This window comes from Pristis pectinata, chromosome 1 (genome assembly GCF_009764475.1).
Source record: "Pristis pectinata isolate sPriPec2 chromosome 1, sPriPec2.1.pri, whole genome shotgun sequence".
In the NCBI taxonomy this organism is placed as follows: domain Eukaryota; kingdom Metazoa; phylum Chordata; class Chondrichthyes; order Rhinopristiformes; family Pristidae; genus Pristis; species Pristis pectinata.
Window position 1 is genome coordinate 142,480,471 of NC_067405.1, and position 144,179 is coordinate 142,624,649.

Genomic DNA, 144,179 nt, shown 5'->3' on the forward strand with positions numbered 1-144,179 from the left:
AAAGTGCCTCCTAATCTGCCTTATCAAAATCTCTCTGAATTTTGTGCCCTTCCATTAAATTAAATTCCCTTTAATTCTTCCCCTAGTACGATAAAATAGACCCTTGACCTCACAATCTGCCTCGTTATGACCTTGCACCTTATTGTCTGCCTGCACTGCACTTTCTCTGGAACTATAACACTTTATTCTGCATTCTGTTATTGTTTTCCCTTGTACTACCTCAATGCACTGTTGTAATGAATTGATCTGTATGGATGGCATGCAAAACAAAGTTTTTCACTGTACCTCTGTACATGTGGCAATAATAAACCAATTTCCCAATTTACTCTAATGGCCCCAGCTTCTCCAGTCTGCCCATCACTGGGGTTCATCATCTATCCTAGTATATCTGGGGGTGGAGGATAACTTTCAAAAGGACCTTTTGTAAGACAGGACTTTCAGCATTGCTACATGACTGATGAGATTGCTTCAAAACCAATCTAAACTGTCAAATTATTTTAATTTCCCAGCTCTTATAAATGGAACTAGGAATAAGCCACATGATTCCTAGCACCACCTTCACCACTGTAAACTCAAATCCAATCTTCTATATCATCTATAGCTTCCATTCTAACCCCACATCTCTTAGTATCTAAATCTCTATTGATATCAACACAATCAGTGATCGAACATCCATACCCACGGGTTTGAGAGTTCCAAAGTGAAGAAATTGCTCCTGATCTCAGTCCCATATCCTCAGACTGTGACCCTAGTTCTAGCATGCCCTGTCAGAGGCAGCAGTCCCTTAGCCTCCACCCAGTCCTTCTTGTGAAGTCCGCTCTGTTTTACTGAGATCGCCTGCAACACCTCTATTTTCTCTCTGATGTGTTAGCCAAGAGCATTCAACAGAACCCAGTACATGACTGAGAAAATAAAAGGAAGAGGTCATCGCAAAACGTGATCCACTTGCCTATTCTCAAGGGAATCCAAGCCCAAATACTTCAGCGTCACTATCTCCTGGTTCCAGTACCTAATGTAAGAAGCATTTATACATAATTAATCACAGCTGAAGCTTTTGAGCAGGTTAAGTGTAGGCTCTGGGGATGTAACAATATTTAGGCTCCTATGTGTGACTTCAGCTCTTGGGCTTTCTAAAGCAATCCAAAATTAGAACCTACTCATGTCCGATGGTCACAACAAAGGGGTTCAGGGCAAAGTCACTTCCCCAACAAGCATTAGAACATGGAAATTCTTACCACAGTATGAAAAGTTGAGGGAAAGATGTGTAGACTGGGAAGAATGGAAGGGGAAATGTCTGCAGGCCCCTGGCGGACGTTTAATGTCGGAGGGTGGTATTGGTACAGGGGATTTGTCTTGCGGATGGTGAGTGCAATTCTTTTGCTCCTGTGCTTTGGCGGGTGAGTTGCCAATGGCTCGGAGCTCAGCCACAGAATGCAGGCAAACACAAGTGTCCTCTGCGTCCTGCAGCTCAGCAGTGCTGTCGGTTTACCACCTTAGTCAAGCTCATTGAAAACAGGCCATTCATGGGAAACAGGCCATTTGGCCCATCACGTCCACACTGACCAGTGGGGCGGTTAGCGTAACGCTTTACAGCGCCAGCGACCCGGGTTCAATTCTGGCCACTGTCTGTAAGGAGTTTGTACGTTCTCCTCGTGTCTATGTGGGTTTCCTCCGGGTGCTCCGGTTTCCTCCCACATTTCAAAGACATACGGGTTAGGAAGTCGTGGACATGCTATATTGGTGCCGGAAGCGTGGCGACACTTGCGGGCTGCCCCCAGAACACTCGACGCAGAAGATGCATTTCACTGTGTGTTTCGATGTACATGTGACTAATAAAGAAATCTCATCTCATCTTATCTCTTCCAACACTTGGCTGGTAGTCTTCTATGCTTAAGCAGTTCCTGTGTATTTAAGGCAGAGAGGTTGATAGGTTCTTGATTGGTGAGGGGGGGGGGTTAAAGGGTTACGGGGAGAAGGAGGGAGAATGGGTTTGAGAGAAAGAACAATCAGCCATGATTGACTGGCAGATCAAACTTGATGGGCCGAATGGTCTAATTCTGCTCCTATACCTTATAGTCTTATGATCGTCTAGACATTTCTTAAATAATGCCAGCAAACCTGCTCCCACCTCTCTGTCCGCGGTGTATCCCTGGTACTCACCACTCTCTGGATGAAGGTGGTCTCACTCAGATCCCCTCTAAATCTTTCACCCCTCTACCCCATATCTATGTCCTCTAGTTTCTATGTTCTTCAGTTGCAGGTCTGGAGGTAAAACTTTTTTTTACATTTATTGGTGAAATTCATTTTCAGAGTTTGCTCCTGAAAGCTTTGAAGAGTCAGGGGTGATGCTAAACACCATCCTGCAGTTGGCACAGGTACTGGAGAAACAAAGGACTGCAGATGCTGGAATCTAGATGAAAAAAAACAACAAGATGCTGGAGGAACTCAGCAGGCCAGGCAGCATCCGTGGAGTAAAACAGACAGTCAATATTTCAGGTCAGGACCCTTCTTCAGGACTCAGGTTGGCACAGATCTCCTGATGTGGAGTACAGGCATCTGGCTACAACACATTGGTCCAATGACATGTCTCTGACCGATTGGATCCAAAAGTGTCCCATCAGTGTCTGGTAGCACAGGGGTAAAGTACTGGACTAGCAGCTGGGTGTGGACCAATGGTTTAGAGACATGAGTTCGAATCCCACCAAGGTAGCTGGGGATTAATTGCAAGTAATTAAATAAACATGGAATTAAAAATAAACTAGTCTCAATAACCATGTAAAAAATATCCAGTCCATTGATGTCCTGAAGGGGAGGAAACTCTGTCTGCCCTAAATGGGACACCAGGGCCCACCAATGTCATTGACTGTTAACTGCCTCCTTGGCTCAGGGGCAAATAGGGATGGACAGTAAATGCTGGTATAACATTCCGTGAATAAATTTTAAAAAATACAATAATTACATTGCATTAGGAAAGAAAACACATTTTTCACAATCCTGAAATATTACAGCCAAGGGAGTGTGTTTGATTTGTTGAGATGTAGGAAGCGTTGCAGTAAAACTGTCCTCAGTGAGGTCGCTGTATTTGTGTTGTTATTTTAGAGATGACTTATTCTATAAATAAGTCATGTGGTCATAGGATACAATGACATCATCCTGTGTGTTATGATGTAGGCAGAACATTATAGGAAGGATGTGGAAGCTTTAGAGAGGGTGCAGAGGAGATTTACCAGGATGCTGCCTGGATTGGAGAGCATGTCTTATGAGGATAGGTTGAGCGAGCTAAGGCTTTTCTCTTTGGAGAGGAGGAGGATGAGAGGTGAATTGATAGAGGTGTACAAGATGATAAGAGGCATAGATCGAGTGGCCAGTCAGAGACTTTTTCCCAGGGCAACAATGGCTAACACGAGGGGACATAATTTTAAGGTGATTGGAGGAAGGTATAAGGGGGATGTCAGGGGTAAGTTTTTTACACAGAGAGTGGTGGGTGCGTGGAACGCACTGCCGGCAGAGGTTGTGGGGGCAGATACATTAGGGACATTTAAGAGACTCTTAGATAGACACATGAATGATGGAGAAATGGGGGGCTATGTGGGAGGGAAGGGTTAGATAGATCTTAGAGCAGGATAAAATGTCGGCACAACATTGTGGGCTGAAGGGCCTGTACTGTGCTGTAGTGTTCCATGTCATGAGTTAGAATAAACATCCTTGTTCAAGTGTCTTGTAAGTCCTAGAGAGAAAGTGAGAGATGCAGCAGGGAAACGGGCCCTTTGGCCCACTGAGTTCATGCTGAACATCACCACCTATATTTACACCACTCTTACCATAATCCCATTTTTTATTCTCCCCACACTCCCATCTACTCCCCCCAGATTCCACCACTCACCTACACACTGGGGGCAATTCACAATGGCCAATTAACCCACCCACCCGCGTGCCATTGGATTGTGGGAGGAAACCGGAGAACCTGGAGGAATCCCATGTAGTCACAGGGAGAACGTGCAAACTCCACACAGACAGCACCCAAGGGTGGGATTGAACCTAGGTCTCTGGCACTGAGAAGCAGTGGCTCTGCCACCTCTGTGCTGCCCTTAATGTAACTTAAACAGAACTTACCAGAATTCCAGTGGTATCCAAGGTCCATCTGAGGACACTGTACAGTAAGCTGCCACAAACAACAAGGTCAGGATACTGGAGAGAACTTCTTTATCCTTCTTCAAAGTAAGGTCACAGGAAATTTCACTGTCACCTGAGTGAACAGGCACAGCTTCGGTCAAACTCAGTGTTCTTGAGAGGGCACCGCTGACACAGTAGCACTCCTCAGGTCGGCAAGGTGACCTCAGCCTGGATTGGTGCGTTCAAGTCTCAGGAGTGGGATTTGAATTCACGACCTTCCTCACTCGGAGTTGGGGGAGTGGAAGGTTGGGGAGAGAGATGTGCTACTTGCTGAGCCACAGACAGTTCCCAATCTACACTCGGTCTCGTTCCAGTCCCCCTCCAGTTCCCCTATTTTTATCCCCTTTCACACCTACACCCGTCCAGCCCATCATCACCCATTCTCGCCCCCCCCACCCATTTCCATCCACCCTCATTTCACCTACCAGCTCCCCCCACCCTTCCCCTCCCCTCCCCTCCCCTCCCCTCCCCACCCCTTCCCTCCCCTCCCCTCCCCACCCCTTCCCTACTCCTCCCCTCCCGCCTCCCCACCCAACCCTCCCCCCCCTCCCCTCCCCACCCCTCACTCCCCACCCCCCTCCCCTATCTGGTTGTGGTTCCATCTGCCACACGATGAAAAACACGATGATGCTGGAGGAGCTCAGCAGGCCAGGCAGCACCCGTGGAGAAAAGCAGGCAGTCAACGTTTCGGGTCAGGACCCTTCTTCAGGACTGAAGATAGGAAAAGGGGAAGCCCAATATATAGGAGGGAAAAGCAGAGCAGTGATAGGTGGACAAAAGAGGGGAGGCGGGGTGGGCACAGGGTAGATGCAGGCAAGAGATATTGATGGGCAGGTGCGGGGGAGGAGGGGAGAGCAGATCCACCAGGGGATGGTCAAAGGTAAAGAGGGAAAAAGGGTAGAAAAAGAGAGAGGCTGGGAAAGGGAAGAGGGATGGTTGGGGGCGTGTTGGGGGGGGTGGTTGAGGGGAATTACTTGCCATACACCTCTCCCCTAATGGTTCCCATTCCCACTTCCTTTACTTATCAGAGTCCAGCTCTGGGAGCCCTTTGTGTTCCTGCTTATCTCCCTCCAGCAGCTCCCCCCACCTTGCTCCATCTGCTTGCCTCCACCTATCATCCACCTGCCTTTTCCTATCTTCAGTCACCCAACTCCACCCTCCCCCTTCCCTACCTGGCTCCATCCGCCCATCACCCTTTACCGCTCCTTGGTCCACCTATCTTATCGCCTCTGGCCTCACTCCCCCTCTCCTCTTTATACCGGCTCTCTCCCTCTCTACCCTCAGTCCTGACGCATGGTCTCAATCCAAACAGTCTGCAGTTCCTTTCCTCCCACAGATGCTGCTCGGCCCGCTGAGTTCACAGTTTATTGCAATCAAATACAGTTTTAGTCAGAAAAGAACTTGCTTCAAGATTTTGTTCTGACGTCTCCTGGCGCAAAGTAAAGATCAAGTGATAGCAGAGATGAAAGCACCCAGAAGATGTTCTGGGACTGGGTCACACAGCTCTCTCAAACCCTGGCATAACACCACACACAGCTGTCATTTTCTGTCAATGCCTGTTATGAGTCATTTATCCACAGTCAACAAGCAGATGGCAATTAGTGTCTGTGGGAGAGTGTGTTGGTAAACTACCACAGTGCTGTAACTGGGAGCTGATAAATAGGTGCAGCTCCCAAAATGACACACAGCATTGGCAAGAACATATGTAAGTCCCTGTAAAGCTGTACCATCAGAGGCACGGTCTTTCACATGAGTATCAACTCATGTTGATACAACGGTTGTTAAGAAGGCATATGGAGTGTTGGCCTTCATTAGTTGGGGTATTGAGTTCAAGAGCCGCGAGGTGATGTTACAGCTCTATAGAACTCTGGTTGGACCACACTTGGAGTATTGTGTTCAGTTCTGGTTGCCTCATTATAGGAAGGATGTGGAAGCATTGGAAAGGGTGCAGAGGAGATTTACCAGGATGTTGCCTGGATCGGAGAGCATGTCTTATGAGGATAGGTTGAGCGAGCTAGGGCTTTTCTCTTTGGGGAGGAGGAGGATGAGAGGTGACTTGATAGAGGTGTACAAGATGATAAGAGGCGTAGATCGAGTGGACAGTCAGAGACTTTTTCCCAGGGCGACAATGGCTAACACGAGGGGACATAATTTTAAGGTGATTGGAGGAAGGTATAAGGGGGATGTCAGGGGTAAGTTTTTTACACAGAGGGTGGTGGGTGCGTGGAACGCACTGCCGGCAGAGGTTGTGGGGGCAGATACATTAGGGACATATAAGAGACTCTTAGATAGACACATGAATGATAGTAAAATAGGGGGCTATGTGGGAGGGAAGGGTTAGATAGATCTTAGAGCAGGATAAAATGTCGGCAAAACAGTGTGGGCCGAAGGGCCTGTACTGTGCTGTAGTGTTCTATGTTCTATGTTCAAAGTTCTGACTGATTTTCAGGCTTGGTTAAAGCTTCCACGAGGTGTTGAAAGGTGAAGAGCAGGGAACAAGCCCTGGTTTGATGGCCAAAACTCCTTCCTCCCCATCTCCACACAAAGCAGATGAATCAGTATCCACCTCATTACTGTTTGTGAACATGATGGATGGGGAGAGGTTGTTTCCTCTTGATGGAGAGTCTAGAACTAAGGATCGCTCATCCATCAGAATTTTTTCTTTCAGAGGCTCATAGTCTTTGGAACTCTCTTCCTCAAATGGCTGCCAAAGCAAAGTCTTTGAATATTTTTAAGGCATAGGTAGGCAGGTTCTTGACGAACAAGAGGATGAAAGGTTATCGTGGGGAGAAAGGGAATCCAGAACTGAAGTTACAACCAGATCAGCATGAACTTTTTAAACTGCAGGACAGGTTCAAGGAGCTAAACTCAGGACCAACATGATTGGATGACAAGCTTCGAGAACCTTGGATGATGAGAGATGTTGTGATTTAGTAAAAAGAAAAAAGAAGTGCATGTGAGGTTTAGGAAGCTGAAATCGGACAAGGCCCTTGAGGAAGATAAAGGAAGCAGGAAAGAACTTAAACAGTGAATCCGGAGGGCTAACAGGGAAATGTCCTTGGTGAGTAGGATTAAGGAAAATCGAAAGGCATTTTATACATACGTTAAAAACAAGAGGGTAGGTAGGGAAAGGGTAGGAGCACTCAAGGACAAAGGAGGTAATTTTTGCCTGGGCGAGGTACTAAATGCTGTACAGCGCCAGCGACCCGGGTTCAATTCCCGCCGCTGTCTGTAAGGAGTTTGTACGTTCTCCCTGTGTCTGCGTGGGTTTCCTCCAGATGTTCCGGTTTCCTCCCACATTCCAAAGACGTACGGGTTAGGAAGTTGTGGGAGCGCTCTTTTGGCGCCGGAAGCATGGCGACACTTGCGGGCTGCCCCCAGAACACTCTATGCAAAAAATGCATTTCACTGTGTGTTTCGATGTACATGTGACTAATGAAGATCTTATCTTATCTTTATCTTATAAATGAGGACTGCATCGGTATTCACCAATAAGGACAAGGTGCATAGCAAGATCAAGGAGGATTACACTGATATTCCAGGGCATGTTGATGTCAAGAAGCGGTGGGACTCTTGACGAACATTAAGTGGCTAAGTCCCTGGGGGGCCTGATGGGGTCTATCCCAGGTTATTGAGAGAGGCAAAAGAGGAAATTGCTGTAGCCTTGACCAAGACCTTTGTATGCTTTGTGTCTTCAGGCTCAGATGAGGTCCCAGAGTACGGAAGAATAGCCATGTTACATCGATCCAGAAGATTAAAGCACATGGGACCCATGATGACTTGGTGGATTGGATTCAAAGTTGGCTTGGCCAGAGAAGACAGAGGGTAGTGGTGGAGGGGTGTTGTTCTGACTGGAGGTCCATGATCAGAGTTGATCCACAGGGATCAGTGCTGGGAACTCTGTTATTTGTGATATATGTAAATGTTTTGGATGAAAATCTGGATGAGCTGATTAGTAAGTTTGCAGGTCATGCAAAAATTGCCAGAGCTGTGAATAGTCAGAGGATACAGCAGGATACAGACCAATTGGGGAGATGGGTGATGAAATGGCAGATGGAATTTAATCCCGTTAAGTGCGAGGTGGTGCACTTTGGGAGTCAAATGTAAGAGGAAAGTATAAATGGCAGGACCCTTGGGGCATTGACAGACAGGGGGATCTTGGGGTGCAAGTCATAGGTCTCCGAAGGTGGCAACACAAGTGGATGGGGTGGTATAGAAGGCGTGCAGTATGCTTGCCTTCATCAGTCGGGGCAAAGTTGGCAAGTCATGTTGCAGCTGTATAAAACTTTGGTTGGATAAGATAAGACAAGGTATCTTTATTAGTCACATGTACATCGAAACACACAGTGAAATACATCTTTGCGTAGAGTGTTCTGGGGGCAGCCCGCAAGTGTCGCCACACTTCCGGTGCCAGCATAGCATGCCCACAACTTCCTAACCCGTACGTCTTTGGAACGTGGGAAGGAACTGGAGCACCCGGAGGAAACCCACGCAGACACAGGGAGAACATACAAACTCCTTACAGACAGGAATTGAACCTGGGTCACTGGCGCAGTAATAGTGTTACGGTAACCGCTACACTACCATGCCAACGGTCAGAGGCTACATTTGGAGTTTTGCGTGCAGTTCTGGTTGCCACATTACAGGAAGGATGTGGGGGCTGGAGAGAGGGTGCAGAAGAGGTTCACCAGGATGTCATTTGGATTGGAGAGTATTAGCTATAAGGAGAAGTTGGACAAACTTGTTTTCTCTACAGCATCGGAGGCTGACGGGAGACCTGACAGAAATACGTAAAATTATAAGAGGCATAGATAGGGTAGATAGAGTGCTTTTCCCAGGGTGGAAATGTCAAATACTAGAGAGCATAGCATTAAGGTTAAAGGGGGAAAGTTTGAAGAAGATTTACAAGGTAAGTTTTTTTACACAGAGAGTGGTGGGTGCCTGGAACAGGCTGCCAGGGGGAGATGCAATAGCAATGTTTAAGGGACATTTAGACAGACACATGAACAGGCAGAGAATGGAGGGATATGAACCATGTGCTGTAAGATGGGATGTTTAGACTGGCATCATGGTAGGCCGAAAGGTTTGTTCCGGTGCTGTTCCCTGTCCATGCCGACCATTGTTGAGAAAGATTTGCCTTAACATTAGAGCCAGGTTGTCAAGGAGGAATCTCTTCACACCGGGGGCTGTGGAACCCCACCAACCCCCTCCCATACAAAAAGACACTGGGTCTGGGAGGGTCAGTTAAAAGCTCTGGATTCTTGCTTGGCAGATATACTAAGAGAAATGGAACAAAAGTGGATAGATGGTTTAAGATACCCTTCACTTGGGAGCTGAATAACCTTTTATAGATCCCATCTAATTCCCTGTGTAGGAGAAAGCTGAGGTACAGTGATGATCCATTTATTCTGCAGTACCATTGTTGAGAGCTGCCTGCTCCTCGCTGGCCCAATCAAGGCCATAGCTCCACAGAGTGCTAAATGAGCTGCAGTGCCCAGCAATCTTGGATAATGCCCCAAGCAACTCAGGGAGAGAAACCGTTGGGACATTAAAGCACAACAATGGGATTGTTTCATTTTTCTTGAATAGCACTCATTAATAGTTATCAAAAAGTTATGAGGGAAAAGGATTGAGCATCCAGTGGCATAGCTGGTAGAGCCACTGCCTCACAGCTCCAATGACCCAGCGTTGATCCTGACCTCCAGTGCTGTCAAGGTCAAGTTTATTGCCACATGCACAAGTCCATGTGTGCACAGGTGCAATGAAAAACTTACTTGCAGCAGCATCACAGGCACAGAGCATCAGGTAAGCAGCATTCACAAGAAAAACATACATTAAACATAAATTATACACAATTCTTACAAGAAAGAACACAACTAGAACAAAAAAAAGTCCGTTTTAGTGCAAAGTGATCAAAGTGGTCACAAGTGTTGCTAAATTGCAGTGATTAGGGTTTTGCCAGTTGGTTCAAGAACCGAATGGTTGAAGGGAAGTAGCTGTTATGGAAGCTGGTGGTGCAGGACTTCAAGCTTCTGGATCAATGGTGCTGAGGTCGAGAGGGTTGAGAGCTTCAAGTTCCTGGGAGTGAACATCACCAACAGCCTGTCCTGGTCAAATCACGTAGATGCCACGGCCAAGAAAGCTCACCAGCGCCTCTACTTCCTCAGGAGGCTAAAGAAATTTGGTTTGTCCCCTTTGACTCTCACCAACTTTTACCGATACACCATAGAAAGCATCCTATCTGGATGTATCACAGCTTGGTACGGCAACTGCTCTGCTCAGGACTGCAAGAAGCTGCAGAGAGTTGTGGACACAGCCCAGCACATCACAGACACCAGCCTCCCCTCCTTGGACTCTGTCTTTACCTCTTGTTGTCTTGGTGTAGCAGCCAGCATAATCAAAGACCCCACCCACCCGGGACATTCTCTCTTCTCTCCCCTTCCATCAGGTAGAAGATACAGGAGCCTGAGGGCACATACCACCAGACTTAAGGACAGCTTCTACCCCACTGTGATAAGACTATTGAACGGTTCCCTTATACAATGAGGTGGACTATGACCTCACGTCACTTGTTGTAACCTTGCACCTTATTGCACTGCACTTTCTCTGTAGCTGTGACACTTTACTCTGTACTGTTATTGTTTTTACCTGTACTACATCAATGCACTCTGTACTAACTCAATGTAACTGCACTGTGTAATGAATTGACCTGTACGATCGGTTTGTAAGACAAGCTTTTCACTGTACCTCGGTACAAGTGACAATAATAAACCAATACTAATACCAATACAAATTCTGTACCTCCTGTCCGATGGTAGCTGCGAGAAGATGGCATGGCCCGGATGGTGGGGATCTTTGATGCTGGATGTTGCCTTCTTAAGGCAGCACCTCCTGTAGACACTTCCGATGGTGGGGAGGGATGTGCCCGTGATGTATTGGGCTGAGTCCACTGCTGTCTGCAGCTTTTTACGTTCCTGCATATTCAAATTGCCGTACCAGGCCATGATGCAACCAGTCAGGATCCTTTCAACAGTACATGTGTAGAAGTTTGTTAGAGTGTTCAGTGACAAGTCAAACCCCATTAACCCCCAAAGAAAGTAAAAATGCTGGCACATTTTCCTTCTGGTGCATCTATGTGCTTGGTCCAGGACTGGTCATCCGATATGTTAACGCCCAGGAACAAAGCTGCTGACTTTCTCCACCGCCGCTACACCAATGTTGACTGGCGCATGTTCACCCTCCTTCCCCTTCCTGAAGTCAACAATCAGCTCTTTAGTTTTGCTGACATTGAGCGAGAGGTTATTGCGGTCTGTGTGGAGTTTGCACATTCTCCCTGTGGCTGCGTGGTTTTCCTCCAGGTTCTCCAGTTTCAACCTACGTCCCAAAGACGTGCAAGTTGGGGGGGTTAATTGGTCGCTGTAAACTGTCCCTGTTGTGTCGGTAAGTGGTAGATTTGAGGGGAGTATGGGGAGAATAAAATAGGACGAGTGAAAACGGGTGCTTGATGATCAGTGTGGACTTGATGAGCCGAAGGGCCTACTTCAGTGCTGTATGACTCAGGAAATTGTTAAGAATGATCAATGTTTAAGCCTTGACCCTCTTACAAATGGGGGCAGCCAAGGGCAATGGGGGAGGCATTTGGCATGATAACTTACCCTGGCGAGACACTCTCACCAGGCTCTTTGATGTGAGGTGGGGAAGCATCCAAGATTAACCCCCTATAGATAAATCTCAGCAAGGACAGAGCCGGTGAACGGATCGTCACACAAGCTTCACTTCCGGGAATAAAATGCTCGGCAGTTTATCCAGAGACCTGCAATAGCACTTCTTTCAGTAGGGGGCAGAGGAGGCATCTGCTTAAAGGTTGTCATTTAGCTCTCACTCAATATCCCACAGGGTGTACAGCACAGGACAGGCCATTCGGCCCCTCATTGGTGTTTACGCTCCATCTGAACTCCATCAGCATTCATTCTTTTCTTGCCTCCTCTTCAATGTTTCTGGGCCATTAAAAGGTAAGGTAAGATATCTTTATTAGTCGCTTGTACATCGAAACACACAGTGAAATGCATCTTTTGCATAAAGTGTTCTGGGGGCAGCCCGCAAGTGTCACCACGCTTCCGGCGCCAACGTAGCATGCCCACATGCCCCTGACTTCCCTCCTGCATTTGTTCACGATCACCTGAATAGTTGTGCTCTCTCTCCCACTTGTGGGCAACACTTCATGTTTTTATGTCCTGGGACTTTGTTAGTCTAAGACCTCTGTCGGTGTTGACTTTCTGGATGGTAAAGTCCCAGCCTACCGTGCTTTTAATGAGGTGATGGTTTGAAGCAGTGTGAAAGACCAAGTAAAGCTGGTAACTTATTAAAATAGCACAACACCAAAGCACTACGTTTCACTTGTTCCCTGACATCTGGTAACTACGGTGTGAGGAATGGAACAACATCCTCACTTGGAACCTCTGACCTTTGCCAGGTTGTTTGATCACAATTTACAAGGATTGCCAAGACTTGAGGGACTGAGTTATAGGGAGAGGTTGAACAGGCTGGGACTTGAAACGTAGGAGGCTAAAGGGTGATCTTATAGAGGTGTATAAAATCATGAGGGGTATAGATAGAGAGAAAGTAAGTGCACAGTACTGTAGCAGTTAGCGTAATGCTTTACAGCGCCAGTGACCCGGGTTCAATTCCGGCCACTGTCTGTGAGGAGTTTGTACATTCTCCCCGTGTTTGCGCGGGTTTCCTCCGGGTGTTCCGGTTTTCCTCCCACATTCGAAAAGACGTACGGGTTAGGAAGTTGTGGGCATGTTACGTTGGCGCTGGAAGCGTGGCGACACTTGCGGGCTGCCCCCATAACACTCTACGCAAAAGATGCATTTCACTGTGTTTTGATGTACATGTGACTGATAAATAAATCTTACCTTTTTCCCAGAGTTGGGGAATCAAGAACTAGAGGGCATGTTTAAGTGAGGGGGGAATCAGAATCAGGTTTATTATCACTGACATATGACGTGAAATTTGTTGTTTGGGCAGCAGTACAGTGCAAAGACATAAAATTACTATAAGTTACAAAAATAAATAAGTAGTGCAAAAGAGGAATAACGAGGTAGTGTTCATGGGCTCATGGACCGTTCAGAAATCTGATGGTGGAGGGGAAGAAGCTGCTCCTAAAACATCGAGTGTGGGTCTTCAGGCTCCTGTACCTCCTGCCTGATGGGGAAATATTTAATAGGAACTTGAGGGGCAACTATTTTTTACACAAAGGGCAGTGTGTATGTGGAATGAGCTGCCAGAGGAAGTGGTTGAGGCAGGTACAGTAACAACTTTTAAAAGACATTTGGACAGGTACATGGATTAGAAAGGTTTAGAAGGTTATGGGCCAAATGCTGTCAAATGGGACCAGCTTGGATGGGGCAACTTGGACCAGTTGGGCTGAAGGGCCTGTTTCCATGCTGTATGACTCTATGACTCAAACTAGCAGCTGTAATTGGCCTCCATCGACTCCGTCTACACTTCGCTCTGCCTTGGGAGGGCAGCCAGCATAATCAAGGACCCCTCCCGCACATTCTCTCTTCTACCCCCTCACATCAGGCAGAAGATACAAAAGGATGAGAAAACAAACCACCAGGATCAAGGACAGCTATCCCGCTGACTCTTGGACAGACCTTTGTAACACTAAAGATGACTCCTTGATCTCCCAATCTATCTCATCATGGCCCTTGCACTTTATTTGTCTACCTGCACTGCACTCTCCCTGTAAATGCAACACTGTATTCTGCATTCTGTTTTCTTTTTACTACCTCGATGTAATTATGTATGGCATGATCTGTCTGGATGGCAGGCAAAACAGAAGTTTTTCACTGTATCTCAGTACATGTGACAATAATAAACCAATTCCCAAGTCCCATGAAGATCATGTACATCCTGAGCACTCCAGATATGCAAAGAAAGGTTTACATTTTAAGAGCCTTTTAATGACCACAGCACATTCTAATGCAACTTAGTCTTTTGAAGTGTTGCAATGAAGTGAGTAATGTGTGCACAGCAAGATCCAACAAACAGCAGTAAGGTAATAGAACATAGAACATTGAACATTACAGCACAGTACAGGCCCCTCGGCTCACAATGTTGTGCCGACATTTTATCCTGCTCTAAGATCTATCTAACCCTTCCCTCCCACATAGCCCTCCATTTCTCTATCATTCATGTGTCTATCTAAGAGTCTCTTAAATGTCCCTAATGTATCTGTCCCCACAACCTCTGACGGCAGTGCGTTCCACGCACCCACCACTCTCTGTGTAAAAAACTTACCCCTGACATCCCCCTTATACCTTCCTCCAATCACCTTAAAATTATGTCCCCTCGTGTTAGCCATTGTCGCCCTGGGAAAAAGTCTCTGACTGTCAACTCGATCTACGCCTCTTATCATCTTGTACACCTCTATCAAATCACCTCTCATCCTCCTTCTCTCCAAAGAGAAAAGCTCTGGCTCACTCAACCTGTACTCATAAGACATGCTCTCCAATCCATGCAGCATCCTGGTAAATCTCCTCTGCACCCTCTCTAAAGCTTCCACATCCTTTCTATAATGAGACAACCAGAACTGAACACAATACTCCAAGTGTGATCTTAGAGCTGCAACATCACCTCGCGGCTCTTGAACTCAAAACCCCAACTAATGAAGGCCAACACTCCATACGCCTTCTTAACAACTCTATTGACCTGCGTGGCAACCTTGAGGGATCAATGGACGTGGACCCCAAGATCCCTCTGTTCGTCTACACTGCTAAGAGTCCTGCCAGTAACCTTGTATTCTGCTTTCAAATTCAATCTCCCGAAGTGTATCACTTCACACTTTTCCGGGTTGAACTCCATCTGCCACTTCTCAGCTCAGCTCTGCATTCTATCAATATCCTGTTGTAATCTACAGCAACCTTCTACACTATCCACAACACCACCAACCTTTGTATCATCAGCAAACTTACTAACCCACCCTTCCAGATCCTCATCCAAGTCAGTTATAAAATGATTGGTAATGATTGGTAACCTATTTTTGTTTTGAACTGGCCAAGTCACCTGCTGCTCTTTGAGATATTTCAGAAGTAGCACAGGTCCTCGATTTCAGATCTCCTCTGAGAACCGGCACTTCTGATGCTGCAGCACTCCTGGTCTGGCACTGAAGCATCAGCACCATTGCTGTGTTCTAGTCTTGTGTACACACAGCTGTAATCTGGCACATCAAAGCATTACATAGAAAACATAGAAACATACAAAACCTACAGCACAATTCAGGCCCTTCGGCCCACAAAGCTGTGCCGAACATGCCCCTACCCTAGAAATTACTAGGCTTACCCATAGCCCTCTATTTTTCTCAGCTCCATGTACCTATCCAATAGTCTCTTAAAAGACCCTATCGTATCCGCCTCAACCACCGTTGCCGGCAGCCCATTCCACGCACTCACCACTCTCTGAGTAAAAAACTTACCCCTAACATCTCCTCTATATCTACTCCCCAGCACCTTAAACGTATGTCCTCTTGTGGCCACCAATTCAGCTCTGGGGAAAAGCCTCTGACTATCCACCCGATCGATACCTCTCATCATCTTAGACACCTCTATCAGGTCCCCCCTCATCCTCCGTCGCTCCGAGAAAAGGCCGAGTTCCTTCAGCCTGCTTTCATAAGGCATGCGCCGCATCCCAGGCAGCATCCTTGTAAATCTCCTCTGCACCCTCTCTATGGCTTCCACATCTTTCCTGTGACTAACCTCACTGAGCCATCCCAAGGTCGAAGCTCCAATCAGAAGTCACCAGAGCTCAAATAATTTCTTTATGCCTGTTGAAATTAATCTTCCATTTATCCCACAGATAAGGTAGATGGTCACGGTCTTTTCCCCAGGGTTGGGGAGTCCAAAACTAGGGGCATAGGTTTAGGGTGAGAGGGGAAAGATTTAAAGGGGACCTGAGGGGCAACTTTTCCACACAGAGGGTGGTGAGTATATGGAAAGAGCTGCCAGAGGAAGTGGGTGAGGCAGGTACAATGGCATCATTTAAGAAGCAGTTGGATAGGTACATGGAGGGAGGGACTTGGAGGGATATGGGCCGAGCGCAGGAAATTGGGACTAGATGGGTGGGCACTGTGTTTGGCATGGACTGTTTGGGCTGAAGGGCCTGTATCTGCGCTGTATTGCTCTGTGACTCTATGACACAGGATGAACCAGCTACAAGATGTACTTTTCCACAAATATTCCCCGGAAAAGGTCTCCTCCTGCTCCATTCCCTCCCATGCAAATCAATGTCCCTCATTCCAGTAGCAGGGTACAAAAAATTGAGTACGGTTACACTTTAAGCAACAAGAGGCAACTGTGAGAGTGGCGCCAGCTTATGTTTTTGATCCTTCCATTTTGTGCCAGAAGGAGATTCGATCTGAAACTGCAAGCAACCACCTATAATGCAACGGGGAGAAACCTTTCCTGAGTTGCATTTGCTAAATGCATACCGCTGTAGCATAAGCCCTTGTGTTTCACTTCCAACATTGACATCACTGAAAGATTTTGATCAAATTGTGAAGGATGTACTTGTTAAATTTTATAGACAATAGAAACTTCAGTTACTGAAAAAAATAGAGGCAAAAGATTTATGTTTAAGAACAAGTTGGCTGCTTAGTTACAGGGAAAGTGAGAGTTTTCTTCACTCATTACTGAAAGGTCAGCATTTATTGCCCATTAAATGTTATAGAATTATTCACATTTCATTCAAGTAAGGTTCTAAAGCATGAAACGTGCCTTCACACAGAATAGTTCACGTACTCAATTAATTCACCAACATTATTCGATATTTTTGAAAAGGTTGAAAATAAATTGAAACACATGTCCGAGGTTTAAAGGTCAGCACAACATTGTGGGCCGAAGGGCCTGTGTCGTGCTGTACAGTTCTACGATTAATCTCATGTAATAAAATATTTCTAAATAAAGAACACATACTAATTATTGAGGTTGGAAAAGAAGATGCACCTTTAAGTTGAGACTAGTTAGCGAGATTTTAAAATAACAGCCTACAGAGACAACATTACTGGCTTAAGTTTCATGAAATACAACTTATGTCAATTAATGTTAACAGAAAAGAGTTGGACAGATCTGCTTACTTCTGTTTAATTCGAAATTGTACTGGATTCTGATCTCTTACAGTCTGTGGTTCTGGATTTAGTAACAAAAGCTCAGAACCAGAAAGGTACATAGGTGAAATTAAATCAACGGTTTTATATTGTTGAGATCTTCACCTTGAACTTTAAAAATGGAAACATACATAGATAAGAATCAGCTAAGGCTTTTATTTGGGAAATTATGCACTGATACTTAACAAAAAATACATCCTTGATATGGCTGGTTGAAACAATAACTTGTGCAGAGTAACAGAGACTGGGGTGCCCATAAGCATCCAGAGAATTTAAATTCAACTCCTTCCAGTTCCAGGTTCCCTGAAAGTGGAGTCACAGGTAGACAGGGTGGTGAAGAAGGTTTTGGCACGCTGGCCTTCATCAGTCAGGATATTGAGTATAAAAGTTGGGAGGTCATGGTGCGGTTGTACAGGATGCTGGTGAGGTTGTGCCTGGAGCATTGTGTTCTGTTTTGGTTGCCCTGCTATAGGAAAGATGATATGGTGTAGAAAAGATTTACAAAGATGCTGCCAGGATTTGAGGGACTGAGTTATAGGGAGAGGTTGGACAGGCCAGGACTTTATTCCTTAGAGTGTAGGGGACTGAGAGATGATCTTACAAAGGTCTATAAAATCATTAGGGGCATAGACAGGGTGAATGCACTCAGTCTTTTTCCCAGAGTTGGGGTATCAAGAACTAGAGGGCATAGGCTTAAGGTGAGAGTTGAAGGATTTAAGAGGAGCTTGAGGGGCAACTTTGTTTTTACACAAATTGTGGTATGCATGTGGAATCAGGCGGGTACAATAACAACTTTTAAAAGACAGTTGGACAGGTACATGGATAGGAAAGGTTTCGAAGGTTATGGGCCAAAAGCTGGCAAGTGGGACTAGCTTGGATGGGGCATTTTGGTCAGCATGGACCAGTTGGGCCGAAGGGCCTGTTTCCCTGCTGTATCACTCTATGACTCCTACAAGTAATCAAGAGCAAAAAACCCATGCTGGAAATATGAAATAAAGACAGAGAAATGCTGAAGATACTCAACGGGTCAGGCAGCATCTATGGAGAGAGAAAAAGAGTTGAAGTTTCAGGCTGATGACATTTACACACAATTTTACAATTGATTTTACAATTCCAAACCATAATCATAAAGTGATTTTGTGGATAAGTACTGCTGATATTAGCTGAACCTGTTAGCTTATGGGAGCTGACTGGAAGAGGGGAAGAAACCACTAAAAGTGACACTACTTCTGTACGGATATTGCGACATGACAAATCCATGTGGGACTGGTGTGCCTCCTTGAACAAAAGGCTTCCATCTGTACCCCATGCACTTTCAGCAGTGTTAGACTCTGGGCAGTGATACATGCCTTATATTATGCAAAAGCTCAAACACAAATGGTTCTGTTAATTAGAAAAATGATAATTGGCCACAGAAATTATAAACAGAGATAAATCCTTTTCTGATTAACCTTTAGGGCAAATTTTAGTGTTGCAGATGCAGAAGAAATCAAGACATTCAGAGTCAGAATCAGAATCAGGGTTATTATCACTGACATATGATGTGAAATTTGTTGTTTTGCAGCAGCAGTACAGAGCAAGACATAAAATCTATAAATTACAAAAATAAATAGTACAAAAAAAAGGAATAATGAGGTAGTGTTCATGGGTTCATGGACCATTCAGAAATCTGATGGCGGAGGGGAAGAAACTGTTCCCGAACCACTGAGTTTGGGTCTTCAGGCTCCTGTAGTTCCTCCCTGATGTTATTAACTGTGTACCTGAACCCATTGTTCATGTGTAAATGTACAATTCTATCAAGGTCATTGGCCTAGAACTTTAACTCTTTTTCATTTTCCACAGATAATGCCTAACCTGCTTAGTATCTCCAGTATTCTCTGTATTTAATAAAAAGTTGGGTAGAAAGATTGACTCATTTATCATGCTGCAGATTCTCACACTTGTCATAAACTTTGGTCAAATCATAACTGTTGTCAACATTGAAGGCTTGTTGTCAACATAATAGATGGAGAGGCAATAAGCTGAGTCAGTCAGACAATGATGTTTGGCAGTGGTGTGGGAGGAGAGGCCAATGCTAAAGTGGCAAACTATCCCACAGTGGTCCACAGGGCTGGTGCAGGAAGGAGTGTTCTCTGCGCCCTGGCTCTCTGGTGTCTCCTTGCCAGCACTAAGCGGATCTCCCCAGATAGAGCAGTGATGGGCATGGCTCACCCGGAGCTTCCAGCAGAGAGCGTAGGTGGTTCTCTTGAGGACTGCAATAGTGATCCATTGGTAATGAGCACCTCTGAGGATTTTTCTGAGACAAAAGTGGAAGCCGTTCAAACTCTGTGTCTGTTTTCAGCATGTGAGCCAGCGTTCACAGCTGTACAGAGGGCACAAATGTTGATGGACAGACACCTCTGTGTTCAGGATTAGCAGCTTCTTGTTCCAGCCACATGAAGCAATAAGCCATGCAGCACATAAACAGGCTCTTCATCCCGTCTCTCCCCTGTCAGGGAATCCTGGACAAGGGTAGGACACATAACCATGAATGGTAATGGAATATTGAGGAACAGGGGGACCTTGGGGTATAAGTCCAAAGATCTTTGAAGGCAGCTGAACAGGTAGTTAAGGTGGTGAAGGCGGTGAATGAGATACATATCTTCATTAGACAGGGTGCAGAATATAAGAACAGGGAGGTTAGGGTACAACTTTATAAAACATTGGTCAGGCCACAGCTGGAGTACTGTGTACAGTTCTGGTCACCACACTATAGGAAGGACAGGACTGTGCAGAGGAGCTTCGCCAGGATGTTGCCTGGGACGAAGTGTCTCAAAATACTTTGTCAGAAAAAAACTTGTGTCCCAGGTTTTTGACTCCTCTGCTAAGGAAAAAGGTTATTCCTATTTACTAGGCACTTCCCTCATGAAATTATGTACATCTTGCAAGTCTCCTCTGTCGCAAAGAAAACACTCTCAGCCTCTCCAGACTTCCTTGATGGCCATAATTTTCCAGTCCTGTTTAACACCAGTTGTGAAAATTTCCTCAGCATCTTCAAGGCTCACAGATGTAGTGGGTCTTGCACAAAGCAAGTCTTGACTGGAGAATTGGGAACCCGCTGTGGCATTTATCAAAGGGAATACAACCTTACCTGGTTCATTCCTAGCAATCCAAGGTGTGGTTACTGCCAGGTAGGTTTTCCTTCAGGTGCAGTTCTCAGTGAATGCTCTCATTACCCCTGCATCTTGGCTTCTTTTTTCAGGGTCCTCATTGCCAGTTTACTCAACCCAATTTCCTGCCAGCCTGATCACACCCCTTTTACCCACTGCTTCCACCCCACCATGATCCAGTCCAACCAACTTTGTACACACAAAGCATCCAAGGCCTGTTTTATCACGAATGATGCCTTGGGCCTTGCATTGTATAAAATGTTGTTATCAAAGGACCTTGCACAAAACATGGCATGAAGTGCCCTAATCAATTGATACACCATTATTACATGTATTTTAATCCTTACCAAATTAATTCATTTTAATTCCCCAATTTCCTTGGTGGTATTTGACCTTACCTGCATCCGTCCTGGTCTTTGGATTGCTAGTCTATTAACATAGTCACTGTGCCACTGTTTTCTACCAGAACACAGAGAACTCAGTTTATGGAACATAGAACAGTAGATCACAGTACGGGCCCTTCAGCCCACAATGTTGTGCCAACCCACATAAACCTACTCTATGATCAATCTAACCCTTCTCTCCTGCACAGCCCATAACCCTCCATTTTTCTTACTTCCATGTGCCTATCTAAGAGCCTTTTAAATGTCCCTATTGTATCAGCCCCTACCACCACCCCCGGCAGTGCATTCCAGGCACCCACCACTCTCTGTGTAAAAAACCTACCTCTGACATCTCCCCTGAACTTTCCTCCACTGACCTTAAACTGATGTCCTCTGGTATTGGCCATTGCTGCCCAGGGGAAAAGGTGCTGACTGTCCACTCTATCTAAGCCCCTCATAATCTTACACACCTTATATATACATCTTTATACCTACAAATGATGGACTGGTTTCGGTTAGGTAAATTTATACACCAACTTCAGTCAGAAATATTTCTAGAAACATCAGGAAATTATGTTGAGAAGCTACATTCCAAAAAATATAGCTGATCTTTGTTCTTTAATGAGTCTGTCCTAATAGTTTAATTACAAAAGTATGCTTTTAATCACTCTAAATACAGCACGAATCAAAGTTGAAGGATGTTTTGTCTTTGGATTACAACAGAATCTTCAATCTGCTCATGTCCTTTTAACAAACATGGTGTAATTAAAACAACCCACTAAAAAAAACTTAATCTCAAGTGAAGAATGCACCCTGGAGTCAAAAAATGCTAGACACCCCAAACATTTATTTAAAAATACAAACAAGTGCCAGTTATATATGGAAGTTTCATTACGATACAACTAAAGCAGACACAAGTGTAAAGAGTATTGATGGGTATATTTTGTTGGTAGCCTAGCTTTGATTTTTTTTTCTTCTTTATAAAGTTAAGGGTAATCAAACTAATTCATTATCATGGTTCTAAAATAAAAATTATATGGCACTTTAAAGCAGTCAAACATCTCAAGGTGCTTCACGGGTGCCTTAACAGAATAAAAAAAATGACAGCAAATCACATTAAGAAATGTTAAGATGGGTGACAATCTAGGCTTCATGGGGTGACAAAGAGGGACTGGGGGTGGAGTTGCAGAGGTTGGATGGTTGAATGGGCAGCCACCAATGGTAGAATGTTAGAATATCAGGGTTACAGAGGAGGACAGCATTGGAGGAATCCAAACATCTCAGAGGGTGTAGGGCTACAGTAAAAAGACATTTTAAATTTACCTTAAAAAATGTAAGACATCTTCACCATGGGAGTAAATTTATCTTTACACCTTCAGAGGAAGTTTTCCTGTGTCCACGCATTACAACTGGGCCGTTACCAGAGATACCTTCCTTTAACCAAATGCAATCAGCTCCTTTAACTGCTGAACCTTCTATAAAAGAATATGTTCTTTTCACAGTGATACACAGCCATGGATTTCTCCTATATAGAGCAAATGAGGACAAAAGCTTCAACAGGAAATTTCTTTGAACAGAATGGATGTTACCGCAGGTGAGGTTGGGTACTTCACTGTGGTACTAAAGCCTTAAAGGACTGCCTATTCACAGTCTCCAAATGTATTATCCTTGCAGCTTATCTTGGTGCGGCAGTGAGCAAGACAGGATATTTACCTTATGATTGGATTAATCAAAAATCTAACATTGGGGTTTGAGAGATATTTAATATAAAGACCAATAAGAGATAGTGAAGGTTCAGAACAAATAATTTAAAAGGGAGTTCTTGTATTGTACGTGGATGCTACGGAACATACACAGCAGGATAGAACAAAAAAAAACAAATGGGAAGCTTGTGACAGTCATTAAGGTAAAGTGACTTTTTAAGTCACTGTAACTCCTTGGTTCCAACAGCCTTTATAGCCTGTAGAACAGTCAAATCATCATAAAAAGGCAAGAACAATTTTTAATAAATCTTTTCACATTAAGTTTCACACACATCTTGTTGATAATACTGATGTTGTGATGCCACCTTAAGATTATGCACCACAAGAGGTGGTATTTGCCCACAGTGCCCATGCCAGCTCTTTGGTGGGACACCCATTCAATTAATCCCACTCTCCCTCCCTGCTCCCAGCCTGTGGACCTACAGATTTCCTCTTTAAGAGCAGCACAGTGAGGGAGCAGTTAGTGACTTGGGTTAGATTCTGACCTTGGTGCTGTTTGTGTGAAGTTTGTACATTCTCCCTGTGATTGCATAGGTTCCCCTCAGATGCTCCAGTTTCCTCCCACATCCCAAAGACATGTTGCAGGTTAGTCAGGTACAGTAAAACTACCGGAGTGTAGATGCGTGACAGGAAAATCAGGGGGAGTTGATGGACATGAAAGGGGGAAATGGGGTTATAGGGAAGTAAGTGGCACATGGGGATTGATGGGAATGCTTTGAGTCTTGATGGGACAAATGGTCTTTTACACCATAAAGGAATATGAGAAGTACATATAATTTACTGTTGAAAGTTATTGGATCAGCTTTCACCATTCTTACCAGATCATAACTCACTATAAAAGTCTACCTCCTCCAATTCTCTTGTCTAAATCTATTTCCTCTGGAAACTGTCCTTCCTGCCTCTCACTATATACTCAATTAAAGTCCTATGATATTTAAACAACAAGTCCCTTTTAATTTTTTTGGACAAAGGAAATGACTTCACCTTTTCCAGTCTCCATATGTAGTTAAAATTCCTCATCCCTCATTCTGTAAATAGCCTTTACACTCTCTGAAAAGCCATGGAATCCTTCCTCCAATTCAGTGAACAGTGCTACAAGAGATTTTGCCGGCATTCACCAAACTTGAGTTGTGGAATATTAAAAATTAGAACCGTATTCTGAATATTACAAATACTTTTACAACAACATTGTTTGTGTCATGTGATTTGCTGGCATACAATTGTCATGGCAATCAACACTCAATATGAAGCTTTGGAAAATTGACCAAATATAAAATTGTGCCTGCAAAATACTATTACAATTTCCTGCCCCTCCAATGAAACTTTTCCTCAGATTCTTAATTCTTTTTCCCTTTTTTTTTCTTTCCACACAAATCCAGGATACTTGGAATACTGACATTTTGCCTCTTTATTCATTTCATTAGTTCACCATTCATTAAATGTTCATCTCAAAATGCCGGGCTACTATAATTTTCTGCTTAGAATAAAATGAAAAAAAAAATTACTTAGACCTTAAAGCAATGTGGTAGTAGCTGCAGCATATTATAGAGATTTTAAAAAACTTTGCCATTCTGCAAATTCTTCTCCTCGTTGTTCCTGGCATTGTTGATTGTGGCCAAAGGTACCATGGTCTAAAGTAGGTGGCAGTCTTCTGGATCCAATATCGAATGTTTCACATACTTCACTCCAATAGGGCAACACACTGGTGCAGCTAGCAGAGCTGCTGCCTCACAGCTCACACAACCTGGGTTCCATCCTAACCTCTGTCTGTGTGGAGGTTGCACATTCTGCCTATGTCTGCATGGGTTTTCTCAGGATGCTCTGGTTTCCTCCACATCCCAAATATCATGCGCATCAGCGGGTTAATTGCCCACGCAAAATTGCCCCTAGTATAAGTGGTAGAATCTGAGGGGGACAAAAGAGACTGCAGATGCTGGAATCTGAAGTAAAAAAACCAACTGCTGGACGAACTCAGCAGGTCGAGCAGCATCTGTGGGAGGGAAGGAATCACTGACTTTTCAGGTCAAGACCCTGTATCAGGATTCATGCAGGGTTCTGACCCGAAGCGTCGACAATTTCTTTCTCTCCATGCATGCTGCTTGACCCGCTGAGTTCCTCCAGAATCTGAGGGGGTGTTGATGGGAATGTGGGGAGAATACAATGGGTCAAGGTAGGATTAGTGTTAAAATGGGTACTTGACAGGCCAGACTCAGTGGGCCAAAGGCCCCATTTCTTTGCTGTATCTCTCTATGACTCTTTCATTTTTGCTAACCCAAAGGCACTAAGACCAGTAATACCAAAGACACTGAGGTGATTACACTGGCCCCATTAATACCTTGGGTAAGATCAGCAAACTCAGCACTGACTGGGGCTTGAAATTTGGATCTCCTGACTTCCATTCTTGGCATCACTGGCCATCCCACCTGCAAGGCTCAGAACTCCAGGTAGTGTATTTACCCACTAATTAGTCAGGGAGCTAAGCAGTCCAAGGAGTATGGGAGCAATAAGAAAAGGCAACATTCTATTAATTTTGCCTGTTGCTACAGAAAGAATTTCTTTTCCAAAGTACAGGGTGCATTTCATTCATCCAAAAAATATTGTCTTTGGATGAATGAAATGTACTGAATTGAAATATTAAAATTTCAAAAAAATATTTCTATGATCTGAAAGCTCCAAACCACAATCTCAGCAGAGTTAAAAAAGGAAACAATGTATCTTTAAATCTGAAGTTTCTCATTCCAGAACCACCCAGAAAAAGACCAGTATCAGAAAACCTCAAACTCAGATGCACAAGTGGCGAACAGGACAAGGAGAACTGCTTCATGCAGACATGTGATGATTCCCTTCTGTGTTTTCAGAAGGGGAAAAGAAGTAGAGAAGGAACAACAAGCCAAAGAGTTGCTCAACTGTGAGAGCTGATATTCCCATGTTCACTCTTGCTCAGGTTCTCAGTACATTCAAGAGAGAAACTGAGATTGATTATGTGGTATTTGATGAGAAAATGCAGTACTCTACATATAATCTATACAGAGGATTGAATCCACCTTTCAATCAGTACTGTTTGTCCCTACACTTTTAGTCATTTAAATTCAGGAAATACATCAATTAAAATTTCTTCTCTTTTGGTCTCTTCAGGAATTGAAATTTGCGCACAGACAGCAATGTGCCACACAGGCGTGCTGAAATGACATTGTAATAGCACAGTCCATTATTTTGTCTCTGCACTGGGATTGCTTCACTGCTGAGCACATTCGTTTGGACGGTCAGCTTCCACACCATCTCCACTTGCAGCCCAAACCCGTTTCTGTTCCATTTCCACCTGCGCAAAATTCAAAGAAGCATCACTGCACACAAGATGGAAGCCTTACTTTTCAAGTTACTTCAGAATAAAATCATGTTACACAACTAATGCCAACACAAATGTTAATATTTTGGTGTTAATATTTGTCATGCCAAGATACATAAAATATATTCTGAAAAAGACGGTGTATTTGTGAATCAATAAATTGTTCCATTATTTTGTCACTGCTCTCAAAAGATGCAAAATTAGAGTTAAAATGTGCAAGGCAGCAATTAGACATTTGCTAAAATGGGTGCCTCTTAAAGTGTCCTCAGAAGAAGCCAATGAGACATTCAGTTGTATTAAACAAGACAACACAGATTGGGCAATAAATATCCACATTCTGAGATGAAATAAAAAGCTGTGTTTTGTTTATAGGGATGAGTTAAGCTCATTCCTTTGTATTTTCCAAGTAGTTGGATTTGATGGGTGGAATGGTGCTAGAATTTTATGGACAAAACACAGAAACAGAATTGAATGTGCAAGGGAGAAAGTTTGAACATTTGAAACATATCAGTGCTTCTGTACAAAGTACACACTGTTCAAGGAAAATGAGATAGTAATGTGCCATAAGATGATGATAACTTTGAGTTTACCTGATAATTGTAGTGTGCTTTGTAAACAACCCACTTTCTCACATCTGTCTTGTCGGCCACTGTGATCGACCTAACTGCTGTTTTCGATGCTGAAGTACAGGGCATGTCGAATTCCACATCCACATAGTGGACAAAGCTAGCAGGCACTTCCCGATCAGAACCCAGCTCAAGGCGGCAGTAAAAAGAATGTGGATGTCCTGAAGCTGGAAAAACAACATTTTATATTTTATAAGCATAGTGAGCATGACAAAGTTGAAAGCATTTATTTAGAACATGCATTATTGGTCTTTATTGAATGATATTTCAAGAAATAAATACAAAATAACCAGAAAAACTAGTTTGTCTATTGCATGGAAGATTCACACAATAAAAATAGGTTACCTGCTGCAGAACTTGGTCAACTGCAAAAGTTATCACGGATACACAAAAGACTGCAGATGCTGGAATCTGGGGCGAAAAGAACCAGGAGGGGAGGGGTACAGAAATGGGTGATAGAAGACCAGAGATGGATTGGAAGGAAAGTGAGACGGGAACACAGGAGGTAAGGGATACCCGAAATTGGACAATTCACTGTTCACGTTGAGTTGTAGACTACGCAGGCTGAGTACGTGGTGTAGTTCTTTGAGATGGCATTGCTATTTTTTGTTCCCTTTCCCATACCCCACCCCCATCACCCATTTTCACCCCCCTCTCCTTCTGGTTCCATCCACCTACATTTCACCCACTGGATCCCCTCCTCCATATGGTTCCATCTGCCCCTCATCTCTCCCCTATTGGTTCCTATTATCACCTTCCTTATTTATGATATTGCAGCACTACAGTAATAGCCTTTGTGCTCCAGCCTCTGTCTCCGCCTTCATCCTCCCCTTCCCCCATATGGCTCCATCTGTTCCTTTCTTTCCATGTCTACTTCCATGTATCATCCAGCTGTCTGTCTCCCAACTCCACCCCTCTCTGTCCTGGCTCCATCTGTCTGTTATCCTTCACCCCTCCTCAGTCCACCAATCTCCTACTGGCTCCCCTCTCACCCCTCTTTACATTGGCTATCTTCCCTCTCCACTCTCAGTCCTGATGCAGAGTCTTGACAAGAAATGTCGGCAATTGCTTACCCCCCCCCCCCCACCACCCCAAAGATGTTGCTTCACTGATGAGTTTCTCCAGCAGATTGTTTTTTGCTGCAAAAGTTATCAGATTGTTGAAAAAATTCTAGATTTTATCTCAAGGAGGTAAGGAATATAATAGTGAAGAAGCTTTGTTTAACGTGGCAAGTGGAACGTTGGGATTCAACTATAAGAAAGAAGTTGAGCATTTAGAGAGCACACCCTAGGAAACTACTTGGTATGAGGAAAATCAAATCCGATGACGTGAAAAACTAGACCTCCTGGCATTAGATCACAATGGATTATGAAGGATTACAATGCAAATATTTCAAGAAACTGCTGTATACACAGCAGCGAGACTGAACTTCACTTCCAGGATTAGTGATTCAGACAAAGGATGTCAGCAAGAGAGAAAAGATAGATGAAGGACAGGAGGCTGAAGGCACAGGAGACTGGAATCTAGAGCAAAAAAAACCTCAGTGGAGCTAAAGGAACTCAGTGGGTCAGGTAGCAGCTGGAAGGGAATGGAATTGCTGACATTTCGGGTCGAGACATCAGGAAGGAAAGGCTGAAGGTCTATAGTAATAGTGTGGGTATTTGTGAGCAAATAAAAAAAACATGTTGAATAAATATTAGTGATTGGATGCTTTGTGTATTTCTATGTAGTACATACAATGCTTACTGTAAAATTATTTCAAAGACAACTAAATTAAGCTTCAATGGTAGTTGATGGACATAGGTAGATCTCTCACAACAATCATTGCTCCATTATAACCTCGCATTTATCAGAAATTGCTGATATTATGTCAGATTATATCACTTTATCTTACAACATAAGAAAATAAGTTTCTTACTACTTCTTCTCCGCTTGGCCCACAATCCTAACTCACCATTCAATATGATCATGGTTGATCTGCCCCAGGCTTCATCTCCTCATTCTTGCCAATTCCCCATCGCCCTCAATTTCCCGCTCTTTCAAAATTTATCTACTTCCTCTTTAAGTACCCTTTATGATCTAGGTTCCACAACCCTGTGGGGTAGAGGATTCTAAAGGTCCACCATCCCAAGAGAAATTGTTCCTATATGCCTCAGTTTTAAATTTCTGTCCCCAAATCTTGTAACCACCTCCCCATGCAGAGATTCTCCCACTAGTGGAATCATCTCAGTGCCTACTGTGTCAAAGTCAAAGTCAAGTTTATTGTCATATGCACAAGTACATGTGTGCACAGGACAGCAGCATCACAGGTACATAGCATCATATAAGCAGCATTCACAAGAAAAACATAAATTAAACATAAACACTTTTTACAAGAAAGAACACAATTAGAACAAAAAATAACAAAGTCTATTTTAGTGCAAAGTGATCAAAGTGTTGCTAAACTCTAGTGATTAGGGTTGTGCTGGTTGGTTCAAGAACTGAATGGGTGTTGAAGAGTTGAAGCCCCCCCCAAGGATCTTATAAGATCACCCCCCATTCTTCTAAACTTCAAATAATATAGATCTAGATCTTTGGACCTTAGAAAAGTAAACCAATCCACACTGATTGGAAGAAATATACAGTTCCACAGGGAAATGTGGCACTTCTAGTTCTTTTCTCGTAAATTCAAGAGTATGTCACATGATTAGGATCAAGGAAGAAGTTCACCATTTAAAATGTAATACATTCCCTTAGTGCAATAAACATCAGTAAGAGTATGGAAAGGTAGAAACTTACAGCAGTGCAACTCTATTGCAACTTTTTGGTAGAGCAATCAAAAGCAAATTTCAATTTCCTGCTTCACCTCACTCCATTAATCCCACATCCTCCTCAGCATCTTCACAAGATGTATATGTCTCAATTTTTCCTCTTTGGCTGATCCCTAATTAGAGAAAATAATCTATTCCTATTAAGACCTAGTAAGGAACCATTCCTATTGATACAATACAACAAGCACAAATAAAGAGCCGCATTATCAGGTCTCCCAGCCAACAAAATTTTCGCAAATGGCATGAGTGTGCTTAGACACATGCCCCTGATATACAGATTGGTTAGTTTAGGTCCTAACTCTGGGTGCAACTAAAAGCTCACTGATTGATTGGGATCCCAGCAGGAGTATGTTAAACAGAGGCAGTGATGGCATCCAGCAGATGTGATGAAAAACTGGAGAGACGGTGCCTCATTATATCTGGCACTTTCAAAACACCATCAGAAATCTGCAGCAGGCTTAATGTTCACAGTCTTACAAGAAGTGACACTGGGCAGGTGAATCAAAGGAGAAAGTATACAAAGAAAATTTGGCCAGAAAATACCCTACTGCAAAATAATGTTTTAAAAACTGCAATACAAAGGGTCATAGTACCAACAATCCAGGAGGACATGTAGCTTATTTAAATTTCCAAAACATACAAGTGGAATGAAATGGAGTTGTACCTCTTTTATTGTAATAAAAGCCATGTTAAATTAACAAATGGAACTTTGCACTGACTATGAATCCTTATTCATGCACCACAAAAATGCAAGAACAGCATGATTAACAAAAATACGCATGATTGAAACTGGACACGATGGTCCAGAAGTTTAATGGTGTAGCTTTATGGCTTTTTATGCACTAAACAATTGGATTGAAATATAAAATGAAGCACAAAATGTCAGATTTATGCTTTGTCTTTAGGATTTTGAGAAACGAATCATGCAACTGAATTGGGCCCTTCTGTGCACTATATGGACTCTCGACCTCACAATCTACCTCATTATGACCTTGTACCATATGTCTACCTAAACTGTACTTTCTCTGTAAATGTAACATTTTATTCTGCATTCTGTTATTGTTTTACCTTGTACTACTTCAATGCACTGTTGTAATGAATTGTTCTGTATGAACGGTATGCAAGACAAGTTTTTCACTGTAGCTCGGTACAAATTTACCAATTTACTTCAATCAACATGTAACACAAATATTGATGCCACTGCTGCAACAATGGAATGTGAATAAGTGACTACAAAATATAGGTGTTGACAGCAAGTGAGGCCCATGGAAACAGGTCTACACCTTAAAGGGGCTGAGCTTACCTTCAGCATCATTGAGGGTGAAGTGAATAGATACAACTCTGCACTTGGTATTTTGCAGATAAGGTCGTCTACTTTTTTGCGAGGGAGAGTGGAGCCCAATCTCTCTGATCTCCCCCATTATGTCGACTTGAGAACTAGGGAAATGAGGGCTCGCACCCCTTTATGCACCCCAGTACTGTTCACCTCAAGTAACCCCAAGCCATCCTGCTCTTTCCAGCAATGGTTCCATTGGAGAACAATCACTTTGAGAACTCCAGCCATGGTGGGACACTGTGCAATTAGGTTTGGGCTTCATGAGCATCTCCCAAAATTACACACAGTTAACATGTATAACTTTGCTAAAAGGACCAGAAATTTTGCTCTATAACTCATTGCACTATCCCACTGCTCCTGCTGAAGGTGGCACAGCTGTTCTGTGTAGCTTCATTTCAATGTAAAGTTCCACCTGCAGAACAACCTTTAGGCCAACTAAGAACACCAGATATCAAAAAAATGGAAGCAAAATACTCCAGGTGCTACATACAAAGCACTGGAGGAACTCAGTGGGTCAGGCAGCATCTATGGAGAGAAATGGACAGTTGACATTTCAGGTTGAGATCCTTTATCTGGACCGAAAGAGGGGAGATAACTAGTATGAAAAGGAGGAGGAAAGGGATGGAGCAAAAGCTGGCAGGTGATAGGTGGATACAGGTGAGGGAAGGATGATAGGCAGATGAGGGAGTGGGGGGGAGGCAGAAGCTGGAAGGTGATAGGTGGAGATGACAAAGGCTTGACGATGATGGAACAACATCTCATATTCCGCTGGGGCAGTCTCCAACCTGGCAGCATGAACATTGAATTCTCAAACTTCCCTTAACTACTTCCCCTCTGTTCCTTTTCCCTTTCCTCCTGATCCACCCAACCATCACCCTATCTCTTTCCCCTCCACCTGCCCATCACCCGCACACTCTTCCCACTGGTTCCCCTCCCCACCTTCCTCCCTTTATTCCATGCTCCACCATCCTCTCCTATCAGACTCCATCATCTTCAGCCTTTTGTCACTTCCACCTATCACCTTCCAGCTTCTGACATCAATCCCACTCTCCCCCCCTGCCTCATCTGCCTATCACCCCCCTCACCTAGATCCATCAATCACCTGCCAGCTCTTGCTCCACCCCTACCCCCCCACCTTTCTATACTGGCTATATCCTCTCTTTCAGTCCTGTTTTAAGAAGACCACTATCATCCCAGTACCGAAGAAAAGCAAGGTAACATGCCTTAATGACTACCGACCAGTGGCTCTGACATCCACCATCATGAAGTGCTTCGAGAGGCTGGTCATGGCATGGATCAGCTCCAGCCTCCCAGACAATCTCGACCCACTGCAATTTGCCTACCACTGTAACAGGTCTACAGTGGATACCATCTCCTTGTCCCTACACTCAGCTCTGGAGCATCTGGACAGTAAAGACACCTACGATAGACTATTGTTTTTTGACTACAGCTCTGCCTTCAATACAATAATACCAAGCAAACTCATCACCAAACTCCGAGACCTGGGACTCAGACCTCCCTCTGTAACTGGATCCTTGACTTTCTGACCAACAGACTGCAATCAGCGAGGATAGGCAGCAATACCTCCAGCAATTATTCTCAGCACTGGGACCGCCCAAAGCTGCATCCTCAGCCCTCTACTCTACTCCCGATACACTCATGACTGCGTGGCCAGATTCTCCTCTAACTCCATCTACAAGTTTGCAGATGATACCACCGTTGTAGGCCGTATCTCAAATAATGATGAGTCGGAGTACAGGAAGGAGATAAGAGAGCTTAGTGACATGGTGTCATGACAACAACCTTTTCCTCAATGTCTGCAAAACAAAAGAGCTGGTCATTGACTTCAGGAAAGGGGGCGGTGTACATGCACCTGTCTGCATCGACGGTGCTGAGGTCGAGAGGATTGAGAGCTTCAAGTTCCTTGGAGTAAACATCACCAATAGCCTGTCTTGGTCCAACCATGTAGACGCCACGGCTAAGAAAGCTCACCAGCGTCTCTACTTCCTCAGGAGGCTAAAGAAATTTGGCATGTCCCCTTTGACATCCACCAACTTTTATCGATGCACCATAGAAAGCATCCTATCTGGAAGCATCACGGCTTGGTATGGCAACTGCTCTGCTCAGGACCGCAAGAAACTGCAGAGTTGTGGACATAGCCCAGCGCGTCACGGAAACCAGCCTCCCATCCATGGACTCTGTCTATACCTTTCACTACTTGGTGAAGCAGCCAGCGTAATCAAAGACCCCACCCACCCAGGTCATTCTCTCTTCTCCCCTCTCCCATCAGGCAGAAGATACAGGAGCCTGAGGGCACATACCACTAGGCTCAAGGACAGTTTCTATCCCACTGTGATAAGACTATTCAACGGTTCCCTTATACGATGAGATGGACTCTTGACCTCACAATCTACCTTGTTATGAGATTGCACCTTATTGTCTACCTGCAATGCACTTCCCTGTAGCTGTGACACTTTACTCTGTACTCTATTATTGTTTTACCCTGTACTCCCTCAATGCACTCAATGTATCTGCACTGTAATGAATTGATCTGTATGAATGGTATGCAAGACAAGTTTTTCACTGTACCTCGGTACAAGTGATAATAATAAACCAATACCAATTCACTCAGGCCCCGTTTCCTGCACTCCCTTTAAACTGATCAGTGTCCTGTCTCCCGCATTCCCTCTCAACTTACAGGTTCACTATTTATAATACTGTTAAATCATTAAAAAAAGTGTATTAAAAATGTTTTGTGTGTTAATACATCTGGAAAATCTGCTAGTCTGGCACTACCAAAGCCCTCAATGTGTGGGATTATTGTTTTATTGCTTATAACCTTCAATAAATCCTGCCTTCAACCCTCTTCCAGACCTATCCTTTTGTTTTTTTAACTTCCCCAGCCAGTCTCTCCTTTCTCTGGCTTTGTATCTACTGATAAATTATTACATCAACCTTTGCCAGTTCTGATGAAAGGTCAATTTGAAATATTAACTTTGTTTTTCTCTCTACAGGTACTGCCTGATTTGCTAACTACAGTAAATCTCTGATAATGCAGCACTTTCAGAACTTCGGTGGTGCCACACCAGCAGATTTTCTGAACTATTCGATGTTCTTCCTATTAATACCCTAACACACTTTTAATTCACTTTATTTAGATGGTACAGAGTCATTCAATAAACTTTTCCAGGGAACCCACTAAGTTTAAAAGGAGCACAGGAAATGGGGTCTGGTCAGTTTAAAGAGAGCGTGGGAAGTGGGACCCTAGTGAGTCAAAAGGGAGTGCAGGAACCTGGAACCCAATGTGTGAAAGGGAGTGTGGGAACTGGGACCCCAGGAGTCAAATGGGAGCACAGGAACTGGGACCCCAGTGAGTCAAAAGGGCGTGATGGATGCAGGGCCCGTATGTGAAAGGAAGTGTGGGAACTGTGGCCCCAGTGCATGAAAGGGAGCGCAGGAGATGGGGCCCTGGTGTAGGAAAGGGAGTGCAGGAATCAGGCTCCGATGTGTGAAAGGGAGTGTGGCAAGCTACTACCAATGCTAGAAATTGAAATTAAGCAACAAATTATTTCAGGCAATGGTTTACATATAAATTAATTAAAATTGCACAATATGTGGACAATTAACAACAAAAGAACTTTGTTTGCCACTGTATGCAGAATGGTTTGCTGAACAAAGCATCACTCTCCAGGCCCTTTTATGAGGCAGGAGGTCAATGTTTTTGCAATGGAAATCTGTGACCATTGTACTGCAGGGATCAGTGGTGGGACTCTTACTGTTTGCTAATATACATCTGGATATGACCGTAGAAAATATGATTAGTAAGTTTGTAGATGACACAAAAATTGGTGTTGTTGACAGACAGTGGGTTAGTCTTCAGCTGTAGAAGAATATTTATGAACTCTACAGCTAAAATACACTAGGACAGTGCCTGGGATGGAGCATTTAAGTTTTGAGAAACTGGTTAGGCTGGGTTTAGTTTCCTTGGAGCAGAGAAGGTTGAGGGTGAACTGCCGGAGACGTGCATAATTATGAGGGGCATAGATAGAGTAGATCATGAGAATAATTTTCCCCTTAGCAGTATGGTACCTGGCAGTGCCTGGCAGGCACAGTAGCATAGTGGTTAGCATAATGCTTTACAGCGTCAGCGACCCGAGTTCAAATCTGGCCACTGTCTGTAAGGAGTTTGTATGTTCTCCCCGTGTCTGTGTGGGTTTCCTCCGGGTACTCCAGTTTCCTCCCACATTCCAAAGACGTACAGGTTAGGAAGTTATGGGCATGCTATGTTGGCGCCGGAAGTGTGGCGACACTTGTGGGCTGCCCCCCAAAATCACTACGCAAAAGATGTATTTCACTGTGTGTTTTGATGTACATGTGATAAATAAAGACCTTATCTTATCTTACAAAATAGGGTAAATAGTGGGAGGTTTAGAGGGGATGAGGAAGAACTTTTCCACCTGTAGAATAATTGAAATCTGTCTGAAGGTTGGTGTTGTTAGAAATTCTCAGTGTTTAGGTATTTAGATGAGCACCTGAAATACCATGACAGAGGGCCACAGGTTGAATGGGATTAGTACATATGGGTACTTGGTGTTGGCACAGACACGGCGGGCCGAAGATCCCATTTCCATGCTGTATGACTTTATGACAAATCTGAGAGCAAAAGCATAAACAATATATTATATTGAGAGCAAAAAGCAAAAACATAGCAAAAAGGCAATGCAGAAATCCTGTTCCTATGTTGAATTTTTTTCAGTGTCTCGTTTTTTTAATATTTCTTATTACTAACAGAGGTTGTTATGTTTTTCATAATTGCAGGCAGAATTCAGTTACATTGACGTGCATAATTGCCTTTATCCAGGAACACTGCAGTATGAATAATAGGACAAAGCCTGGACATGTAATTTCAATCATTTGCAGATTTTTGAAATAGTTGTTTTATCAGCTGCTTATAAACAAAATTCAAACTCCCTTGATGATTCCGAGTTATGGTGAGACACTGACCCAGACTAGAAAAGTCCAGGCATGATGTTTTTCATTCATTGATTTGTTCAGTGCAGGAGCACTGATGCCTTCATGACAGGGGAGTAATGGAATTAAATTAGGTTTTGACAGGAATAGTTTGAAAAGAACTAATGCAATGCTTTTAAATCAACCAACCACTTCACGGAACCAAATATGGTTTAAATAAGTACTTAGATCCAAAAACAGTTATACCAAAAACCGAGTAGCTGAAGTTTCTCTCCCATGTACTATATTCGTTATATTTTTACTTTTTAAGAAAAAACTTCCACTCATGTGGTGCCTTCAAGTCTTTTTAAAGTGCTTTTTGAAAAGCAATCATTGTTGTCCTGTAGGTAAAAATAGTGATTAAATTGTGCACAAAAAGTCCTGCAAACTATAATAAGATAAACAGCAATAGTTTTGTGATGCTGGTTGACAAATAATTGTTAGCCAGGACAACAGAAGACCTTCATCTAATGCAGTGGAATCTTTTACCTACATCCATGACTGCAGATAATGCTACAGTGACAAAATATCACCTATGAAGAGTCATTGATCTGAAACATTAACTCTGTTTTCTTTCCACTGATGCTATTGACCTGCTGAGTATTTCCAGCATTTTCAATTTTGTTACAGCACTTTGTTTCAGATTGAAATCTCATCTGAAGGGCAATGCTTTCACAGTACAGCACTATGCTGAAGTGTCAGCCTGTCTGCTCAAATCTCTGTAGTGGAGCTCAAGTCCAGATGAGAACATTGACATCAAGTGTGCTATCACCTTTCAAATGGCTTCCCCCAGTGCATGTGGGAAAATTGATAATGGAATATTTAATTTCTTTTTGAACATGGCAGAAAGAAACAAGTCAAGCAGTTGATCACTTGTTGGTTTCTGCTGGCTTTGCCCACAACCCTACAATAACAAAGACTTGACATGCATTAATGCAGAATAAATAAAGGTCGGAATTTATCTACGACAACTTCCAATTAGATGGCTGTCTAATATCCTCAACTGGTCTCTTAAGTGTAAGGTTAGATCATTATTGCAGGAGTACCTGCCTTACTTTTGCAGAGGGCCTACTCAGTGCAAGGTGAACTCAGTGCTACTCGGTGAACATCAGTGCAAGGAGCAAACATTTTGAGTATTTCTGGCTTCTGGGTTAGTTACAACTGTGGCTACTGTGTAGAAATAGAAATTAAATGAGTTCAAATGCATATATACATCGGCATGTAAGTACACTAGTCAGGAATTAAAATGCTCACTGAACTGTTGATTTTTTTACTGTTGATTTAAAAGTCTGCAAGGAAAAGCCTTTCAAAGAAATGTAAATAACTGATTAACATAAAGTATCCTGGCTAATCCAGTGACAAAATTTGGCACAGTGTTGGCCTCCATATTGTAGAAAGGAGAGGACTCACAGATATAAATTAGATTTCCAAGATTTATAGAAGGAAGGACTGAATAAGCATTTGTCTACGAATACTGAGGTAACCTGATAGAGGTCTTATGAAAGTGTTTGACTGGGTAAAAATGAAAGAAAAACATAAAATATCTTTTGGGAGATTGCAAAACCAAGGGGACATATTTAAAGAAAAATCATTAATAAATCCAATAAGGTATTCACGAAACAATATCCAGACAGTGAAACTTTCTATCACGTGGAGTAGTTGAGGTGAATAGCAAAAAATGCAATTACACATCTGGAAAATAACGAGAGAGAGAGAGAGGGAGGGAGGGAGGGAGGGGGAGAGAGAGAGAGAGAGAATGTTAAATGAATTAATGTGAGAGCATGCGCATCTAATGTATAAACATTAGTACAGTTGGGCTGAATGGTCTGCTTCTGTGTTGAACGTTCTACATTATTCTGTCATGTTCTTGATAAAACTAGAATGTTACTTGAGCTGACTTCAATATCTTACTGCTACTGTAGATGTACATCTGTGAATAAACAAGTAACATAAAACTGTCAGCGTGACCGATACGAATTGCCTTCAAAAGTGACATGGGCATTTAGTGGTAATCTTATCACACATTCAGAGATAATAAATTAGGTTGCTGTTCACCCTGAATACCAAGGGCACATCAGATCTTAGGGAGAAGGACTTGTTTTAATCATTGTAAAAACATCTGGTGAGATCTTCAGATGTAAGCCACATAAGAACAGAAGAAACAGGAGCAGGTGGTGGACAGAAATTAACCCCTCGAGCCTGTTCTGCCATTCAATAAGATCACTCCCTTTCCATACCCCTTGAAGTTCAAATATCTGTCCATCTCTGACATAAATATATCCCCTCCACAGCTCTCCAGAGTAGAGAATTCCCAAGGGTCTCAACACTCAGAGAAAAAACATACTTCCTCATCCCTGTCTTAAATGGGCCACCATTTATTCTGAAACTGTGCCCCCTCCCAGTTCTAGATACCCCCACTGAGGGAAACCCTCTCAGCATCCACCTGGTCAAGCCCCTTTAATTTTTCATTTCAATAAGATCATCTCATTCTTATAAACCCAATGAGTATATAGGCTAAACCTCTCAGAGAACATCATGTGAGTTAGGATTGGGGGGGGTGACACATTTTCAAGGCCAGTGTGATGTTGTGGAAGGTGGGTGAAGTGTGAAGTGCAGGGTGGCAGATCAGAGGCAAAGGGGTAGTAGTGGGGGTGGTAGGGGTCCCAGTTATATGTGAATAAATTTCTTACCCTTCATTATCTCTGTAACCTCCTCCTAAACCCTTGCACGTCCAAATCTGGCTGCTAATTATGGTCGCTTTTTAAATCCCTCTGAAATGGTGTAACAAGCTATTAAAATCAAAGGGAATTGCAGGTAGTCAATAACTCCTCTCCAAACCACAGGCCTAGTAGACAACAAACTGATGAGGACCACCTCGGAAAAGGAGGCCCAAGCTTGCAATTTCAAAAACGTGCCACACCTGGTCTGGTGCTTCAGAGGCATTGGGTGCAACTGAAGTCTTATGCAGTGGGACAATGACCTTATGACATTTCTAAGTATTTTTGCAAGAGCTTACTTCTTTACATTTCCATTATTTTACCAAATTCAGGATGGCTATTAATTGAAAAGCAACTTTTAAATGCAACTTAAAAGCAATTTTTATTTTAATGTTTGTATTTCTGTGTCAAAGACAATGTTGTGAATTTCTTGATACACTGCTTGGCAACTAATTCTATTTCTGAAGACACAATTTAATATTTGTTATTTTTGATAATTTGTTTTACTGTACAATCTTAACCAAGTTTTTATTTTGGTAAGAAATAGTTCAAAGAAACCATCATAGTAAGAGCTCTAAGTCATCTACAACTCACCCGAATTTTTGTCCGGAAGCCTGTTGATTCTCCATACAATAGATTTAAAGGCATGTTCATACTTGGCACTTCCCAGCGTTACTCTCATTACAGGTTCAGAGCCAGACACACTTGCACTACCAAAGCTGGCACTCCTATTTACTCTAGCTTTCAGTGACTTCTCTCGCAAGACACCTTCTCGTCGGAAGTTTTTAACCCAATCCATTGGGACAGGATACCGAATCATCACATTTTCACAAGGCATCGCTGAAAATTGGTCCCGATTGGGCACAAATCCTGATGACATCACCAACCAAGACTGAAGTTCCACTTCAGCCCCTTTAACAGTAGCCAAGGTTTTAAGGGAGAAAGGAAGAGTCTTCTCACTAAATGTAGTCCTGAAACGCATCAACTCAAATTTATGACCATCCAATGGTAAAAATTTAATTAATCTAGAATTATTGAATTCATCAATATCAACACATTTGTGGAACTGACAGTCATTTATTTTAATCCATTTGGTTGTTGTTGTGGGAATAATGTCATGCCTTGACACAACTTCATTTCCCTTCATTTGAACATCATTGAGGCCTATTCTGCTTTCTGGCATCCCAGAAACAAAAGCCAGAATACTGATATGAGTGACAACACAGTGTTGGATAAGCTTGTTGTCTCCTTTGGCCACAATACCTCGAAATTCATCTTGTACTTCCACAGTTATTTCTTCTTCAAAGTAATTGGCACAAATCTCTCTGGCACTTGGCAGTTTCATTAGTGTATCTTGAACTGTGGTCACGAAGCTTACATAATCTTCATAACAGGTAGTGCCTAGTTTGATTACCTGCACCCTAACAGGTGTTTGAACTACTGTTGGCAAGGGATGGTACTTACGTTTTTCCCTATATAATACTTGATCTATTCTTATAGTATGTATTTTCCCATTTTCATCAAAGTTCTGAAGTTTGAGCTCAGACAGCTCATGGAAGGGCAGAAGCTGGATCTCCCTAAACGGCTTTTCAAGACCCTTTTCATAGAAGAGTTGTAAACGTGCATTATCTAGCATTTTAACATATATAGGCCCCCAGTGTCTTGATGACATTATGTTCTTTTTCTCAGGTATTCTCAGCATCATTGTCCACCCATCTTTAGGTGGAAGATGAAAAAGGTTAAATGCATAGCTTTCTGCCTCTGGAGAATTCAGGGGGTCATCAGGTAAGGTAGGGCTGTTAACTTGATCTGGATCCATAATTTTGATTTGTTTGAGATGAGAAATCACTTCAGTTTGAAGGCTGCAATTCATTGAGTCATCTGTAAATGTAGGATTTAGAGAATTATTGAGAATAATAGAATCTCTTTGGCCATTAATGTGAGAACTAGGAAATGGGGAGTCTGGAGATAGACCAAATGTCATGATAGAATCTGTTTGACTACTGATTTTCACATCAGGAGGTAGGGAAACAGGATCTGATGAACTTATGAAAACAGAGTCCTTTCGATTGTCCACATCTGCAGCTGGAAATGGAAAGACTAGATCCGGAGAATTCCCAAAAACAGCAGAATTCTTTTGAATATTGGTTTTTACATCAGATAATGAAGGAATCAGATCCTTGGCATTGGTGAATATAATAGAATCCCTTTGATTACTGATTTTTATATCAGCAACTGAGACAGGATTTGGAGAATTTATGAAAACAGAATCATCTTGATTATTTATATTTATAGCAGAAAACAGAGGCACCAAATCTGATGTATTCCTGAAACCAGCTGAATTCCATTGATCATTTTGATTTCTGCTGGATGAGATAGAAGAATCCCTTTGCTGAATGATGTGTGCATCATTAAATGGAGAGTCAGGTTCACTTAGCTGTTGACAGATCTGAGAATTGTTGTGTAATGAATTCATTATGACAGAACTTTCACTCTTTTCAAAGAATGCTTGAAATGGGTTGATTGGCGATGGTTGGACATCACGCAGAGCTTCATCCAAAAAAGGGTTAGTAGTACGTGTAGGTGAATAGGGATTTATAGCGGGTCTAGTTAGTGAAAACACATCATTCTTCCCTCTGGCTGAAAAATCTAACAGATTATTTGTTGGTGCTGCCTTTTCTACATCACTTTTAGGCCCAAGGGATGGCTCGACTTTTTCTTGATTTGGATAACTATGAAAATTTCCCAGTTTTGAAAGAGATGTTTGGGTTGGTTCAGGGTCATCATCAAATGTGACCCAGGTTGAAAAGCGTGCCATTGACATTCTGCATTCATTCAATTGCATATTATCTGGGTGTCTATTCATTGATTCCATGTTTGTTTCATTATGATCATGATAAAACGAGCCAGTATCTAAAGAGAAAGAAAGTTGAAAATAAATGTTAAAAACAAAACTGAATACTAAGGTATACAAACAAAAAACGTAAAGACTAGAAATGGACCATGTTTACAGGCTGAGCATGTTTGAAAATAAAAGTTAAGCTGATTGTAGTAATTGTTAATTAGCTGGTAAACAAGATGTTCAAGCCTCTATGATACATGTAGCTGGAATTTCCATGCAAGGTTCTTCTCATTGTAACTTCCTTGGAAGACTGGCAGAAACCTTTATCTTTCATCAACAGCAGCAAATGGGGAGAACGCTCATCCTATTCCAAGAAAATTCATGGCAATGATTTATTGAATAAAAAAAATGCAATGTAATCCATGTGCAGGGAAGGTTACCAGCATTAAGGCAAATCAAAAATTATGCTAGCCATAACTAGGACAGCTTTTACATATCTTTCCACACAAGCTGTGAAGTAGAACAGTATCCATGATGCTCCAAAAGAAATGTTTTATAATAGCATTAGGACAATTCTTGGAAATCCCAATTAATTCAAAGTAACTCCAACAAGAAAATGTATAAGCAATAGGGACTGTGCAAGTGAAAATGCCAAAATAAAAGCTTGTGTAATACAAATAATTATGAGAATCTACAGCAGAAAGCAACAGAAATATAGTAGAGAAATGCAGACAGACAAATAAAGGCACATGAGCCAACCTCCAGTCTTCCGTTACCTCACCCATGGCTAATGATGACACAAATATCTCTACAAGGGATGGTGCCATTTCCTTCCCTGTTTCCCACAATGTCCTAGGATACACTTGGTCAGGCTCCAGGGATTTATACACCTTTGTGCACATTAAGACTGCCAGCATCTCTTTTGTAATGTGGATATGTTTCAGGGCATTATTACTCTCTTCACTGAATTTCCTAGCTTTCGTGACCTTCTCCACAGTAAATACAGACAAGAAATATTCCTTTAACATCCTGTCCATCTCCTATAGCTCCACAAATCGATGATCAGATTGTTTCTTAAGGGGACCTATTCTCTCCCTAGTTACCTTTTGCTCTTAATATACTTATAGAATCTCTTACGTCCTCGATATGTTTAAACAGCAAAATCTCACCAGCATGCTGAGAGCCTCTTGATAGGTGGCAAACATTTGCATTTTGCCAGAACAGACTGTGCAACCAAGTTGACCAATTATCCATATTTTATCAGTCATCAATCCCTCACATTCTTTGTCTCTGAATCCTCCTAGAATACTGCCATAAACACAGCAGGATGTCTTGTCTGACAGAATGATCAGGTTCCAATTTCATAAATGTATCTTTTTCTCTGAGAACAAAGTCTGTATTTTGAGGGTACTTGACATTTTTGACCCGGGTACTTTGGTGTTTCAGAGAATGAAGCGAATGGTGACGATTGAAATAAAAGTATAAAAAATGCATTTACATTCATCTACTTTTTTTCCCCTCATTTAAAAAGGTCATGTACTTAAAGCATTTACATCATCTCTCCCCATATTTATGCTCCCAGCTAATATCTCCAGCATTTTTTGTTTTTTATCAGGTAAGACTGTTGCTGAATTCAGAGAATACACTAGTGGCTAAGATATGAATCATGTGTAATACAAGGTCTGCTGATTTTTTTAAAGTAGCATGGCTTTCTTTGAGGAGCAGGCAAAAAATCTTAAAGTTTTTGTGGGCGTGCTAGGTTGGCGCTGCAAGTGACACTTGCGGGCTGCCCTCAGAACACTCTACGTAAAAGGTGTATGTTTCAATGTCTAATAAAGATATTTTATATTATCTTACTTTACATATTTTATTTGATATTGATGCTATTTCATGAACCAAACTTAATTATAGAAAAAAAACAAATAAACAAAAAGCAAAATAAACGGTAAATGCTGGAAATCTGAAATAAAAACAGAAAATGCTGGAAAGGCAGCGCTCTATGGAGGGAAAGTAAGTTAACTTTTCAGGTTGATGGCCTTTCATCACATCTATGCAAAGAAAGGTAATTAGAGTGCCAAGTTAAAGATAGAACATTGAAGCTAAACCATTACAAGTCTTACAATTTCATACAATGGACCTCTTAAATAAGCTTGTCTTCTTCCCTAGTGTACTTCCATATAAATGGAGAAAAAACAAAAAGATGTAAATTAATTGAATATCACCTGGATACAGTTGACATTAATTGAGAAAAACAATTGCCATCAGGATAAATTAACATGCTGGTACTATTATACTGAAAGAAAAATAGCACTGAAACCAAATCCATTAACATTCAAATGTACTGCAATCCATGGTACAAAAAACTACTGTTATAATGCAGCAAATGGGATAACCAATTTGTACACAGCGAGCTGTAACATCATGATAATCTGATGTTGATTGAAAATGAAATATCACTTACCAGCTTTTGTCTTTGTTTCTATTATTTATTTGCATCTTTAGCCTCCTATGACAAAGGTAGCTATTGATAAGTTATTTCATGCAAAATGTTACTACAATTCTGAAAGGTTTATAAAGTATGGCAGATTTAAGCAAAAGAAAAAAATCAGAACCGATTCAAGAATCATAAACAAAATAAAAAAAAAGCATACTCCTCCAGGATTCTTTTAACTTCTGAAACTAGACTGTTCAAAACCTAGTTTCATTGTTTTACAGCAACTGAATACACACAACCAAGTTGCAATTATTACAATTCCTTCCTGATTCTATGCTCTTAAACCTAAATTTGAGTCCAGAGATTTGAAAATGATTGCTACTGTTTAAAAATTATTTTTTTTTAAATTTCATATTTACAAACTGTGCATAAATTGAACTGGATTCTCATTGAAAAGAGGAAAATAATTGCCATCAGGCCAAATTAGTATACGAGTACTATTGTACTGAAAGAAAAATAGCACTGAAACTAAACCTATTAACATTGCATATAGAGGTATTTTAGGCCACCTCAAACATTCCTGTATATTACCAACAGTCCTTAATTCCAGTGTGGCATAAATCAAAATGTTCTAGTCAGGCAATTCAAATATTAATTGGCAAAATCTAGATTTAAGGATTATTGGCCATTAGACTTTTGCATGGATGAGTGCATGGCTCTTTCATCTGACTCAGTGTTCAGGTGCAATATTCTGCAAGTGCCTTCTTACCAGGTAGGGAAAGAAAATAAAGAGTGTACTCACATTGGCTATGGTCATGTGATAGATAGAGTCATACAGTCATACAACATGCTGCACAGACCTCTGTTTGCTATTACTCTCAATTTCAACAGGCATAAATAAAACTATCACATCATAATTTCATTTTATTAAAACCCTGGTAACAACTGCAGCAAGAACAAATAATGTTTGTTCTCTTTGAAAAAAAATACACTATTTGATTACTTACCTTTTATTAAGTCACTCAGTTATTGCCTTACACTGAAAGTAATGTTGCAAATGAATAAAGCTTTTTTCCACAATTCAGTTATTACACTAATCATATTTGTACTGCTGTAGTGTTCTCCCCTTCACAAATTAAAAGTTCACATCTATTTTTAAGGGTTTGACAGATAAGCTGAATTTTGTTCATATTGCCAAATTATTGAAGTAGACTGCTGCATCCATAAACAAATATGAAAATTCTTTATGTTCTAATACCAAAAAAATTATTGTTAATTGTTGGAAAGGATTTTTTTGGAAAGATATCGATCATATACATTCTCCCCATGTCTGCGTGGGTTTCCTCCGGGTGCTCTGGTTTCCTCCCACATTCCAAAGGCATATAGGTTAGGAAGTTGTGGGCATGCTATGTTGGCACCGGAAGCATGGCGATTCTTGTGGGCTGCCTCCACAACACTACGTAAAAGATGCATTTCACTGTGTGTTTCGATGTACATGTGACTAATAGAGGTAACTTATCTTATGTACCAAAACTAGAGCCCTTCTTGTATACTGCATTTATCTGTGGGAAATAATAACTGGCACCACAGACCCGGAATGTAAACTAGAGCCCTTTCCTGTTCCACATGGGTCAGTATCTTTCCAATTATTGTACTTGTCTTCTAGGTCATCAAGGAAGTGCCTTGTATCAATTGTTAAATACAGTAGATAATACATAAAGATTTAGTTTCAACAGAGCTTGCCTTGTATTTTCATCTTTGGCCTTTGGCCAGATATTATTTTTGTTGAACAGTTTCCTCCAAAGAATTGTTACGACCTTCCTCTCTTATTAGATCCTTCTTCAATGCCACATTCAAGGCCACAAAAGTTGCCACTCCCACAAAAATACAAAATTTACATTAGCAAAATTTCAAAAGCAAGTGCTACATTTCTTACAAGGATAGTTTACCTCCTTAAAAATTAAACATGGAGTTGTGAACTATTTTAAACCTAAAATAAACGTATTTTATGCTTTAACTTTCACCTGTGGTGGATGGCATTGTGCTTTGCATGGGAATGAAACAACTCCAAGATTATATAGAGCATATTAGAAGATTTTATATCTTTTCACCAACCAAACTTATTTTTTAAACAGAAAAGGCTCTTTTCACTGTTTTGAGATAATTTGACACTACACATTAATTACTTTAAGTTAACATGCTGATCTAGGTAAACATGTTGGGAATGAAACTTTTTTTTTCACTTTTGAATTTTGATTCTATATGTCAGTATAGCTCATACGTTGGTCACATTTGCAGGTAGAACATAAATCTTACTTCTCTGCTGCAACAATGTACCTTGGCACCTTTGAAAGTGGAATATTTACTGTTTCATCAGTGTTGTTTGTTCTCGTAATTAATTTAGTGCTAATGAGTGGGCAGTTTTACACCCACTAATATCATAGTTCTATTTTCTAATGATTGCACAGCTAATTATTTTGTTGCTTGGAAATACTCTTCCCAGACTAAGGCCAGTTAAAATATTTCTACATAATCTTAAACAATGCACCGAAGTTATCATGTAACACCCACAAAATGCTGGAGGAACTCAGCATCAGGACTGATGAAGGGTCTTGACCCAAAATATCGACTGTTTATTTAGCTCCATAGATGCTTCCTGACCTGCCAAGTTCCTCCAGCATTTTGTGTGTGTTGCTCCAGATTCCAGCAGCTGCAGAATCTCTGTGTCACCAAAGTTATAGACCCAATTTCACACATCGACTAATCCACTATTTTATATAAAATAAGTGACAAGCTCAAGGCTCCCATGCACTAGCATAGATTTTGAACATCTACAGGAAGACACCAGATGTATTGTATCACACAAATTGTTTCAGTAGCGAATATGTTTGTTTTTCATTACTATATTCCTTTACTCATCTACATCCGAGCCATACATAGCTATGGTACATTTAAGAAAAGATAAGACATCTTTATTAGTCACATGTACATCAAAACACACAGTGAAATGCATCTTTTGCGTAGAGTGTTCTGGGGGAAGCCCACAAGTGTCGCCATGCCTCTGGCGCCAACATAGCATGCCCACAACTTCCTAACCCGTACATCTTTGGAATGTGTGAGGAAACCAGGGCACCCGGAGGAAACCCATGCAGACACACGGGGAGGACGTACAAACTCCTTACAGATGGTGGCCAGATTTGAACCCGGGCTGCTGGCGCTGTAATAGCGTTATATTTGTTTCCTATTCTAAACATTCTAAGTTCTCCTTCTATTTGAGTTTCTATCTATGACTTGAAACATTAACTCTATTTCCATTCCATAGATACTGCCTGAGCTACAGAATGTTTCCAGCATTTTCTGCTTTTTATATCAGATTTCCAGCATCTGTAGTTTTTTGATTTCTGTTTCTATCATGATTTTTTCCCCTTTTATTGGCAGATGTACCCAAAGAGATTATTGTAGCAGGTCTTTTCCTTACGTTTATTTTGGAAGGAAAGCAAACACGTTTGGCTTCTTGACATAATATTAAAGCCAACAGCGTGAGCTCACTACGTGAGGATACTGCAGGGGTCAGTCTTCAACAGAGCAACAGCAGGCTGTATTTAGTGCCGCTCAAAAATACAAGACATCCACATTTAACCTAACAAAACAGAGAGCAGGGTTTTAGTGTATTTTAATCACACATATTTTCCTTTAAGTATAAAAGCAGTTTAATCTAAAATGAATTGAGGTGTGTGGGCCTTAAGAATGATAGTTATTGAAAGGGGATCTATATCATGTGAAAATATTTAATAAATGGACTCCAAATATCTTCAAATTAAAGCGAAGGATCAACAGTACCACTCCTAATTTTTTCCAAGTTTAAACATGATATAGTTTGAGAGAACCATTGAAAAGTAGTAGGGGGTATTGGATCCTTCCATTTAAGCAAAATGGATCGTTTGGCCATTAATGTAACAAAGGCAATCATATGGTTAGCGGAAGCAGATAAATGGCCAGACTCTATCCTTGGTAATCCAAAAATTGCAGTGATAGGGTGAGGTTGTAAATCAATCTTCAATACTTTTGAAACAATGTTAAAAATGTCTTTCCAATATTTTTGCCAAAAGAGGACAGGACCAAAACATATGTGTCAAAGAAGCCACATTCGATTTACATCTGTCACATATAGGATTTATATGGTGATAAGAGATCGTTGGATCTACAGATTTTTTTATATTTTATTGTTCTTTATGATTATCTAGGCCATGATTGTTCTCCTGATCTCTTTGTATTACATGTACAAACATTGACGTTATATATTAATCTGTATTAATTTGAAAACTAATAAAAAGATTGAAAAAGAAAAGAATGATAAAGATGTGCAATGAATTTAACATGTACTTTCTTCATTGTCTTTTACATATTTATATCATTGTTTTACTATTATTATATCATTTTTTCAACAATGCATTTGATCTGAGTACATTTCTTTTAATCTTTGCTATTCCCACTTAATTTAATTGGGCTCATCGCATCGAAAAAGCTAAAGTCAGTGAAACATACTTATGGGAGTCTTATTTCATCTACTTTCCAGAACCAGTAGAATCAAAAGAAAAACAGTTTGTAGGATAATTAATAAAAGTAAAAACAGATATCTAATTTCAAAAGGAAGCCTGTGGTAGGATGAAGCCAAATTATATTTCCACCACCTGTACATCTGACTTGTATAAGCATGTCATGCTGTGAGCTCAGATTTTTGTTAGCAGTATTTTACACTGCATATTTTTTTGGGAAAAACTACAGATTAAAGTTAAGGGATGAAAGTCAGAAGCCAGGGCCTAGACTATTCAGAGCAACTAATGATTTCAATCATAAAGTGAAGGTGGAGTGAAGAGAGCACAGCAAGTATTAATTATGGTTTCAAGGTCATAAATTTACACAGGATATCAACTGAGAAACCACTTGTCTTTTTGCAAGATCTCCTTCCATTCAGTGGCAGCAATTTGCTGGGAATTTAAAGAAAAGTTAATGACCACCTGCTGAACTAGCGTCACTGGAACATGGGATAGTTCTCAGCTTGACTTTGGCTTCCTTGTATAAAGGTATTTCTACGCTTTTAGCTTTTACTTTATGGAAAAAATCTTCCTTAAAGTAGACCCTATAGCAATGCAGACTAATAGACAAATGAAAATAAGACTAACCATTACATTCCATTTCTGCCTTGAAGCCCAAAATTCAACCTTTCAAACTGCAAGCTCCAAATCTCCATGATACAAGGCAAGCCTTAATGTCTTATCTGTCAAATTTGCTGAGAACAGAAAATTTGAGAAACAATCTCAGTTCTCATTTTAAAAACTGAAAACCTAAACTAAAATGAACCTCAAATTTAATTATAGGATGATATAGTTCAAAAGGAAGCCATTGGGACTACTTAGAGTCATGGAGTTGTACAGCATAAAAGCAGGCCCTTCAGCCCACCGCATCTATGCTAATCATCATGCATTAATTCCATATCCCTCTAAGCCCTGCTCATTCGAGTACCTGTCCAGATGCCTCTTAAACGTTGTTACTGTTCCTGCCTCCACCACCTCCTGTGGCACCTCATTCCAGATACCAACTACACTTTGTGAGAAAAATTTACCCCTCAGATCCACTATAAACCTTAAACCTCTGGTTTTAGACACCCTTACCATGGAATATAAGCACTGGCTATCTGCTGTATCTATGGCTCTCTTAATGTTAAATGTCTCAATCACATCATCTCTCAGTCTCCTTCACTCCAAAGAAAACAGTCCCAGTCTATCCAATCTCTCCTGATAACACAAGTCCTCCAATCCAGCAACATCCTTGTGAATCATTTCTGCACCCTCTCTAGCTTAATCATATCCTTGCTACAGTGGGGTGACCAGAACTTCCCACAGCACTTCAAGTGCAGCCTCACCAACGTTCTGGACAACTGTAACATGATAACCCAATTTTTATATTCAATGGCTTGGCTGATGAAGGAAAGCAAGCCATAAGCCTTTCATCACCACCCTGTTTACCCATATTCCCATTTTCAGGGAACTATGTAGGTGTACTCCAAGATCTCAAAGGATATAGCATGATATAGATCAGCTGTCATAGGATATAGCAGTATGTATATATGAATGGAAAAATGGCAGATGGAGTTTAATCTGGACAGGCATGAGGTGTTGCACCTTGGGAGGACAGATGTAAAGGGAGTGTATACAGTAAATGGCAGGGCCCTTAGGAGTATTGATGTACAGAGGGATCTTGGGGTGCAAGTCCATAGCTCCCTGAAAGTGGCAATACAAGTGAACAGGGTAGTATAGGCAGCACGTGGCATGCTTGCCTTCATTGGTCAGGGCACTGAGTATAGCAGTTAGGAAGTCATGTTGCAGCTATATGAAACTTTGTTCGGGTCACATTTGGAGTATTGTGTGCAGTTCTGGTTGCCACATTACAGGAAGGATGTGGAGGGTATGGAAAGGGTGCAGAGCATGTTCACTAGGATGTCGCCTGGATTAGGGAGTATTAGGTATAAGGAAAGTTTGGACAGACCAGGATTGTTTTCTCTGGAGCATCAGAGCCCGTCGGACAACCTAACAGAAGTTTATGAAATTATGAGAGGAATAGACAGGGGAGATAATCAGAGTCCTTTTCCAAGGGTGGATATGTCAAATACTAGAGGGCATAGCTTTGAGTTTTACACAGAGTGGTCGATGCCTGGAATGTGCTGCCAGTGGTGGAAGCAGATACAATAGTAATGTTTAAGATGTATTTAGACAGGCACTGGCAGGGAACGGAAGGATATGGATCACGTGCAGACAGATGGGATTAGTTTAATTTGGCCAGCAAAGATATTGTGGACTGAAGGGCCTGTTCCTGTGCTGTACTGTCATTTGTTCTATGTCTCTTTGGTCAACAACCTTCTGTATCATGTACCAAATTTCAGGGATCCATTCAAACTGCCTCCAAAGCATCACTATTCAAAATGCAAATAGTTAATCAAATATCCTACTCATTTAGCCTTGAAACCACATTGTGAGAACATTTTCATCGAAGAATCAATTTTTTTTCTTTTATCGTGCCTTTATATTATTGACCTTAAACTTCTTGTAATAATATTCCTTACTTTGTCAAAATTTGTTTGAATGTGGTTCCCTCTAAAAATAGTTACTGGGGCAAATAACTCGGTATACTAAAATTATTCTCCTCTTCATTTGGGAGTGTAAACAGCAGCATTCTGGTGCTCCTGGCAGTAAAATTAAGTTCAGGAAATATCCTTTCCTACACAGCTGAAACACACCGACATGGAGCAGTATTGAAAACAGTTGCTGAAATGCTGCGCTCTCTGAAAAAAAAGTTCTGTATAAAATCAGTGGGATGGGGTAACGATTGAGGAATAATCGCAACAGTATCAAAAAGTGATAACTGCACAATTGTCAATGTTCCTTACCAAACATTTTCAAATCAGAGAATCATAAAATACAGCTGATGTGATGATCAAAAGAAATGGGCAATAAGATCATAAAACATTTAATTTAGACTGACATGTCTGCATTGCAAAACATAAATGAGTATGAAGTCTTCAGCTGTTTCAAACAAGCTAGGAAAGAAAAATGAAGCTGAATCTGTTGCTAAGCATCGATGGCGATGCAGGCCAGCAACTCAATTCTTTCAGATTGGGCTGCAGTCTCTCTAGTCTTTTAAAATTTCCAGCTGGCTAATACATCAACCCCATGAATACACAAGTCTCTGATTCATAAAAGTACTGAAATCATTAAAATTCCTGCGATGCCCACAAACAATTATTTGTCTATTCCTCAAAACACAAAACAATTTGTATCCAAACCAAAGCAATCTGTAAGGAGGTGGAAATTTAATCTTTTAGAATGCACAAACCCCATAAAACAATTGAAACATTTGCTCCTGTGCTATGCTACTCTCACACCAAGTACAAACTGTTTATTTCCACCTCAATTCACTGAAAACTTAAAACAGGCAAGAAACAGCTTTAAAAATTAATAAACTCAAGACACAGCACATTTTGTAGGACAATGCATGAAGAAATAAGCTTCTAAACTTAACTCTATCAAAGTAATTACAAAATAACACCCATTTTACTTGTGCTAACATAAGCTCTAAAATTAATTGCCTATAGAGTTACAACTTCACACAAACCTAAAGATCTAATATTCTCTGGATTATTAACCAATGTGTTTACTGAGAACAAACTTTTGGGTTAGAAGGTTACGTGAGCAAAGGTGATAAAGTACTTACTCGGGATTTACAATGTTCAGGTCTGTTTTTACCAGTTTGTAGTTTGGTTCCCAGCCGATTCTTCTCCGACACTATCACTTCTCTTGTCATGTGATGAATTATGCACACTGCATGCATGAGAAGGACTTGCGGCTGCCTGTCTGCCTGGGACAGGCTGGCATTTAGCTGCTAAGGTCATAGATTTGAAGACAACACAAGTCACACCCACACAGGAGATAGATAAGATTTTCAAGGTAAGAGTGAGTTTTAATTTTCACAGGATTTCAGCCTCTCCAAACACTGGTCAGACTAGTTTAGAAATGCTTCTTTATTCCTGCATTAAGTTTACAGAACCATTTAGACTTTAAATAAGAAACTGTCGATGTAGTTGCTGCATGCTAGCGGTAGTGCACTACCAAATATATTTTTTTCAATTTGGATTTATAAATTCGACAGTCATGTAGCAATAATTATTTAATCAACCGTTCCCTCTACTTAAATCACATTGTGCAAAGCTAACACAGTAACAGGGAAAACAGATTCTGACAATATTTTTATTAATTACTTTCTACACTAAGATGTGGGAGCAAAGAATCTTTGTAGGAGGCAGAGCTAGCAGCCTGACAAAGGAAAGAAGCACAATGCAATCTGTCCATGCCTATCCACAGCAGTAGACTGGAATGACTGCAAACACAGAGAAGTGACAATGCGTTGCAGCGGATCTGTGAACTGAGAGCTGTGGAAGACAGGGCCCCGAGAGTTTTAGCCCATTCATGGTGTCACAGAAGTTCAGTGGGATAACTAACAAAGAAAAGACATAATTTTTGAGAAGTTCTCAGTGAAGGCATGTGGCATTAAAAAATAAGCTGAAAAATATTTTTTCCTGTATTTATGATTTTAGTAAAATTCCAACAATCCATCACACTCAGGAATGTGGTGGTACTGGATTAGCAAATTTTCTGTACTACTGGATGTTATTCAGACCCCAACATATTTTCATTCACTTGGAGGTTACACAACATTACTATAGATTTGCCCAGTGAAACCAGGTAAGTTTAAAGGCAGTGTGGAAAACAAGATCCTAGTCAGCTGAAAAAGAGCCCAGGACCTCAGTGAATGGAAGGGACCATGGGATCCAGGACCTTGATGAGGAAGGGACTGTGGGAAGTCAGAGGAAGTGTGTGAACTGGGGGCCCAGTGAGTGGAAGGGAGTGAGGAACTGAAGCCTTGGTGAGGTGAAGCAACTGTGGGAACCACGGCCCGGAAAGTGGGAGTGAGTACAGGAACCGGGGCCCCGGTGAGTCAGAAGGGAGTATGGCAAAAGTTACCTAGTGAGCCAAATGCCGAGCTATCGGGACCCAAATGGTCAGACAGAGGATTATTAGAGTTTTATACATGCAGAAAATTCCAACTTTTCACAAAAAGAATGGGCTTCTAGAAAAACACAGGTGTATAAAACCCATCTGAACAGCCTGTGATTGAACTGTCTTTAATTGCCACATGGATGTCAAACAAGGATCACTATTCCAACAAAACACAGATTTTCAGCACTGCCATATCTTGAACCAGTTATTCCTGAAATATAGAATCAATTTAAGAGAAGTCCCCTCTTGAGAATCTGAGCACAGTAAAACTTCAGTGATGCATCATTCTCGGGACTTTGGTGGCAGACTGGTAGATTTTCTGAACTATTGGATGTTATTTCTATTGATAGTTCCACAATCTTTTCATTTTTTAAAAATATATTTGTTACACAATATGATAAATTTTCCAGTGAACCAGATAAAATGAAAGTGAGTGTAGGAACTGGGGCCCCAGTGTGCAGTAAGTGGAAAGGGAGCATGGCAAACATTATCTGGTTAGCCAGATGCTGAACCAATAGGATTTACAAGTAGTCAGATAGTGGACTGTTGGAAGTGGGCCAGGGAATGGCAGATGGAATTTAACATGGACAAGTGCAAAATGATGCATTTTGGTAAGTTAAACCAGGGCAGGACATACAAAGTGAACAACAGGCCCCTGGGGAGAACAGAGAGACTTAGGGGTACGTACCTAGTTCCCTGAAAGGGGTGATATGGTGGTGAAGAAGACATACGGCATGCTTGCCTTCATTGGATGGGGCTTTGAGTACAAGAGTTGGGACATCACATTACAGCTGTACGAGATGTTGGTGGGACCACACCTGGAATACTGTGTGCAATTCTGGTTGCCATACTATAGGAAGGATGTGATTAAACTGGAGAGGATCCAGAAAAGAATTACAAGGATGTTGCCAGGACTGGAGGGCTTGAGTTATAAGGAGAGACCAGATAGACTGGGACTATTTTCGTTGAAGCAAAGGAAGCTGAGGGGTGACCTTACAGAGGTTTATAAAATCATGAGGGGCATAAGATAAGATGGATTGTCACAGTCTTTTTCCCAGGGTTGGGGAGTCTAAAACTAGAGGGCATAGATTTAAGGTGGGGGTGGGGGAGATTTAAAGTGATCCAAGGGACAAGTTTTTCCAGTAGTGGGCAAATGGAATGAGTTGCCAGAGCAACTGGTGGAGGTGGGTACAATTACAATGTTTAAAAGACATTTGGATGAAGATGTTTAGAGAGATTTGGACCAAATGCAGGCAAATGGGACTAGCTCAGGAAGACACCCTGGTTGGTATGGATGAGTTGGGCCGAATGGCCTGTTTCCCTGCTGCATGAATCAATGAATCAATTCCCAACTGGGAGGCTGAACAGGGTGGGGTCTCTTAAATGCTAAACTGCCAGCAGGAAAAGCAAGCATAATGTTCTTTCCTTTTTATTCATGAAGGGCAACATACTTTACACAGAATTTCTTTCAGACACCCTGGCTATAATGAATTGTTAAATCACTTTGCAGCACAATGAAAGTTAAGAGCTGAACCAAAAATGATTACTTAATGTTTTAATAGACCAAATATAATTGGGGAGGAGATCAACTTATTCAAGGAGAAAATAGTTTCACTCCAGCTGTTTATTCCTAAGTACACAAGTCATATATATCAGTGTTGGCACTACAAACACATCCAACTTTCACAAAACAGAGCTAACTGTGATCAATTCCATTTTCTTCCAGGTAATGTGGCACAAAGCAACTACAGACAGGAATATGTCAAATCCCAGCTACAGGAAAAGCAAGATACACACATTTTACACTTCAAAAACATTTTTACATGTGTATTTGCAATAACTCAACTCCAATGCACATAGATTATTTAGTGAACAGCATAGTTTGCCTAATGTCTTCAAATTCTGCCTTGATTTTATTGTTTTTCTCCCCACTTGCATACAGTCAAATAACTTTGATCCTTGAAAATAAAAAAAAGAGCAATACTGCTGGAAATCTGAAACAAAACAGAAAAATACTGGAAAGAGAGTTAACATTTCAAGACAACAACACTTTGACAGAGCAGGGAAAAAGAGAAAATGAGTTCAGGTTGCAGAGAAGGGGGAGAGATTGATAGGACAGAGGAGCAATGAGGTGGCTCATATATCATAGAGTTGCTGCCTCAAAACTTTAGTGACCTGGATTTAATCCTGACCTCTGTGTAGAGTTTACACATTTCCCCCGTGACCAAGTGTGTTTTTTTTGGGTCTTCTGTTTCCTCCCACATTCCAATGTACAGATTTTAGGTTAATTAGCCAATGTAAATTGCCTCTAAAGTGTACGTGAGTGATTAGGGCAAAAGGATTAATGTAGGGTTCATGTGAAAGGGTGCTTGATGGTCAGGGCAAACTTGATGTACCTGTTTCTGTGCCGTATGACTCTAATGTCTGTGATAGTAGGATGCTGTGGCGGTAGGTTATAAAGGTTAATGGGGATAGTTAGAGAGTGAAAATATAAACAAAGGAGCATAAAAAGATGTGAAATGCAGGCCTGTAGGCCATGCCCAGCAGGTCAAACTGTGTCAACAGCGAGAAAAAGTGAGCCATGATTGATATTGATTGCAGCTTTCATAATTGTGCCCAGAAGGAATATGAGGTGCTGTTCCTCAAGCTAGCTTTGGGTCTTGTTCGAACAACACAGGAGGCCATAACAAATAGGTCAGAGTCAAAGTGGAGCATGTTACTTATTTCCAAACTCAATACTGAATTCTACAACTTCAGGTAAGTCGCTTTTTCTGTTTGTATAAGAACCAGCCATTTATGCTGCAAGTCTCATTTTAGAATATAGAACAGTGTAGCACACGAACAGGCCTTTGGCCCACAGTGTCTGTGCTGAGCACAATGCCAATATAACCAGTACACCTGCCTGCAAGTGGTCTATATCCCTCCATTGCCTGCCTGTTCATGTGTCTGTCTTTTCTTTTACAATATTTTTATTAAATCCATGAAAAAAAATACAGAGTACATGCATCAAAAAAGAGGATAAAAATACTACTGAATACATTGTGTTAAATCATACTTGAGATCACAATACTCTAAATTAATAATCACATGTGATAGTTAGTTAATAAAGAAAAAAAATTGGAATTTTTTATTATAAAAAAAATCTACACCCACTACCAAAAACCGAAGCTGTTTGATAAAAAAAAACACAAGGAAAAGCCCTTGAAACATAACAATGTCAGCCAATGTCTGTATTTTAGTGACCAAATCAAAAGTTTTGAAAATAATTCAAAAAAGGTCCCCACAGGGTTTGAAAGTCTATGTTAGATTCAAGAATTGAAGAATGGATCTTCTCTAGATTCAGGTATGACATAACATCCCGTAACCATTGAGCATGAGTAGGCGGAGTAACTTCCCTCCATTTAAACAACACTGCCCTCCTGGCTATAAGAGAAAGAAAAGCCAGAATGTGTAGATCAGAAGCCTTCAAAAGTTATATCTTTTTCTCCAACAATCCCAAATAATGCAGTCAAAGGATTAAGTTTAAAATTTATTTTAAAAAGCACAGAAAAAGTTTGAAACACCTGTCCAATATTTTTTAAGACTCTGACACGTTCATAACATGTGAATTAAAGAAGACTCTCCGTTATTGCATTTGTCACAGTAAGGAGATATATCGGAATAAAAACGGGATAGTTTGTCCTTAGACATATGGACCACTTTAAATTGAAGGAGAGAATGACAGGCGCATAATGACATGTGTCCGTCTAAATGCCCCTTAAACATTGCTATTAAACATCTACTTCTACCACTTTCCCTGGCAGCCTGTTCTAGGCACCTACCACTCTCTGTGTAAAAAAAAACTTGCCTGGTAAATCTCCTTTAAACTTCCCTCCTCTAACCTTAAAGTTATGCCCGCTAGTATTTTACATTTCTACCCTGGGGAAAAAGACTGACTATCTACCCTATCTATGCCTCTCATAATTTTTTATACTTCTATCAGGTCACCCCTCAGCCTCTGATGCTCCACGGAAAGCAATACAAGTTTGTCCAAACTTTCCTTATAATTAAGGCTCTCTAATCCACGCAACATCCTGGTAAACCTCTTCTACATCCTCTTCAAACCCTCCACGTCCTTCCTGTAATGTGGCAAACAGAACTGCACACAGTACTCTAAATGTGGCTGAACCAAAGTTTTATACAGTTGCAATTTGACTTCCCGACTTTTAGATTCAGTGCCCCAACCAATGAAGGCAAGCATGCTGTACGCTTCTTTGCCTCTCTATCTTCTTGTGTTGCCACTTTCAGGGAGCTGACAACCTTCCTCACTATCCATAACCCCGCCAACTTTTGTGTCATCTGCAAACTTACTAATCAGCCCACCTACATGTTTGTCCATATCATTTACACTTATCACAAACAACAGAGGTCCCAGCGCTGATCCTAGCGGAACACCAGTGATCACAGACCTCCAGTCAGAATAACACCTCTCCACCACTACCCTCTGCTTTCCATGGCCAAGCCAATATTGAATCCAATCTACCAAGTCTCCATGGATCCCATGCACCTTAATCTTCTGGATCAACATACCCTGAGTGACCTTTGTCAAAAGCTATACTAAAAGTCTATTTAAACAACCCAATTCAATTCAATCATCTTTGTCACCTCCTCAAAAAACTCAAATCAACTTTGTAAGACATGACCTCCCATCCACAAAGCCATGCTGACTATCCCTCATAAGTCTATGCTTTTCCAGATGTGAGTAGATCCTATCCCTAAGAATCTTCTCCAATAATGTCCTTACCACTGATGTAAGGATCACCTGCTGATGATTTCCTGGTTTGTCTCTACTACCCTTCTTAAACAGAGGAACATCATTGGCTATTCTCCAGTCCTCTGGGACCTTGCCTGTGGCTACAGAGGATATAAAGATCTCTGTCAAGGCCCCAGTAAACTTTATTGTCTCTGTCAATAACCTGGGATAGATCCCATCAGGCCCTGGGGACTTATCCACCTTAATGTTCTTCAAGAGACTCAATATCTCCTCCTCCTTCTCTGTTGACACAGCTTGACCTGCTGGGCATGTCCTACAGCCCTGCATTTCACATCTTTTATGCTGCTTTGCTTGTAGCATTCTCACTCTCTGACTGCACCCATTAACCCATCAACCAGACCAACTTTGTAACTTATCCTCATGCTACTCTGGCCTCACCATATCACTGATATTCCCTTTATCCTTTCCATCCCTCTCCCATATTCTCTGCAACTTAAAACTAACATGATTTCTCTTTTTCCCAGATCTGGTGAAGGGTTTTTGATTTGAGACATCAACTCCATTTCCCTTTCCACAGATGCTGCCTGACCTGAGTGTTTCCATCATTTTTTGACCCTTCCTTTACTACAATATCTGTTCACTTTTACACAGTACAATGCAGTTGCATACATACCTGTAGAATTTACTGGTTGCTTCCTGCTGCCCCACAGCCGTGCTGCTCTTAGGATGTCTTCTGATATTGTCTCATACACATCACATGGTGTTATCAAAACATGGTTTACACCACTAACCACATCTTCCACCACATCTTACGTCCTCATGGACGGATATTCAAGTTTAATAGTGATCCAGTACTGACAAGATTACACCTTGCGTTAGAAATATAAAAGAGACTCTGGATGAAATAAAGCTTCCCACATCAATGCATATTAGAAGAATGTGGGGCAAAAGGCAGTAAATTACTTTCCTGGCTTGAATTGAAGAGTTGAGTTGTCGGGGATCTGACAATCTCCAGGCAATGGAAATGGAAGAGCTACTTCAGTCCCAGAACAATCAGCTCAACACCGGAGAGCTGGAGGAGCAGATTCAGCTGTGTACAAGCAACAAGGACAGTGAGGAGGTGGAAGTGGCTTCAAAGCTGCAGCTGACCATCAATAGTATTGATAAGAGTGTCCATTTGGCCATGGAACTCAGAGACTTGAAATCCAGGAGAGAGCTTGAGGGGGTACAGGTACCTTACAGGGATGTTTACAAACGGTATGCAGAATAAAGTCAAACAACAGACCAATGCCAGCTTTTTCTTGTATGCTTACTCCACACCATTCAATAACATCAGCTCCACTCCATACACCAGTGTCCCAGATAAGCCCTTGGAATTTTGACTTTAACCAAATCAACTTTATTCTAACTTATGTTCATTTTCAACATCAGTAAAGGCTAGTAGAAAATTTTAATTTCATTACATTTGTGAACGTGGAAACTTTTTCACTTCCCACAATTTCCATTTATATTATTTTTCAAGAATGTAACCACCATGAAAATGGAGGCCTGACTGTATATACATAAGTAAATAACACTTCAGTTAAACAATACATTTCAGGCTTTTTAGGTTTTAAAATAGATCTATTCAGTTCAAAATAAATTTACAAATGAAAAGATCAGCAAGGTTAGCATGGATTTTGTTTGTGATTAAATATTAGATTCAAATCATTTTATTTCATATTTTTCAGTAAAAAGCACAGTTCTAAATCTCAATTTTAAAAATATGTACTAGAATTGTGGGTGTAAAAATGATTGAAATACATCTAAATTCAAATCCATGATTATTAATAGAAAGATTTGTGCAAGTTTAGTTAATCTAGTTGCTAATATCAGAGATTCAGGAATGTTTACAGTTGCTGTGATGCAATGATTAATGAGAATTTATACTGCTACTTTTACAGTCTCACAGACCTCTAGATTTGAGTCCAAAAGGAAGTGGTTTGTTGGCAGGATTAGGCTCCACCTGTTTGATTCATTAGTTAAGCACAGGCATAGGACACGGAATCCAGACAAACCAGTTTATTTCTTACCATCCAGCTGCACTGTCATTCAATCTCTATTTTTCTTAGGCTTCCAACAGCATATTGGAATGTGCAATGTTAAAACACATCCTTCTCACCTATTCATAAGCATGTTAAAACACATCCATTGGTAAAACGTACCGGCCATTTTACCTACAGCAATTGCCATGGTGACTGCACAATGAAAATATCCATTTCAACACAGCAGAAGTTAAAGGACCCAACAATAGGCCTTGAGCATGGGATTTTCAATTGAGAAATAATTGATACTTAGATGAGCAAAGCTTTATTTGAAGTTTGTAGTATCCCCTCAGTACACCATCAATAAGAGTTTCAACACTTATTATAATACTTGCAGACACAATCAGTAGCTAAAAATTCTAGTATTAATTAAAATGTTTTGTTGGGCTGTAGAAAAAATACAGCTAATTAAATAAAAATAGCATTTGATAGGAAAAGCAATTGTATGGTTTCTTTTACAGATTCATAAAGTCATACAGCACAGAAACTGGCCCTTTGGCCCAACTTGTCCATGCTGTCCAAGATGTCCCATGCTGTCCAAGATGTCCATCTGAGCTAGTCCCATTTGCCTGCGTTTGGCCCACATCCCTCTGGGCCTTTTTCATCAACGTACCTGTCCAAATGTCTTTTAAACATTGCATTTTTACCTGCTTCTGCAGCTTCCTCTGGCAGCTTGTTCCATGTACCAACCACCCTCTGTGTGGAAAAACTTGCCCCTCAGGTCCCTCTTAAATCTTTCCCCTTTCACTTTAAATCTATGCCCTCTAGTTTCAGACTCCCCTATCCTGGGAGAAACACTGTGACCATCCACTCCCTCTGCAACTGGATCCTCAACTTCCTTATTAGGGAGACCACAGTCAGTGTGGATCAGCAATAACATCATCTCCTCGCTGACTATCAACACAGGCACACCTCAAGGATGTGTGCTTAGTCCACTGCTCTACTCTCCTTACACTCATGAATGTGTGGCTAAGCACAGCTCAAACATCATATATAAATTCGCCAATGACACCATTGTTGTTGGTAGAATCTCAGATGGCGACGAGCTGGCAGACAGGAGTGAGATAGATTGTCTAGCTGAGTGTTGTTGCAACAACAACCTCTCACTCAACATCAGCAAGACTAAGGAATTGATTGTGGACTTCAGGAGGGAAGTTGGGAGGACACACACCAGTCTTCATTGAGGAGTCAGCAGTGGAAAAGGTGAGCAGCTTCAAGTTCCTGGGTATCAACATCTGAGGATATATCATGGGCCCAACATATTGATGCAATCAAGAAGAAGGCATGCCAGCAGCTCTACTTCTTTAGGAGTTTGAGGAGATTGGTAAGTCACCAAAGACTTGCAAGTTTCTATAGCTGTACAGTGGAGAGCATTCTGACTGGTTGCATCGCAGCCTGGTACAGAGCCTTCAATGTGCAGGATCGCAAGAGGCTGCAGAGGGTTATAGACTCAGCCAGCTCCATCATGGGCACAACCCTCCCCACCATCGAGGACATCTTCAAGAGGTGGTGCCTTGAGAAGGCGGCATCTATCATTAACGAATCTCACCATCTGGAACATGCCCTCTTCTGTTATTACCATCAGGGAGGAGGTACAGGAGCCTGAAGACCCACACTCAACGATTTAGGAACAGCCCCTCCGCCATCAGATTTCTGAACGATCCATGAACCCATGAACACTACCTCATTATTCCTTTTTTTTTGCACTATTTATTTATGTTTGTAATTTACAGATTTTTATGTCTTTGCACTCTACTGCTGCTGCAAAACAACAAAGTTCACGTTATATGTCAGTGATAATAAATCTGGTTCTGGATCAGCAGTGGACCTAGCTTCCTGTGTCAATTCTAGGATTTGTGCTGATGTGTGTGCGTTTGTGAATAGTTGCAATGGGCCCATAAACATTAACTTTAGGGCCTGGGACGTGGGGTGGGGGCGGGGGTGGGAGAAGGACCTCCCCACTAGCTCCACTGATGTATAGAGTTTATCAGATTTCCAGAAAGGAATACAAATCCACCAGTCTTGGCTTTCACTACGATATCAGGATTGAGAGACATTGGGATCCCTGAAAGACGCACCTACACCCCCACCCATTCTGCGTCATGCAGAAAGGACAGGTACCCAACCTGGAATAACAAGTTCTGAGCCAAATGAATGTGAAGAACTGCAAGATCTGGATCTCTGCATTGATACCACTTTTCATTGGAGCTGCTTTCTCAAAGGTAGAACAAAGGATTCTCCGGTATGTCAATATTTTCAGATCCTATCTGGATGCATCACAGCTTGGTATGGCAACTGCTCTTCCCAACACTGCCGAGAGTTGTGGACACAGCTCAGTCCATCATAAAAACCAGCCTCCCCTCCATGCACTCTGTCAACATTTCCCCCTGCCTCGGGAAAGCAGCCAAGATAATCAAAGACCCTTCCCAACCTGGTCATTCTCTCTTCTCACCCCTTCCGTTGAGCAGAAGATACAAAAGCTTGAAAGCATGCACCACCAGGCTCAAAGACAGCTTTTATTGCATTGTTATAAGTCAGCAGGCACAGTAGTGTAGCGGTTAGTGTAACACTATTACAGTGTCAGCGACCCAGTTTCAATTCCGGCTGCTGCCTGAAAGGAGTTTGTACGTTCTCCCCGTGACTGCGTGGGTTTCCTCCGGGTGCTCCTGTTTCCTCCCACATTCCAAAGACGTACCGGTTAGGAAGTTGTGGGCATGCTATGTTGGCGCCGGAAGCGTGGTGACACTTGCGGGCTGCCCCCCAGAACACTCTATGCAAAAGATGCATTTCACTGTGTGTTTCGATGCACATATGACCAATAAAGATACCTTATCTTATCTTAAATAGACTTCTTGTTTGAAAAAGATGAACTCTTGACCTCACAATCTACCTCATCATGGCCCTTGCACCTTATTGTCTTTTTCTGTAATTGTAACACTATATTCTGCATTCTGTTATTGCTTTTCCTTTTTTGTACTACCTTGATGTACTTATGTTTTGAAATGATCTGTATGGATTGCATACAAAGCAGAGTTTTTCACTGTAGCTTGGTACATTTGACAATAATAAACCAATTATCATTCTCATACTAAATGCCTTCATTTCATTGTTTCTGTTTGCTTTCTCTCTTGTTAATTGCCCCCATTAACCCATGAACCAAGTGGCCTCAACAATTTATCCCCACAGCAATCTGGGCCTCACCCTATCAGAGATATTCCTCTTTTCTTATTCATCCCTCCACCCCCATCTTCTCTGCAACTTAAAACTAACTTGTTTTCCTCTTTCCTTGTTTTGACAAAGGGTCATTACCCTGAAAAGTTAATTGTTTCTCTTTTCATAGATACTGCCTGATCTGAGCACTTTCAGCATCTTCTGTTTTCCTATTTTTGAAGCTTACTCTTCAATCTCTTGCTATGATGGAGCATAGAATAGAGTGGCTGTTTTGAGGTTCTGACATTGGGCATGTAAATAATATGCTTGCCCCTCCAAGCTTACTGAATCCATTACACAGACAAGTGACTTTGGTATTAAATGTTACAGGTGTTCCTTAGTAAAATTTTTTCTGAAAACAGTTTTGATGATAAGCATTGTGATTCTTGCACAGTTTACTTTTTCTAACCAGTGCTCTTGAAAGATATCTGCATCTGTATGGGCTGAAAGGAAATATTTGAGACTCGTGAGCATGCTTTTGTGGTCAGAATGCACTAAATAGTATCCGTCTAAGTATTCCGCACATTGTGACATATCCAAAAGAATTGTTCAGTCTGCTTTGGGACAGAACCACACTAAGTCATTCATCTCCTGATCAAAGGGAGCTCCTAACAATAACCCTGCCTGCTTTCATTCCATCTCCCAGCAGCTTCCATTTAAAAGCAAAGCTTTGTGGAACTAGATCTAGTCAGACCCACCCTGAACACAATTCTGGATAAATATCTCCTTTAGAATGTTATTCTTCAAAAGTGACATTTTTCCCTTTGAACAATAGATTGATTGTGCTCCATCAGCTGCTTTTGTTAAGATTGCTGAGGCTGTTGAAGGCTTGTGGTCAGTTTCCTTTTGAGAAGGTGAAATGCCCTTCCCACAAATTCTGTACTAAATGGTGAAACTTTCAATTTAAGCAAGCAACTTGATTCGTCATCACTTGTAGCACTACCTGACTTTTTTTTGTTTTGGGTAGATGGCAGTTGGTTTAATTTTGACTGTTTTACACCCTGCTGAAAATAAAAGCTCCTTCCAGTGTAACCTTTCCAGTGTGTGATAACTACGATGATATGAATTTTAAGAAAAAACATTGTACAAACTGTACTTTTATGCCTATTACTTATATGCAATTATTTCACCACCTTTGGACAATTACAAAGAAGCTCAGACTTTGACCCAAATATAAACATCCTGCCATGATTCCCTTATTGAGCAACACTGTCCCCTAACTTTGCCTTTACATTAATGAAATTATATTTCATGCTAGATTCAGTGCATGCTCAGATGATTTGCTGAATATTCTGCATGCTTTGTAGAATTATATAGATGCAGTTATTTTAAGAAAATGCTCATTTTCATTCAAGAACAGGAAGTGGACAAACAATGCACATTAAATTCACAATGTGGGAACTCCTCTTGGCCTTTTACATTAAACGAGTTTAGCATTTATGCTAAGGTGAAACTTTCATTTAAAAGTTACCATGAATTTGCTGATAATAGAAGAGTGGCATTTTTTGTCACTGCAACAGAACATCCATAATTGAGCTAAACAAGGTTCTATAGATACATAAACATATATTGTTAAATACTCAACTAAAAGCAGAACACTCAGCAGATTAGGCAGCATCCGTAGAAAGGAAAACAGAGTTAACATTTCAGGTTTAAGACTTCTGTTTCTCATTTGCCCAGTTTTGACCAGCTGGTTTTAAGTCGTGATAGGGGGGAAGGGATGGATAGGACAAAGGGACCACATTTGATAGCATGAAATATTCCTTTTGTTATGTCCACGCCTGCAAGCGGCACGGTAGTGTAGCAGTTAGTGCAACACTACTACAGTGCCAGCAACCCGGGTTCAATTCCCACCACTGTCTGTTGGCGACGGAAGCGTGGCAACACTTGCAGGCTGCCCCCAGAACACTCTACGCAAAAATGCATTTCACTGTGTGTTCCGATGTCCATGGTATCTTATCTTTTCTTAACTTAAAACTAATGTTTGCTCTCTTTCTGGGTTCTGAAGAAGGGTCTGCAACCTGAAGTCTTAATGTGTTTCTCCTTCCACAGATGCTGTTTGATCTACTGAGGGTTTCCAGCATTTTCTGACTTTATTTCAGATTTCCAGCATCCACAGTTTTTTGTTTTTCATTTGATAAGACAGAAGCTGTTTATACATAAATTATATTATGCATGACAGAAAAGAAGTGATTATTTAGTTTTTAAATATACGTGAACAAAAGAAATAGAGGGGTCAAAGGCACAATTTTGACCATTCATACTTAAAGACATCACTGACACTGTTATCCTCTTAGTGTAGTCACTGATGATATGATTAATTTTCAAAACATTGCTTAGCTGGCTGGCATCAGACAATGTAATTTTCCAATGCCAGCTGCAGGTTTTTAGCTTCTAGCTGCACTTTAGTTATGTGACTTGAGGTCTTTTCTTTGTAAGGTGGAGCAACCATATAGACGAAATGGTTCCAATGAAGCAGAATAACATTAAATTATCCAGCAGTAAGGAAAAAGCTAGATTTGATCCTTTTTCCCCTTTCATACCCTTATATGTGAGTATTTCAGTAATACGAATCATGCCAAACAGAAACACAAAATGATTACACTGCTAAGAACTTAGAGCAAATGGAATATCAAAGTAATAAAATTTACAGCATTCAAGTAACTTGAAAGACATTTAGATAACACTCCTGAATGAAATTTCACATTTTTCACTGTCTGCTGTGAGCATTAACCTTTAGATTTGCTGGCTTTTGGAGTATGCTTTCATATCCTTAATGCTATGAGGCATTAAACAATTTCTTCTGGATGTTTACTGGGGGAGGAGACCTATCCCCCTGCCTGAACTACCCATCCCCACCATACACCTCCAGCCACTGTTGAAAACATGTGAAGCAGCCTCAAGGGGCCACAAGACCCACTTGTCTTACTGTGGATGCAAGTAAACTGCTTTACTTCTATTACACAGTTGTATAATGGTATCCTGTTTCTTTCCTGTCACCTCTTGTCTAGTTGCTTTTGTGGTAATAAAAAAGAGCTTGCAAGCATGTTTAAACATTGTTCTCAAATCCCATGGCCAGTTAATTCTTCTTGAAAACATTTAATGACATAGTACCCTTTTCAATGTAATAAAAATCACCCAATATGTCTTACAGAACCACTTTCAGATAACATTTGACACCAGGCAGAAAGTGAGATATGGAATGGTGCCCAAAAGCATATAGGAGATTAAATTTGGAGAAATGTGAGGTTTTGGAAGAGAATTCCAGAGCATTAGGCCTAGCTAGTTAAAGATATGGCAATCAGTGGAGCAGCAGTGAAAAATCAGGAGTGCACAACAGGCTGAAATTGAAGGAGGGCAAAAACTTCAAGTTGGAAGTTACATTGATGGGAAGAAGTAAAGCTAAAGAGGACTGGAAAAGATTTTTTTTAATAGTGTTATGAGGGGGTGGGGGGGGGGAGATGAAGCTTACAACTTGACCTTTAAGCCCATACACCAGTAACTATGCAATAACATATAAATTTGTATAATCAAAAAGTGATTTGATAGCATCAGTTCTCGACTGTTTGGAAACACAACTTTATTAAGAAAGAGATTACTGTAATTTCCCTAAACGTAATGAATGAATTTCAAAAATTGTAAAATGCAACAAGATCAGAAGTTTGCTACATTCCAGCTTTCTTCAATCCATACTATCATCCTCCTCCTCCTTGTTAGGAAATTCCTTGGGATTAAGAATGGCTTATTGAATTCCAGTTTTGTGGGCTTTGAAGTGACTACTGAGGGCAATGTAGGAACCACAGATTCTTCCACACATGGGGCAGGAAGTGCCTGACTGAGTGAGTGGGTAGTTTGTGAGGTGATGCACCTCCCTCTACCATTTATACAGGGCTTCAGTATCCTCTTGATGAATGGATTCTAGCCTCTCAGGTGCCTTCAGGTGTCTGACGTAGGCTTTATACCAGGTTTGAGGTCTTGATCTATAAATAACCTTGATCTCAACTAACCAAAGATAATGCTGGTAGAGTGAAAGTGATCCAAATTTCATCATTGGTGGCTGTCTTCGCTGAGAGGTGGCTCTTGAGATACAAGAATTGGTCCAGTTTTCCAGAGTCTCAGCCTCAAAGTTTTGTCATCAGAGGGTAGTATGGTGCACTGGGGGCAGGTTGGTAGGGTACCTTGCAGATGTTGAGTGCAGGGTCCATTCTCTCATATGTAAGGACTCCACAAAATTAGCTCTTCTTGGTCAGCACCTGCCAACTTCCAGCCCAAAAATGTTAACAGTTTCTCCTTCTACAAATGTTGCCTGGCCAGTTGAGTGTTTCCAGCATTTTGTTTCATTTCAGATTTCCAGCTTCCACTGAAAAACCAACATTCTCATTGACTTGTCAAAATCCTAGCCCATGATTGCTCATAATGGAGAAGTTCTCAGGATGGCATGAAGAGTTCCTTCACTGCACACACAGAAACCCAGTATTGACAGCAAAAGGACTTCAACAGTTCCCAAGCTACCCACCTGCCCACTGTCTAGCATCTCCTGCTCTGGCTGTGGTAGAGTCTGCAGGTCCCACATTGGCTAGATCAGCCATGTCAGAACCAACAGTGGAGTGGAAACAAACCATCTTCAATCAAGGCACTGTGAGGGGGGGGGGGGGGTAGAGAGAGACAGAGAGAGACAGAGAGAGAGAGAGAGAGACAGAGACAGAGACAGAGACAGACAGCACTACTCCTACCAAGGACAGGAAGACTAATCCCGAAAAGCCCCTGTTCAATGCTTTAGCGTATAGTAACATCACGGACATACTCTTGTATCAAATGTATGACTCTTGGCACTTGATTGAGAAGTTAAAACTGACACTGGTTTTTAATCAAACACAGGCCAAAATGAATAATGGGATCCAAGAAAAAAAGCAAACCCAGCATGGGAAATGTGGGATCTATTAGATAATTATTTTTAGTTTTGCAGAAGCACACTAGCAATGAAAATACGTACAACCTTAAATGGATGAAGATAAAGACAACTCTGATCATCTTCAAAATAAATTGTTCTACCATTGTTTTGACTGTAACACTATTACAGGCACCAATTATAACTGCTGCTCTTTTCCCAGCACTGCTTGCATATACCAGGTGCAAACCTTTAGATGAGAAATGACAAACATCCAACAAAGATAACTAGTCAGTACATGAAATGAAAATATAACCATAGTTTACATCATGTGCCAACAATCATAAATATCCCACAGAAAGTCCAATGAGAAAATTATTTTAAACTTAAAGTAGGAAAAAGTTTTGAGGGAGCAATAAATGAACATTACTTTTATACTTCAAGGTTTTATACTTAAATAAAGGGGAAAAAACTGTAGAGAAGGAAAAAGTTGGAAACACTCAGTATGTTAGGCAGCAGCTCTGGAATGAGAAACAGAATTAATTGAAGATCTTTCAGGTTTTACTTGTTATTTTGCTTGCCTTTACCTCTTGTACATAAAATTTAGTTCGCTCATTCATTTTCGCTAGAGCGTTGCTAGGGAGTTTCCTGGAAATTCAAATTCAAGCCAATAGAACTTCAACATACAATATAGGAGGGAACATGTGCTTGAAGGCGGAGGATGTGGACGAAGTCCTAAATGAGTACTTTGCATTGGTATTTACCAAGGAGAAGGACGTGGAAGATAGCGAGATCAGTGTGGAACATGGTAATGTGCTGGGGCATTTTGAGATAAAGAAAGAGGTAGATTAAGGTGGATACATCCCCAGGGCCTGATGGGATATACCCCAGGTTATTCAGAGAGGCAAGAGAAGGGATACTGGGGCCTTGACCAAGATCTTTGTGTCCTCTCTAGCCATAGGCGAGGTCCTGGAGGACTGATGAGTAGCTGATGTTCCATTATTCAAGAAAGGAAATAGGAATAGAACATAGAACAGTACAACACAATACAGGCCCTTTGGCCCACAATGTTGTGCCAACTTTTAAACCTCGCCTAAGACTATCTAACCCCTTCCTCCCACATATCCCTCTATTTTAAATTCCTCCATATGCTTATCTAGTAATCTCTTGAATTTCACCAATGTACCTGCCTCCACCACCCCCCTAGGCAGTGCATTCCACGCCCCAACCACTCTCTGGGTAAAAAACCTTCCTCTGATATCTCCCTTGAACTTCCCACCCATTACTTTAAAGCCATGCCCTCTTGTATTGAGCATTGGTGCCCTGGGAAAGAGGTGCTGGCTGTCCACTCTATCTATAACTTAATATTTTGTACACCTCTATCATGTCTCTTCTCATCCTCCTTCTCTCCAAAGAGTAAAACCCTAGCTCCCTTAGTCTCTCCTCATAATCCATACTCTCTAAACCAGGCAGCATCCTGGTAAATCTCCTCTGCACCCTTTCCAACGCTTCTACATCCTTCCTATAATGAGGCAACCAGAACTAGATACAGTGCTCTAAGTGTGGTCTAACCAGAGTTTTATAGAGCTGCATCATTACCTCACGGCTCTTAAACCCGATCCCTCGACTTATGAAAGCTAACACCCTGTAAGCTTTCTTAGCTACCCTATCCACCTGTGAGGCAACTTCCAGGGATTGTGGATATGGACCCCCAGATCCCTCTGCTCCTCCACACTACCCAGAATCCTGCCACTAACTTTGTACTCTGCCTTGGAGTCTGTCCTTCCAAAATGTACCACCTCACACTTTTCCGGATTGAACTCCATTTCTCAGCCCAGTTCTGCATCCTATCAATGTCCCTCTGCAATCTTCAACAATCCTCTACACTATCCACAACACCACCAACCTTTGTGTTGTCTGCAAACTTGCCAACCCACCCTTCTACCCCCCTCATCCAAGTCATTAATAAAAATCACGAAAAGGTCCCAGAACCGATCCCTGTGGGACACCACTAGTCGCAGCCCTCCAATCCGAACGCACTCCCTCCACCACAACCCTCTGCTTTCTACAGGCAAGCCAATTCTGAATCCACACGGCCAAGCTTCCCTGGATCCCATGACCTCTGACCTTCTGAAGAAGGCTACCATGCAGAACCTTGTCAAACGCCTTACTAAAATCCATGTAGACCACATCCACTGCACTACCCTCATCAATCTGTCTGGTCACCTCCTCAAAGAACCCTATCAGGCTTGTGAGACATGATCTGCCCTTCATAAAGCTATGCTGGCTGTCCCTGATCAGACCATGATTCTCTAAATGCCCATGGATCCAATCTCTAAGAATCCTTTCCAACAGCTTGGCTACCACAGACGTAAGGCTCACTGGTCTATAATTCCCTGGACTATCCCTACTACCTTTTTTGAATAAGGGGACAACATTTGCCACCCTCCAATTCCCCGGTACCATTCTCGTGGATGATGAAGACTCAAAGATCCTCGCCGAAGGCTCAGCAATCTCCTCCCTCGCTTCGTGGAGCAGCCTGGGGAATATTCCATCAGGCCCCGGGGACTTATCTATCCTAATATTTTCTAACAGCTCCAACACATCCTCTCTCTTGATATCAACATGCTCTAGAACATTAACCTTACCAACACTGTCCTCAGCATCATCAAGACCCCTCGCCTTGGTGAATACTGAAGAGAAGTATTCATTGAGGACCTCACCCACTTCCACAGCTTCCAGGCACATCTTCCCACCTTTATCCCTAATCGGTTCAACCTCTACTCCCGTATAATGCCTTCTAATCCAGGCAGCAGCCTGGTGAACCACTTCTGCACTCTATAGAGGGAATAATCCTAGAAACTAATAGACCAGTGAGTCTCATATCAATGGCAGGGAAGCTATTGGAGAGGATTCTTAGGGATAGAATTTACGAGCATTTGGAAAACCATGGCCTAATTAGGGACAGTCAGCATGGCTTTGCGCAGGGCAAGTCATGTCTTACTAACTTGATTGAATTTTTTGAGGAGGTGACGAAGGTGATTGATGAAGGTAGAGTTCCAGATGTTGTCTACATGGATTTTAGCAAGGCATTTGACAGCCCCTCATGGTAGGCTCATCCAGAAGGTTAAGATACATGGGATCCATGGTAACTTGGCCATTTTGATTCAGAATTGGCTTGCCCACAGAAGACAGAGGGCAGAAGTCAATGGGACTTAGGAGGTCCTGTTCTGCAGGGATCTGTACTGGGACCTCTGCTGTTTGTGATATATATGTGACCTGGATGAAAATGTAGATGGGTGAGTTAGTAACTTTGTAGACAATACAAAAATTGGTGTTGTGGGTAGCATGGAAGATTGCCAATGGATACAGCGGGATATAGATCAGTTGCAGATATGGGTGGAGAAATGGCAGATGGTTTAATCTGGCCAAATATGAGGTGTTGCACTTTGGGAGATCAAATATAAAGGGACAGTACACAGCAATGACAAGACCCTTAATAGTGTTGATGTACAGAGGGACCTTGGTGTCCAAGTCCATAGTTCCTAAAAATGGCTGCACAGGTTGATAGAGCAGTAAAGGTGGCGTATGGCATGCTTGCCTTTATTAGTTGAGTCATTGAGTTCAAGAGTCGGGAAGTTACATGGCAGCTTCATGAAACTCTGGTTAGGCCACATCTGGAGTATTACATGCAGTTCTGGTCGCCCCATTATAGGAAGAATGTGGAGGTTTTGGAGAGGGTGCAGAAGGGGTTCACGAGGGTGCTGCCTGGATTAGAGGGCATATGCTATAAGGAGAGGTTGGACAAACTTGGGTTGTTTTCTCTGGAGCAGTGGAAGCTGAGGGGAGACCTGATAAAAGTTTATATTATGAGAGGCATAGACAGCTGGTATCTTTTTCCCATGGTCAAAATGTCTAAAACTAGAGAGTGTGCATTTAAGGTGAGAGGGGGTAAGTTCAAAAGAGATGTGCAGGGTATGCTATTTTTTTACACACACAGTGATGGATGCCTGGAATGGGCTGCCAGGGATGGTATTGGAGGAAAATACAATAGAAGTGTTTAAGAGGCTCTTACATAGGCATATGGATGTGCAGAGAATGGAAGGATATGGACATTGTGTTGGCAAAAGGGATTAATTTAGTTGGGCATTTAATTACTAGTTTAATTCGTTGGGCACAACATCGTGGGCCGAAGGGCCTGTTCCTGTGCTGTATTGTTCTATGATTAGGGCCAACCAATTGCAACTCAACACATTCCCACCTACCCTTGGTGAAGGAGGTAGATAAAGTCTACAATATTAGATATCTATACAAAAGGACTAATTAATGGATTTTAATTAAACTTGGCTATGTTTCAGACAAAAAAAAAGCAACTGCTCAGTTCAATTGTTTTCCCAAATATACTCATATTTTATGGTCAGATCCTGGTAATTTCAGAACTACAGTGGCAGGAATGTTTAGCTAAAGACATAATGCATTCACATTAACAATGAGTTCTTCAGTTCATCTCTGGTACATCCTTGAGGGAGTGGCATATTCTATGTTTTCTGCTGGTAGGTACCCCTTTGTTGGTTCTTCTAGTGTAGGTTCTTTCATGTGTTTCTTCCCTCTGTTCTCCTGTGACCCTATAACAGAAAGTGCTTTACAGGAGGATGTCAGGAAAGACATTCTATCTCAAGCTGCTGCAGATTCCTTTCTTAGCAGCTCCCCTCCTTCCTACAGAATGCTTTCTTCACTGGAGATTGCCAGAAAGGCAAGCATTCAGCAATCAACAAAAGCAATAAAATCTCACAAAAATTCCTTGAATGGCTCCTGAAGAAAATTAACACTGCTGACAACCCCACTTTGAGCTGGTCCATATTCTTAACCTTTCTTTGTAATTTCAGCCAGTGTTTGAACTAAATATCTCAGCCTGAAGTTCATGGGTCAAATGTGGACTTGGCACATTTTTGAATATGTACTGAATTTTATTGATTTGTTTTAAAATACAGGACTTCAGAAAGATGTGCATTATATTATCTGACTAATGTTTCTTGGAATCTACTTATCAGGCACATTGGGCTTCCAAGTGAAATACATCATCAAATTCTTCTTTGTGATTTAACTCTTAGATGCTCGTTCAGGTTGCACTGCTAAAATTCTTGCCTTAAAAAGTAAACTGCAGTTTGGGAGTCTTTTTCTTAGTCAGTCACTTGAAGCAAGGATGATTTGCTTCCACTTCAGTTCTGCAGGTTCTGAGGCAGCTGATGAGGCCAATGTTGGATATGCAGAACCTGCATCAGATGGGAGAGGAGAGGAGAGGCTTAATAGCTTGGGTAGGTAGGTAGGTAGGTAGGACAGCTGGAATATTCATTCTGCCATTTTTGCTGGGCTTGCTCTCAACAAAGAGACAAGTTTTTTGGCACCATCCCAGCTGTTCCTTCTCCTTTTTGATCACATGGGCCAGAGATTCTCATGAACAAGTGAGGACGCTTTTTTTCTTTTTTTTTTTAAAAACAGTAATTTCAAGGATCTCCTTGAAGCATTTCCTTGTTTATCCTGATAATCTCTCATCATGAAGGAGCTTGGAGTGGACAGCCTGCGTTCAAAGGGTCTGGCATCAGGTATCCAAACTCTATGACTTGCCCATTGGAAGGCAACTGCCATATACCAGGTATTATTACAGCTTCAATGTTGGGGATGTTGATCTGGAAGAGATACTGGTGTTGGTTCATTCATACAGTCAGTGACATATGATGTGAAATTTGTTTTGCAGCAGTAGTAGAGTGCAATCTATAAATTACAAAAATATATAAATAGTTAAAAGAAAGGAATAATGAGGTAGTGTTCATGGATCATTCAGAAATCTGATGGCAGAGGGGAAGAAGCTGCTCCTGAATCATTGAGTTTGGATCTTCAGGCTCCTGTACCTCCTCCCTGATGGTTTAACAAGAGGGCATGTCCTGGATGGTGAGGGTCCTTGATGATAGATGCCACCTTAAGACACTGCCTCTTGAAGATGTCCTCAATGATGGGGAGGATTGTACCCGTGATGGAGCTGACTGAGTCTATAACCCTCTGCAGCCTCTTGCAATCCTGTGCATTGGAGCCTCCATACCAGGCAGTGATGCAACCAGTGAGGATGCTCTCCACTGTACATCTATAGAAATTTGTAGGAGTCTTTGGTGACATACCAAATCTCCTCAAACTCCTAACAAAGTAGAGCTGCTGGCGTGCCTTCTTCGTGATTGCATCAATGGGTTGGGCCCAGCGTCTAATGGAACAACTAATGCTCCAGCATAATCTTCTTACTTATTACAACCAGTCAGTCAGTTGGGTCCATGCTGTCTCCTAATAGAGCAATCTCATCAGTCCCATTCCCCCTCTCCTCATTTCTTTCTAGTTGTGCAATTTATTCTTTCTCACATGCCCATCAATTCCACCTTTGATTCTTTTGCCATTTATCCACACCGACAGTTATAGAGTCACAGAGTTATACAGCACAGAAACACCGGCCTTCGGCCCAACTTGTCCAAACTCACTAAGTTGTCTACTTGAGCAAGTCCCATCTCCCTGCATTTCCCATATCCCTCTAAAACTTCCCTATCCATGTACATTGGTTACTGTAAATCCATCTACCAGCATATCCCTAGAACATGAAAGGAAACCAAGCACCCAGTGGAACCCCATATGGTCATGGGTAGAATGTGCAAATTCTGCACAAACAACACTAAAAGAAAGGAACCCCTCTTATACAGATCTAATTCCAGTGACGTACATTGATTTCTGTTGTGCTCTCAGCTGTTCATCCCTCAGGTCTAGAATTTTCACCACACCTTCCATACCGCTTCAACCTTCTCTCTCTTATTCCTGAAGACACCTTAAAATCTCCCTCCTTGAACAAGCTTTTGAGTGCCTGTCCTTACATTTCATATGCATTATAAAAGAGACAATTCACCTGAAACATCAACTTTCTACAGATACTGCCTGACCTGCTGTGTAGATCCAGCATTCTTTGGTTTTATTTCAGACTTCCAGCACTATGGTTCTTTGTTTTTCAATTCATGTGGATCAGAATCAGATTTATTATCACCATCTTGTATGTCGTGAAATGTGTTGTTTTACAGCAGCAGTACAGTGCAAAGCCATAAAGTTACTATAAATTACAAAATATAGTGCAAAAAAAAAAGGAATAATGAAGTAGTGTTCATGGACTGTTCAGAAATCTGATGGCAGAGGAAAAAGCTGTTGTTAAATCGTTGAGTATAGGGCTTCAGGCTCCTGTTGTTACTTTGACCAAATCAGCTCCTATGAAATATCTCAAAAGGTTCTGCCACATAGAAGAGGCTACATAAATTCAAGTTGTATCACATGCCCTAAAGAATAAACATTGAACAATAAAGTAAATACCAAGGGACAGGAAATGGAGTTTGCCCTTATGGGACATCACTTTACAAAGAAGCAGTTTTTTCAACATTTCAAGGGGATTGATGAGTTAAGCCAAAGTGCCAAATAATACGTTGGATGATGTTATTGCTGTTCTAAAAATTGAAGGAATATTTCTAGATATTTATAAGACATAAGTAATACCTTTATTTAGCAAAGACCATTGATGAACTACAATAAACTAGTTCTAGACATTTTTCAAAAAAAAAAGTGATTGATGGGTACAATGAGCCAACAGCATAGAAACAATTTATGAAAAGTGATAGTTTTGTGACCTTTTACATTGTTTCATTTCCCCTCAAAAACTGCCTGGAGATCATAAACCAGAACATGAAGTGTCTGACTTCCATCACTAGATGGCTGCATTATCACTTACAAAGATCTATAAACAGAATGACTTGCATTTATATGGTGCTTTTCATGACTCAAGCCCAACCCATAACACTTCACATGAAACGTACTTTTGAACAAGTAGGAAATGTACCAGTCAAATTGTACACATCAAGCATCTACATACAGCAATGTTATGACGACTAGATCATCTAATATCACTTTCCTTCAATGTAGTGCTTTTAACATTGTGCTCACTAAGTTAACACAGCAGCAGTTTCACATAATAGAATTGACCAGGTTCTTTAATTAGTTCAAAATAACCCATTTTTCTTTTGCCTTGGAAATATTGGCACCATTTACAAGTTTGCAAGAACAAGCGGTAGTTGTGGATTTCTTCCTTGCCCAGAGCACTCTACCCTTCCCACTCTTCTCAAAAAGATGCTTTTGTGTCAGAAAACAGATAGGTCAAAGTAAAACAATTTTACCAAGAAATTTAACTGTAGTGTTTAATAAACAAAATCATGCAAGTGAAAAACAATAAACATTTATTTCCAGACTGAAACATGACAACAACCATTTCTGGACTGTGTCATGTCATTGCATAAATTTGATCAGGCACCTTGTCTTCAGTCACTCCTGTATGCCCGACATCCTTTCCTGTGCAAAGCTTCCTTGGTGAGTCTCCTCATCATAAGATGATCTCAAGACATTGTGATCCCCACACAGTGGAAAGCATGCATGTTAAATTACTTACAGGCCATCTCCAAGTTACAAACACCCAATTTACAGAACCCGTACATGCAGATGAGTTCCCATATTATTGAATTCAAAATGCCTTTCCCCTCTCCACTTTTAATAACTGTTCTTTATCATCAGTCTTGTGTTTTTGATGCCATTCATTACAATACTGCAGAGGTACCCTTACCATATTGAGCGATTTTCTGACTTACATACAAAATCAACCCAAGGACATTTGAAAAAATGGAATTCAGTTTGTTATCCAGGATGGCCTGTGCTTGCATCCTTGGACACCCCTACGTCTCCCTCCCCGCCTACCCTCTCGTACACTGTAACGATACCACTAATAGTTCTAGATTACTGGTCCTGACATAGGAATCTGCAACCGATGCCGTAATCTCCCCTAATCCTTTGATTTCCCCAGCACCTCAACCCTGCCCCCACATTATGCCAGTCTCTTAATCACCCAATACTGCTGCACTCCCATTCCACTAGTTCCCCAAGAAACATTGCCAGTTCTTCTCACAAATTCCAATGAAACTGCCAATCTTATTAACGAACAGCATTTCAGAAACAGTCCCCCAATATCCAACTAATCAAGAAGCAACGTGCAAGGAGTCTCTGCTGCTTGAAGGTCACACTCACTGAGATTTGCTACATACTACAGAAGAAGACCAGAACCATGTAGAGTTATACAGCACAGAAACAGGCCTTTCAGCCCAACTCGTCCATGTTGACAAGATGCCTATCTGTGCTAATCCTATTTGCCTGTGTTTGGCTCAGACCTTTCCTATCCATGTACTGGTCCAAATGTCTTTTAAATGCTGTAATTATACCTGTCTCTATCACCCCTTCTGGAGGCTCATTCCATATACCCAACACCCTCTGTGTGGAAAAAAAACTTGCCCTCTGATCTCCTGTAAATCTTTCCCCTCTCACCTTAAAATTATGCCCTCTGGTTTTAGACTCCCCTACCCTGGGAAAAAAGACTGTGGCTCTCTACCTCTGGGAAAACAGTCCCAGCCTGTTCAGTCTCTCCTTATAACTCAAGGCTCCCAGTCCTGGCAACATTCCCATGAATCTTGAAGCAGAGAGTTTTCTGGCACACTGCATGAGGAGCTCCACCTCGTCAAATAAGAGTTTTGTCAGAAAAAAAAGAATCCACTCTTGGCCATGTTCTGCCATCTCTTCCAGCAATCTGTCATTGCCACAAAATATCCTACTTTTTAAAACAAGGTGCAGGTTTGGTTTCAATCTTGAACCAGTGCTACCCAATGCAAAACTGACCCCTATGTATGCAAATTAAGGTACAGCAGTTAGCACCATCAGGTGGCCGAATCACATTGATGCTCCCTATACCAGTCATGGATTAATAGCACATTGCAATCCAAGCATTCCTTTTCAAACTTATCCAATTTTGGAACACCCCACCTTCTTTCCCACCCCACAACCACATCTCAGATTTATGCCAAGAACTTGGCCTGGAATTAGACTGCTTTGGCATAGTTTAGAGGATATAACAATTATTAAAGACAGTTAACATGCCAATATGACATTAGGAAGGCTAATTTTTTTTAAAATATGACGAGTACAAGAATAGAGGCACCTTTGTCCAATTATATAGGGCCCTGGTAACATCACATTGTAATAACATCACTGTGTGCAAGTCTGGTTTCCCTCCCAAAGGATGTGCTTGTTATAGAGTGCAAAAAAGAACAAAAAAAATAGCAGGAGTAGGCCATCTAGCCCCTCAAGCCTGCCCTGGCCTTCAATATGATCATGGCCAATCTTCCCTGGCCTCAACCTCTCCTCTGTGCCAGATCCTTATGGCTCTCAATTCCCTAACCTTGCAAAAATGGATCTACCTTCATTTTAAATTCTTCTAATTATCTGGCATCCACAACTCTCTAGGGAAGAGAATTCCAGAGATTCACCACCCTCCATGAGAATAAATTTCTACATCCTTCCATTTTAAATGACCAGCCCCTCATCTTGTAACTAACCTCCTTGTTTGAAATTCTTCAACCAGTGAAAACATCTCAACATCTACCCTGCCATGCTCACTTTGGATCTTGTGTTTCACCAAGATCAATCATCATTGTTCTAAACACTAAAGAATACAGACCCAATCTATTGAACATCTTTTGCTAGGACATTTATCCTAGTGAATCCCTTCTGGACTAACTCCAATGCTATTATATCTTTTCCCAGGGAAGGGGAACAAAACTTGCGGAGTACTCCAGATATTCTTCACCAATGTCCTATACAACTGTAAAAAAAAATTCATCAGATTGATTCTTAGGATGCTGGGTATGTCATACGAGCAGATTTGGCCTATGCTCTGGGGTAATCCATTTAAATACAAAAGGTCTTGACATAGTAAAGCAAAATTGATATTTACTTAGCTTGGATATATAGAACTAGGGGTCTCAAAATAAGGGCTCATCCTTTCAGGGCTAGGATGAGAAGAAGTCTCTTCACCCAGAATTCTTTGGAATTCTCCACCAAAGATGACTGTGGAGGCTCAGATCACCAAGTATTTTCAAAACAGATCTATAGATATTAAAGAATCTATGGATTTGGAGGTTAGTGCAGAATAGCAGCACTGAGGTAAAAGATCAGCTATAACCTTACTCAATGGCACACTTGGCATGAAGAACTAAATGGCCTATTCTCATTTAAACAAAGACATACACATAAGGGGGTTGTCCTCACAGTTGAAGTTGGGCTCATTTTTAACTCCTTGGATTCTGGATTACTGTTGCTGATCAATGCCATTTCTCAGAGGTTGCTACTCGTCACTGCATAAGGGAGGTTACTCAATATTGCAAAGAGAATCGTTCACCCTAAAAGACGTAGCAAATCAGGCACGAGGACTTGCCAGGATTGTAGGCTTCCCAAAAGTACAAGCTCACAAACAATGCAGAAATAGGAATTTTACTCTTAGCAGCTTCTTGCCAGCATTGCATGGCCGTAGCCCTTGTGGGCCCACTGCACACAGTACATCTCTACCGGTTATCTGTCCACCAACCTCTCTGCTCAGTTCAGTGTTTCATGGGAGTATATCTGTTCCCTAGCACAACTGCAGGTATTCTTCACACACCACCACTCTGTACAAAGTTGCAGAGGAGCTTGTGTGCACATCTTCCTTCAAGAATAACATCAATAGTAGAAAGTCACAAAACTGATAGAAAGTATACAAAAGTAAAATTGTAAATAAAGTGTGCACAGTAATACAAACATATTATTGTAGTCCAGTCTGATTTACAAATTTTGTCTTCCAGCATCCAAACACGTTTGTTACCATACACAGCCAAAGATTTTGCATGCATTTTCCAAATTAGCCAAGATTTTCACATAGCCAGGTTTATTTATGAAGGCATGTTGATCTGGAATGTGTACCAGTACTGGTTAAAACCACCAGTTTTTTTAATCTATATTACATAATGCAACTCATCACAGAGGGTTAAAAGAAAAAAATATTTATGTCTTTATAGTCAGATAAAATTTGGATTACCTGGAGATTCAGGTCTGGAAATACTGTTACTGTGCAAATCTTCTGTTTCAATAGAATGCAGATCTGTGTAGGATAGAGCCAAACTTAGATTGCTGGGCTCCTCAGATTGTGTAGTCCAGCTCCCTTCTGAAGTAGGGGGCTCTCTTGAACCTAAAATTAATATAACAGAATTTGAACGTTTTCAAAAAGTTGCACTACTATCACTACTAAAGCCTGCATCACATTACATTTATAGTGAGAAGTTGGTTTGAATGGAATATTGGTGTGGTGTATCTGTGAGATTTTGCCAAGGAAAGTCATTCACTACATCCTATCAATGCAGCCCTTATCAGCATCCAATCATTTCTTAAATAATTTGGAGACTTTTATTTGCATTTCTGTATTTGGGAGTCTATTTTAATTGTTTATTATTGAATAAGAACCAAATGCATTTTACAGTGGTTTGAATTTATATCCCTCATCAGACCTCAAAAGCTATATTATTCTAGATTTATCATTTCTATTCCCCTAAACAACAAGGTGACATCTCAAATGCTTTCTTTTCAATTTAAAAAGTTCAACCACCTCTCACCTTTCCTCATAAGCTCTGATACCAGCATTCAGAGCCTTTGGCTTTTCTCTGTACAGTGCAGGGTGAGAGCATACTGCACATCACTAAGGGCAGAGTATGATGGAGAGTGAAAGAGACATAAAGTGAGAAAAACCAAATAGTAGATACCCTTCAGCAAATTGAAAAGAATTACTCAAAAGTTTTTGAATACCGAAGCCTCACTTTTAGTTACTGAAGTGTCCAAAAGAAGTTATTTATATTAAAAAAAATCTGAGTTGTTGCTTGACCTACGGGACTGAATCAGGTTATGATTCTCCCCTTCCCACAATCAAATAATCTGTCATCAAAATGAAGGGCAATTGAGGGCATCAAGAATCATGTAATGTCAAGACATTAAGGCCTTCTGAAGACAATTTAAAAAAATACAAGAAAGCAAACGTATTGAGACACAGAATATTGTTGCTTTTCAAAATTATGGTGCAAAACTGCACACTTTTTAAAAAAAATACACTACTGCTTTATGTTGGGTGACACAGTGGCGCTGCAGGTCGTGAATGTCTTTCAGCTTTTGTGACCTGGGTTTGATTCTGACTTCCATGTCAATGTGCAGTTTGAACATTCTCCCTGTGTCTGTGTTAGGTGCAGGAAGAGTTCAGAACCACTCAACCCCTGCCATTCAATAAAATCATGGCTAATCTAATTTTGGCCTCCTTTAACATTCCCACCTCCCCCAGGTAATCCTTCATTCCTGGGTTTATCAAGAATCTATCCCTCACTACCTTAAAAATCCAAACTGAAATACCATCTTCAACATATACGTTTAATTAGCTAGAGAATAAAGTCCTGATTGCAACTTGGAGAAAAGGGAATTACTCTTTGTATGAAGATGGGGAATGGGGCTACGACTAGGTGGGAAGTAGTAGAGGGTGCTTGCCCCAAGTATTACACAACTTATTTTGAAGGTCAAAATAAGGTGGCTATGAATTAGCTTGCCATTAGAAATATCAGGCCATGTGCACAATGGGCAGATGATCCTCTACTGGTCATCTAATCAAAGTTGACATTCAGGTCTTGGGCTCCATAGTAGGCCACTGCCTTGGCATTCTAACCAAAACCAAAGGGTACATACAACATCACAGAAATGGCTGTAAATCAGAAATTGGAAGGAGGGAGCAACTCAGGAAAATTACAAATTAGGGAAGTTGAAGTGAGCAAATTGTAGGAGCTGTGGGCCAACAAAATCCCAGGTTCTGATGGACTTCATCCCAAAATGATTCTGGAAAATAGCAATATTTATACAGAAAGACAAGCAGACTGAAAGCAAGAAACTATATGAGGTTATAAAACATTTAAGACAGATGGGGCAAATTTTTTTTCCTTAAAAGGGCAGTGGTAAGACTAATACCAATCTTCTAAATTTTTTTTGGTAAAAGGTAGACAAATCCTTCGTAAGCAAGGGAGTAGGCAGGAATGCAGAGATGGTTATAAAGAAGGCAAATGGAATGTTGGCCTTCATTGCTAGGGGGATTGAATTTAAGAGCAGGGAGCTTATGCTGCAACTGTACAGGGTACTGTTGAGGCTGCATCTGGAGTACTGCGTGAAGTTCTGGTCTCCTTACTTGAGGAAGGATTTACTGGCTTTGGAGGCAGTGCAGAGGAGGATCACCAGGTTGATTCCAGAGATGAGGGGGTTAGCCTATGAGGAGAGATTGAGTCGCCTAGGACTATACTCGCTGGAATTCAGAAGAATGAGAGGGGATCTTATAGAAGTTTATAAAATTATGAAAGGGATAGATAAGATAGAGGCAGGAAAATTGTTTCCACTGTAGGCGAGACTAGAACTAGGGGACATAGCCTCAGGAGTCGGGCAAATAGATTTAGGACGGAGATGAGGAGAAACTGCTTTTCCCCCCCCCCAGAGAGTAGTGAATCTGTGGAATTCTCTGCCCAGGGAAACAGTAGAGGCTACCTCATTAAGTATATTTAAGACAATTAGATAGAATTTTGCATAGTAAGGGAATTATGGGGAAAAGGCAGGTAGGTGGATCTGAGCCCACTGCCAGATCAGCCATGATCTTACTGACTGGCAGAGCAGGCTCAAGGGATAGTGTGTCCTGTTCCCAATTCATATGCAAAACCAGAGCAAGATGTTTAATTCCTACACAAGGCAACTAGCCCTGGCAGGGAAGGTACCTCCTCTTGGTGCAAGTCCTGGAATGGCTTTCAGGTTCTGAACATGACATTTATAATCTTTTAACAGCTGCTCCATCAGTCTGCCAAAAAGCTCTCCCTGCCATTGAAAGGAAAGTTTTATAGTGGATGCTGTAGTTCCAAATGGAAACCCGAGAAACTCAGACCAAGCAAGCTGGGAAAAGATTTTTGAGAGTTTATCATGTTCCTGCTATTAAGTCATTGCGTGCAGTCTGCTACTATGGTCAAGAAGTCTTTCAGCAGGGCTGGTCAATAATTCCTCAAAGCATGTTGGATGACCTTTGACTAAAAAAAAACTAGCTATTGTTTTGTATGTTATTTGATAATTCTCACAGAAATGGCCCAGTTGCTCTCAGTGATCTGTGAAGAATGTCAGTTATGCAATTATAGTAGTTTCAGTTAACTAGTAATGAAGCACCGGGTCAGTGGTTTGAATGTTTACATCACCTTCAAAACAAAATCTACACAGGCTTTCCCAAAGGATTAGAAAAGAATGGAATTGCTAAGAATGGTCTAAAAAGGATTACTGACAGCTGCTTCATGCTATTCATGTGAATTCAGCTAAATAATATCCTTTTCACGTGGTTTTAATTTAACATGCTGAGTCATGAAATTCTCAAATTCTAACCAATCAGCACTGCAAATCAACATTCAACTGAAATTATCATTCTCATCTTCATAATGAAATTATATACTATATTATGTTCTGTTACACTTTAGAAATATGGTAAATGATCTTGGGTTTGTATACATTATCAGCATTTTTAAATACAAATTGCTACACTAGTAAATCAAGAGCATGAAACAGTTATTGAGCAATTCTAAAGCCCTGGAGTGTGGATGGTGGTTAACTAGAGATCAGAGTGGTCAGAGGTGTGGGTTGTTGAATGTCAGCAGCTGGAAGGCCATTTTCATGTTGTACAAAGCTGAGACTGCTAATGTTCAATTCCCATTGGAATCCCTTAGATTACAATTATCCATTTTCAACTTTAAGGCTACAGCAAGATTACAACATTGTCACAATCTGTGGGTTTTATGAAAGGGAGTTATTTTGTTAACTATAACTATACACCAGTGGGATAAAGAAAATCAGGTGAAATATAATTTAGGTTTGTGGGTGATGTTTTCTGAAAGTCAATTAATGAACCACTTTTCTTTCAAAATTTCATTGATCTCCATCAGGGACTTAAATTTCTGGCATTTCCTTTGCACCACTCTAGTGCATTCATTGTTTGCTGTTAAAACAAAGTTTTCCAAATACAAATATTAAAAAACTTAAAATCCTTATTGCTCTATTTCTACCTACAAACAGTAGAAACATTTAACTCTTAAAAAACTTAAGTGACAAAATAAGTTTTACACCAACCGTCAATCTGCATCCACTCCTAATTTTAACTTTGCAAAAGATACAATGCATAGGCAATATATGACAGAGTACTTCTTCTACCCAACTTTGAGTGCTTTGAGAGGTTGGTCATGGCACACATCAACTCCAGCCTACCAGACAACCTGGACCTATTGCAATTTGCCTATCGGCAAAACAGGTCTACAGCGGATGCCATCTCCCTGGCCCTACACTCAGCTCTGGAGCATTTGGACAGTAAAGACACATACATTAGACTATTGTTTATTCACTACAACTGTGCCTTCAATACAGTAATTCCAAGCAAGCTTGTCACCAAACTCCGAGACCTAGGACTCAACACCTCCCTCTGTAACTGGATCCTTTACTTTCTAACAGACCGCAATCAGTCTAATGATAATGTGTAATGAATACCTCTGGCACGATTATTCTCAACACTGGTGCCCCACAAGGCTGCGTCCTCAGCCCCCTACTCTACTCCCTATATACTCATGACTGTGGCCAGATTGTGCTCTAACTCCATCTACAAGTTTGCAGATGATACCACGGTTGTAGGCCATATCTGAAACAGTGATGAGTCAGAGTACAGGAAGGAGATAGAGAGCTTAGTGGAATGGTGTCATGACAACAACCTTTCCCTCAATGTCAACAAAACTAAAGAGCTGGTCATTGACTTCAGGAAAGGGGGCAGTGTACATGCACCTGTCTACATCAATAGTGCTGAGGTCGAGAGGGTTGAGAGCTTCAAGTTTCTGTGAGTGAACATCAACAGCCTGTCCTGCTCAAATCATGTAGATGCCATGGCCAAGAAAGCTCACCAGCACCTCTACTTCGTCAGAAGGCTAAAGAAATTTGGTTTGTCCCCTTTGACTCTCACCAACTTTTACTGATGCACCATAGAAAGCATCCTGTGTGGATGCTTCATGGCTTGGTATGGCAACTGCTCTGCCCAGGACCACAAAAAGTTGCAGAGAGTTGTGGACACAGCCCAGTGCATCACGGACACCAACCTCCCCTCCTTGGACTCTCATTGTCCTGGTGTAGCAGCCAGCATAATCAAAGACCCCACCTACCCGGGACATTCTCTCTTCTCTCCTCTTCCATCAGGCAGAAGATACAGGAGCCCGAGGGCACGTACCACCAGACTGAAGGACAGCTTCTGCCCCACTGTGATAAGACTATTGAACGGTTCCCTTATACAATGAGATGGACTCTGACCTCACGATCTACCTTGTTGTGACCTTGCACCTTATGGCACTGCACTTTCTCTGTAGCTGTGACACTTTACTCTGTACTGTTATTGTTTTTACCTGTACTACATCAATGGACTCTGTACTAACTCAGTGTAACTGCACTGTGTAATGAATTGACCTGTACGATCGGTTTGTAAGACAAGTTTTTCACTGTACCTCGGTACGTGACAATAATAAACCAATACCAACTCCTTTTGACCGAAACCAAATTACTAATGGTTCCATTTAGACTATTGCTATAATCCAATTTGTTATCCTTTTTACTAGATTAGAATGGCAGCGTGCAGCTAATACAGCTGCTGCCTGACAGCTCCAGCAACCCAGGTTCAATCCTGACCTCCGGCACTGTGTGTGGAGTTTGTACATAAAACAATTCAGCACAGGCTCCTTTGGCTCATGATGTCTGCGCCAACCATGGTATCAATTTAAACTGCACATCTGCCTGCATATGGTCTCTATCCCTCAATTCCCTGCCTTTTCATATATCTGTCCAAATATCTCTTAATTGTTATTGTATCTACTTCCACCACTTCCCTTGGCAGTGCATTCCAGGTACCTACCACTCTGTAAAGAAAAAAAAACTTACCATGTAAATCTCCTTTAAACTTTCCCCTTCTCGCCTTAAAGCTAATGCCCTCCAATATTTGACAATTCCACTCTGGGGGAAAAAGACAGACTATCTACGCCTTTCATAATTTTATATGCTTCTATCAGGTTGCCCCCAGCCGCTGATGCTCCAGAGAAAACAATCCAAGTTTGTCCAACCTGTTCTTATAGCTAACACTCTTTAATTCTGGCAACGTTCTTGTGAATCTCTTCTGCACCCTCTCCAAAGCCTCCACACCATTCCTGAAATGTGGTGAGCAGAAGTGTACACAATACCCCGAATGTGGCCTAACCAAAGTTTTATGCAGTTGCAACATGAGTTCGACTTTTATACTCAATGCCCCACTCGATGAAGGCAATTACGCCATATGCCTTATTTACCACCCTATCTTCTTCTGTTGCCACTTTCAGGGAACAATGGACTTGCACCCCCAAAATCCTTCTGTATATCAATGCCCCCGGGTCCTGCCGATTACTGTATACTTTCCCCTTACATTTGACCTCCCAAAATGCACCACCTCACACTTGTCTGGATTAAACTCCATCTGTCATTTCTCTACCCACATTTTCAACTGGTCTATATCTTGATGAATCACTTGACAGCCTACCTCGCTATTCACAACTCCAACTTTTGTGTTGTCTGCAAATCAGACCACCACTGGTCAGACTTCCAATCAGAATAACACCTTTGTACCACTACTGTCTTCTATGGCCAAGCCAATTTTGAATCCAATCTACCGAGTCTCCATGTATCCCATGTGCCTTAATCTTCCGGATCAACATACCACCAGTGACTTTGTCAAATGCTTTACTAATGTCCATGTAACAACGTCCACTGTCTAGCCTCAATCAGCTTTCTCACCACCTCAAAAAAACTCAAATCAAGTTTGCAAGACATGACCTCTCCCACACAAAACCATGCCGACTATCCAAAATAAGTCAAAGCGAGTAGATCCTATCCCCAAGAATCTTCTCCAGTAATTTCCCTACCTTGATGCAAGGCACACCAACCTATAGTTTCCTGGTTTGTCTCTATTGCCCTCTTTAAACACTGGAATAACATTGATATTCCCCAGTTCTTTGGGACCTCGCCTACAGCTAGAGAGGATACAAAGATCTTTGTCAAGGCCTCAGCAATCTCCTCACTTGTCTCTATCAATAACCAGAGATAGATCCCATCAGACCCTAGGAACTTGTCCACTTTAATGTTCTTCAAAAGATGCAAAACGGAAGTGGTCACGATCTCAACATGCCCTAGAATATCAACGTACCCCTCCCTAATCCCTGTCGTCTACGCCCCTCTCCTTAGTGAACATCGATGCAAAGTACTTATTTATTACCTTGCACATATCCTCTGATTCCAGGCACAAATTCCCTCCTTTGTCCTTGAGTGGCCCTACCCTCTCCCTTTTATTTTTAATGCATGAATGAAATGCCTTGGTATTCTCTTTAATCCTACTGGCCAAGGACATTTCATGGCCCCTTTTAGCCATCCTAATTCACTGTTTAAGTTCTTTCCTGCTTCCTTTATATTCCTCCAAGGGCACATCTGATTTCAGTTTCCTAAACATTACATACTCTTCCTTTCCTTTTCTGACTAAATTTGCAACCTCTCTCTTCATCCAAGGTGATGGTCCTCAAAACTACTTAGGTTTCTTCTGGGTGCTCTGATTTTCTCCCACATCCCAAAGATGTGCAGGTTACTAAGTTAATTGGCCATTGTAAAATTGCCCCTTGTATGTAATGGAGTGGCAGAGTCTAAGCAGAGTTGATGGAAGGTGGCGACAATAAAATGGGATCAATGGAAAATGGGTACTTTATGGTTGGTGCTGATTCAATGGGCCCGATTATGTAGTGAACAGGTGAAGAACAGATTTCTCTTAAATTGCACATTGGTAGCAGTGGATGCCTTTAAGCTATATTATAATGTCATAAGTGGAAGCTACACAGTATCAATGCCATTCTCATGTTCATTGGTTCCAAACAACACCATTAACAGATATTTGTAAAATTTTAAATTTAAGCAACATATGACTGAATCTTGAAATGACCTCCTAGAATCAAAAATTGCTAAAAAGTTTCTTGCTTCCATTCAAGTTTAATGGAATATATTTGTGAAGATATTATGAAAATACCAAGTCAGACATAGGATCAAATTCACTCTCTACAATATTTTTTAAAAATTTATTCAAGTATCTGTACATCACTAGAAAGTCCAGCATTTATTGCCAATCTTAGCTGCCCTTGAGACAATGATGGTGAGCCACGTACATGAACCACTACAATCATTCTGGTGAAGGTGCTTCCATAGTGCTGTGAGTTAGGAAGTTCCAACATTTAAATCAAGAGACAAATGAGGGACCAGTGAGACATTTCAAAAATCAAGTTGTTTTGCAACTTGGAGGTGAAGGTGCAGATAGTGGTCTTCCCATGTACATGCTGTGCTTGTCCTTCTTGGTGGCAGAGGTCACAGGCGTGGGAGATGCTAGGCAAGTAGCTGGAAGAAATTTTGCAAATGGAACACATTGCAGCTATTGTGCATTGCTGATAGTTAAATGAATTCTTAACTCTTTGATCCATAAAAACAAAGAACACACCATGCTTCCACATATAAATGGTTCACCTGACTGGCAGCTTAACTCTCCAAGTTGCAGGGCTTTCAAACAAGATTTAAAAAAAAGCAAATTAAAAAAAAGGGCAGATGTCAATATTGGTTAAAGAAACTCCCTGAAAGTGGCTACACAGGTTGATGTGGTGAAGAAGGCATATGGCATGTTTGCCTTCATTAGACTAGGCATCGAGTTCAAGCGTCAGAAAGCTATGCTACAGCTTTATAAAACTCTAGTTAAGCCGCATCTGCATTCAGTTCTGGTTGCACCATTATAGGAAGGATGTCGAGGCTTTGGAGAGGGTGCAGAAGTGGTTTACCAGGATGCTGCCTGGATTAGAGAGCATATACTATGAGAGGTTGGACAAACTTGGGCTGTTTTCTCTGGAGCAGCAGAGGCTGAGTGGAGACCTGATAGAGGTTTAAGATTATGAGAAGATTAGAACATAGAAAATCTACAGCACAATTCAGGCCCTTCGGCCCACAAAGCTGTGCCAAACATGTCCCTACCTCAGAAACTACTAGGCTTACCCTTAGCCCTCTATTCTTCTCACCTCCATGTACCTATCCAAAAGTTTCTTAAAAGACCCTATCATTTCCGCTTCCACCACCGTTGCCGGCAGCCCATTCCATGCACTCGCCACTCTGAGTAAAAAAAAACTTACACCTGACATCTCCTCTGTACCTACTCCCCAGCACAATAAACCAGTGTCCTCTTGTGGCAACAATTTCAGCCCTGGGGAAAAGCCCCTGACTATCTACCCGATCAATACCTCTCATCATCTTATAAACCTCTATCAGGTCCCCCCTCATCCTCCGTTGCTTCAAGGAGAAAAGGCCGAGTTTCCTCAACCTGCTTTCATAAGGCATGCCCTGCAATCCAGGCAGCATCCTTGTAAATCTCCTCTGCACCCTCTCTATGGCTTCCACATCCTTCCTGTAGTGAGGCGACCAGAACTGAGCACAGTACTCCAAGTGGGGTCTGACCAGGGTCCTATACAGCTGCAACAATACCTCTCGGCTCCTAAATTTGATTCCCCGATTGAAGGACAATACACCATATGCCTTCTTAACCACAGAGTCAACCTGCGCAGCCGCTTTGAGCATCCTATGGACTCGGACCCCAAAATCCCTCTGATCCTCCACACTGCCAAGAGTCCTACCATTAATACTATATTCTGCCATCATATTTGACCTACCAAAATGAACCACTTCACACTTATCTGGATTGAACTGCATCTGCCACTTCTCAGCCCAACTTTGCATCCTATTTATGTCCTGCTGTAACCTCTGACAGTCCTCTATACTATCCACTACACATCCAACCTTTGTAGCATCTGCAAACTTACTAACCCATCCCTCCACCTTCATCCAGTAGTTTATAAAAATCAAAGAGTAAGGGTCCCAGTACAGATCCCTGAGGTACACCACTGGTCACCGACCTCCACGCAGAATACGACCCTTCAACAGCCACTCTTTGCCTTCTATAGGCCAGCCAGTTCTGGATCCACATTGCAATGTCCTCTTGGATTCCATGCCTCCTTACTTTCTCAATAAGCCTTGCATGGGGTACTTTATCAAACACTTGCTGAAATCCATATACACTATATCTACTGCTCTCCCTTCATCGATGTGTTTAGGCACATCCTCAAAAAATTCAATCAGGCTCGTAAGGCAGGACCTGCCCTTGACAAAGCCATGCTGACTATTCCTAATCATATTATACCTCTCTAAATGTTCATAAATCCTGCCTCTCAGGATCTTCTCCATTAGTTTATCAACCACTGAGGTAAGACTCACTGGTCTATAGTTTCCTGGGCTATCTCTACTCCCTTTCTTGAATAAGGGAACAACATCCACAACCCTCCAATCTTCTGGGAGCTCTCCAGTCTCCATCAATCATGCAAAGATCATCGCCAGAGGCTCCACAATCTCCTCCCTCGCCTCCCACAGCAGCCTGGGGTAATCTCATCCTGTCCCGGCAATTTATCCAACTTGATGCTTTCCAAAAGTTCTAGCACCTCCTCTTTCCTAATATCCACATGCTCAAGCTTTTCAGCCTGCTGCAAGTCCTCACTACAATCACCCAGATCTTTTTTCCATAGTGAATATTGATGTAAAGTATTCATTAAGTACCTCCGCTATTTATTCCAGATCCATACACACTTTCCCACTGCTGCACTTGGTAGGCCCTATTCTTTTGCATCTTGTCCTCTTGCTCTTCACATACTTGTAGAATGCCTTGGGGTTTTCCTTAATCCTGCCCGCCAAGGCCTTCTCATGTCCCCTCCTGGCTCTCCTAATTTCTTCCTTGAGCTCCTTCCTGTTAGCCTTGTACTCTTCCAGATCTCTAACATTACCTAGCTCTCTGTACCTTTTGTAAGCTTTTTTCAACTAGATTTATTATAGCTTTTGTACACCACGGTTCCTGTATCCTCTTGTGACTCCCGCCTCATTGGAACATGCCTATGCAGAACTCCACACAAATATCCCCTGAATATTTGTCACATTTCTTCCGTACTTTTCCATGAGAACATCTGTTCCCAATTTAAGCTTCCAATTTCCTGCCTGAGAGCCTCATAATTCCCTTTACTCCAAGTAAACACCTTTCGAGTCCGTCTGCTCCTATCTCTCTCCAATGCTACCGTAAAGGAGGTAGAATTATGATCACTATCTCCAAAATGCTCTCCCACTGAGAGATCTGACACCTAACTAGGTTCATTTCCCAATACCAAACCAAGCACAGCCTCTCCTCTTGTAGGCCTATATACATATTATGTCAAGAATCCTTTCTGAACACACTTAAACTCCACCCCATCTACACCCCTTACTGTATGGAGATGCCAATCAATGTTTGGAAAATTAACATCTCCCATCACTAGATATAGACAGCCAGTATCTTTTTCCCAGGGTTGAAATGTCTAAATGTCTAATACCAGAAGGCATGCATTTAAGTTGAAAGGGGGCTAGGGGGCTAAGTTCAAAGGAGATGAGCTGCCTGGACTGGTGGTGGAGGCAAATACGATAGGGGCATTCAAGAGGCTCTTAGAGACGAAAGCCAATGTGCGGGAAATGGAAGGATATGGACATTATGTAAGCAGAAGGGATTAGTTTAGTTGGGCATTTGACTACTAATTTAATTAGCTTGGCACAACATTATGGGTCAAAGGGCCTGTTCCTGTGCTGTACTGTTCTATGTTCTACAGAACTACAGTTACAGAAGGGGTTACATTTGATCTCCTCCTAGGAAATGAGGCTGGGCACGTGGTTGACATGGTAGAGGGTGGGGTGTGGTGAGAAAGCACTTTGGGACCAGTGACCATAATTCTTTAGCAGTTAGCGTCACGCTATTACAGCGCCAGCAACCCGGGTTCAATTCCAGCTGCTGTCTGTAAGGAGTTTGTACATTCTCCCTGTGTCTGCATGGGTTTCCTCCCACATTCCAAAGATGTATGGGTTAGGAAGTCGTGGGCATATGTTGGTGCCGGAAGCATGGCGACACTTGCGGGCTGCCCCCAGAACACTCCATGCAAAAGAAGTATTTCACTATGTGTTTCGATGTACATGTGACTAACAAAGATATCTTATATCTTATCTTCAAGATAGTCAGGAAAAGATGAGGTGAGGGAGGGGAGAAAAGAAAGAGAATGGAAAGTTGGCCAACTTTGAAGGCATCAGACAGTAACTCATAAAAGTTAATTGGGAGAGGATGTTTGCAGGAAAGGGATGTCTGGCAAGTGGGAGGCTTTTAAAAGTGCGATAGGAAGAGTATGTTCTTTTTTTTTGAGTGAAGGACAAGGCTGGCAAGATTAAGGAACCTTGGCTGATGAGAGATATTGAGTGTCTTCTCAGGAAAAAAGTGTCACATGTCAGGTATAGGTAGCTGGGATCAAGACAGTCCCTACACAAGGGATGTACGAGTACACTTAAAAAGAAAATTAGGAGGGCAAAAGGTGGTACATGACACAGTCCTGGCAGATAAGATAAAGGAGGACAATCCTACAAGATTCTACAAATATATTAAGGGCAAAAGGCTAGCTAGGGAGTGATTGTGTCCCCTTAGAGTTCAGTGTGTAATCTATATGTAGAGCCACAGGAAAAAGGCAAGGTCTTAAATGAATACTTCTTATCTATATTTACCATGGAGGACATCAAAGCTAATGAGTTCAAACAGTGACACCCTGAAACATATCAACATCATGAAGGTGGTAGTGCTGGAAGTCTTGAAACACATTAAGGTAGTTAAATCCCTGGGGCCTGACCAGGTGTATCTCAGCATGTAGACTCAAGATACTGCAGATGCTGGAGCAACAAACAAAATGCTGGAGGAACCCTGCACATCAGGCAGCATCTGTGTAGTTAACCAGATAGTCAGGAAAGTTTCAGGTCGGGACCTTTCATCTGGACTGAAAGGTAGAGGGGAGATAACCAGTATAAAGAGGCAAGGGGAAGGGGTGGGGAAAAAAAAAACTGGATAGGTGGATCCAGATTAGGAGGGACGACAGGGAAATAGAGGAGGGAGGATTAGAGATAGCAGCAAAGGCTGGGAGGTGATGTGGATGCAGAGGGCTGCAGGTGATGGAATCTGATAGAAAGAAAGGTGGAGCATGGAATCAAATAAGGGAGATTGGGTGGGCAGATGAGAACAGCAGGGGAAGGGGATGATGGGCGGGCACGGTAGTGTAGCGGTTAGCGTAACGCTATTACAGCGCCAGCGACCAGGGTTCAATTCTGGCGCTGTCTGTAAGGAGTTTGTACGTTCTCCCCGTGTCTGCATGGGTTTCCTCCCACATTCCAAAGACGTACAGGTTAGGAAGTTGTGGGCATGCTATGTTGGCACCAGAAATGTGGCGACACTTGCAGGCTGCCCCCAGAACACTCTACGCAAAGGTGCATTTCACTGTGTGTTTCGATGTACATGTGACTAATAAAGATATCTCATCTCAGATGGAATGGGTGGAGGAGGGAAAAGAAACAGGGTGATGGGTCGCTGGGGAGGGCGGTGGCTGTAGGAGGAAATGCATAGATCCAAGGAGAGGGAGAAAATAAGAGGACAGAGGGAGAGCAGGTTACCTAAAACTGGAGAATTCAATGCTCATGCTGTTGTAAAAAAATACTTTTATACATTTCACTCTGCACTTTGCTCTTCAACTCCTGAGACAATGTGATTATAAAAACTGGTAGAAGTTTTGTTGAAAGGAATAATTTCAATCTTGCCACTCATCAACAAGGGCGAGTAACGACTGAGTGACCCAGTGTCTCTTGGATATTGTGGGAGGCAAGGAAAGAAATTGCAGTTATTGTTTTTAATCTGTACTACATCAACGCACTCTGTACTAACTCAATGTAACTGCACTGTGTAATGAATTGACCTGTATGATTGGTTTGTAAGACAAGCTTTTCACTGTACCTCGGTGCAAGTGACAATAATAAACCAATACCAATGGCCCAGCATGGATTTTTGCATCTTCCTTAGACACAGTTGAGTTAAGAAAGAGTGGAGGATGGCTAATCTACTTTTATTTAAGAAGGGCTGCAAGGACAAGCCAGGGAACTAGAGGCTGGTGAGCCTAATACCAGTCACAGGAAAGTTAATGGAGGGGATACTGGGAGACAAGATCTATCTACATTTGGAAGGGCAAGGATTGATTGGGGATATTCAACATGGCTTTGTGCATGGGGAAATAGTACCTCATACATTTAATTATTTTTTTTTGAAAAGATGATCAAAAGGGTTGACAAGAGCAGGGCAGTAGATGTTGTCTACATGGACTTTAGCAAGGCTTTTGACAAGATCTCACATGGTAGACTGGTCCATAACAGGAGATCACAGGGTGAGCTAGTCAAAATTGGCTTGGTGGAAGGAGTCAGAGGGTTGTAGTGGAGAGCTGTTTTTCTAGATTGGATGCCTGTGACCAGTGGCATACCACAGGGATCAGTGCTGGGTTCCCTGTTGTTTATCATCTATAGTAATGATTTGGACAAGAATGTGTGTAGCATGATTAGTAAATTTGTGGATACACCAAAATTGATGGTGTGGTGGACAGTGAAGGAGGTTACAATAAGATCTAGATCATTGTTGAAAGTGAACAAAAGAATGGCAGATGGAATTTAACTCAGACGAGTGTGAAGTGATGCATTTTGGGAATACGCAAGACATGCATAATTAAATGACAGGGCCCTGAGGAATGTCATAGAACAGAGAGCCCGAGGCGGCGGGCGCCGCAGCCTGGAGGCAACCTAGGCCAAGGTCAGACCCAGAGGCGGCAGGCACCGCGGCCCGGAGGCAACCTGGGCCAAGGTCAGACCCAGAGGCGGCGGGCGCCACGGCCTGGAGGTGGGCAAGCTTGGAATCCTTCCCCGCGAGGAAGGAGAAGAGCCATCAACTGAAGGCATGGATCTGGTGGAGGATGAAGTGTCGGAGAGTCTATGGCAGGTTGTGGAGAGTGAGGCCCGGAGCTGCGGTAGAGAAAGAGATATGGCCCACAGGTATCTGCGCATGGTGGTGAGGGTGGTGCGTAGAATCCGGGGTGAAAAGTGTTGGCTTCTGAAGGGTCTCAACTTGAAACATTGACCGTTTCCCTCCATAGATGCTGCCTGACCTGCTCAGTTCCTCCAGCATTTTGTGTGTTACTCCAGGTTCCAGCATCTGCAGAATCTCTTGCATCTTCTTTACCACCCTATCGATTTGTGTTGCCATATTCAGGGAACTCTGAGCTCACACTCCAAGATCCCTCTGTACATCAGAGACATAGGTAGGGTAGACAGTCAGTATCTTTTTCCCCAGGGTCAAAATGGCTAATACTAGATGATGTGCATTTAAGGTGAGAAGGGTTAAATTCAAAGGAGATGTGCAGGGCCAGTTATTTTACACACAGGGTGGTTGCTGCCAGGGGTGGTAGTGGAGGCAGATACAATGGAGGCATTGTAAAATACCCTTAGATAGGCACATGAATGTGCAGAGATTGGAGGGATATGGACTTTGTTTAGAGGGATTAGGGATTTAATTACTAGCTCACTTAGTTCGGCACAACATTGTGGGCCGAGGGGCCTGTTCCTGTGCTGTACTGTTAAATGTCAATGTCTAATGGTCCTTAGGGTCCTGCCATTTACTGTATACTATGCACCATCTCCTACTTGACCGGATTAAACTGCATCTGTCATTTCTCCACCCAAATTTCAACTGACCTATCTCCTGCAGCACCCTTTGACAACCTTCCTCACCATCTGCAATTCCACCAACTTTGTGTTGTCATCGAACTTGCTAATCAGAGCACATACATTTTTGTCCAAATCACTTGCATACATTATAGACAAGAGGTTCCAGCACAGATCCTTGCAGAATACCACCAGTCACAGACCTCCAGTCAGTATGATCCTCCCCCCACTGTTTTATCTTCTATGGCTAAGCCAATTTTAAATCATAACGCCTGGTATGGAGGCTCCAATGCGCAGGATTGGAGGAGGCTGCAGAGGGTTGTAGACTCAGCCAGCTCCATCACGGGCACAACCCTCCCCGCCACTGAGGACATCTTCAAGAGACGGTACCTCAAGAATGCAACTTAAGAACCCTCACCATCCGGGACATGCCCTCTTCACATTACTATCATCAGGGAGGAAGTACAGGAGGCTGAAGACCCACACTGAACATTTCAGGAACAGCTTCTTCCCCTCTGCCATCAGATTTCTGAATGGTCCATGAATCCATGAACACTACCTCATTATTCCTCTTTTGCACTATTTATTTTTGTAACTTATAGTAATTTTTACGTCTTACACTGTACTGCTGCTGCAAAACAACAAATTTCACGATATATGTCAGTGATAATAAACCTGATTCCGATAACTCACTGTGGATCCCTTGTGACTTAATCTCCTGTATCAGCCGACCACGAAGGACCTTGTCAAATTAAAGTCCGTGTAGACAACTTCCATTGCCTTCCTCTCAATTGTCTTTATCTCCTCAAAAATACTCAACTATGAAAATTTGTGCTGGTGTGGAGTGAGGAAGTTTATCCAAGGCTACAACAGGACATTAATCAGATGGAAAGTTCAGCAGAGCATTGACAGGTGGAATGTTGTGTTGCAGCTTTACAAAACAAGAGTTAGGCAACACTAGGAGAATTAAATGCAGTTCTGGTCTCCACACAATAGGAAGGATGTGGCTGCATGAGTGAAAGTGCAAACAAGATTCACTAGGATGTTGCCTGAATTGGGGGGCTTTAGCCATGGTGAGAGATTGGATCGGCTGGGTCTGTTTTCCCCGGAGTGAAGCAAGCTGAGGAATGACGTGATAGAATTATATAAAACTATGAGGCATAGGTAGGGTAGATAATCTGAATGTTTTTCCTTACGGTAGAGGTATCAAAAACACGAGGGCATAGGTTAAAGGCTCAAGAAAACAGCATCTATCATTAAGGACCCTCACCGTCTGGGACATGCTCTCTTCTCGTTACTACCAACAGGGAGGTGGTACAGGAACCTGAAGACTCAAACTCAATGATTCAGAAACAGCTTCTTCCCATCTACCATCAGATTTCTGAACAATCCATGAACCCTACCTCATTATTCCTTTTTTTTGCACTATTTTTGTAATTTATAGGTGTACGTCTTTGTACTCTACTGCGAAACAACAAAGCTCACATACGTTAGTGATAATGATTCTAATAGGTCTACATCTGTACACACTCATGCCAAAAGCAGAACAATTAGTAAATTCACAACTCTATGTTCCCTCTAATATTTTCAAAAGTAAATACACAAGCATCATTTCAAGACCTTTTTTGTCTAAATTTCATTAGCATAGAACTCAATCCAGTTGAGGTTGAACATTCATGCTTTCAATAAAACTAAAAAAAATGATGCAATGATAAAGAAATTTTAAAAAGTTACAGATTCTGAAGGTGAAATGTAAAAATAGCATCACTTCCAGAACTCATATGGGAAACAATGAATTAAATAATGAAAATCAAATTCAGTTACACTCTTAGTCTAATCACCAACCTGTTGATTGTGGGCGGAATGGTGAAAGAATAAACCACGGCTGATCATCAAACTTGATCCATTCGTTTGGCACAGATGCTGTTTCTGTCATGCACACTGGGCTATGCTGACGTTGAATTGAAGAAGAATGCTGCGATATATTATCCTGATAATTATCATCTTCAAATAATGTAACTGAGACTGGGGAATATTTTCTTTGGCCTCCAACTGTAGGTCAAAAAATGCATTTTCACTATTTCTGCCAAGTTTTACTAATCTTATACACAAATAAGTACATGCATCAGTGTACCAAGTTTTGCTTTGAAATCAATTGACTTCTCAACTTAAGCATAAAGTTGGTACCAAAAACAATTATTGTGTCAAACTTGAAGTCTTAGACAAAAATAAATGGAAGATGAAACGAACACAAACAACATTAAAAAAAAGATCCAACTTGCTCCAGGAACTAATGATGATCTTTACTTTTATAAAGTTACAAATTAATTCACCTATCACACCACTTGTGAAAGTAGTCCATAGTTACACCATCACTTTCTCAACTTGATAGTGCCACTGACAAAATCTAAAAACTCAAGCAATTTTTACCCCAGTTTAAAATCAATATATACAAACCATAATATCTGGATATAGAAAAAAAACAAATACTCTCTGCAAATTAAACAGTATTTTGCTGAACTGCAATATATTGGAAGGGTAGAATTCAAGTCAGTGCTTAATTCAAAAGTGCATTTTCTTTTAAAAAGAAATGGTAAGTCAGTTTTGTTTTTAAATACTGATCTGGGAATCCTGGAACTACTGCTGCATTTTTCAAAAGTGTGGTATAATTCAGAGGAAACCACAAATAAAAATGGGACAGTTGAAATAAAGCTTAAACAGTGCAATGCTTATTGAAGAACCTTTCATTAATTGAACATTTTATTGTTTCAGTACTATGATTTGGAAAAATTAGATATCCCTATTCCGTGAAATAAACACATTTTACCTGAATCTCCTCCATTCACTGTGCATTGTATATCATCGTTAAAGGAGACCCACGCTGACCTATGTGTAGCAATCACATTACTAGACAACATTGTTGCAATTATCACCGTGATATTACGTTGAACAATGAGATAGGGCGGCAAAGTTGAAGGCCAACTTCTTTCATCCAGAACAACTTAGTCAGTTTCCCTGGCAACTCTTCGATTTGCAAAGTCATGGCACAAATTCAAAATATCACTGTTTTAAAGAGAAAACAAAAGCAATTAGGGTCAGTTGAGGGGTGTGAAGCATCTGATCACACAGCAAATAGTGAATGCTTAAGATTTTACTGTTAAATTTGCTTGTAATTTTTTTTGAAAATCAGGTTACTAAGTATGACTTAATACAATGTATTCAGTAGTATTTTTACTTCCTTTTTTGATGCATGTACTTTATTTCTTTTCCATGGATTTACTAAAAATATTGTAAAGAAAAATCAGGTTACGCACTTTAAAATTGCACATTTGGTTGTCCCCTCTTATGTGGGCTCCAGCATAATTGTTCAGTGGGAAGCAACTCCAAAATGCAATTTCAACCATTGCACATATTGATAAGTTGCTTGCTTAGTGATGTAGCTCAAGCTCACACTTGGGATTTCAAATATTTAAATCAGAAATTCAAAATCAGGAGCATACAATTTAAACAAATTGTTACTCTAATAGAAGCACACAGAGATCACACAGAGTGCCCATCCGATCACAGGAGCAAAAGCAAAAAAACTGCATATGCTGAAAATCTGAAATAAGATCAAAAATGTTAGAAATACTCACCAGTGCAAGCAGCTACAATGGAATGAAAATGTATTCCTAATTACAGTCAGTGAAACCAAACCCTGTGTATTTCAAGAGAAATTTCAAACACTGGTTCTCCACCTAGATTACCCATCATGAAACAAAGAGTCAGAGAATCACTCGATGGAGGATACCCAGGCTCCAACCTATTTTTGTACCCACAGTATTCATGTGGCTACCTTAGTTTTCTGGTCAGTGGTGAGCCCCAGAATGTTCAATGCGAGGAACTCAAATGGTAATGCCACTTAAGGATAAGTCACTTTAAAGGGTGGCACAATGGTGCAGCAGTTAGTCCTGATGCTTCACACCCCTATGGCCCCAGGTTTGATCCTGTGTAGGTGTTTGTGGGAAGTTTGCACATTCTCCCTGTGCTCTGCTTTCCTGTCAATTACCAGTGTAGGTAAGTGGCATGAAGGATCAAAGGGGCAGGGGGTGGGGGGGGGGGTGGTGATGAACTAAGATGGTTTGGCCAGGGACACTCCCCTGAGGAACTCCTGTAAGCCGCAATTACTAAAATGCTATTATTTGTGGGCAGTCACCCTCACCTTGCCATTTCAGCTCTCTTCTGCCAATCTAGGCCAAGACAGAGTTCTGGAGCAAGGGTCCAGAGAAAACCCACACTGAAGATTGGTTACCAATTTATTGCAAGTTCTGTTTGATGGCATTGTGAGTGAGTAATATCCATCATCACTTTGATTAATAGTAAATTGATGGTGTGTTATTAACTGGACTGGATTTGTCCTGCTTTGAGTGGCTAGGCCTACCTAGGAATTATTTTTACATTGTCAGATAGGTACTTCTGTTAGAATGGTACTGAAACAGCTTCTGTCAAGGAGAAAAAAAACTGTCAAAAGGTTGCTTCTCAGAGAGATTATACAAAAAACAGAGCAAATTGAACGTTTTGCCAAGGTAAACACTAACAGATAGACAGGGGCAATGCTGATTGTAGCTAGCATATCATACAACTTTGCACTCAATTTGATTAAACAATCCTTGCACAGCAATATACAAGGTGCTTGAAAAATGCTGCTTGAACTGCTGAGTGTTTTCAGTATTCTGTTTTTATTTCAAATATATAAAATGCTATGGGCATTGCTAAACAATATATGCAGCCAGATTTCACACTCCCTGTTGATGGATTATAAAAAGGGAAATTTTAGACAGTAAACCTAGGGAAACGACTTTAAAGACTTCACAATAATATCACTTTTATGCACAAAGTCTGAAAATTTCTTTAAAAACCAAGCATGGAACTTTCCTTCAACATTTTTGATAAAACAAAATCTTCAATGTGTAGAATGTTTTGAACAGTTACCACGGCAAGTTAAAGCATGAATACACGTTATGATTTACAAAGTTATTAGGAATTCTATGCTTATTTAGGTAACAATTTGCAACAACCCAGGAACATATTCTACTTCTCGCAGCAAAACAATGTTACAAAAAATATTCACTGAGACTGTGCATTCCTGGGAAACAAGTTGTTTCATTTGACGTTAGAAATTAATGAACCTACTTCACATTGAGTTTGCGACTGCTATATTCCATCAGTAAACCAAACAAAAACTATCAAATACATAATGGGTAGATTTTAAAAAATCTTTCAATATCAAGGAATTAATTTAATTTCCTCATTTTGTCCTTCCCTCTTCCAAAAGCACGGAGTCATTTTGCAGTGAAATTCCAGAATCCAGTACACATTCAAAATCAATAATAGATGCATAAGGCATGGATATCAGTAACTATGTGAGCATGGGAGATACCACAACCAAGTCTAATCCAATATCAATGATATCCACACAACTTCAAAACAGCAGCAAACCAAAGAATACCCTCTTATTGTCCTTCAACTGCAAGAACACAACTGAGAAAAAGATGAGGTGAGCTTACCGTTCGAAATACAACTCAATCAAGTTATTGTGGGGCAAAAAACATCTGAGCAGTTGAGAGAAACAGAAATGAAAACAAATAACTCAGTAGTTGATCCAAAGACTAAACCAGGCAAACATTCTACCACCTTACATTTTAGTCAGAATTGGTTTGTTAATTAACAAACAAAAAGCTATGTTTTACATATTTCACTTACAGAACTTTGTAAAAATTCTGCAAAATTTAAACAAAATCAGGAAGATTGTAAAGGAAATCAAACTTTGTTTCTTAATGTTTTGTACAATAACAAGTGTTCATGACCAATATGTTCCCGTAACAGTAAAAGATAAGGAAATAATCCAAGGAACCCTGGAGACCAAGGGATAGAGGGTGAGATTCAAACAAAGCATATGGCAGGTTTAGAGAAGCAGGGTGGCCCAACAGGAGTATAGAAAATGCAGGGAAGTATCAAGAGGGAGCACAATACCACTGGCAGATAAAATTAAGGAAAATCCTAAAGCATGTTAAAGGGGAAGAAGGTGACCAGAGAATAAAAGGGCCCATTAGGGATCAAAGAGGCAACCTTTACTTGGAGCCAGATGACACAGACATGGTCTTAAGTGAATGCTTCTCATCTGTATTCACAAAGGAGAAAGATATTACTGGAGAATTCAAGGAGGGGCATGGTGAAATTCTACAACACATTAAAAAGGAGGTAGTATATGTCTTAGCAGGTTTAAAGGTGGATTAGTCCCCAGGTCAGAGGAGAATTACCAGGATGTAATAGGAGGCAAGGGGAGGAGACTGTTGTTCCCCTCCACCCCCACCCCACACTGACCCAGATAGATTTTTAAAAAATATTTGCTGGCCACTGTTGGGGTATCACATGACCCAAGGACAGAAATTGTGGTATTCAAGAAGAGCAACAAAAATAAGGCAATCAATTAGCAGCCTGAGTCTTTCAACAGTGGTGGGGTAGGGTTTATTGGGGGGAAAAGATCTGAGGGATAGGGTTAGTCCACACTTGATAAAGCAGGGATTAATCAGAGGTAGTTAGCATGGCTTTGTTGGGGGAGATCCTGTCTGACCAGCTTGATTGAATTTTGGTACAAGGTGTAACTGAGTACATTAATGAGGGCAGTGTGTTGATATGGTCTATGTGGACTTCAATAAAGCATTTGACAAGATCCCACATGGAAAGACTAGTCCAAAACATTAAAGCTGATGGAATCCAGGGGAATTTGGCAAAAAGGATCCAAAATTAGCTCGGTAATAAGATAAGATATTTATTAGTCACATATACATCGAAACACACAGTGAAATGCATCATTTTGTGTTGCTGAGAATGTGCTGGGGCAGCCCACGAGTGTCGCCACTCTTCTGGCACTAACATAGCATGCCCACAGCTCCTAACCAGTAGGTCTTTGGAACGTGGGAGGAAACCAGAGCACCCGGAGGAAACCTACGCAGACACATTCTCCCCAAGCAACTCACTTGATCAGTCCATCCAACGCACTGCACATTATTTCCTCTCCCTGGAATAACATGGCCCAAATCGTTCATGCCAATCATTGGGCACCCTTCCACGTTAATCCCATCACCCAGCACTCAGTCCACAGCCCTCTATGCATAAACAATTCAAGTGCTCATCTGAACACTTGTCAAATGGTGTCAGCAACCCAGCTTCGACCACTTTCTCAGACACTCACCACTCTCTGGGTGAATCTCCCCTCCATATCCGGTCTAACTCTCTTCTCCCTTACCCCAAAATTTATGTCCTCCAGTTTTATCTACCTCTGACAGAGGGGAAAGGTCTCCTGCAGTCTAACCCATCTATACCCCTCATGATTTTATGTACCATAATCATATCCTCTCCTAATCTCCTCCACTTCAGGGAGAAGAGACCTAGGTTCTCCAATCTCTCCTCATAACCGAGCTGCTCCATCCCAAGCAACATCCTGGCAAATCTTCTCTGCACTCTCTCCAGCACTATCACATCCTTCCTGTGCCTTGGTGATAAGAACTGCATGCAGTACTCCAGCTGAGATCTGACCAATGTTTTATAAAGTTGGAGCATGATTTCCACACTTGTCTATTCAAACCCCCAACTAATGAATGCCTTTATCCCAATATGCCTTCCTAACCACATTGTCTACCTACATTGTCATCTGAAAGGATCTATAGACCTGTTCTCCAAGGCCCCTCTCCTCCTCAATACTCCCCAAGACCCTACCACTCATGGTACATTTCCTAGCCACATTAGTGCTCTCAAAATGCATTGCCTCACATTTGTCTGCCATTTCTCAGGCCATTTCACCAACACATCAATATCTCTCTGCAGCTCGAGATCACCTTCCACAATATCAACAACTCCACCAATCTTCATGTCTTCTTACTGATCTTGCCTCTCACATCCAAGTCATTCACAAACAGCAAGGTTTCTAGCACCAATTCTTGTGGAACACCACTAATCACAGGCATCCCATTGCAAAAACAACCCTCTACCATCACCCTGTCTCCTATTGCCAAGCCAATATTGGATCCAGTTTGCCACTTGCCCTGAATTCCATGAGTCCTAACCTTCTGAACCATCTTCTCATGTGGGACCTTATCAAAGGTTTTACTAAATTCTATGTAAATCACATCTACTGCCTTACCCTCATTGATAACTCTTCAAATAATTCAAATCAAATTGGTCAGACAGACTGATTGGTTGCATCACAGTCTGGTCCAGCAATTTGAATGTGCAGGAACGCAAGAAGCTGCAGAAAGCAGTGACCTCTGCCCAATACATCACAGGCACATCCCTCCCCACACTTGGTAGAATCTTCAAGAGGCTCTGCCTCAAGAAGGCAACATCCAAAGATCCCCATCACCTGGGCCATGCCATCTTCTCACAGCTACCATCGGCCAGGAGATACAGAAACCTGAAATCCCACACCATCAGGTTCAAGAACAGCTACTTCCCTTCAACCTTTCAGTTCTTGAACCAACCAGCAAAAGCTTAATCAACACAGTTTAGCAACACTATGATTGCATTGCACTAAAATGGACTTCTTGTGTTCTAATTGTGTACTTATTTGTAAAAATTGTGTATAATTTGTTTAATTTATGTTTTACTTGTGAATGCTGCTTATATAATGCTACGTGCCTATGATGCTGCTGCAAGTAAATTTTTCATTGTACCTGTGCATACGGCAATAAACTCAACTTCAACAAGATCTGCACTTGACAAAGCCATGTTGGCCATCTTCAATTTGTCCCTGCCTTTCCAACTGATAACTAATCCTCTCCCTCACAATGTTTTTCCCCATCATCTTCCCTCCCACATGTTAGGCTTACAGGCCTATAGTACCAGGCTTTTCCCTACTGCCTTTCTTGAAAAAGAGAACCACATATTCCACCTCCTCCAATCATCTGGTATCTCACTTCTGCCCAGCAAAGACTTTAAAATCTCAGCCAGAACCCCAGCAATCTCTTCCTTTGCCTCCCATAGCAGCCCGAGATAAATTCCATCCAGTCCTAGGGATTTATCCACCTTCAAGTTCTATTTATTTATGGAGACTTGCACTAGACTTTCACTTACCCCTTCACTGAATTTTCCAACTACAAAGTCTGCTTCCTTTGTGAATGTCAATGAAAATTATTCAGTTAGGACCTCATCTACACCCTCTGACTCCACACACACAGAATGCCCCCATTATCCCTGATTGGCCCTACATTTTCCCCTGGTTATTCTTTTGCCCTTGAAATATTTACAGAACACATTCAGATTTACTTTTATCCTGTCTGCCAGTGATTTCTTGTAACCCCTCTTAGCCTTCTCAGTTTTCCTTTTTATACTCATGACAAGCCTCTCCCATCATTAGTTCCCTATACCTGTTATATGCTTCCTTTTATCTCTTTATCCAACCTTCAATATCCCTTGGCATCCGGAGTCCCTTATAGTTGTTACCCCTGACTTTCACCCTTACAGAACCATGTTGGCCTTTCTCTTGTTATTTCTCTGAATGTTTTCCACTGTGCAGATGTAAACCTACCTGCAAGTAGATGCTCCCAAACTACCTTTGCCACATCCTCCCTAATGAACTTGGCTTACCCCAATTTAAGACCTTAATTACTGGCCTATCCCTATCCTTTCCCATCACCAACTTAAAATATAGGGAGTTATGGTCACAGTGTCCAAAATGATGCCCCACTGACAGTCCCCCCCACTTGACCAGCTACATTCCCCAAGGTACAGTAATGCTCTTTCCCTGATTGGTTTATCTACATACTACATCAAAAAAAAAATCTCCTGGACACATCTTGAAAATTCTGCCCCTTCCGAGCCATTAACACCAAGGCAATCCCATTTAATATTTGAAAATTTTAAGCCCCTGCTATAATAATACTACTTTTATTGCATCTCTGATTTCTACCTAAATATCTGTTTCTTTATCACCTGTTGATTGTTAGGAGGTCTGTAATACACCCCAAAAAGTGACAACAACCACTTTGTTTCTAATCTCTATCCATATGGCCTTGTTTGAGGAGCCTTCTAGGATATCCTCCCTCAATAACAAAGTTATGTAATCTTTGACTAATAGTGCAAATACCTCCTTCTCTTTTACTCCGTCTCCCCCAAAAAATCTATACCATGGGATATTGAGTTGTCAGTCCCGTACATTCTTCAACCAAGTCTCAGTGAAGACAACAAAATCATTGACCCTCAACATTGTGTTAGTGTACAGTATATGCACTACAACAATATGAAAGGCCTGCGACCTCTATCACCAAAAAGATGAGGAAAGCACAAGCAAAGAAATACCATCACTTCCAAATTCTGCTCCAGTTGAGACACCATCTTACTGCTCTGTCATTACTGAATCAAAATCCTAAAACTCAACATCACTGGATTACTTTCTCCACAGTAACCAAAATGGTTCACCACCTTCAAGAGCAATTAGCAACTGGAAAAAATGCTGGCCTTATTTCCCTGAATAAACACCATTCTTTTCAGAATTAAACATCAAATTATTGGATTACATAGTGAAGAACTTGAATATACCACACCAAAACTACAGTAAGAATTTGAATTTTGCATAGATTCATTGAACAAAGTTTTTTTTAATAAATCTGACTAATTACTCATGTTGAAGATTCTTTCAAGTGAGACAGTGCTACATTGTGACGATGAGACCAGAGTTGACTTTTACTTCACACTGGGACTAAAGCTTTTAGTGCAGCCATCGTGACAATGACAGAAAACATTTATGATGCTGGGCCCTCAACACTTGAAACTTCCTACCATAACTTAAAATCTACAGAGCAGTCCCATTACAATCCATCAGTCGGTTCAAATTTTGATCAGTGGTACCTTTGAACATGGGACAAGGGACAGAAAGTTTTTTAAAAAATAAATACATTTTAATTTTAAATTCACAGTAGCATAGCAAATTACAGCAAAACTGAAAATTATTTAAAAAAATCTAAAAACAGAAAATATTGGTGATACTCCTCAGGTCTAGCTTCATCTATGGAAAGAAAAACAGTTAACATTTTTCATCAAAGACCCTTCGTCTACGACAAAACAATTGCATCTCATGTTCCGTTAGCAAAAATGTACAGATGATCTGGCACAAGTTTATAACATCTTTGAAAACAGGAAACAGAAGTTTCTTGCCCTTAACTCCAGACCATTTGTTAACAGTGGGTGGAATTTCCCAAAGGAATAATTATGTAGAATTCCCTGAAGGCATCCAAGCCACTGAATACAAATTGTGAAAGTTTAATAAGTTAACCTAGCTTCTGAACAATAATTAATTTAACACCATTTACTTCCATTAGCCATAGCCTACCTACAGTGATTCAAACATACTTCCTTCCATTTGCTAAGCACAATGCTGCTTATCATTCACCTTTATATTTACATCAGCCTCATTCCAGCACTGTACATTTCTGAACTTCACACATCCTTTGAAGAGCTGTGGATTGTGCATGATGCAAACTTAACCTTACCACTTATCAAACCCCCAAGCTTCGTATCTATTTTATGACCCATGTTGCCGATCAGACAAAACTAATTAAATTGCCAACCTCTCACTCCCACTCCTGAAAAGCCTAAATATCATCCAGTATAGAGCAACCCCTTGACTGGTATCTCATCTGCCGTGCATACCTTTGTGTACCATCTACAATGGAGACTGCACGAAGGCTTCCTCAATAGGGTCTGCCACTTTGAAGGACAACAGCAGGGGTACGTGAACAGCACATGCAAGCTCCTTTCTGCCTAGGAAATATAACGCCATTTCTTTATTACCCTGGAATTTACTGCCTAACTGCTTTGTGGGAGGTGCCTTACCACAAACTCCAGCAATTCAAGGTAGTGACTCCTCATCGTCTCATGGAAAATTAAAAATGGTCATTAAACGTTGCTGCAAGACTAGCCTGATATCATGTTTTGTGTCAAACTCAATTATATCAATGAAAAAAATCAATTAACGTAATTTGAAAAAAATGCACAAGGATATGCTACAATAATACTAATGGTATAATAACACAGAGGAATAATTTTGAATGAGTAAAAAAAGTATTATAATCAAACACTCATCACACATCCCTCAGATTTTTATTTCTATTGACTTTCAGTACATTAGTTCCCCATCTTGGAACATTCGCGATGTGAAAAAAGAATGATGGCTTTAAGGGAGTACGTGGAGTAGTAAACCACTCAAAAGAACAGCTGCAAGTTGAGGGAAAAAAAAGGTAATGTATTGATAATTGTATCCACAAAAACAAGGTGCACCAATGAAGGGATGGAAGAATGTTTCATGTGAAAAATATGGAAGGTGCCCAAATGCCAATTATAAATCTCTAACAACTTTGTAGCACTATTATCATTAAGTATCGGAGCTAGATGACAATAGTATTCTGAAAGTTGTAGATAAATGTCACAAAAGTTCCATTAGTTCATTAAAAATGATTCTTGTTTTCATCTCCCCCTACAAGCTCATTCACCAGTTGTAATACATTTATGAGAAAGGCAACAATCTTCAAACTAACTGTTGGTCTCAGAGGAATCGTTTCCTGACAGAAGAAACAGACAAGTTCTTTTTTGAGATACTGTGGGTATAAATTTATAATGCCAATATCATGTGTCACAGGTTAAAGATCAAGCTCACTTTCTCTGCTGGCAAGACACCCGACACCACATGCTCAAGCTGCAGTAAAAGTCCTTAGCTCACACCAAAACGCACTTGCAAAACAGTCTTGCAAAAACAATATGGAAGTAGCTTCAACCTACCACGTTGCACAGGTCAGTTGTCAGATTTTGAAACTTTGTTGCTGCTAGCAATAAGTGTGATCTCAGCAACAGTGACAATTAAAGAATTAATTGGAATTTTTTTTTCCCCACTCCCAGTGTCTCTCTCTCTCAGGTTGCTCAAAAACAAATCTTCCTTCCTTTGACCCTGCAGTTCATGCATGCCAATTCAAATTCATTTAGATTTGTTACTCAAATAGTACACCAAAACCAGCAAATATTTACATTCTGGAAACTTGAAGAATCAAAATGAAGAAGGTTTGGTATTTACACTACATCAGTTTTTTGATTACTTGCTTATTGGTGTAAACAAGACCACATCCAAAACTCAAATATATCCAGAACTCTGGGGCGACATACAATCTGCTAGAGGAGGAGTCCACAGATGCTGCTCAGCCTGCAGAGTTCCTCCAGAAGATCGTTTGATGCACCATACTCCAGCATCTGTGGTCTCTTGTGTTTCCATATTCAAAACTCTATTGCCCTTATTCTAACTCACATTCACGTATCAACACTCAGCACCCTATGCTGGGTCCAACACTACAGCATCAGTTTTAAAATGTCCTCCTCCTTCTTCCAGATCAACAAACCACAACAATAATCTGCTCACTGATGGCCAGTTTAGATTTCTGCAGACCACTTGGCTCCAGACCTCGTTACAGCCTTGGTGCAAAAATGAACAACAGATCTGAATTCTAGCGGTGAGGCAAGAACCACTGCCTTTGGCATCATGGAGCCCCGACAAAACTGAAATCCATGCTGGAGTCATACCCTGCACAAAGCAAGACAGCTGGTCCTTTGACACTTCCCTGAGGAATCTGCTGATGTCCTGGGGCTCACTCAAGGTCAATCATGCCAGCCCAGGATACCAATGAAAGAGTTTCTCAGGACAATGTCAAAGGTCCAACCATCTTCATCTGTTCATCAATAACCTTCTTTCCATCACAAGTTTAAAAGTGAGAATGTTTGCTGCTGTTTGCATAATGTCCAATTCCATTCTTAAGTCAGCAAATGAACCAGTCCAAACCTACAAGCAGCAAGACCTTGACAGCATTCAGGCATGGACTGAAATGTCTGATAAAAGTCACACTACAAAAGTGCCAAGCAGTGACCATCTCCAACAAGGGTAACTACCCACCCACTCTTGATCTCCTTCAATGGTACCGAATCCTCCACAATTAATGGTGACCTCTTGGCTAGAAGCTTATTACAAGACCCGTGGATACAAGAACAGATTGGAGGCTGAATATTCTGCAGTGAGTAACCACGTCCTTAATCGCCAAAGATCATTCCACCATCTACAGGGCACAAGTCAGGAGTGCAATTAGGATGCCTGGATAGACTCTGCAATAGACTCCAATTGCCTGGATGAGTGCAGCTCCAACAACTCTCAAGCTCAACACCATCTGATACACAGTAGCCCACTAGATTGATAACTTATCAACCACCTAAACTTTCACTACTCCCGCACAGGGCTGTTGTGTACCATCCACAAAAAGCAATGCAGTTACTTGCCTAGGAATCCCGGAACTCCACACCCAATAGTATTGGAGTACCTTCACCAGCAACAGCTTACTTCTACTGCCTCAAGGGTCACTGGGAATTGGCAATAAACGTTGGCCTTGTCAGATACATGCACATCCTAAAAACTGAATTTAAAAAAGTTGCACTCTCACATCTCCTCTTAAAGTGATTCCTTAAAACCCACCTTTTTAAATCAAGCTTTTGGTTACCAGCCCAAATAATTCCTTATATTGGTAACAAATTTTGTTTGAAAGCACTCCTGGGAAGTGCTTTGGATGACATTAAAAAGTGTTATATAAATAACGTTAATGTCATCATGAGGTGCATTCCCAAGAATTCAGCCTATGCACAAGGTGTGTAACCATTATGACTTCACCATCAAGGTTGATATCAGAACAGATCATCCATGCTCCATTTTGGGATAAATGCTTTCCCACCTTCACCTCACTCAATTCAACTATAATTCTAAGATGCAGCCATTAAAACAAAACTACACATGTAGAAATATGCACTTAAGGAAAAAGACTCAATAGGACAATTTAAAACACTGAGAATTCAAAAGTATGGTTATATATTGCATTGCTATTACTATATTCTGCATCTGTGGACATTTAAAATTGCAACAAATGGATTAATTTAAGCACTTAATTTCCATCTTTACTGGTGTGCAAGGATGTAGAGTGAACATACTGAAAAAAAGAGCACTCCAATGTGAAATATAAAGAAAAGATAAAATATCAGAGTGTTCATTCAATCCACACAAGCGTTGGATTGTATAATGCATGGGCCTGTCTTTGGAAACCACCTTGTAGCTGTGAACTCCATTTGCTTGTTGTGAAAAAACCTACATTGCAGTACTGAAAACAAGGTCAATCCCCCTTGTACTCAGGAGAATTTCAACTGACTGTCACAAGGGAGATAAATTAGAGCTAAAGAGAATAGTGATAAAATTATTCAACCCATCTCTGCAGAACGAAAAACCATACATTAAAGGGTGGGGTGGCCAAATGACAGACTAATTAAGCAAGTGGAATACATGGCTTAACCTACTTGAAGCTTATTTACACTTCACTTTTAAGGAGGGAGTAAATTCCTAAGACATTAGAGTTCATACACTAAATAGCACAACAGATTTTTCTTTAATGCATATTTCATTACAATTCAAAAATATATGATGTGCATCCCTATAGGATTTACTACTTTAAAAAATAAACCTCTGCAAAACATGCTGGCTGGTTTAGGATATTTAGGAACCTGTGAAATAAATACTGCTATTACACAATTTTCAGGGGAAAAAACTTATAAGAAAAATTGATTAAGGAAATTGCTACAGTTGATGAATGGTACTCATTTCCCATTTGCTATGTTATAATATGTTTCAAGCAGAGTGATAATGCACTGGTTTCTATTTAGTTACTATCTTTATGTACATAGACAATTGTGTTTTTTGTTATTCCTTCAATTGTTGTCTTATGAAAATAGTAGGACCTTGACAATTTATTGTATTCACCTTGCAGAAACAGCTGTCAAAACACAAGAGAATTGCAATTTACTGTTACATAATCCTACGTGATAAAAAGATGTCCATGTTTTTCTGGCAATTGCTTTTGATACTGTCATATTATTTGAGCTGAAACATTCCTAATTTGATGACGAGGTTTCTGTTCCCATGTATTTTTTTCATAATAAACATTAATCTACCTCAATTTTCTAATATTTCAGCAGATTTTTTTTATTTTCAGTACAATGTTCAAAGCTGAAAATATACAATGCACTTCTATTTGTTAAATCACAGTATTGATAAATTGTTGAAAAGGTGAATGTGGGTCTTGTCACCACAGGAAGCAGTTGGCCAAAAAAATAGTAAAGTGCTTAAGCAGAAAACATAAGCAAATTAAGAAAGGAATAGAAGTAAATGATGGGAGGTGGGGAGAGATGGGTGGAGGTTGGCAGTAGAGACATAAAGTTTATGCAGAACTTGTACATCAGTGTGAAGCAGCTGCACAGAAAAACCTATTTCTGTCCATTTTTTGTAAAATTCTGCATTTCTCCATCTAAAAGAAACACAATACATGGTGTTATCATTTTAACAGAATACCTCTTTTGAACATAACACACCACAGGCCTGTGGAAGCTCAGTTCATTTCAGGGATCAACAGATTTTTCAATATTAAGGAAACCAAGAAATATTGGGTTTGTATGGGAAAGTGGTGATAAAGTACAAGATCTTATTTTATAGTGGAGCAGGCAAGAGGCCTGTTCCTACTACTATTTTTTTTACAAAATAAAAATATCTCAAGTGCTCCACTTGAAAGAAAACTTCTGCATTTCTATACATCAACAACCATTAAGCTCCAAGCAATCTATTTTATATTTCACTTCGGCCACTGCACGGAAGTGATCCATGCTTTCTATTTCAGCAACTTTGCAAAACACATTTGAATTGGAGCACATAAACGTGAATCACTGAGGAGGGGAATGAGGGCTGAACAGGGTTTCATTCACTGTTTTCCCACGTATTTCCACCACTGTCTCCTCATCTCCATTCAAATCATTGCTAATATCCCCAACAGATATATGTTTTAAGTCTACAGTGACTACAAACCCACCTTCACTACAGAGAATTACACAGCTCCAATGACACTGAAGTTCTCAGAGAGGCCAAATTAACCCAGAAAGGCACTTCCAAATAATATTCAAATTTTTTTAAAAATCTTGTTTGATATTACCTCCACTGCAGCAATATCAGTTAAATTTATTTCCCAGAGCACAGACAATAACGACGAAGTTAAAGTCATAATCATCTCTGAAGACTTCCACTTCCTGTTTTTAGAAATCATTGCTGCATAGTACACATCACCCTTCAAAATAATAGTTAAAATTTAACATGAAGTTACCATTTTCGTGCAGAGGTTCATCATCTCACAATTGCCTATTCGGAAACTTGATTATCCAGCCTTGTAGTTTCCCCAGTAGATCTGTTGCATTGCTTAGTTCCAATTCATTTTGTTAACTACCACTTTTAAATTGTTTAAGCCAAGAAATGTACTTTTTATATTGCTTTGAAAGATAAAGACTGACAAGCAAGAATCAATAACCATTTTTCTAATGAATTATTCCTTGAAAGTGATTTTAAGCTAACGTGCAGACTCGCGTGTTGAGATCTTGATTGTTAACTCCAAATATAATTAACTTGAGAGAAGTTCAGGAGTTACCCAAAGTTGAGCCGAATACAGAAGGTGGGGCACTAGGACCGCATCCTCCCTCGGCACACACCGTGTAACCTGCTCCCGCAAACAAACAGATAAGAGAGGGTGGAGAAGCAAATTGTTTTCTCCGTAATATTTACCTTGATTGCAGCATTTTAACATCCCGGACTCCGTCGTCACTTACGGATAACTGAAGGTAAACCTTATGCCCACATCAGCTCACGGGAAAACCGTTGAACAAACCGTCCCTCAAGACATTTCAAAAGCGGAGCGTGCGCCCCCCCCCCTCCTCCCGCGCTCCAACCCCGCACGCGCCGCCCGTTGCCTTGACTCCCGGCAGCCGAGCCCTCTCATTGGTGCCACGCGTTCCGGTCCCCGATTGGTCAACGCATTGCCCCGGAAGCCCATTGGTCAATTGAGCCGGGCTCTCTGTTTTGTGATTGGCCAGGCCGCTGCTGCTCGCCTGATTTGTCGATTGTTCAGCCAACCGTTCTCCCCTCAACCCCAATAACCACCACCACCCCAAACTTACCTGGTTCAGGTGCGTCAGCTGAATGACTTGGAATGGGATTGCTGAGAAAGATTAGTATTTACTCTTTCCGGTGAGTGGTCAAAGAAGAAAAACAAATGTGAATTTAGGTGTTAGTGTATGCAAATAATAATTTCCCTTTAGTTTGCGCTTTTATACCGAAAGCGTTCCATGGTGCCTCATCAAACAGAAAATCGACATTGAACCACAACAAGAGGTGCTGTTGCAGGGTCTCGACCTGAAACCTTGACATTTCCCTTCTCCCCACGGATGCTGCTGGACCCACTGAGTTCCTCCAGCAGATTGTTTGTTCCTCCAGATTCTACCCTGGAAATGGTGTTGGTTTATTATTGTCACTTGTACCGAGGTACAGTGAAAAACTCGTCTTGCGTACCTTTCATACAGATCAATTCATTACACAGTGCATTGAGGTAGTACAAGGTAAAACAATGCGGGATACAGGGTGAAGTGTCGCAGCTACAGAGAAAGTGCAATGCAGGTAGACAATAAGGTGCAAGGTCATAAGGAGATGGATTGTGAAGTCAAGAGTCCATCTTATTGTACTAGGGAACCGTTCAATAGTCTTATAACAACAGGATAGAAGTTGTCCTTGACCCTGGTGGTATGTACTTTCAGGCTTTTGTGTCTTGTGCCTGATAGGAGAGGGAAGAAGAGAGAATGTCCGAGGTGAGTGGGGTCTTTGATTATGCTGGCTACTTTACTGAGGAATGAGAAGTTTTGACAGAGTCCACTTTCTGCAGGGAGCTGTCTCCACAAAAGGAGATGTCAGAGCAGGAGATCAAAATCCTGATCAATAAAATAGGTTTAAAGGAGGTTTCACAAAGGAAAGAGTAGTAGAAACAGTTGGAAGGACTTTAGGACTACAACCAGTAGAACATAGAACAGTACAGCACAGTATGGGCCCTTCGGCCCACAATGTTGTGCTGAACCATATGAACACCTCCTCTATGATCAATCCAACCCTTCCCTCCTGCACAGCCCATATCCCTCCATTTTTTTTTACTTCCATGTCTAAGAGCCTTTTAAAGGTCCCTATTTTATCAGCCTCTATAACCGTCCCCGGCAGTTTGTTCCAGGCACCCACCACTCTGTGTAAAGAACCTACCTCTGACATCTCCCCTGAACATTCCTCCTCTGACCTTAAATGGATGTCCTCTGGTATTGGCTATTGCCGCCCTGGGGAAAAGGTGCTGGTTGTCTACTCTATTTATGCGCCTCATAACCTTATACACCTCCATCAAGTCACCTCTCATCCTGCATCATTCCAAAGAGAAAAGCCCTAGCTCTTGCAACCTTTCCTCATAATACATGTTCTCTCATCCAGGCAGCATCCTGGTAAATCTCTGCTGCACCCTCTCAAAAGTTTCCACATCCTTCCTATAATGAGGTGACCAGAACTGAACACAACTCTTAAGTGTGGTCTATCCAGAGTTTTATAGAGCTGCAGCTTTACTCGTGGCTCTTGAACTCAATCCCCCAACTAACGAAGGCTTGCACACCATATGCCTTCTTAACTACCCTATCAACTTGCGTGGCAACTTTGAGGAATCTATGTACTTGGACCCCAAGATCCTGCACGCTGCTCAGAATCCTGCCATTAACCTTGTATTCCAGCTTCATGTTCGTTCTTCCAAAGTGTATCACTTCACACTTTTCCAGATTGAATTCCATCTGCCACTTCTCAGCCCAAATCTGCATCCTGTCTATATGCTGTTGTAACCTACAGCAACCTTCTACACTATCCACAACCCCCCAACCTTCGTGTCATCCACAAACTTACTAACCCGTCCATCCACTTCCTCATCCAAATCATTTATAAAAATCAGAGTAGGGGTCCCAAAAAAGATCACTGCAGAACACCACTAGTCACTGACCTCCAGGCAGACTACTCTCTATCTACTACCACCCTCTGCCTTCTGTGGGCAAGCCAATTCTGAATCCACATTGCCAAGTCTCCATGGATCCCATGCCTCATGACTTTCTGGATGAGTCTACCATCGGGAACCTTGTCAAACGCTTTACTAAAGTCTGTTTACACCACATATACTGCTCTACTTTCATCTATTTGTTTTGTCACCTCCTCAAAAGACTCAGTTAGGCTGGTGAGGCATGACCTGCCCCTCACAAAGCAATGCTGACTATCCCTAATAAGACTAAGCTTTCCAGTAGCTTGCCCACCACTGATGTAAGACTCACAGTTCTATAATTCCTAGGATTATCCCTATTATCTTTCTTGAACAAGGGAACAACATTAGCCATCTCTGGTACCACTCCTGTGGCCAGGGAGGATGCAAATATCATCATCAACGCCCCAGTAATCTCTTCCCTTGCCTCCTGTAGTAACCTGGGGTATATCCCATTCGGTCCCGGTGACTTATCTATCCTTATGTTTTTAAGAAGCTCCAACACTACCGCTTTTTTTAACCTCAACATGCTCCAGCATATTAGCCTGTTCTATAATGACCTCACATTCGTTAAAGTCCCTCTCCCTAATGAAAACTGAAGCAAATTATTCATTAAGGACCTCCCCTACCTCCTCTGCCTCCAGGCACACGTTCCCCCCTTTATCCCTGAGCAGTCCTACCCTCACCCTAGTCATCCTCCTGTTCCTCATGTACATGTAGAATGCCTTGGGGTTTTCCTCAATTTGACTTGCCAAGGCTTTCTCATGTCCCCTTCTAGCTCCCCTAAGTCCCTTCTTAAGCTCCTTCCTGGCTACCTTATAATTCTCAAGAGCCGTTACTGATTTTTACTTCCTAAAGCTTAAGTATGCTTCCTTCTTCCTCTTGACTAAATATTTCACCTCTCTTGTCAACCATGGTTCCTTTACACTGTCATCCTATCCCTGTCTCAGTGGGACAAACCTATCCTTAACTCCATGCAAGTGTTCCCTAAACAGCCTTCACATTTCTTCTGTGCATTTCCCTGAGAATATACCGTCTAATACCGTCATAATTAGCCCTCCCCCAATTAAAAACTTTCCCATATGGTCTGCTCCTATCCCCATCCATGGCTATGCGAAAGGTCAGAGAGTTGTGGTCACTATCTCTTAAATGCTCACCTGAGAGGTCTGTCACCTGACCAGGTTCATTGCCTAGTACCAGATTCTGTTTGGCCTATCCTCTAGTCAGCCTGTCCATATACTGTATCAGGAATCCTTCCTGGACACACCTAACAAATTCTGCCCCATCTAAACCTTTTGCACTAAGGAGGTGCCAATCAATATTAGGAAAGTTGAAGTCTCCCATGACAACAGCCCTGTTATTTTTGCACCTTTCCAAAATCTGCCTCCCGATCTGCTCCTCAGTATCATGGCGGCTTTTGGGGGCCTGTAGAATACTCCCAATGGAGTGATCACTCCCTTCCTGTTTCTAACTTCCACCCACACTGACTCAGTAGACAATCCCTCCATGATGTCCTCCCTTTCTGCATCTGTGACACTATCCCTGATTAGCAATGCCACTCCCTCCCCATTTTGCCTTCTTCCCTATCCCTTTTGAAACATCTAAACGCCGGAACATCAAGCAGCCAATCCTGCCCTTGTGATAGCCAAGTCTCTGTAATGGCTACAACATTGTAATTCCATGTACTGATCTATGCTCTGAGTTCATCATCCTTATTCTTAATACTTCTCACATTAAAGACATTTCAACCCATCCGACTGATTGCGCTTATGACCTATCCACTATCTATCCTTCCTCACAGTCTCTCTGCATAATGCATCTACCTTTACTCCAACTGCTCCATCATCTGACCTAACACTCTGGTCCCATCACCCTGCCAACCTAGTTTAAACCCTCCCCAACAGCTCTCGCAAACCTGTCCGCAAGGACATTGGTCCCTCAAGTTCAGGTGTAACCTGTCCCTTTTGTACAGGGTCATACCCTCCCCAGAAGAGATCCCAATGATCCACAAATCTGAAACCCTGCCCCTTGCACCAACTCTTCAGCCATGCATTCATCTGCCATATCTTCCTACTCTTACCCTCACTGGCATGTGGCACAGGCAGCAAACCCTTGAGGTCCTGCTTTTCAGCTTCCTTCCTAAGTCCCTATATTCCCTCTTCAGGACCTCATCCCTTTTCCTATGTCGTTGGTACCAATGTGTACCACAACTTCTGGCTGCTCTCCCTCCCCCTTAAGAATGCTGTGGACTTGATCCGAGACATCTCTGACCCTGACTCAGTGGACTTTGTGGCTTTCCCCTGGTAGGGCGCCCCCCCCCCCCAAAGTATCCAAAATGATTTACTTGTTAAAGAGGGGAACGGCCACAGGGGTACCCTGGTATCAATGACATAGATAGGAAAAGGGATGAGGTCCTGAAGAGGGAATATAGGGAGTTAGAAAGGAAGCTGAAAAGCAGGACCTCAAGAGTGGTAATCTCTGGACTGCTGCCGCTGCCTGTGCCATGTGCCAGTGAAGGTAAGATAGGAAGATATGGCAGACAAATGCATGGCTGAAGAGAGGTCCAGGTCTCAGCAAATGAAATCTAGAGAAGAAACGGAACTGTGACATAATTTCCCAAGAAGTGGAGATTAAAAGGAAAATATCAACAGTGCTGGATAACTTGAAATAAAATCAGGTTCTGTCAACATCTAATACAAAGAAAGTAGGTTAACTTCTTCTGTGGGAACCTATCACACACCTACCAATGAGTCAGAACAGATTATTTTGTGGTAACTGATTGAGTCATTGCTATTTGGGAAATGGCTCTTGTGGTTGGGAAAGCAGATACATTAGGATAAATAATAGTCTGGGTACTGTGGAGAATTTCCCTGCCTTCTTCAAATTGTTCATTTAAAAGAAACCACCAATGACAATGCAAAAATCCATCATCCTCCATTAAGTACTCGTCTCTAGCATGAGACTCAAACTCACATCTTTCTTTCAGGGATGGTAGTGTAGCAGTTAGCTTAACACTATTACAGCGCCAGCAACCCAGGTTCAATTCCGACCACTGTCTCTAAGGAGTTCTCCCCATGTCTGCATGGGTTTCCTTTGGGTACTCCGGTTTCCTCCCACATTCCAAAGACGTACGGGTTAGGAAGTTGTGGGCATGCTATGTTGGCGCTGGAAGCGTGGTGACGCATGCGGGCTGCCCCCAGAACACTCTACTCAAAAGATGCATTTCACTGTGTGTTTCGATGTACATGTGACTAATAAAGATATCTTGTGTGGCAAGAATGTTACCATGATTTTACGTTTGATTCTAATGAAAGTTGAAAATAATTTCAGTAATTAAAATAATTAATGGATATGTCTTTCTTTTCTTTTGACTTGGGAGATTACCAAGTCATTCCCAAAGAATAAGAGGGCTGACATTTACTTATGAGACAGATGACAAAGACCCACTAATATAACATCTAATAGTTGGCATTTCCGTTGTGTCTCTAAATAAGGTTAGCATTTTGCACTGAGATGCATTTTCTCAGTTGAGCCTACACAAATTCCTTTTACACATATCCTTAATGTCAGCAGAATTTTTTTTATTTTTCCCTTAATATTTGGTAAATGCAAACAAAGATCCTGAAGTAAGAAGACAGTGTACTAAATCAATAGCACATTAATATCCTTGTCTTAATACCTCCTCCTTCTGCTGGAGGACTTTGTAAAGTCCTAACCATTTAATCACATGCGACCAATGCACTTAAACCACCATTAACCCTGCCACTTCATAACGGCCTGTCATCCAGTTGAGTTTGCAGGGCAGAAATTTATTTCTGAGAGCCATTAGAGAACATTTAAAAATGCAGGCTGATGGTCTACTAAAGGACTCAGAATTGACCATAGCATCTCTCCTGATTCCATTAGTTGCATAAAATCAGGCTGTCAAAATGTGTGGCTCTCTGCTTTCTTCTTTATTTCATACCACACAGAAAATAAACTATTTATGAAATGTTTGCCACGGATAAGGCATACAAGAACTTAATTATTTTGAGATTTGTATTAAAAGCTGTTATGCTCCTTCAACCAGTGGTGGTGTGGCTTTTTTAGGTCACTTTGAATATAATTTTGAATGTTTTTCCATTTAGTCCTCAGACCTTGCATCCAATCTAGGCTGACACTTCAGTGCAGTGGGAGTGTTGCAGTTTCAGAATTGTTGACACCCAGATGAGGCATTAAACTGAGAGGTGATGGAAAGGGATAACACTGGTCCTCAAGTTAAGGTCCTAGATGGGGGTAAGGCTAATTTCGATAGTACAAGAGAGAACCTGCATAAAGTAGATTGGGAGCAGACGCTTTCTGGTTAGAAAAATTTTTGACAAGTGAGAGTTTTATTTTAAAGAGAGTAAGCAAGAGTTCAGGGCCAGCATGTTCCATTAAGGGTGAAAGGTAAAGATAAGATAACATAAGATATTTTTATTTGTCACATGTACATCAAAACACACAGTGAAATACATCTTTTGCGTAGTGTTCTGGGGGCAGCCCGCAAGTGTCGCCACGCTTCCAGCGCCAACATAGCATGCCCACACAAGATTAGGGATCCTAGGATGACAAAGGTTATTGAGGTCTGATTAGGGGAAAAAGGAAGGCAACTACAATCAAAGGAAGGCAACTACAATCAAACAAGTCCCTTGATGAACATAGAATATTACAACACAGTACAGGCCCTTCAGCCTACAATGTTGTGCTGACATTTTATCCTGCTCTAAGATCTATCTAACCCTTCCCTCCCACATAGCCCCCCATTTCTCTATCATTCATGTGGCTGTCGAAGAGTTTCTTAAATGTCCCTAATGTATCTGCCACACAACCTCTGCCAGCAATGCATTCCACGCACCCAACACCCACTGTGTAAAAAAACTTACCCCTTACATCCCACTTATACCTTCCTCCATTCACCTTAAAATTATGTCCCCTCGTGTTAGACATTGTCACCCTGGGAAAAAGTCTCTGACTGTCCACTTGATCTATGTCTCATCATCTTGTACACCTCTATCAAGTCACCTCTCATCCTCCTTCTCTCCAAAGAGAAAAGCCCTAGCTCGCTCAACCTATCGTCATAAGACAAGTTCTCCAAGCCGGGCAACATTCTGGTAAATCTCCTCTGCACCCTCTCTAAAGCTTCCATATCCTTCCTATAATGAGGCGACCAGAACTGAACACAATACTCCAAGTATGGTCTAACTAGAGTTCTACAGAGCTGCAATATCACCTCGCAGCTCTTGAACTCAATACCCCGACTCATGAAGGCCAACACTCCATACGCCTTCTTAACAACCCTATCGACCTGCGCAGCAACCTTGAGGGATCTATGGATGTGGACCCCAAGATCCCTCTGTTCCTCTACACTGATAAGAATCCTGCCATTAACCTTGTATTCTGCCTTCAAATTCAATCTCCCAAAGTGTATCACTTCACACTTTTATCTGGGTTGAACTCCATCTGCTACTTCTCAGCCCAGGTCTGCATTCTATCAATATCCTGTTGTAATCTACAGCAACCTTCTACACTATCCACTACACCAAACCTTTGTATCGTCAACAGACTTACTAACCACCCTTCCACATCCTCATCCAAGTCATTTATAAAAATTACAAAGAGCAGGGGTCCCAGAACAGATCCCTGCGGAACACCACTGGTCATCGACCTCCAGGCAGAATACGCTCCATCTACCACCACCCTCTGTCTTCTATGGGCGAGCCAATTCTGAATCCACACAGCCAAGTTTCCCTGGATCCCATGCCTCCTGACTTTCTGAATAAGCCTTCCATGAGGAACCATAGCAAACGCCTTACTAAAATGCACGTACACCTCATCTACTGCTCTACATTCATCAATGTGCTTTTTCACATCCTCAAAGAATTCAATCAGGCTCGTGAGGCATGATCTGCCCCTCACAAAGCCATGCTGACTGTCCCTAATCAGCCTATGCTTTTCCAAATGCCCATAAATCCTGCCTCTAAAAATCTTCTCCAGTAATTTGCCCACCACTGACGTAAGACTCACAGGTCTGTAATTCCCAGGGTTATCCCTACTTCCTTGCTTAAACAAAGGAACAACATTTGCCACCCTCCAATCATTTGGCACTACTCCTGTGGCCAGTGAGGATGCAAAGATCATCGCTAAAGGCGCAGCAATCTCTTCCCTCGCTTCCCATAAAAACCTTGGATATATCCCATCTGGCCCCGGTGACTTATCCTAATGTTTTTCAAAAGTTCCAGCACATCCTCTTTCCTCATGTCAACATTCCCGAGCATATCAGCCCATTGTACGCCATCCTAACTAACGTCAAGGTCTCTCTCTCTCTGGTGAGTACTGAAGAAGTGTATTCATTAAGGACCCCCCCCCACTTCTTCCAACTCCAGGCACATGTTTCCTCTTTTATCCCTGATCGGTCCTACCCTCACTCTAGTCATCCTCCTATTCTTCACATACGTGTAGAACGCCTTGGGGTTTTCCTTGATCCTACTCGCCAAGGACTTCTCATGCCCCCTTCTAGCTCTCCTAAGTCCATTTTTAAGCTCCCTCCTGGCTACCTTGTAACTCTCCAGAGGACTGTCTGATCCATGCTTTCTAAACCTCAGGTAAGCTTTTCTTCCTCTTGACAAGGTATTCTACATCTCTTGTCAACCACGGTTCCTTCACTCTACCATCCTTACCCTGCCCAATGGGACAAACCTATCCAGAACCTCATGCAAGTATTCCTTTAACAACCTCCACATTTCTACTCTGCACTTCCCAAATGGTCACTATCTCCAAAATGCTCTCCCACCAAGAGATCTGAATCCTGATAAGGCTCATTGCCTAATACCAGGTCCAGTACAGTCTCTCCTCTAGTCAGCCTGTCCACATACTGTGTCAGGAATCCTTCCAGAACACACCTAACAAATTCTGTCCCATCTATCCCCTTTACGCTAAGGAGGTGCCAATCAAAATTAGGGAAGTTGAAATCAACCATGACAACGACCCTGTTATTTTTGCACCTCTCCAAAATCTGCCTCCCGATCTGCTCCTCAGCGTCTCTGCTGCTATTGGGGAGGTCTATAGAATACTCCCAATAGAGTGATCGCTCCCGTCCTGTTTCTGACTTCCATCCACACTGACTCAGTGGATGATTCCTCCAGGACATCCTCCCTTTCTGCAGCTGTGACACTGTCCCTGATCAGCAAAGCCACTGCCCCACCTCTTTTACCTCCATCCCTGTCCCCTTTGAAACATCTAAACCCCGGAATATCCAGCAGCCATTCCTACCCTTGCAACGTAATGGCCACCACGTCATAGTTCCACATACTTACCCACGCTCTAAGTTCATCAGCCTTGTTCCTGATACTTCTCACATTAAAGTAGACACACCTTAGCCCATCCAACTGACTGCAATTTTGCCCTTTCAACTACCTATCTTTCCTCACAGTCTTCCTACACTCTGTATCTACTTGTACATTAAATGAACCAACCTCTGACCTATCACTCTGGTTCCCATACCCCTGACAAACTAGTTTAAACCCTCCCCAACAGTTCTAGCAAACCTGCCCTCAAGAATATTGGTCCCCCTCCAATTCCGGTGTAATCCATCCCTTTTGTACAGGTCGTACCTTCCCCAGAAGAGATCCTAATGATCAACAAATCTGAAACCCTGCCCCCTGCACCAGTTTCTCAGCCATGCATTCATCTGCCAAATCATTCTATTCTTACCCTCACTGGCACGTGGCAGAGGCAGCAATCCAGAGATTACTACCGTCGAGGTCCTGCTTTTCAGCTTCCTACGTAACTCCCTATATTCCCTCTTCAGGATCTCATCTCTTTTCCTACCCATGTCATTGGTACCAATATGTACCACAACCTTTGGCTATTCACCCTCCCCCTTCAGAATGCTGTGGACCTGATCAGAGACATCCCTGACCCTGGCACCGGGGAGGCAGCATACCATCCGGGAGTCTCTTTCACGTTCACAGAATCTCCTGTCTGCCCCCCCTTACTATGGAATCCCCTATCACTACCACCCTCCTCTTCTCCCCCCTTCCCTTCTGCACCACACGACCTGGCTCAGTGCCAGAGACCTGGTCACTGCAGCTTTCCCCTGGTAGGTCCCCCCCCCAACCCCCAACAGTATCCAAAGCGGTATACCTGTTATTCAGGGGAACGGCTACAGGGTACTCTGCACTACCTGCCTATTCACAGTCCTTCTCTTGACAGTCGCCCAGCTACCTGCCTCCTGCAGCTTTGGAGTGACTGCCTCCCTGTAGCTCTTATCTGTGAACTCCTCGTTCTCCCGTAGGAGCCAAAGGTCATCCAGCTGCAGCTCCAGTTCCCTAACACGGTATGTAAGGAGCTGCAGCTGGATGCACCTCGTGCAGATGTAGTTATCAGGGAGACTGGATGTCTCCCAGAACTCCCACACCTCACAAGCTGAACACACCACTGACCCTGGAGCCATTCTCACTACTCTGGCCTGGCACTAAAGGGAACATCAAATCAAAGAAAGAAAGGAACTAACCAGAGACTTACCTTTGTCTCTTCTCACCGAAGCCTCTTGAACCAAAGCCTCAGCTCCCTACTCTAACACTGGCCGCTCACACAATATCCGCTCCGCTTATAACTGCCTTACCTTTATTTGCTGCTGTTAATAAGCCAATCAGCAGGTAACAATTTGCAAATGTGCCTTGTTTAGACTCTGCAAGGTGAAACTCACAAGCTCAGGCACAGAGACTCACCTCTTTTCAAAGCTCCCGCTCCAAATCTTGCTCCAATTCCCGACTCTGCAAGGCGAAACTCACAAGTTCAGGCACAGAGACTCACCTCTTTCCAAAGCTCCTGCTCCAAATCTCGCTCCAACTCCTGACTCTGCAAGGTGAAACTCAATATAGAGGTGTAGGAGAGTACTTAAGAAAGAAATTAGGAAGACAAAAAGAGGCCATGAAATATCCTTTGCAGGTAAGATTAAGGAGAATCCCAAGTCACTCTATAAGTACGTTGGGAGCAAGACTGTAGCTAGGGAAAGAATGAGTCCTCTTAGGGACCATAAGGGTTATGTGTGGAGCCAGGAGATATGTGCAAAGTACTAAATGAACACCACTCATCTGTTTTTACCAAGAACATGTGGAGGATAGTGTGTTCAGGGAGAGTTGGTAGTCTGGAGCATGTTAGTATTAAGAAAATAAAGGTGTTGGATGGCTTGGAATGATAAGGGTGGATAAATCCCCAGGGCTGAATGAGAGCTATCTCAGAATACTATGGGAAACAAGGGAGGAGAATGCTGGGACCCTAACTGAGATTTTTGCATCTTTGTTAGCCAGAGGTGAGGTACCAGAAAACTGAAAGATAGCTAATGTTGTTCCTTTATTTATGATGGGCAGCAAGGATAAACCACGTAATGGCAGGCCAGTGAGCCTGATATCTATCTTATCTTATCAGTTGTAGGGACACTATTGGAGAAAGTTCTAAGAGACAGTATTTATGTACATTGGTAAGGCAAGGACTGATCAGGGATAGTCAGCGTGGCAGGGGAAATCCTCACTAATTTGATTGAGGTTTTTGAGGAGGTACCAAATGAAATTGATGAAGGCAGGGTGGTAGGTGCTGTCTGTATGGACTTTAGTAAGGCATTTGATGAGGTCTCACATGGTAGGCTGGTCCAGAAGGTTAAGGCACATGGGATCCCTGGCAAGCTGGCTAATTGGATCCAGAGCTGGCTTGGTGATAGGAGGCAGAGAGTAGCAGTGGAAGCATGTTTTTCTGATTGGAAGTCTGTGACTGGTGGTGTTCCACAGGAATCGGTGCTGGGATAATTGCTGTTTGTGACTTGGATGTGAATGTAGGAGGTATGATTAGTAAGTTTGAGGATGACATGAAAATTGGCATTGGTGTGGATAGCAAGGAAGGTTGTCTAAGGCTACAGATGGAAAGTTGGGCAGAGCATTGGCAGGTGGAACTTAATCCTGATAAGTGTAAGGTGATGCCTTTTGGGAAATCAAATAGGGGTAAGAAATATACAGTAAATGGTAGGGTATTAGGGAATGTTGATGAACAGAGAGACCCAGGGGCTTAAGTTCATAGCTCCCTGAAAGTGGCAACACAGTTCGATGGGGAGGTTGATAGGTTCTTGATTAGTAAGAGCATCAAAGATTATGGGGAGAAGGCAGGAGAATGGGGTTGAGAGGGAAAAATAAATCAGCCATGACTGAATGGCGGAGCAGACTTGAAGGGCCAAATCGCCTAATTCTGCTCCTATGTCGTATGGTCTAGGGTGGTAAAGAAGGCAGATGGCATGCTTGCCTTCAAAGGTCAGGGCATAAAATATAAGAGTTGGGACTTTACGTTACAATTACGTTGCATTAGAGTGCAGAAGAGATTCACCAGGATGTTGCCTGGATTGGAGGACTTTAGTTATGGGGAAAGATTGGATAGGCTGGGCTTGTTTACCCTGGAGCAAAGAAAGCTGAGAGGTGATCTGTTAAAGGTATATAAGATTATGAGACATGTAGATAGGGTAGATAGTCAAAATAGTTTTACCATGGTAAACATATCAAAAACAAGAGGGCATTGTTTTAAGGCGGCACAGTAGCTTAGCGGTTAGCACGACGCTATTACAGCGCCAGCGACCGGGGTTCAATTCCCGTCGCTGTCTGTAAGGAGTTTGCGCGTTCTCCCGTGTCTGCGTGGGTTTTCTCCGGGTGCTCCGGTTTCCTCCCACATTCTAAAGACGTACGGGTAGGTTAATATGGGTTTAAAATGGGCGGTGCGGACTCATGAGCCGGAAGGGCCTGTTACCACGCTGTAAATAAAATTTTTTTAAAAATTTTTTAAAAAGGTGAAAGGAAGAGGTTTTAAAGAGGATCTAAGTTCTTTTTTTAAGCAGAGGCTTGATACCTGAAACGTGCTCCCAGAGGAGGTGGTGAAGCCAGAAACAATTACTACGTTTAAGAGGCATTTAGACAGATGCTTAAATAAGTAAGGCATAGAAGGATGCAATCCTCATGAAGGCAAATGCGATTAGAGTAAATGGATAAAATAGTTGGTATTAACATGGTGGGCCAAAAAAAAGGCCTGTTTTTGTGTTGTACGAATCTATGAGGCTTCATTTGCTCTCCCGGGTGAATTGAAAGATTCCATAGCATTATTTAAGGTAAAAGAAAGTGGCTCCTCCCACACCCCCACCTCTTTATTCTAGTTTCTGCCCTCTTTCTTTCCAGTCCTGATGAAGGGTCTTGGCTTGGAATGTCAACTGTTCATTTCCCTCCATAGATGCTGCCTGACCTGCTGAGCTCCCCCAGCATTCTGTGTGTGTTGCCCCAGATTTCCAGCATCTGCAATCTCTCTTGGGTCTCCATAAAGAAGATCTGTATCCCCTTGCAAAAAAGGTTTCCTTTCCAATGAATAGTAATGTCCAATGATGAACATGCATTGTCTCCAGATCTCATTTTTTTTGCCTAAAATCACTGAGGCATTCCAACGGTGTAGTGAGGGTGAGAAGCAGGGGTGGAGGAGAAGGGGCATGCAATTATACTCAGAAGGAATTCAGATTTTATCCTATTTTCTAAACACAAAAATCTAGGAATTGATTTGTGACAATCATTCTCTGGCTTGGACATCCCACAGATTCCAACTGAAATTTAATTTTTCAGTTTTGGGATCTACACATGATGACTGATATTTCCAAGATATTCAGTGCTCCTCAAATCACTTATCTCAGCATTTTCTGAGATCTATGGGCACAAGGACACTCAATATTTCTCCTCAGCAGCACTGAATCTCAATATCTCGAGGCTATTTGCAATTCCATTTCATTCTTCCCCTCATCTGGCTTTTAACAGAAGATTTCTTTCTACCTTCCAGTTGTCAGGAATCAAAAGCTTCAGCAGCCCTTGAATACAAATATTCCTCTTGCTCTTTCTGCCCCATTAATTTCCTCAGACCTCATCCATCCTCCCAGTCTCCCTCAGGCCATGTAATCACTATTCCCTTTGAGCTTCCCTCCCAGCCTCCACTCTCCTTCCCACTACCACGTTGGATGCTCAGTTGAGACCGGAACTTCATTTACATTCTCACCTCAATATATTCAAATCTGGCATGATCTTTAATTCTCCTTCCACTACTTTCTGTGGCCACATCTTTGGCTGGAAGTCTTTACACTGACGGTTCCTCATCTTCAGAATTCCCAAATTCACTTGGACCCATCCCTCAGCCTCTCTACTTCACAAACTGTTGGTGTGACATTGGCCATCACAATTTTTCTTTTCACTCATTTGAATATATCACCCTCTGAGCTTGCAGCAGTCTGTTCACTAATAACCAGTTCCGTCATTGTCATTAACCTGATGATAATGGCAGTGCTACTGTTATTTGGTGAACTGACAATTACTTTGCAGACAATGAATGCCAATCCTCTGACACCACCTCATACCCCCAACAAATGTTGCACCATTGTTTCCCAGTCACTGACGTCTGCTCTGGAAATCTTCTACCTACAGCCTTCAACCACATAGATCACAATCATGCACAGCTTTTATTTCTTCCTTCTCCTTGAGCTCCTAAGCACACCTACTGATCCAATTTCTTCTTACCTACGTCATGGAACTTTTTTTAAAATTTTATTTACAGCGTGGTAACGGGCCCTTCTGGTCCAACGAGTCTGTGCCGCCCATTTTAAACCCAAATTAACCTACCCGTACATCTTTGTAATGTGGGAGGAAACCGGAGCACCCGGAGGAAACCCACGCAGACACAGGAGAACGTACAAACTCCTTACAGACAGCGACGGGAATCGAACCCCAATCGCTGGCGCTGTAATAGCATCGTGCTACCGATAAGAACATAAGAATGAGGAGCAGAAGTAGGCCAATCAACACCATGAGCTTGCTTGGCTGTTCAGTAGTTGTTCTTCTACATCAATCTCCATTTTCCCTAAATATCCGCAAGTCTTTCACTCTCCTTTTTGGATGCTTAATCAGTAACTGAGCCTGCACAGTCCTCTGGGATCAAGAATTCCAAAGATCTGCCATAAGACCAAAAGAGATAGGAGGAGAATTTGGCCGTTCAGCCCATTGAGTCTCCCCCACCATTCAATCATGGCTGATTTTTTTTCAACCCTGATCAATCAAGAAACTATCAATATCTGCCTTAAATACAACCAATAACGGCCTCCACAGCCCTCTGTGGCAACAAATTCCACAAATTCATCACTCTCTGGCTGAAGAAATTCTTCCTCATCTCAGTTTTAAAGGGATGTCCCTTTACTCTGAGGCTGTGCCCTCAGATCCTAGATTCTCCTACTAATGGAAACATCCTCTCCACGTGCACTCAATCCAGGCCTTTCAGTATCTGGTAGGTTTCAATGAGATCCTTCTGAACTCCAGCGAGTACAGGCCCAGAGACATCAAATGCTTCTTATTTTCATTCCTGGGATCATTCTTGTGAAGTTCCTCTGGACCCTCTCCAGGGCCAGGATATCTTTCCTTAGATACGAGGCCCAAAATATCTCACAATATTCCAGTTGCGGTCTGAACAATGCCTTATAAAGCCTCAGCAGTACGTCCTTGCTTTTATGTTCTCATCCTCTCAAAATGAATGTTAACAATGCATTTGCCTTCTTTACTACTGACTCACCCTGTAAGTTAACCTTAAGGGAATCCTGAATTAGGACTTCCAAGTCCCTATACACCTCTGATTTCTAAATTCTCCCCATTTAGAAAATAATCTATACCTTTATACTTCTTTCCAAAGTGCATAACCCCACACTTCCCTGTGATGTATTCCATCTGCCATTTCTTTGCCCACTCTCCCAAACTGCCCATGTGCTTCTGCAGACTCCCTGCCTCCGTGACACTACCTGTCCCTCCACCTATCTTGGTATCGTCTGCAAACTTGGCCGCAATGCCATCAGTTCCTTCATCCAGATCATTAATGCATAAAGTGAAAAGTGACAGTCCCAACACTGACCCCTGTGGTACTCCACTAGTCACTAGCAGCCATCTTGAAAAGGACCCCTTTATCTCCACTCTCACTCTGCCAGTTAACCAATCTTTTATCCATGCTAGTACCTTGCCTCTAGCACCATGGGCAGTCTTGTGTGTGGCACCTTGTCAAAGGCCTTCTGAAAATACCCAGATTGAAGAATTTTCTCCTCTTTTCAGTCCTGAATGTCTGCTCTTATTTTGAAACTGTGACCCCTTCATTCTAGACTTCCGAACCACAGGAAACATCCTCCCTTCATCAATGCTATCAAGCCCTCTAAGAATTTTGTATGTTTCAGAGAGGTCATCTCTTATTGTTCTAAGCTCTAAAGAACATAGGCCTAGCCTACTCAAACAGGAAGGATGAGAGTCTTTGGAGAGGGTGCAGAAGAGATTCACCAGGATGTTGCCTGGATTAGAGAGCATTAGCTACAAGGAGAGGTTGGGCAAAATTGAAGTTTCAGAGGCTGAGGGGCGATCTGATACAAGAATATAAAATTATGAGAAGCATAAATGGGGTAGATAATCAGAGTCTTTTTCCACAAGATGGAAATATCAAATGCTAGTTGGCACAGCTTTAAGATGAGAGGAGTGAGATTTACATGGCAAGTTTTTTTTAATGTAGAGAGTGCTGGGTACCTGGGAAGGGAACCAGTGGAAGCAGATACGGTAGCATCATTTAAGAGGCATTTGGATAGATACATGAACTGTCAGGGATATAGACTACGTACAGCCAGATGTGCAGTTTAAAATGGCATCATAGTTGGCACAGATATCATGGGCTGAAGGGCCTGTTCCTGTGCTGTACTGTATTGTTCTGTGATTTAAACTCTCTCATGTTATAGACCATCCTTCCCATGAATAAGCTACTGAATCTTTGCTGCAAGTCAGCAAGTATATCCTTTTCTTAAACCAAAAATACACACAATACGCCAGGTGCAATCTCACCAGGGTCCTCTATAATTCCAGTAAGACACCTTCACTCTATCAATAAAGGCCAACACGCCTTTTGCCTTTGTAATTGCCTGTGCACCTGCACGTTACCTTTCAGTGACTTGTGTACAAGACCTCCGGGTCCATTTGAATATCAACACCTTCTAATCTCTCACCTTTTTAAATCAAAAACTCAGCGTTTCTAATTTTTTTTCGTCCAAAGTAGTTTCCCTCACATTTTTCTACTTTGTACTCCAGCTGCCATGTTGTTACCAATTAATCAACTTGCTCACATCCCCTTAACATTAATCATTTAGATGCAAATGTGGGAAGATATGATTAGTAAGTTTGCAGATGACACAAAAATTAGTGGTGTCGTTGGAGGGCAGTCTTAGGCTACAGAATGATACTGATCAGCTGGTAAATTGGGCAGAGCAATGGCAGATGGAATTTAATCCTGATAAGTATGAGGTAATTTTTTTTGAGGGAGTATAACAAGGGTAGGACCTATACTGTAAATGGCAGGGCCTTAGAGAGTATTGAGGAAAGAGACTTTGGTTCACAAGTCCAAAGATCACTGAAGGTTGAAGCAAAGGTAAATGGGATGTGAAGAGACATGGGATACTTGCCTTTATTTGCTACAGCATTGAATATAAGTGCAGGCAGGTCTTGGTACAGCTTTATAGCCCACAGCTGGAATATTGGGTGCAGTTCTGGTCCCCACACTATTACACTGGAGAAGGTGCAGAAGAGATTCACCAAGATTTGCCTGGCATGGAATATTTCAGACTGGATAGGCTGGGTTTGTTTTTCTTAAAGCAGAGGTAGTTGAGGGGGGACCTGATAGAGGTTTGCAAAATCATGAGCGGCATAGACAGGATAGACTCTAAGAAACTTTTCCCCTTGGCAGGGGTGTTTAAGACAAGAAGGCACAGGCTTACAGTGAGGAATAAAAGTTTAGAGAGAATTTGAGGAAGATTTTTTTTTCATCCAGATGGTGGTTACAATCTGGAAGGCACTTCCTGAGAAGCTGGTGGAAGCAGAGACTCTCACAGCATTTATCTGTATGAGCACGAATTGCCAGGGCATAATAAATTGGTTTATTATTGTCATATGTACAGCGGTACAGTGAAAAACTTTGTTTTGCATGCCATGCATACAGATCATTTCATCACATCAGTGCATTGACGTAGTACAAGGGAAAACAATAACAGAATGCAGTTTTACAGTTCCAGAGAAGGCAGACAATAAGGTACAAGGCCATAACTATGTAGATTGTGAGGTCAAGAGTCCATCTTATCATAACAAGAAGTCCATTTAATAGCCTTATAATGGTAGGACAGAAGCTGTCCTTGAGCCTGGTGGTATGTGCTTTCAGGCTTTTATATCTCCTGCCCAATGGGAGAGGGGAGAAGAGAGAATGTTTGGGGTGGAGGGGGGGGTGTTTAGTTATATTGGCTGCTTTTCTGAGGCAGCAAGAAGTATAGATGGAGTCTATGGATGGGAGGCTAGTCTTCGTGATGTGCTGAGCCGTGTCCACAACTCTCTGGAGTTTCTTGCGGTGTTGGGCAAAGCAGTTGCCATACCAAGCTGTAATGCATCCGGAAAGGATGCTTTCAATGTGCGTCTATAAAAATTAGTGAGGGTCAAAGGGGACATGCCAAATTTCTTTAGCTTTCTGAGGAAGTAGAGGCACTGGTTTCCTTTCTTGGCCGTGGTGTCTACGCAGTTGGACCAGGACAGGCTATTGGTGATGTTTATTCCTAGGAAGTTGAAGCTCTCATTGATGTAAACAGGAGCATGTGCACTGCACCACTTCCTGTAGTCAATGACCAGATCTTTTGTTTTGCTGACAGTACTCACAGACTGACAGTTGCTAAGAGAGATAAGAGATTTCTTTATTAGTCACATGTACATCAAAACACACAGTGAAATGCATCTTTTGCGTCGAGCGTTCTGGGGGCAGCCCGCAAGTGTCGCCACGCATCCGGCACAACATGGCATGCCCACAACTTCCTAACCCGTACGTCTTTGGAATGTGGGAGGAAACTGGAGCAACCAGAGGAAACTCACGCAGACGCGGGGAGAACGTACAAACTCCTTACAGACAGCGGCTGGAATTGAACCCGAGTCCCTGATGCTGTAATAGTGTTACGCTAACCGCTACACTACCGTGCCTGCCCACACAGGTTATTGTCATGATACCATGTCATTAGGCTCTCTATCTCCTTCCCATAATTTAACTCATTGTTATTTGAGATTCGGCCCACTACGGTGGTATCATCTACAAACTTGTAAATGAAGTTAGAGCAGAATCTGGCCACGCAGTCATGAGTATATAGGGAGTAGAGTGGGGCACCAGTATTGAGGATAATCATGGTGGAGGTGTTGCTGTCTATCCTTATTGATTGTGGTCTGTTGGTCAGGAAGTCAAGGATCCAGTTGCAAAGGTAAGTGTTGTGTCCCAGGTCCTGGAGTTTGGTGATGAGTTTGCTTGCAATGATGGTATTGAAGGCAGAGCTGTAGTCAATAAATAGTGGTCTGACATAGATGTCTTTATTATCAGATGCTCCAGAGATGAACGTAGGGCCAGGGAGAAGGCGACTTGTTTCAGCGGTGAGCGAATTGCAGTGGGTCGAGCTTGCCTGCGAGACCAGAGTTGATGCATGCCGTGACCAGCCTCTCGAAGCACTTCACGATGGTGGATGTCAGAGCTACTGGGTGGTAGTCATTAAGGCATGTTACCTTATTATCTTTTGGTACTGGGATGATAGTGGTCTTCTTAAAGCAGGTGGGAACCTCAGATTGAAGTAAGGTGAGGTTTAAAATGTCTGCAAATACCCTCGCCAGCTGATGTACAAGATCAGCAGCATAGTAGGCTATGGAACAAGTACTGGTAAATGGGATTGGTATAGATAAGTACTTGATGGTTGGCATAGAAATGGTAGACTGAAGGGCCTGGCTCTGGGCTATATGACTCTGTGACATTTTAACATGCACACTGATACTGTGAATGAAGTAGAATCAATGTGCTGTCAACTCACATTGCTAAAAGCCCAATTAGTTTTCCACATTTGGAACGCTCACTATTCACATAGAAAAATTGTGTTCATACAGACTGGTAACAGCACATACAATTAGTGTAGCTTTAGTAGCACCAGTAAAAAGGGCTTGTTACTGAGTTAAAACAAAACCTTCTGCTCAGTTAATGCTGAGGATGTTTCCAGAAAGAATAATGGTCATAAGCCACGAACAAAGCATAATCCCAAATAAAGAGGGCAAAACTTCTTCCAACTCCCACATTGCCTGCAGTCACAAGGATATTATTCACTAACCACATAAAGACTTGGTGCTCTTTAAAATGCAACATCATTGAGGTGTTCTTTGAGAAACAGAGGTTTGTTCCTCACTCAATATATATTGTTCAAGACATAAAAAGTGCACATTCTCACTGTTGAAAGCATGGATTAGTACTCTCTTTGCACTCAGTCATACACTTTGGTTTTAGCTGGTTCAATATTTCTTTACAATCTGATAGATCGTTGCATTTTCTTTGTTACATAACACATAACTATCACATTTCTATTTCTGTAAAAGGCTGGAATTGTGCTCCCAGTCTGTAACCTCAACAATCTAAAGACACCAAGCCTATGATTAAACAAGGATTTTTTGCAAGCTCTCACTCAATTATACTTCATTGCCTTCTTTGAAGACAGAAACCAGCATCTTTCCTGCCCACCACCAATTAGACATTGCTACAGAGGCTATACCAACCACTTGCATTTACTGTTTGTCCAAAGTTCAAGTCACCATGGCAATAGAGAAGAGTTCTCATCAAGAAAAAAAACAATAGCCTAATATTGGGTGAGACAGACAGCTCAGTGCACAGACTAAATTTCCCACCAACCCTGCTGGCTGCAAGCCACTCCACTTTGTCTCTGCACTTTTCAGTTGGACCATTAGGTACAATTAGCAACCATGACAGAAATGCGGGCCTCATTACTATTGTTATCATCTTAACATTTGCATGCTACAGGATAACTGCATGGTCACAACCACAAAACTCAGAGGGGGAGTGCATAGGTTTAATAGTACTGTTACTACGAACTACTTACTATCTCCACTTTCATTAATGTCTTGTAACAAGTGATTGAAAGACTCTTCCCTGCTGACTAACAGGGCAACATTTGAGAGCCAGTTTGAAAATAGGGATTAACTTCTTGCTTCCCCTCCCCCCAGCTGATCTGACGTATGGTGGAAAAATTCTTAATATGCCCAGCTGTAGCTCACTTCCAACTGACAACACGATTTGCAAAGTAATTAGGAGCCAAACTTTATTCAGCTTTACAAATCTTGGGAACACAACTTTAATTGGCAATTAACCAAGAGAAATCCTTCTTCCTGTCCTGATGTCAAGAAATGCACCTGTTTGACAAGGTCAGTTGAGAAGTTAGTTTCATTTTGTCTGAGGAACTCTTCAACTAGACAATGTTGGTGTCTCAAAATAAGATATCTTGAGCCACTCTTATTGACTGCAAGAAACTGCAGAGAGTTGTGGACACAGCTCAGCACATCACAGAAACCAGTCTCCCCTCCATGGACTCCATCTATACTTCTCGCTGCCTCGGTAAAGCAGCCAGCATTATCAAAGACCCCACCACCCCAGACATTCTCCCTTCTCCCCCCTCCCATTGGGCAGAAGATACAAAAGCCTGAAAGCATGTACTGTACCACCAGGCTCAAAGACAGCTTCTATCCCACTGTTATAAGACTATTGAATGGTTCCCTAGTACAATAGGATGGACTCTTGACCAGACAATCTACCTCGTTATGGCCTTGCACCTTATTGTCTACCTGCAGTGAAGTGTCGACCATACTACCTGCCACGGGAGTTTACTTCAGCTATCCTGATGGCAGTCTACGTCCCACCCCAGATGGATATGAAGCCTGCACTCAATGAACTATACTCTGTGGTCAACAGCCTTTTAACAGGATACCCTGAAGCCCTCTTCATTATTGCAGGTGACTTCAACCAGGCCAACCTCAAGAGTGTGTTACCAAAGTACTACCAGCACGTCTCCTGTCCCACTAGGGGCCCTAACACCCTTGACCATTGCTATACAACCATCAAAGGTGCCTTCTGAGCCACCCCTCGCTCTCACTTTGGTAAATCAGACCACCAGGCTGTGCTCCTTCTCTCCGCATACAAACAGAAACTGAACCAGGAGGATCCAGTACAGAAAGTCGTACAGTGCTGGTCTAAGGAAATAGATGAGCTTCTACGCGACTGCTTTGAGTCAGTGGACCGGTCCACATTCAAAGACTCAGCTGCCATACTCTTGAGTATGTCACCACCATCACAGACTTTATCAGCAAGTGTGTTGAGGTCCTCAAACCAGAAACCATGGATGAACCGGGAGATCCACTCCTTACTGAAGTCAAAGACTGCTGCATTCCAATCAGGTGACCCTGATCTTTACAAGAAATCGAGATATGACCTCCGTAAAGCTATCAGAGATGCCAAGAGACAATACCAGTTCAAAATAGAGTCCTAGACAAGCCATCAGTTGTTGCAGGGCTTACATGCTATAATGGGCTACAAAACTAAGTCGGGCAGCATAGTTAACACCATGTAGTATCATGCCACTGTTATAAGGCACGGTAGCATAGCGGTTAGTGTAACACTTTACAGCGCCAGTGACCCGGGTTCAATTCTGGCCGCTGTAAGGAGTTTGTACGTTCTCCCCGTGTCTGCATGGGTTTCCTCTGGGTGCTCTGGTTTCCTCCCACATTCCAAAGATGTACGGGTTAGGAAGTTGTGGGCATGCTACATTGGCGCCAGAAGCATGGCAACACTTGTGGGTTGCCCCCAGAACACTCTACACAAAAGATGTATTTCACTGTATGTTTCAATATACATGTGACTAATAAAAAATATCTTATCTAAAACCATTGAACAGTTCCCTAGTATGATAAGATGGACTCTTGACCTCACAATCTACCTCGTTATGACCTGCACCTTACTGTCTACCTGCACTGCACTTTCTCTGTAACTGTTCCACTTTATTCTGCATTCTGTATTTTACCTTGTACAACCTCAATACACTATGTAATGAATTGATCTGTACAAATGGTATGCAAGACAAGTTTTTCACTGTACCTCGGTACAAGTGACAATAATAAACCAATACCAATCTCAGTAACTGTAAGTTTATTCTGCATTCTGTTATTGTTTTCCCTTGCACCACCTCAATGCATTGTTGTAATGAATTGATCTGTGTGAACGGTATGCAAGTTTTTCACTGTACCATACACTGTGACAATAATAAACAAATTTAAGTGATTTATGTTCTTTATGAAGTGTTTATTTGGGTTGGCACAGTGATGCAGCTGGTGGACCTGCTGCCTCACAGCGCCAGAGACCCGAGTTCAATCCTGAGCTCGGGTACTGTCTGTGCAGAGAATGCGCGTTCTCCTCCTGGTGCTCTGATTTCCTTCCATGTCCCAAAGACATGCAGGTTAGTAGGTCAACTGGCCACTGTAAATTGCCACCAGTGTGTGGTCGAATGGTAGAATCTGGAGGGAGTTCGGATTCTGCCATTCAACCATACACTGGGATTGGAATGTATCATCGAGTCATACAGCACGGAAACAGGCCCTTCGGCCCAACTGGTCCATGCCGACCAAGCTTCCCATGTAAGCTAGTCCCATTTTCCCATGCTTGGCTCATATCCAACTAAACCTTTCCTATCCATGTACCTGTCCAAGTACCTTTTAAACGTTGTTATTGTACCTGCCTCAACCACTTCCTCTGGCAGCTCGTTTGATATACTGACCACCCTCTGGATGAAAAAGTTGCCCTTCATGTTCCGATTAAATCTATCCCCTTTCCTTTAATCTATGCCCTCTATTTCTTGATTCCCCAACCCTGGGATAAAGACTCTGGATTCACCCTATCCATGCCCCTCATGATTTTCTACACCTCTATAAGATCATCCCTCATTCTCCTATGTTCCCATGAAAAAAGTCCCAACCTGTTAAACCTCTCTCTACAAGTCAGTGGGAGAACAAAAAAATGGGATTAATGTCGGATTCATGTAAATGAGTGGTTGACAGATGCAATGAATTCAATGGGCCGAAGGGCCTGTTTCCCCGCTGTGTCTCTCAATGACTCCATGATTTAAATTTACAAAATGCCAGGACATAATCTTTAGAAAAATGGTCAGTGATGAACAGTTATGCACAATATTCTTTATAAATTGTTATCCAGAACATCAAGTCTTTCATCATGCTGTTCCATTTACCACCACCCTGGGAATACTGGAAGACGAAAACCAATTCAAAATTTATATAATGTAAATAATTGAACACGAAACCAACAAGGGAAATGCATTAAGTCTGATCTTTCTCTTGATAAATAATCCCCATCCATTACTCTCACATTGTATCCTTCCCTTCTTATTTCTTTTCAAATGTTATGCATTAATATAGTCCACTGTAATGACCCTTTTGTGTAAACTTTAAAATACACTTGCTTCTGTTCCCTGATATTTTCCATACCAGTGATGTTAATTCAGAGCAAGATATGTAGGGGAATAGAGAAGAAAGAAGAGTAATGGAATTAACTGGAGCTTATGGATTTAAATAAAAATGAATGGTTCAAAAATAATGCCTTTGAAATAACATTAGAAAGAGCAAGAGGTTATTATTGGCAGAGAGGATATCACTGATATAGAGAAAATGTTAACTATTGATAACATTTTTGTCAAGACTATGGATTCAACTCCCTCTCCAGAAAACTTGAGGACAAATATCTCGGCAGATGCCCTTGCCAAGTATTGAAGGAGTGCCATTGTGTTGCTGCAAGTTGAATGGGGAGTTAAACTGAGGCCCACCCATCTATTCCTCAAGTGATATGCAATATCTCCAGCCACTACTCACAAGAGCAGGTGAGTTATGCCCAGTATCTTGGTCAATATGTATGCCTCACCCAACATCACAAACAGGTCATTTAGTCCTTATCACAGTACGATTTGTGGGACTTTGTGTGCAAATTGATTGTTTTGTTTCCTGCTTTACAACTGTGACTATACTTCAAAACTATTTGAGAGACTGTAAAGCACTTTGGGGCATTCCAAGCTTGTGAAATACATTATATAAATGCAATGCTTGTTTTACATATTGAAAGCTGTGTATTAATAATACAATATAATGGTAAGATTTAGGGAGGGTCTCCCAACACATTCAGGAGCAAGTCTTCATTTCTTTGATTCTCTGACAAGGAATGAAGCAGTCATTCGGGGAGATGAAGAGGACTAAAAAGACATTTTTAAGGATCGTTTGAAGAAACACTAATATTATTTTAAGAGTGAAGGAGGAAAAGAAGGTCATATCCAACTGTACTTTTCTAGAAAGGAAAAAGATTATAAAGAGATTCAAACGGACCTTGTTCATTTTGCATAGCAGGAAAATCTGGCAAATTGACTAACAATTAGAAGTATTCAGACTGAAGTAGCAAAGGATACACATCGCATGTATTATGACCAGATAAAAGAAGTCAAGTTAAATTCAATAGCTATGCAGCAAGATTTGATTAAACCAGAGAAAGCATACAGTTCTCACAGAACAGACAATTGAAAAAGAAATCCAAGGCAAATATATACCTTTAAAGGGTCATTTAAAAAGATGGAGTAAGAGAAAATTAGAAAAAAGGGGAAATAAAAAGCCAGCTGATGGTATATAAATGGGACTGAAAGCTGATAAATCCACAGGACCTGATGTCCTGCATCCCAGGGTTTGAAAGAGGTGGCATAGAGATAGTGGATACATTGGTTGTCATCCTCCGAAACTGCACAGATTCTGGAATATTTTTCACAGACTGGAAAGTAGCAAATATAACCCCAGTACTTAAACAGTGAGGGAGAAAACAGAGAATCATAAACCTGTTAGCCTGACATCAGTGGTATCTATTAGTAAAGAAGTGATAACTGGCAATTTGATTGTACTAAGCCGTGACTGATGAAAGAGAAATCATGTTTGACGAAGCTGTTTGAAGTTTTTTTGAGGCTGTAACTAGGGCAAACCAGCGGATGCACTGCATTTGGACTTTAAGAAGACCTTTGATGAGGTGCCACAAGAGGTCAACAAACATAATTAGAACACACAGCATTGGGACAAATATATCAGCAAGGACTAAAGATTGGTTAATGAACAGAAAACAAGAGTAGAAGGAAATGGGTCATTTTCAGGTTGGGAAGCTGTGACGAGAGGGTTGCAGTAGGGATCAGTGCTGGGAGCCCAGTGATTCATAATCTATATCAGTAATTTGAATGAGGTAACCAAGCAGTTTCCTGGTGATACAAAGCTGGGTGGCAGTGAGAGTTGTGAGGAGGATGCAGAAAGACCTCAAGAGGATATAGACAGGCTAACTGAAACGGTAATGACATGGTAGATGGAATATACTATGGAAACATTTGAAATGATCCATTTCAGTAGAAACAAGAGAAAAGAGTATTATTTAAAAATGGAAAGAGACTGAAAGGTGTAAGTGTTCAGAGGGACCTGGGTGTCCTTGTACAAGAATCATTGAAAATGAATGTGCAGATGCAGCAAGCAATTAGAAAGATAAATGGCCTTTTTTTGCATGAGGATTTGACCACACAAGTAAAGATATCTTATTGGAATTATACAGAAATGCTGAGATTACTAACCTACTAAGAAGTGCTGAGCTTACTAACCTACTACAACAGAGGAGATCTTTCGGCCTAGCAGTACATGCCAGCTCCCAGCAGAGCAATTCCATTAGTTCCATTCCCCTCCTCTCTATTTTTACCAACACGAGGGGGTAAGTTACAGTAGCCAACTAATTTACCAACACATCCCTGGGATACGGAAGGGCTCTGGAGCACCCAGCAGAAACCCATGCGAAAGAGTGCAGAGAAAATTTACACAGATGTTGCTGGGACTTGAGGTACAGGGAAAGGTTGAATAGGTTAGGACTTTATTCCCTGGAGCTCAGGAGAATGAGGGGAGATCTTATAGAAGTATACAAAATTATGAGGGGTATAGATAGACTGAATGCATGCAGGCTTTTTCCCCTTAGGTTGGGTGAGACTAAAACAAGAGGTCATAGGTTTAGGGTGAAAGGTGGAATATTTAAAGGGAATCTGAGGGAGAGCCAGTTCACTCTGAGGATGGTGCGAGTGTCGAACAAGCTGCCAGCGGAAGTAGTAGATGAGGGTTCAAGTGCAACATCTAAAAGAAATTTGGATAGGTACATGGATGAGAGAGGTATGGAGGGATATGGTCCGGGTGCAGGTAGATGGGACTAGGCAGAAAACCAGGCCAGCATGGACTAGATGGGCCAAAGGGCCTGTTTCTGTGCTGTAGTGCTCTATGACTTTATGAAGAGGAGATCCTGCAAACTCCACACAACTTGCACCTTAAGTCAGGATTAAACCCAGATACCTGGAACTGTGAGGCTCCAGCATTAGTTGCTCTACCACCTTGTCACCTGCTTTGCGATCACACCTGGAATATGGTGTACAAGGCTGGTCACCCAATCTAAGAAATAAGTGTGATAGAGGGAGTATAACATAGATTCCCCAGAATGATTATTCTGGGAGTTTGTCCAATGAAGAGAAAATAAGTGAACTGGGCCAATATTCTCCAGAATTTAGAAGAGGTGATCTCATTGAAACAGAAAACATTCTTACAGAGTTTGGCAGGATAGGTAGAGGCAGGGATGGTGTTTCCCTCGGTTGGGATGTCTAAAACCAGGGTCATCATCTCAAAATATTGCTCATAACCAGAGTTCTTGATTACAGATTCTTCATTATATGCAAAAATGGAAAAAGCCAGCACTTGTGAAGAGAGAATGGAACAGAGCCAACATATCAGATCACTGAAGAAGGATCCATTGGCTCTATGTCGATGAAAGAACATCAACTGTGAAAGTTGACCGTGTTTCACTCTACTGATGCTGTCTGACACACTGAGTGTTATTTCAGATTTCCAGCATCCGCAGTTTTTGCTTCACCATACTTGGGGTTAAAATGCAAGGATGAATTTGTATTACCTTGAGTTAAGAAAATGGAAAGAAAATCCACCACCCTGAATATTCAGTCTCCACCACAAGCATCCCTTGGCCACAATGTGTACCATCTATACAATGCACTGTAGCAATTCATCACACTCAGTAGAACCTCCCAAATGAGTGACCTTAAGGACAAGAGCAGGTGGTGCATGGCAACACTTCTAAGACGTACGGTATCTTAGTTTGGAAATATGTCACTCTACTTCACTGTTGGTGGGTCGGAGTCCTGGAACTTGGCACCCAACAGTATTGTGAGAGCATTTTCTCAATAAGCAAGAACAGTTTAATGTGGCAATTCACCAACATGTTCTCAAAGACTATTAAGGGTGGACATTAGATGCAGCTCTTGCCAGCAATATTTAAAAACCTTGAATGATTACAACAAAATGTTTAAATTGGTGAAGTAATTTAATATAATATAGTGCATTATAGCATAGAAACAAGCTATTTGGCCTAACAGGTCCATACTCCCCATGAGTATAGTTCAAGAAAAAGAGAACGGTTTCCAAATTAAGGCTACACCTTCTAAGGGAGGTGCATTCATCATCTTAATATCATCTACTACATTCGATGCTACAAGTGTGGCCTCCTCTACACTGGTGAGACCAAACGCAGACTAGGTGACCGTTTTGCAGAACACCTGCGCTCTGTCCGTAACCGTGACCTGCGTCTCCCCGTTGCCAGTCACTTCAACTCCCCCTCCCACACTATCACTGGAATGTCAGTCCTCGGCCTCCTCCACTGCCAAGAGAATTCCAAGCGCTAACTGGAGGAACAGCACCTCATTTTCCGTCTTGGAACCTTGCAGCCTAACAGCATGAACATTGAATTCTCCCACTTCAGGTAATCCCCACCCCTCTTCCCCACACCCCCTCCCCCCCACCATGCTTCTTCTCTTCTTCCCTTTCCTAGCCTCCTTTTTGTTTTTTTTGCTCTCTCTTCTTTCATTTGACCCATTCCCCGGTGGATCTGCTCTCCCCTCCTCCCCCGCACCTGCCTATCACTATCTCTTACCTGCATCGACCTATCACCACCCTGTGCCCACCCCGCCTCCCCTCTTTTGTCCACCTATCACTGTTCTGCTTTTCCCTCCTATATATTGGGCTTCCCCTTTTCCTACCTTCAATCCTGAAGAAGGGTCCCGACCCGAAACGTTGACCACCTGCTTTTCTCCACGGATGCTGCCTGGCCTGCTGAGTTCCTCCAGCGCTGTAGTGTTTTTCATCTAGATTCCAGCATCTGCAGTCCTTTATTTCTCTGTGGATCAGCCATGATCTAATTGGATAAAAAGCCAAGGGACTTTCATTATTGACGTGGGATAGAAAAGCTACAAGTTGTTGCTGGTTATAGACAGGCAATCAGTCCTGTTGTTGTTTGCTAACTATTGACCTCTAATAGAAATTGTATATTGGCCATAGTTATTGTATAATGTCTGTGGTTGAATAGCTGCTCATTGTCAAGGCGCCTAAATCAATAACAGCTATTTACACATTTCGGCAGTAACAATTAAATTACATGATTACATAAAATGACTAGGAAATGAGGGATAATCAACCTAATTGATGATGAGGTACTCATGTTCATTATCTGAGTCATTAATGCTACATACATGCAAGCACTTCCTTCCATCTCACATAACGTGTCTCTCACAATATCTGACGCAAATGTCTTGAGACAAAGTATTTAACAAAGCTATCATTTGGAAATTTTTGACCAACCACTAAAGGAAGAGCCATATAAACAGATCATTGTTTATCAGCAGAATAATAATTTTAAATTCCCAGTGACTCACAGAAGCAGCACAATAAGGAACTTCCCCAGTAGCATCCAGAATTGACTGTGTTTGATGAGCAGAAATACAGATTAAAATGATAAACATAGACATTCAGACTGCAGGAACTTTCCAACCATCGCAGCAACTGAAATCTCCGGACTGTCAGCAAGGGCTTGACAGCCTCCAAAGTGAGAAACAGTGAGAAGAAAATTAGCCAGAGGGCGATGGAACTTGTATGTCATGTGTAATATTGATCCGTAGACTATTAGTTCCTGATGCCGTGACTGCTTTGTTAATGCCTCACGTTCC

General features: G+C 41.8%; 1 protein-coding gene across 4 annotated transcripts; it reads right to left on the reverse strand.

Annotated features, from left to right (window-relative positions):
* Positions 1-21,700: 21,700 nt before the first annotated feature.
* Positions 21,701-113,942, reverse strand: ston2 (stonin 2). Of its 4 annotated transcripts, none has more exons than XM_052011017.1 (7): positions 113,767-113,942; positions 98,893-99,128; positions 97,911-98,117; positions 80,317-80,466; positions 39,076-41,394; positions 26,573-26,775; positions 21,701-25,955 (listed from the first exon to the last, which is right to left on the reverse strand). In XM_052011017.1, exons 2-7 carry the CDS (start codon positions 98,981-98,983, stop codon positions 25,872-25,874), a joined length of 3,054 nt encoding a protein of 1,017 aa, XP_051866977.1. In that variant the 5' UTR covers positions 98,984-99,128; positions 113,767-113,942; the 3' UTR covers positions 21,701-25,871. The 4 variants fall into 4 exon arrangements, with proteins under 4 accessions (XP_051866977.1, XP_051866983.1, XP_051867000.1 ...); XM_052011023.1 differs by lacking the exon at positions 113,767-113,942 and adding an exon at positions 113,315-113,415; XM_052011032.1 differs by lacking the exons at positions 21,701-25,955; positions 26,573-26,775 and adding an exon at positions 38,460-38,553 and having other exon boundaries at positions 113,767-113,904.
* Positions 113,943-144,179: the final 30,237 nt, after the last annotated feature.

What these genes read in the sequence shown, in the direction of transcription:
- ston2 (XM_052011017.1), bottom strand. Translation starts at nt 98,983, where the DNA reads ATGTTGTCTAGTAATGTGATTGCTACACATAGGTCAGCGTGGGTCTCC. An exon ending in ATTCCGCCCACAATCAACAG is followed by an intron (nt 80,467 to 97,910) that starts GTTGGTGATTAG and finishes TATTAATTTTAG; the next exon opens with GTTCAAGAGAGCCCCCTACT. An exon ending in TTCCAGACCTGAATCTCCAG is followed by an intron (nt 41,395 to 80,316) that starts GTAATCCAAATT and finishes CTTTCTCTTTAG; the next exon opens with ATACTGGCTCGTTTTATCAT.